Raw genomic sequence first — 144179 nt, 5'->3', positions numbered from 1 at the left:
TATTTTCAAATAGCCTATCTTCAAGCTCACTCATTGTTCCTCTGCTTCATTAATTCTACTGTTAATAAACTCTGATGCATTCTTCTGTATGTCAACTGCAATTTTTCAGCTCAAGAATTTCTGCTTAATTCTTTTTAATTATTTCAATCTCTTTTTAAAGTTTATCTGATAGAATTCCTAATTCCTTCTCTGTGTTATCTTGAATTTCTTTAGGAATCTGCCTGGTGCTGTATTCCACTGCTGCTGAGCTGGCACCCAAGCCACAAGACAAAGTCCTTCCCAGTCTTCCCTCCCCTCTCCATAAGTAGAGAACTCTCTCCCCACAGCCATCACTGCCCCAGGACTATGGCAGGTAGCACCAATGTTCACTCAAGGCCCAAGGGCTCTTCCCTCAGCTTGTGGTGAATGTTTCCAGGCATGTGTCTCTTTCTTTAGCACATTGGGCACCCTTCTGGCCCTGGGAAAGGCCAGAAATGCCATCCAACAGCCAAGGCTGGGAATCAGGGACTCCAAGAGCCTGCTTGGTGCTTTACCCGACTGTGGCTGAGCTGGTATCTAAGCTGCATGACAAAGTCCCCTTTACTCTTCCTTCTGCTTTTCCTAAGCAGAAGGAGTTTCTCCCCAAAGCAGCCACAGCTGGGAATGTGCTGGGTTACACCTGAGGCCAGCACATCTCAGAGTCTTACCCAGGGCCCATGGCAAGTACTACCTGCATTCTTCTTTGCCAGTTATTGAACAAATATTTTATGGACCCCTGCCAATATGCCTGGGACCATGGTGGGTACTAGGAATATAAGATGGTTCTGGAGACAGAGAGACCTGGCTAAGTCCCCTCCCTTGGAGCAGCTCACAGTCTAGAGGTGGAAATAGACAAATGAAGTAGGAATTACAATGCTGAATAGTAAGGGTAATGATGGGGACAGAGTAGTCAGCTTAGGAAGACTGAAATTGGGGTTTGGCTATAATAGATACAGGGTCTTGTTATGTTGCCCAGGTTGGACTCAAACTCCTGGGCTCCAGTGTTTCTCCTGCTTCAGCCTCCTGAGTAGCAGGAGCTACAGATGTGTGCCACAATGGCCTATGAGGCTTAGCTACATTTAAACTATTAAAAAAATTCTCTTCTTAAGAATTTATTCATACAAAGAGTGGAGAAGAACTCAGAAGTGTGCTTAAAATTCGATGTGGATTGCTGGGTGCGGTGGCTCACACCTGTAATCCCAGCACTTTGGGAGGCGGAGGCAGGCGGATCACCTGAGGTCAGGAGCTCGAGACCAGCCTGGCCAACATGGTGAAACCCCGTCTCTACTAAAAATACAAAAATTAGCTGGGCGTGGTGGCAGGTGCCTGTAATCCCAGCTACTCAGGAGGCTGAGACAGGAGAATCACTTGAACCTGGAGGCAGAGGTTGCAGTGAGCTGAGATCTCCAGCCTGGGCAACAAGAGTGAAACTCTGTCTCAAAAAATAAGAAATAAAAATTGGATGTGGACATATTCAAACATATTTGGGGTGTGCATGTGCTACATTTGGCATGTGTTAGGGGACATGATAGAAGCCATGCTGCAAGTAGGTAGAATCTGGTATGATGAGCCAAATTCAGCAAAAGGACTGAGATATGCAGAGAAGTTGTTTTAAATAAAGTGTGGCTGCAGGCTGTAAACTCATTTGATCTTTTCTGGCACTCCTGGATTTCTGTGTGTGAATGACAATTCCTCTAATTTTGAAGTTTAAGCCACCTGCTCAAGTGGAACCCTCTAAATAACCTACAGCAGAAAATTAAGTGCCTTGTCTTCACTTTGCAAGAAATGGCAGTGGTGTCAGAGCACAGTAAGCATGTTTAGTATCAGCAGCCAGGACAATGAGCAGCAATTTGTGCCTCAGTGGGGACCATGCAGAGGTTGGAGTGACAGCGGCCAGCAGTACTGCATGGCTTGGGTTGTCAGAAGCCAACAGAGGCAGCACTATACCATGACATACCTTCTCCATAGTATCACTCTATCTAGTTTTGCACCTTTGAATGTTGTCTGAAGTCCCTTGAAAACATAGAAAGAAATGGGGTCATAGAGACCAGTGTAAATGGTGACTCAGACTGATTCTTAAATGTGTGCAAGACCCTCCCTGGGAACTCCCGTGGCAGTTTGAGTGTCCTTATAAGTGGTGGGAGCTTAGTACAATCAAGATTTGGCATGAATATTAATGAGACCACCACTCTCACACTGGGAAGAACTCTTAAGCCTGAATGAAATCCTTGATTTTGTTAGCTTTCTTGCTTCAGTCCATTCCACATCTGCTTAGGTGTCTTTCCTACCAGATCCGTGAGTTGCTAGTTGTGTCAGTTCTCTTTCAAACTAGAATCCTGAATAGATATCGCCAAGGATGCATTGTCCTGATGGTCACATGTCATTGCCTGTAGAAAGCAAAGGGGGATAATGACGGTGACATTCTTAAAGGGGGCCATTCTCTGCCCCACCTCTGATACGAAGTCAGAACTCCTCTTTGGTATGTAAAAAAATTACTTCTTCCTTTTTGTAGGTTGCTTAACTTATACAATAACTTATACCTCTTCAATCATGAAAGCAATTTCCCAGGCCAGGCCCAGTACTTTGGATTCAGTCCAGTGATAAGTATAAGAATTAAATCACTTAACAGACCGATAGGAGCAAAATAAAAAAAGGAAAGGACTAAGGTTCCAAGTTTAAAAATATTTTTTCCACAAATATACAGTATGAGTCTTCTTTTTCAAGGTAATAAAAGAGTACCAAAGGGAAAGAAAACATAAATCTGCATACACAAAAAAACCAGCTTTGTTTTGCCAAATACAAAGAAAACGTAAACTGAAATATTAATTCAGTCATGTGATTGCCTAATTACTCCTCATTTGAAAATTAGGTAGTATTATTTTCAAATTTTCAGGGGTACTTAAAGGAATCTGCTACTGTACATTTAGATGTAGGTAATGTAGGTATATGGTTTAAAATAAAAAAGAGATCTGAAGCCAAGTTTTCTCCTAACTCATTTTACCCACAATCAGCACATATAAGTAAATAAGTAGTAGAAGGGTTCAGAAATCTTCTGCCTTGTCAAGCTTACTGTCATTCTCCTACAATCAAACATCTATAGAGACCCCTTTCTTAGGCATTAAAATACTTAGAATAAGCAAGCTCTTGTGCTCTGGTATATGTGTCTCTATCCTTCAATGGATTCTATCCCTTTGGTAGTTTTAAATAAGGCTTTATGTTCCCTCCCTTGAGTCTGGGGAGATTTGTGACTCCTCCACTAACAGAATATTGTATAAATGGTGCTGTGTGACTTCCAAGACTACATCACAGAAGGCCATGCAGCTTCTGCCTTGTCTCTCGGAAGCCCGAGCCTCCATAAACTCCCACTTCCAGTGGTTATATGGGAAGTCCTACCACCCTGTGACTGCTGTGCGGGAAAGACCACATGTAGGTGCTTTGGTGACAGTCTCAGCTGAGCCCAGCCTTCCAGACGTCCCTGTCAAGGTGCCAGACATGCAAATGAGCCACCTTGGAACCTTCAAACCCATCGTCTGCCCACTGCTTACTTGAGTGACCCCCGCTTACACCATGAGGAAGAGAAGAATCATCCAAAACTCCTAAAAAATGTTGCTTTTCCAACCCATCTCCATTATTATAGCCTAGATTATTTACAAAGCTCATTTTCAAGTAAAAGTTTTCAAGTAGGAACTTTAAGAGGAAATACTTCAAATCTGCCCAAACCTCTCACCCACAATATCATGAGATATAACAACATGGTTGTTTTGGGTCACCGTGTTTTGGGGTAGATAACTAAAACAGTCTCCTTTGGAGCCACTTTTGGGGAACCCTGTTGTGCTCTGAAATTATGTGTTCTTGTTTCTGAAATTCAAAATAGCATTTTGTACAATATTAAATGTATCTGGTTAAATGATGTAAAAATTATTTTGCTAACATTTCTCATTACTTTATGGCTAAATTGGCTTTTATTGGCTGGTTTGGAGACTTCATCATCAATAAAAAATCGTGTGTGGGTTCTGCATATCTAACACCTAATTAATGAATAAATTTCTGGAGTTCACTTGTTTGTTGACTGGGAACTGTCTATGTGGAAAGCAACTGCAGCTCTGGGAATAAACTTAGCTCCACAGATCATAAATAGGATATGGTCAAACTAGAACCCTGAATAGATATAGCCAAAGTCAGTACTGCCTGCAAATTGAGTGGCCATAGCTGCAGAAAGGATGGCAAGATGACTTCCATTGGCCTTTTTTCTACAGGGCTCTTACCTCTCACACACTGCCCTGCATTGGAGTGAGAGCCTCATCTGCCGGCACTCAAATGCTCAGTAACATTTCGTTTGTGTTTCTTTCATAGTGCTTGCCACACTCTGCTTGAATTTTATTTATTTCTAGATATTTATTTTCCTTTCTTCTGCTACACTGAAAATGCCTTGAGAGTGGGATTATGTTTTATTTATTTTCTATCATTTGGACAGCTCATGCTGCCTTACAAGACAGATACATATTTGTTGACTAAAGGATGTTGCTTTCTTAAAATGGCTGCAACGGCCGATGGATGATATTCTAGCCCTATGTTGCCAGGCTGTGAACTTCTCCTCTCCTTTTTTTTTTTTTTTATTTTTAATTTTTCATGACGTAGAATCACGGAATATCAGAATCGGCTGGGAACTTAGAGATCATTTACAGATGGAGGAACTGAGAACGGGGCTGCCTAGTGAGTGTGAAAGCTGGGGCTGGAGCCCAAGTCCTGACTCCAAGTCAGAGCTGTTTCCACCACACTAAGCAATCTCTTCATGTCATTGACCTGTTATCTCCATTCTGGCATTGGTGACAATATGCCATGAAGTAGCTGCTCCACAGATCTCACTCTGGCTAATTCTGTTTGTTATTGTTGTTGTTGTTGTTGTTTAAAGAGATGGAGAGTCTTTTTCTGTTGCCCAGGCTGGAGTGCAGTGGCGTGATCATAGCTCACTGCAACCTCTCCCTTCTTGGCTCAAGTGATCCTCCTGCCTCAACCCCCTGAGTAGCTAGGGTTAGAGGCGTGCACCACCACACTCAGCTAATTCTTTTATTTTTGTAGGGGTGGGGTCTTGCTTTGTTGCTCAGACCTATCTCAAACTCCTGGGCTGAAATGATCCTCCTACCTCAGCCTTTCAAGTTGCTGGGATTACAAGAATGGCCCACTATGTCCGGCTTTAGTTCTGCATCTTTAGCCACTGTCTAAAGTTCCTCAATTTTGCTTTTCCATCTCATTTCAATTATTGTAGTTACACAGTTTTAACTCATTTTCAAATATTAGTTTTCAAGTAGGAACTTGGAAGGGAGAGTAAGTGTTTCCTTCAAAAAAGTAGTTTATCTAATGTTCTCTCAGGCCCATTTCATATGCCTTCATTGATTCAGTCAACATTCATTACATATTTATCATCAGTATTGCAGGAGGTTGCTCTGTGATGATATTTTTGCTGTTTATTTAAATGTGCTATTAATTTTTTTGGTAACATATTCAACATTATCATTTGCCTTCATTTCCTACTCAAAACAGTCACTGTTGTTTTGGATGCACTTTTCATGCATTCATTCCACAAATACTTGTTGGGGCCCTCGTATGCCCTGTCCTAGGAATCACGATAGAGTGCCGAACGAAACAGGCATGGTCCTTGTCTTCACAGAAATTACAGTTTAGTGTTGTCTTGGCTATCTTGGCTCTTCCTTTCCCTCTGCCTTATTTTTTTCCAAACCTGAAATTCCCTGGGGGAAGACAAAAAGCAAGCACATTTCCCATCCTATTACATTGTGTCTTACATCCCAGAACTTGATCCTTCCCCCTCCATGTTCCCAGCCCCCCGGGCTCTGCCACTCACATGCAGTCCTTGTTCATATCTCTGTGTCTTTAGGCAAGGCCATTCTCAAACTCTGGAATCTCCTCACATCTCTCTTATGTCGGAAAAACATCCATTAATCCTTCAAGATCTAGCCCAGATGTTCCTTCTTCATGAAGTTTTTCATTCCTCAGGCATTCTACCTACCTTTAAGTGCTCAATAGCACTCAGATTTTTAAGGAAACAAAGCCAGTTTAGAATACATACAAATATATACGAATGCAATTCAAATCAGAATACTAAAGTATTATAAAAAAGAAAACTCAGAAGAGATTTTTTAAAAATGTTATGCACACACATGTGAAAAAATTCAGTTGTGTGAAGTTCCAACCCTTTCCCCTCCATTAAGGAAACCATGGTTACAAGTCTGTTGTAATCTCTTCCAGATACATACTCTATGCATACATGAATAGAAATCCCAAGAATTTTGTGGGAAAACTGGACAGAAAAAACAAAACCAGAGAAGAAAGAAGGAGAGTGTGCATAAGAAGAATAGTGAAAGGTGACATGCCCTACCAGTTATAATAATTACAACTAACACTGATTGGCAGACTACTTCCCCTGAGCCAGGCACTATTCTGAACACTTTATTGGAATTAGTTATTTAATATTCATAAAAACCTGTGGGTTAGGTACTGTTATTATCCCCTTTTTATAGATGAAGACATTGAAGTAATGTGCACAAGATTATTACAAAGTTGATGGCATCTGAACTAAACCCAGACTTTCAGTTTTGAGAGCCCACATGCTTAACCCCGCTGCCATCCTGTTAAGCCATAAAAGCCACAGCAATAAAAAGTATGATATTGACACAGGAATAGGTAAATAGAACACAGGAATAGAACAGAGGTCAGAAATAGATTCATAGAAAAGGTGACATTCCAATTTAGTGGGAAAGGGTGGGATATTTAATACATGATGTTGGCGTAATGGGATATGCCTTTAGAATAAATCAAGGTTATATATTATCCTCAGACAACATTTAAAAATCTAGATGGATGGAAAGTGTAAACTCTAAGAAAAATTAAGAATAAAAAAATTCAAGAGGAGCTCAAAGGTCATAAAAAGAAAGACAGACATACTTGACTACGTGAAAATGAAACAAAATAAAAATAAAAATTATAGACTGGAAAAAATATTTATATTACATTTGAGAAATAAAGGGCTTCTACAAAATAGTAAGACAAATAAAAAATCTGATAGGAAGATGGGCAAAGTATATGAAGAGAAAATTGACAGAACAGGAACTCAAAAAGTCCAACAAACATAAGAAATGTTATTTAATTTCCCAGATATCCGGGAAAATTTAAATTGTATCATCTTTCAGCCATCAGATTAGCAAAGCCTTTAAAAAGTGATGGCATTTAATGTCAGAGAAGCTTTCAAGGGATTCACTGTCTAAAGAGAAAGATAGATATATTTAAAAAATAAATCTGACTGAAATACATGCTGTCATGCATTACTGGTGTATGAATTACTAGGAACTTTTTGAAATAAAATTAACATTGTCTATTAAGATTTAAAGTCCACATAGTAATTGACTCAACAAATACTTACTTAGAAGTCTGTCCCATAAAAATAAACACACACAAAATTCAGGATACACACAAGAAAGTGGTCATTAAAGCATTGTTTGTATTGGGAGGGAAAAAAGGAATAAAAACAAACTGTTCTACAATAGGGAAATGATCGAATGAATTCCACTATGTGCAATATTATGCAGTTATTTAAAAATGTATCAGATCTATATTCATTGAGCAGGAGAGATATCTTTGGGTAGATGGCTAAATTAAAAAAAAAAAAGAAAGTTGCTGAATAATGTGAGTAGAATGATTCCATACTTACCAAAGTGAAGCAAATGAAAAGTAAGCAAATAAAACCCTTGTGGGTGTTCTGTGTTTGATGGAGAAAGTGTGGAAGGAAATATAGTTAAGCTCCAAACCAGCTAATAAAAGCCAATTTAGCCATAAAGTAATGAGAAATGTTAGCAAAATAATTTTTACATCATTTAACCAGGCTGTTCAGCTGTTCCTTGGGGAAGTGGGCATGGAGGAAGGGGGTGGGGGGAGGTAATGAATGCCTTGTATTGTTTAATTAAATGCTTTGTATTGTTTAATTTGTTACAATGAGGATATACTACTTTTGTAAGTTAAAAAAGCCTCTTTGAGCACTCCAACCATTGTGTTATTTTCATCTGACTCTCATTATGCCTTGAAATGCTACTTATATTTTGTCATTCCCTCTTCCTTTCTGAAGACAAATTTTTATCTCTCCAGGCCCAGGTCTAGAGCTACCCCACTATGAAGCCTTTTTTGACTTGCTTACTAGGTAGACTTTCTTTGTACCCCTGTGATTTTCTTTACTATTAATTTAGCGCTGATGTGGTTTGGCTCTGTGTCCCCACCCAAATCTCATCTCGAATTGTAATCCCCATGTGTCGAGGGAGGGATCTGTTGGGAGGTGATTGGATCTTGGGGGTGGTTTCCCCCATGCTGTTTTTGTGACAGTGAGTGAGTTCTCATGAGATCTGATAGTTTTAAAGTCTTTGGCAGTTTTTCCCTGCTCTCTCTCCTGCTGCCCTGTGAAGAAGTTTCCTGCTTCCTCTTCACCTTCTGCCATGATGGTAAATTTCCTGAGGCCTCCCCAGCCATGCAGCACTGTGAATTAATTAAACCTCTTTCTTTTAAAAATTACCTAGTCTCAGGTATTTCTTTATAGCAGTGTGAAAATTAACTAATACAAGCACTTATCAGAGTTAACCATGTTATGTGTTTACTTGGGTGTTTACTTTTTGCTAGAACTTAAACCTTTCAAGGGTAGAGACTCTTGTTTCATGTATTTAGTAATGTCTGTGCCTGGCACAGAGTTGGTGCATAACAGTCGTTTGTTGAGTGGAGAAGCTAAGTCTTTGAAGGAAAGACTTACCTTGTATCATGTAGTTCATAAGCCTATTTATGGCACTGTTCAAAAATATCATTGCTCCGGTCGGCAATCTTTAAAAAAATCTGATGATTAAGAAGATTATAAACACTTTTCTGCTGAATCTTAGTGGGAAAAAAATCCCTAGGATTAATATATTTAAATTAACCTTGAGATGTTAAGTTCTCATGTCAAGTATTTACTTGTAATAAAAATAGATTTTCCCCCAGCTCTGCATTCCCTAATATTTAGAAAGGTGTCGCCAAATATATACAAACATTTCTGACAGACCTAAATGACAGGGAGAAAAAGGGGATGTTGTCATACTCATTTTTCAAGGTCTATTTCTTTTCTGGTTTTCCCAATGAAAGTAGCATTTTTAAAAGTGCTATAAAAGTAATGCCTAATCATTTTTAAAATAATAAAATGCAGAAATTCACAAAAAGAAAGTGAAACCCACTTGGAATCTTATTATTTGTTGATAAATACAATTAGCATTTAACAATATATATCATTTCAGGCTTTTTTCTGTACCCAACTCACAAATATTTGTACAAAACAGGATCTTAAAATCATAGTATTTTGCAACCTGATTTTTTACTTAAAATAAATCTGGTCATTTTCATATTAATACATATAGACCTACATTTGCACTTTTAATGGTATTTTTTTCTCTGGATGTATCATAAGTTATTAAGCCAATATCCTATTGATGATGGATGCATAAAATTAAGGTAAGGGAATCAGACTATCTGTGTTGGAACCCATGGTATGCCTCTTATTAGCTGTGTGACCTTGAATTTATTTAAATTCTCTAGACCTCAGCCTCCTCATCTGTAAAAGTGGGGAAAGTAATAGTGCCTACTTCCTAGGATGATCATGAGAATGAATGAATGCATGTGAGCCACCTATTGCAGTGCTGGTATACTGTAAATGCTCAGTGTTAGCCACTAGGTTAAGTATCTTTAGAATGGTAGTGGTAAAGGAGAAAGCATAATCAAATAAGCTGAATGGTAACATATTCACAGACTAGAGAACTGAAATACAAAAGTGACATTAGGAATAGATCGGAAAGAATGTCTATCTGTAGTGTTCATTTGACATAGTGGAGAATCTTTGTCTTTGTTTTTCAGGAAACACAATTGTTCTTGGCTCCACTTTAGAGGATGCACATGGCTCAGTGCAGGGTGAGATTGATTTTGGCAACTGAATGGAACATTGGAGAGTTGAGTTTTAAGGCTCATTTGTGAAAAACAATAGCAATAAAGCAATTGACTAAAATGTCCTAATACAAGAAAATGATTGTTTAGAGTGTTGGATGTGATTTTTGGCTCTTGAATAAATTGCTTTGTTCCATTCATGAGAATAGCAGGGATTTTAACAAACATTATACAGTATTTTAAATTTTAGAAGAGCTTAAGTCCTGCATAATTTTATTTACTGTTGAGTAAAATGACTATACAGAACTATATTTCATTCACGTGTGTATATATGCCACACTATTAGAGTTCCCTTGAATTTATATAATAATGATAAGAATAATTCTGCATGCTTGTATAGTGCTTAAAACTGTTGTATGAATTTTTCAGTTTTTAGAGGATTGCTTCCTTTTTTTAATTATATACTCTGATTAATCACTACTTTTGAAAAAAAGTAAGAAATCAGATCAAACTTATTTAACCTCATGTTAAAGAAAAGAAAATGTGTTTTTTTTTAGTTGTGGAGAAAATGCATAGCCAAGAAAATCCCTGTTGAAATGTAAATTTTATAATAACATGAACTATAAAAAAATCATATGAGTGGCCGATGCCATTAAAATCAATTGATTTCTGTAGGACACAAACTACAGAAATCCCTTGTCAGAGAGGAGGAATATAGTTATTTTTAACTTGGTAACAAAATATTAATTTTGCATTATTTTTACCTGTAAAACCTTTCGAGAAGAAACAAATTACTTCCCCGTTGCCTAAGACAAAACAAAATGAAAACCATGTAAATTCTTTCATTGCACAAACTATTGCATTCCAGATGGTGGTGCTGTTCTCATTGAAAGAACACATCCCAAAAATGGTTTTGTTTTTTTTTTTTTGAGGTAAATTTTTGCAATTACTCTTTCATTTATAAATTAAACTGTTAAGACAACAATAAATTATAGATACATTTTCTACTAGCCTTTAAAACTATTGTTTTTAGATTTGGGGTTACTTTAATCTATAGTGATTAATCAACCATGTACTTAGCAAAAAGATAGTGGTGTGGTATATTTATTTATGGTGGGTAGTGGTGTAAAAGTGTACAACACCATTCTTTGTATTTGAAAAGCAAAATATCCAAAGAATGCCACTATCTTTGTAAAACACAGTGCTACATTTATGAAGACACAAAAACCTATACAAAAGGTGCAAAATTTTAAGACAAATCATTACTCAGATGGTTAAATGGAATTGCTAGTCAGATTCAAGCAGAGAAGCAGACTATTAAAGTCACACAATATATAACTGCCAACAGCTTTGCTTTCATTTTAGATAACATTTTGTTGTTGTTATTTCATTTCTTCAGTTTCATATTTTTATTCCAGTCACTTCCTAAGAAATGAAAATTTCTTTCTTTCTATAACATTTGCTTTATCAAATAATGCCCAAATATTCATATGTAGCTCTCTGAATGCCTGTGGATGCTTAAAGAAAAAATATCACCACATATTTATTTAAATTAGATGAAATCCAAATGTTTCCTGTGCAAGGACTGCAGTAGTTCTGTGAATTTGGGCGGGGATTGTCTCTAGTGTGGAAGTTGTTCCCCGGGTAGAAGCCCATATTAAAATGATTAAACACATCTTTCACTGTAAGAAAAACCAGTCACTTTCTGTCAGGAAACTAGACATCCCACGTCCCCTTCCCATCATCAAAATATCCTTAAAGTTTTTAAACTATTTTCTTTCCTTAGAAGAGTAAACAGTGCAGTTGACTCAGAAAGGAATCTGAGTCAGAAAGGAATCAGACTGGGATCAGTCTGGGATTCTGCAATCCATCAACCACTGACTTTTGGCCTTAGGCAAGATGCCTCACTTGTCTAAGCTGTTCCTTATACATAAATGAAAGGGTTGAACTAGCATATAGATAACCTCTCAGGCCACTTCCAAGTCTATAACTATGATTCTAAAAGATATTAATAGAGATTTAATATATATATATTTACACACACAATAATATATATGTATATTTAAACAATAAGCAAAATGAATTATTATTTGTCCATAAAAGGAAAGAAGTACAGATACATGATAGATTAAGATGGATGAGCCTTAAAAGCATAAACTTTCATTCATGCTAAGCGGAAAAAGCCAGTCACAGAAGACCACATATTGCGTGATACCATTTATATGAAATGCACAGAAGAGTCAAATCTGTGAAGACAGAAAGTAGATTAGTGGTTGCTAGAGACTGGAGGATGGGAGAGGAGAGTTTGGAAGTGGGACTTGACTGCTAACAGGTATAAGCTTCCTTTTTGGGGTAATGAAATGTTTTACAATTAGATTATGCTGATGGTTGCACTCTTAAAATATATTAGAAGCCATTGAATTGTATGATGTAAATGGCTGAACTTATTAGTGACATATAAATTATATCTGAATAAAGCTGTTTTTAAAAATGTGTATTTATATATATGCATATATATGTGTATTGTATGTATATATGTGTGTATTTGTCTATGTATGTAAACTCTGAAGTAGCACAGGTTTCCTATGATGATTCTTTGGCAAGCAGCATGATCTTAAGAGCTTTCACAAGCATAATATATTGTGGGTTCCCATGAGAAAGGATGTGTAAATATATAAAGCAGTAATTTGGCTTTTCAAGTGCCTGAGACAGATGCTTTGGACAGGCTTAGGTTTATCCCTTCCTGCAACAAAAGTTATAGGTCCAGTGGGTCCCTCCATCTAAGATGGCTTATCCTAAAATAAAACTTCTTTCTAAGGCCTGTTTTCATTGTTCTCAATATTCCAGGTAAGTTTACAAGGAGTGAATTTTGGATTTCCTATCATACGGTTTTGTAGATTTTGTGTTTTTTGTTGCTTATTTTCTCCTGTTCTTTGTGTTTTATTCAATTATCGAAGTTTTATTTTGTTTTTGTTACATTAATTTTTCTAGTTGCTTGGAAGTTACACAATCTATTTCTACTTCATAATGATTATTCTTATATCTTTTATAATATGCCTTTTAAGTATATTTTTCTCTCTATGTCTAGAGTGATCCAGCATTTAACTCAATCATGAGACAAACTTTTGCCTACCTTCATTTACCAGCTTACTCTTTTTCTGCTGCTATTTTATGCTGAGATCATCTGGATTTTCATTTCTGGTGGTTATTCTCTTTCCTTACCTCCAATTATTAAGATTTAACTTAATAATTGTTAAATTATTAATTAACAATTATAAGTATATAATAACTTAATAAGTCCCCTACTTATGATGGTTTGATTTATGATTTGTCAACTTTACGACGGTGTCAAAGCATACCCATTCAGTATGCTCCTCGACCTAAGAGGTTACATCAGGATAAACCCATTGTAAGTTGAAAATGTTATCAACTTACAATAGGTTTATTGGGATGTAACTTCATCGTAAGTCAAGGAGCATCTATAATTTTTTCTAGTTTCTTTGTCCATTCCTCCCTTTTTTCTTATCCTGTGTCTTCTTCTTGAGTTCATTTTTCGTTATTTGGGAGTACATTCTTTACTAATTTTTTCAGAGATAACTCATGGTTGATAATTTTTTGAGTAGTTACATTTATAAAAATGTCTTTGCCTTCACCTAAGTTATAGTTTAGCTAGGTATAGAATTTTAGGGTCAATCTTTTCTCAGAACTTTGAGGATGTTACAATCTTCTTAATTCAGCATTATTGAAGTCTAATGTCAACATGATGTTCATTCTTAAATAGATCATCCGTTGTTTACCCTCTAGAAGCCTTTAGAATGCCCACCTTACTCTCTTTGTTCTGAAATTTCACAAGGGTCACTCTGAGTGAATCCTTTTTTTCTAAATTTATTCTGCTTGTAACCTGGTGGTTAACAATATGAATATTTTCTTAATCTAAGAAATCTTATTTTACTAATTTCTCAATTTTTTCTCACCTACATTTTCTCTAGAATGCCTTTAAAATGAACTCCTATTTCTAGAACCCTTATTAAATGGCTGCGGAAATCTGGGTCAATCTTTCACGTCTCTAAACTTTTCTTTGTTTTTTTTTTTAGACAGAGTTTCACTCTTTTGCCTAGGCTGGAGTGCAGTGGCATGATCTCAGCTCACTGCATCCTCCACCTTCTGTTTTGAAGCGATTCTCCTGCCTCAGCCTCCCGAGTAGCTGGGATTACAGGTGTCCACCACCATGCCTGGCTAATTTTTGTATTTTTTATAGAGATGGGGTTTCACCATGTTGGCCAGGCTGGTCTCGAACTCCTGACCTCAGGTGATCTGCCTGCCTCAGTCTTCCAAAATGCTGGGGTTACAGGCGTGAGCCACTGAGCCCAGCTTTTTTTGTATTCTTTATTCCTTTACGTTTTCCATTGTTTTGAGAGCATTCTCAAAATGCTATTTGTCTATGTTCACTCTACTATTTTGCCCCTAAATCAATCTTTTTATTTTGTTTTTCAAGTCTTAAATTTCTACCATATTCAGCTAATGTTTTAGTTACAGCGTCCTTCTACATCTTTCCAGAGATTTTTATATGCTTATTCCAAAATGTTGTGAGCTCTTTTAACTATGATTCTTCAAAATGTTTTACTTGCTGAGTTTTTGCCTTTGTTTCAAGGTATTAGTGTTTTCCAAATGTTTGCAGATTCTTAGTTGTTTGTTCATCTTTGTATTTGAGAATTGGTAAGTTTGTCTCCTCTGTTTAAAAACTGTTTATGTGGGAGAGATGAGAGGTGCTAGCTGTTCAGCTTGGAACTGGTACTTTTTGTCTTTTCCTAGTGTAACTTCTCCACCTCCTAGAGGGCATTCTTCTTGGTTTCTTGCCCTGCTTCTCCAGCCCCAGAATGCAGGTTCACTGATTTTGCCTGCAGTAAATACTACTTCTACTTTTGTCCTGCTTTATATCTGTCTGTATCTTTCAGTGCCTTACTTGGCTTGCCCACGGCCCCTTCATGCTGTTGGCTATAATTTCCTGAGAGAAGGGAAGAATTGGGTGGTGAGACCACCTCTATTCTTAGTTTTGTTTTGTTTCATTTTTAAGCATGGTGTACGAACTCAGGCAATTACAAATTTTGAGAAAAAAATAAAGTATGTTTAACTAAAAAAATAGATTTCTGACTTAGGCTTTATACTGCTAACTTATTTAGCATCAAATGCTTTTTAAAACACAGGCTATGAAATAAGGAAAACTGATTTTTGAGTTCCAGTTCTGTCCCTTTTTTCAGGTGTTGTGATTCATCTGTGAACCTGAATTTTTTCATCAATAAGTTCAGGATAGTAAGAATACCTGCTGCCTATATTCTGTGATGATGAAATATAACAGTAAAAGTGAAAGTACTTTGAGAGCATCAAAGAGCCACTAACAATTTATTATTTATGGCACTAAATAATGCCCCACTTAGACCTTTGGTGGGAGGATAAAGTAGGTAGTAGGAAAATATAATAAAAGACTGAGGTACCCAAGATGAGGAAAGAGGAGACTGCCACAGGCTGTTGTCCTGAACTCTTGTTTTATAAACTTTGCTCTCTATTCTTTAGAATTCCTAAAACCAAGATTTTCTGCATGTCAGATCCAGGAACTTTGCTTTCCTTATGGCATAAAAGCTAGCCAAAAGAATCACTGTGAAGGTTCTCATCAACCAGAGTAGATAATTGGTTATGGGGGATGAAGGATGGCTACTGATACTCAGTAGACAGGATTCTAAAATTATATTAACTTTTTCCTAGAACTTTATCAAAGTGACAGTTTTATATGTATCTCTGTGTACAAGAATTTGGAGCTAGCTAAAATCTAAATCTGAAAATATCTTCTATAAAAGAGAGGACTTTGTAGTTTTTTTTTCTTTCTCTCTCAGTGATGAAAAACTGGATAGAACCATAAACACTTCAAAGGATGCGAAATCCACATGGGCTGGAGTCCTAGCCAGAGTCCTTGCCAAGATCACTTTCCTCAGAGGATTTTCATGCTCTTCCTTTCTTTGGGGAATCAAATTTCCCAGCCACCTCAGCCCAAGACGTGCTGTAGTTACATGTACTCACTTTGTGGCTTTATATTAAGAGGTAAAATGAGGAGTGGTAATGCTAAAAGGCAGTGGGTATGGAGAGATTTCCTTTGGATGTGCTTTCACTTGGGTTATACCAGGTACTTGGAATTCTGTGTTTTACTTTTGGATAAAATAATTCTTTGCCAAAATGTTTTCTTCACTAGCGTGAAGCCATCTAGCTGAATCAAAATGGAGCTGCTGCCTGCCTACAGATTTTTTATGTGGGTGAACATTATTGTTTTTTAGAGAGGTGAGAATATTTATTTCCCTCCATTTTCATTCTTCGGAGATTATTCTATCACTTTGGATTCAGCACAGGTTACCCAGCAATTACTACTCACTCTTCTTGGGTTCACATAAATGAGTTTGGTCCAACGTTTCCTGTATTTTAAAATGGAGGCAGTTCATGACGATCAGGATTTGGGGAGGAAGTGGATTTAATTAGACAAGGAAAAGGGTAGGAGACTGGACACCATTTGGGGCTATTTTCAGCTAGTTGAGCCAAATTGTTGTTGACCTAAAGCTGACAGCTTTTCTGTGGCCTGCACAATGTGAATTTAGTGAGCTCAGCCAATTCTCAGAGGACAAGCTCTTATATTTCTAGACATACCAGCAGTGGTTCCTGACATTTAGATTTCATGGACAAGTACAATTAAAAATAAAAGAAGTATGGAGATAGAGAGAAGCCAAAAAATCTTAGGAAAGGGTCAGCCCTTTAAATGGAATACTTTCAAATATATGAAAGAAAAAAAAAAACCTCACTTCAATGTGCTCAATTTTCTCATTTTTTTCCTGGCCAGTGAAAACTAGATCCTGGGGCAGCACTGGACACACACAGATGTTTGAGAACTACTGTTCCCAATCTATGAATGAGGCTGTAACTTTTCAATCTGCAAATTCACTTCAGATATTTAAGAAGAACCTTCTAAGTGAAAATATGAAAGTGAACAAAAGCTTTCCTTTTTAAATACACGTGTGTAACCAATTGTTTGGAACAAGTCACCAATGATGCCTTACTTCAGTTCACTACTCTTTCAAATAAAAGATGTATTTGTGAAATTATAATCATTCAAATAGCCATTTTGAGGGCTATGTTTTTTTTTTTTTGGTTTTTTTTTTTTTTCAGTCACAAATGTAAGTGACCCTGAGAATTGTAAAAAGATACTATGGAAATATCAATAGTGTTTTTATGTTTTGAGCCAATGATTTTAAACTTCCACTTGCTAAAAAAAATCAAGAAAGATGAAGTATGAAAACAAGCACGTAGATCTTTCTTTTCTATTACATGTGTGTAACTAAGAAGCCAGTACTCAGGTAAATGGCTACAATCTTAATAGCTCGCTCCTGGAAAGCCAAAACTGCATTTCTCTTTTGTCAGGACTGGAAGTATGTAAATTGATTGCCCAATTAAGGAAAGGTTGACTGAAGGTGAGTAAGGTTTCAGTGTTCCTGCCTTAATTGCTCAACAAGCTTTATTAAGGGGCTAAATGGAGCAGCAAGGGAGTGGCTGGAGTGCAAGCGACTGCTTCTCACCGAGTATTATTGGACAGCTGCCAAAGACAGTTATAAAATAAAATAAAGCTGCTCAAGCGTCTTATGCCATGAAGAACAAGATTCTTCATGTTGGGGCTCGCAGTTTTAGTTATAGCAAACTGATTACAACATACATAATTTCTAGTTACAGATAAGGAGCCATTTGCACAGCATCTAGTAGTTTTCATATAATCTTGCCCTGGATTCTGTAAGTTAATAGAGGTAATATATTATTACGGAAAAAGATGGAATCTGGCAAAGATCTCAGGCACTGAAGGAACCAGCTGTTCCATAGCAATGTGATTTTGCATGCTTCTTGGGGCCTGGCATTCTTAAACTTCCACCAGCGTTAATTCTTACTGGTGAGTTTTCGCTCTACTGGGCCTGCTTATGCAACTCAGCGGCCCAAAAGTCTGATGTCACAGCCTAATGCTGCGTGTCCTCTGCCAAGAGTCTCTTCTGTGGGCACACATTTCTGATGAGAATCTACCCTGCTTTGACTCTTGACTGCATCAGTCTCTGGCAATTACCCTCGTGAAAATAACTCCTTTTTCAAGCATGCAATGTGTCTGGCTTTTATCCAATGGTTTAATCACAAACTCTCTGTGACAGCTTTACCTTGAGCAGCCCCTTAGGGATCTCAGAAGAGCTAGGGTTACATTTGGACTCTCTAACTACAACATTCTTTTGGCTTTTATGCTGGCCTCAAATCTGGTCTAAACAATGATTTTGTACTTGCTGAGCAGAGTTTTTCACTACTTTGTTCCATGAATTCAAAGGAAGCATGGAAAATGGCACAGATAAGATCATCTTAATGTTAATAGGGGCCCTTATTGTGGGCTTACTATGTGACAGATACTGTGCTAGACAATTTACAATATGCTATCCAGTCTAATTATTCCTAACAACCATTCTATGGGATGACTTTTATTATTCCCACTTTCTGGTTGCGGACACTGAGACTGAAAGAGATTAAGGAAACCTGCCCAATGTCACTTAGCTTTTAAGTAGCAGAGGCAGGATTCCAACCAAGGTCAGTCTGAGTCCAGAGCCATGTTCCTACCTCCTTGCAAATTCTCCTAGGCAATACATTTGTCCTTGGGCCTTGTGGGGGAATTGTGGAACAAAAGAACAGGCATTAACACACAGAGAGAGACACACACAGACACACACACACAGACTCCAGAGTCTAGCTTTGCTTCCCATCAGACATGGGACTAGTGCCCATAGAGCTGACTGGGGATATCTCTACCTGCCTAGGACACCAAATCTCTGTAAAAGACAGCCCGCTTCCTGAAGCCTCGTCTAGTGGAGGGAGGTTCTGACATACTGTTTTGTTCAGGCTGGTCCTCCACCCCAAGAATGGAGCTTTGCTTCCTACCCTACCTACCTAAGGACTACTCTCCAAAGGAGTACAAGAACCCAAGCCAGTTCACTGCAAGGCAGGTTATGCTGGATGCCTTTTTGGGCAGGATGTAAGGCCTGTTTCCCACCTTATTTCCATTTTGTGTGGTGGTCTGATATAAGGCTTTGCTTGTGGGCAGTGTTGTAGCACTGGTTATAGCTGAAACTGCCCCCATGAGGACAGGCTCCTTCATCAATTAACCCACTTACCATAGAAATTGGACCCTCCTTACCAAATTTGTCTCTAGTAAATGGTGTTATGAGGTTCTAGCCTAGATTTAATAAATTTACATCGTATGCTTCCCCTCCCCCCAACAAAGTTGGGAAAATTGAAAAAAAAAGTAGTCACTTTCACAGTATTATTTTGAGAACTGAAAAGTACGAAGTAATACAAAATTAATAGAAATTTCAAAATGACAAGCATTTTGATATGTCCTTCTAAAATACTGATAAAGAGAATTCTTCTTTCTGAAAGCAACTGGGTCCTGAAGAGACAGGGTGTGTTGAAATTTCCTATGCTTTTAAATGGTTCTGGAATTCCACTTGATTGCTGGGGATTTGGGGTATCATTTGGAAAGCAAGATAACCCAAGAGCAAAAAATAGTCTTTTGGAATTATCCTAATATCTGCTGAATTCTCTTTAGTTTCGATGATAATGAAGGTGAACTGGGCAAAAAGAGTTTGCTTTGAAGTCTCCTTTAATAAAAGCCAAATCATTTTGTTTTAGAGAGAAGTTGGAAGGATAGGTATTCTGTTAGCTAAATTTCCTCTATTGAGTTTCCCTTTAAGAAATAATCTAGAAGATCTTAAGATCATCTGATTATTTGCTGAAATCAAATTATGATAACTGGGGAACCCCTTAGATATGACTTTCTACCTGTTTGGTACCAGACAGTGGGTTGCTCGGCGAGGAAAGCATACTCACAGATTGCAGTTCATGATTGCATTGTTCTAAATCATGGATGATGCTACAGATGATAGTCTGTCTACTGCAATTCGGCCTGGGGTTAATTGATATTGAGAGAGGATATTTTAGCCTCAAATTCTGCTCAGTTCCTGTATTTGGTGTGAAACTTTCACTTTCTCTGGAAAACAGTCCTTAACTTAGAAGGAATTGTTGATCTAGAGCTGAAGACAAGGCAGTTTAAAAGCTTCATCCACGTCCCTACAAAGGACATGAACTCATCCTTTTTTATGGCTGCATAGTATTCCATGGTGTATATGTGCCACATTTTCTTAATCCAGTCTATCATTGTTGGACATTTGGGTTGGTTCCAAGTCTTTGCTATTGTGAATAGTGCCACAGTAAACATACGTGTGCCTGTGCCTTTATAGCAGCATGCTTTATAATCCTTTGGGTATATACCCAGTAATGGGATGGCTGGGTCAAATGGTATTTCTAGTTCTAGATCCTTGAGGAATCGCCACACTGTCTTCCACAATGGTTGAACTAGTTTACAGTCCCACCAACAGTGTAAAAGTGTAAAAGTGTTCCTATTTCTCCACATCCTCTCCAGCATCTGCTGTTTCCTGACTTTTTAACGATTGCCATTCTAACTGGTGTGAGATGGTATCTCATTGTGGTTTTGATTTGCATTTCTCTGATGGCCGGTAATGATGAGCATTTTTCATGTGTCTGCTGGCTGCATAAATGTCTTCTTTTGAGAAGTGTCTGTTCATATCCTTCGCCCACTTGTTGATGGGGTTGTTTGTTTTTTTCTTGTAAATTTGTTTGAGTTCTTTGTAGATTCTGGATATTAGCCCTTTGTCAGATGAGTAGATTGCAAAAATTTTCTCCTATTCTGTAGGTTGCCTGGATGAAGCTGGAAACCATCATTCTCAGCAAACTATCGCAAGAACAAAAAACCAAACACCGCATGTTTTCACTCATAGGTGGGAATTGGACAATGAGAACACTTGGACACAGGAAGGGGAACATCACACACTGGGGCCTGTTGTGGGGTGGGGGAAGGGTGGAAGGAAAGCATTAGGAGATATACCTAATGTAAATTACAAGTTAATGGGTGCAGCACACCAACATGGGACATGTATACATATATAACAAACCTGCATGTTGTGCACATGTACCCTAGAACTTAAAGTATATATATATAAAAAAAAAGTTCAACAAAACCCTAACTGGGAGAAAAAGGGGAATTTGTGTGCCTGGTTAGGATATGGATTGGCGCTTCTTATCACCCACCTAAAAGTACATGAAGGAGAGGAAATGAGTCACAGGAATCATCGAATCAAGTAAACTTTATCTGTAATTTCCTAATTAATCCCAAAAATGGATTATTTTCAGAACAAAGTCTTCCTTTTAAAATGCGAAACAAAAAAAGGATGAGACTTAGAATAAAAGATGAAATAGTATAGACCAATGAAAGTAGGGCAAAGCACATCTCTTCATCTCTAGCAGTGGTTCTCAACCTTTTGTATGTGCCAGAATTATCTAGGGAACTTCTTGAGTATGCAGATTCCTGGCCCTATCCTATGATTTAATAGGTTTGAGGGGGATTCAGGAATTTACATTTTTGTCAGAGACACCCAACTATTCTGATCCAGGTGATCCACAGGCCATGTTTTGAAAGGCACTGAGCTATACTAGTACAGATTAACATCTGTAGATGCTGGTGTAACTGGTTGGATTTCCTCAGGGAGTGAAACTTCATAAAGGGTTGGGCAGACAAGCCTGAACAGAGAATCTCTGGAACTCATCTTTGGTCTGGGGCTTGCACATTGTCTCATTCCTTCTGGATTATATAAACTACATTCAGGAAAAGGTGGGAGCAAAAACACTCTATACACACACATGTGCACACACACACACACACCCCTCTGATTTCTGTATTCCTGAATGTCTTAGGCAAATACATGCTGGGATGCATATCTTATCATTAGCAAAAGCTTTCTCTAGTTATGTCAGTGAATAAACCCTAGTACCTTATTACCTATTACTTTCTCCACATTTGGACCTTGCAGAACTCTCCAAATTCCAACCAGCATGGACAAGGATCTTCTCAGCTGAGCCTTACACTGCTGCAAGATTGGGAGGATCTACTGGCCTTTTTTCCCTTTCCCTAAAACTGCCTCTACCTTGGCTAGACTCTCCTATCCAGACCTATCCAGGTAGACTCTCTATATGAGTTCTGACCTGGTCCTTGATCCCATTTTGTCTGAGATAAGCAGGATACAAGCATACTTAGATTCCTCCTCCATACCAGCAGGATTTAATATTTAATTTACCTTCCATTCATTCAACAACATTTTTGTGCCTACTCAATATTTGACTGTCTACGATGTGCCAGGAACTGTTCCAGGAACTTGGGATATATCAGTGAACAAAACAGAAGGATCCCCCATCCCCTTGTAGAGCTTATATTTCAGCAGACGATATAGACAACAAACAATATTTATAATTAAGGTGGTAAGTTCTCTGAGAAAATGACAAAATGGAGTTAAGGATGTGTGTGCGTGTGAGTGTGTGTGTGTGTGTCTATGTATATGTAAGTTGCATTATTACACAGAATGGTCAGGGTAAGTCTTATTAAGAAAATGAGAACTGTGTAAGGATTAAAAGGATGAGAGGAAGGTAGCCAGATGATATTTGCGGAAAGAGCATTCTATTCTATGCTGGGTGAGGTGACTCATACCTTTAATCCCAGCACTTTGGGAGGCTAATGCAGGGGGATCACTTCAGCCCAGGAGTTAGAGACCAGCCTGGGCAACACAGCAAGGCCTGTCTCTACAAAAATTTTAAAAACAGCTGGGTATGGCGGTGCATGCCTGTAGTCCCAGCTATCTGGGAGGCCCAGTTGATTGAGGCTGCAGTCATCTGTGATCACACCACTGCATTCCAGCCTGGGTGACAGAACAAGACTCTGTCTCAAAACACACAGGTACACACACATACACACACACACACACAAACACATACACCCCCAAAAACATTCTACCCAGAGGGATAAGTTACAAGAAAGTCTCTATGGCAAAGATATGCCTGGCATGTTCAAAGAACAGCCAAGAAGCCAGTGTAACTGGAACCAATTGAGCAAGAAGGATAACAGGAGACAAAATAAGGGGTACTGGTGGGGAAAGTCAAGAATAACTACAACTTTTTGTCTGAGCTGCTAGAAGATTGGAGTTGACATTAGCTGAGATAGGGAGGGCTATGGATGGAGCTGGTTTAGGGAACAGGGAAATCAAGAGGCTTGTTTTGGAAATATCAGACATTCACAAGAAGATGTTGAGTAGGCACTTGGGCATATGAGCTTGGAGTTCAACAGATTCATAAAAATGGCAATCATTAGCATATAGAATTTATTAAAGGACATGGGAATGCTTGAGGTTATCAAAATGTAGATGAAAAAGGGGTCCAAGTCTGAGCCTTGGGGCACCACAACATTAAGAGGATAAATTAAGAGAAGCAAACAGCAAAAGAAAGTGAGAAGAAGCAACCCAAGAGGTATGACGAAAACCAAGAATGTGGTATGTTTGGAGAGTATTATGGAAGAGGGAGAGCATCAAAAGCTGCTGATATGTCAAGGCTCAAGGTTTGAGCATTATAATTAATAACATGGAATGGGTTCAAATGAAATACAAGGAAAGCAGCTGAAAACAGTAAATATAGATAACTCTTTCTAGGAATCTTGCTGCCAATGGAAAGGAAGAGAAATGGGACAGTAGGGAATAAGTGAGGTGTTGTTATTGTTGTTATTTAAATGAGAGAAATATAAATGCTAATATGACTGATGACAATGATTGGAGAAAGAGAGTAGAGAGAGAGAAAAGGTTGATGCTGTGGAGAGACAAAGGAAAATTGCTAGAGCAATGTCCTTGATTTGATAAGACGGGCTGGAGTCCAGTCCACAAGTGTGGAGACTAGCTTTATATAGAGTAGAAATAGATCATCTGTGGTACCAGAGAGAAAAGCTGAGTATGTGGGAGATGAGGCTGCTTGTTAGGTACATGAGATGGTGTGAGTTGGGGGAGGTTGTCTTCTGATTACTTCAATTTTCTCAGGAAAGTAGGAAATAAAATCACCTGTTGAGAGTGAAGATGGGATGAAATTTTGGGGTTTAAGAAGAGAGAAGAAGATGTGAAATAGAGAGGAGGGGAATGAATGAACTTGAAATATGTGGTATCATTACCTGTAGCCATTAGGGGCACAGTGATAGTTCCTGGTCATAAATTTTCACTACAACTCATTAGGAGGTTGTAGTTTTTCTCCAGCCATATTTAGATGCACAGGAGCAGCCACTGAGTAGCTGAAAATTGGATTTAACCCAAGGAGGAAAGAAAAGACACTTTCAAGAGGAGTTACAATTGAAGAGAATCTAATGAAGGGGCAATTCTTGAAGATAAGGGCTGTGATATGGCGAGCCCACAAGGATGATGAAACACTCCAGGGTTAGCAACAGCAGGGAGACATTACCACCCCAAGGCTAAAAGGGCAAGAGTAGTTATCAGAACCCTGTGACAAGTGCAGCTGTAGGAGAAAGGTCCCTCATTCCGATCTGTGGCCTTAAAGAAACTCAGCCATTGCCAAACTTCAGCCTGACTGTGAAGAGCAGAAGATCAATACCCCTACCACTCTTTCTCCTGCCTTGCATGCTCCTAGTGGTCCCTCTCATTGGCTGAACCTAACTAATAGCTAAAGGAGGGAGAATCTTGTTAAGACATCTATAAAAGGCAGCCTCCTAGGGCACAGAGCAAAGAAGGATAGAGCAAGAATCTAGAGGAGTGAACAGAGAAGAACATCCAGTCTGACAAGAGTTATGCTTTTGCCAAATGAGTACAATGAAGTGAAAGAGTGGCAAGGGAATTATATGCAAGTATGCAAGAGAGTGATTAGAGGCATACTTTGGGGGTATTGTGGGTTCACTTCCAGACCACCACAATAAAGCAAATATCAGAGTCAGTGAGTCATATGAATTTTTTGTTTTTCAGTGCATGTAAAAGCTTACACTATACTGTAGTGTAGGAAGTGTGTGATGTCATTATGTCTTAAAAAATGTGCATACCTTAATTGAAAAATACTTTATTGGTAAAAAAAAATGCTAGCAATCATCTGAGCTAGTTGTAATCTTTTTGCTGGTAGAAGATTTTGCCTCAATGTTGATGGCTGCTGACTGATTAGCGTGGTCATTGATGAAGGTCAGGGTGGCTGTGGCAATGTGTTAAAATAAGACAAAAATAAAGTTTGCCTCACTGATTGACTCTTCCTTTCAGAAAAAAATTTTCTGTAGCATGTGATGGTGTTGGATAACATTTTCCCCACCGTAGAACTTTCAAAATTAGAGTCAATACTCTCAAACCCTGCCACTGCTTTATCAATTAAGTTCATGAAATACTCTAAATTCTTTGTCTTCATTTCAACTATGTTCAGGGCACCTTCACCAGGAATAGATTCTATTTCAAGAAACCACTTTCCTTGCACATCCGTATGAAGTACCTACTCATCTGTTCAAGTTTTATCATGAGGTTGCAGCAATTCAGTCACATCTTCAGGCTCCACTTCTCTTATTTTTCTGCCACATCTGCAGTTACTTCCTCCAGTGAAGGCTTAAACCCCCCAAAGCCATCCATGAAGGTTGTAATCAACTTCTTCCAAACTCCTGCTAATGTTACTATTTTAACTTCCTCCCATGAATCACAAATGTTATAAATGACATCTAGAATGGTGCATCCTTTCCAGAAGTTTTCAATTTACTTTGCCCATATGTATCCATAGAAGCTATAGTTTTATGAAATATATTTCTGAAATCAGAAGACTTGAAAGTCAAAATGATTTCTTGATCCATGGGCTGCAGAATGATGGTGTGTTAGCAACAAGAAAACAACAACATTTATCTCCTTGTACATCTCCCTCAGAGCTCTTGAGTAACCAGGTGCTTTGGCAATAAGCAGTACTATTTTGAAAGGAGTCTTCATTTGAACAGTAGGTCTCAACAGTGGGCTTAAAAATATTCAGTAAACCAAGCTGTAAACAAAAGTGCTATCATCCAGGCTTTGTTGTTCCATTTATAGAGCATAGGCAGAGGAGATTTAGCATAATTCTTAAGGGCCCTCAGATTTTCAGAATGGTCAATGAACATTGGCTTCAACTTAAAGTCACCAGCTGCGTTAGCCTCTAACAAGAGAGTTGGCCTGTCCTTTGAAGCTTTGAAGTCAGGCATTGACTTCTCCTCTCTAGCTATGAAAGTCTCAGATGGCATCTTCTTCCAACAGAAGGCTGTTTGGTCAACACTGAAAATATGTTTTTAGTGTAGCCTCTTTCATCAATGATCTTAACTAGATCTTCTGGATAACTTGCTGCAGCTTCTCCATCAGCACTTGCTGTTTCACCTTGCTCTTTTATTGTAGGGAGATGACTTTTTCCCTTAAACCTCATGAACCAACCTCTGATACCTTCAGACTTTTCTTCTACATCTTCCTCACCTATCTCAGCCTTCATAGAATTGAAGAGAGTTGGGGCCTTTCTCTGGATTAGGCTTTGGCTTAAGAGAATGTGATGACTGGTTTGATCTATCCAGACCACTAAAACTGTCTCTCTATCAGCAATGAGGCTGTTTCACTTATCATTTGTGTGTTCACTGGAGTAGCACTTTAAATTTCCTTCAAGAACTATTCCTTTGCATTCACAACTTGGCTAACTGTTTGGTGCAAGAAGCCTAGCTTTCAGCCTATGTTGGCTGTCAACATGCCTTCCTCACCGAGCTTAATCGATTCTAACTGGGTTGAAGGGAGAGACACACAACTCTTCCTTTCACTTGAACACTTAGAGGTTGGGTTACTAATTGGCCTAATTTCAGTATTGTTGGGTCTCAGGGAAGAGGGAGGCCTGAGGGGAGGGAGGGAAATGGGAACAGCTAGTTGGTAAAACAGTCAAAACACACACATTAATCAATTAAGTACACTGTCTCATAAGGGTGCAGTTTGTGGTGTCCCAAAACAATTACAATAGTAACATTAAAGATCAGTAACAAGAGGTCATGGTAACAGATGTAATAATATTGGAAAAGTATGAAATAGTACACGAATTACCAAAATGTGACACAGATACTAAGTGAACACATGCTGTTGAAAAAATGGTGCTGATAGCCTTGCTCAAGGCAGAGTTGCCACAAATCTTCAATATGTAACAAATGCACTATCTGCTAAGTGCAATGAAAGGAAGTATAATAAAACAAGATACTCTTGTGTAATAATTGTGGAATTTAAGCTGGATAAAGAAGTAAAAAGGACATAAAAGGCATAAGGGGCAGTGAGAATGCAGAGAACTTGTCATCTGGTGAAAATGAATGAGAGCTGGCATTCAGGTAACAGAAAGAGTAAGCTATACAGACAGGAAGTGGTGGTCAGAAAGTGGGATATATGGAACTGAGATTATGGAGGAGTTGCAATTGTTGGTGATGCCAAGGTCTAGATATTATGATGCAAGTGAGTGACTAGCATGGAGGACAAAGTCACTGAAGGAGGGGAGGTCAAGGAACCAAGAGGCCAGACCCAGGATCTGATGGCATACTGGCAGCCTTTGTGCCCAGGAGTTACTCCCAGACCACCTTGTTATCAGATCCTGCTGTTGCTGTACCTGTTTGCTGCCTCAGCTGGTGGCACTGGCTTTTGCCTCAGCCTTGGTTTCTAAGTTCCAGTCAGTACCTTGTTGAGCACTCTCGTCCCTTCTAGGACTGGAGACTTGCCCTGAGGTACAGTATGGTTGACTGTGGACCTGCTGTCTTTGGAAAAGATTCCTGGCCAATGCTTATTGTCATCCTCACCTAGGAATTGCTTTTGACTTTCTGTTGCAGTTTCATCACTACAAGGAACCTAGTCGCTTTCCTTTTGGAATCAGTAGCTCCAACACAAGGCCATCACCCCTGAATGTGGTATGACAGTTCCTGTAGGCCTCCTGAACCTTCCCTCAACTGGCAGCTGGATGGCCTCCCCCAAGAACCAGTCCTCATGCTGAATCTCTTTACCTTCCCATCTGCTCTTGCTGCTGAGGCCATTATGGCTTGAATTAGGGGGCTGAGTTATGAAAATACTACTGAAGGGGAATCTATAAATGGTCACAGCAAAGTGGCAGGTGCTAGTCACACAATAGTCTTTTTAACCACATTGTGTGATGTAAAGTAATCCTATGTCCAACTCCAAATCCTGCATTCTTAAGAGTTTTTTTCTCATAAATATTTGTAAAATACCTTTTTGGTTCATAGATAAAACCTAAGTACTCTTAATTTTTTTTTTTTTTTTTTTTGAGACACAGTCTTGCTCTGTCACCCAGGCTGGAGTGCAGTGGTGCCATATCAGCTTACTGGCTCACTGCAACCTCTGCCTCCTGGGTTCAAGCTATTCTTGTGCCTCAGCCTCCCGAATAGTTGGGATTATAGTCACGTGCCACTATGCCTGGCTAATGTTTGTATTTTTTAGTAGAGACCGGTTTCGCCATGTTGTCTAGACTGGTCTTGAACTCCTGACTTCAAGTGATCCACCTGCCTTGGCCTCCCAAAGTGCTGGGATTACAAACATGAGCCACCACGCCCGGCCCTCTGTTAAACTTTCTCGCAAGGGAAAATCACATGAGTTATATATAAAGCACATAATATAAAGCAGATATAGCTTTTCAAACTTACTGTAAGTGTTTAGAGCTAGAATAATGGCAAATTTTAAAGGAAAAAAGAATGTCAGTGATAAGTTGACAAGCCTGGAAATAAGTAAGATGCTTCTTCTACCTGGCATAATAACATAAAGAATCTAGAGCCTGCTGGTAATCAGTTAGAAATGGAGAAGGAGAAAAATATTCAGTTTACAATTCTGACAAAAACGACACAATTCTCAGGAATAAATCTTGAAAGGTATAGGATCTATATGAAGCAGACTAAATTCTTTCTGAAAGATACAAAATAGCATCTACATAAATTGAGAGACATGCCATGTTTTAGATGGGAAGAAGACTTAATGTAAGAAAAACGTCTCTTTTTCCTAAATAAAAAAGGTTAATGAATTTCAATGTCTAGCTACATCCAAAAAGTCTTTCAAAACTTGCGCAAAATTATTTTAGCACCAAGAAGAAGATTATACATTTAAAAGTGACCAATAATTTTTTAAAAGAAGGGTTGAGAGAGCCTTGCTATATCAATTATTGAAACATAATATAAAATGACTGTAATCCAGACAATGTTAGCACAGGACTAGAAAAATTAGTAAGAAGACTAGAAGAGGAAGCCAAGAAACAAATCGAAATATACTTGAAAACTTCATCAATAAACAGGCAAAGAGTGGCTTATATAATAAATGGTGCTGACTTAATTATCCATCCATCTACAAGAAAAGTTATGCCCTCACCTCATGTACATACAAAAATATTTTTCAGATGGATTGAAGATCTTAAATATTATAAACAAGATAATACACTAATCAGATTAAATTTTAGGAAGATATTCTTATTACTTGATACTAAGAATTTCTTTACAAAAACAAGAAACAAGAAAACCCCAAACCTTAAAATAAGAATAGATAAATTTGACTACATGAAAACGTGAAATAAAAGGATACAAGAGATATTATGAAGTCTAAAACCAAATACAGTAGACTGGGAAAAAATATTTCGTAACACAAATAATAAGCAAGTGTTCTTGCCAGGAATGGTGGTATGTGCCTGTGGTCCCAGCTACTCGGGAGGCTGAGGCAAGAGGATCGCTTGAGCCCAGGAGCTTGAGGCTGCAGTGAGTTATGATTGCTCCACTGCATTTCAGCCTGGGTGACAGAGTGAGACCCTGTCTCAAAAAACAAAAATTCAACGAACAACAAAAAACAAGTGTTCCTTTGTTCCTCTTACACAAATTGAGTAAAAGAAAAAGACAACCCTACTGAGCCATGGATAAAGAACTTGAAGAGACATTTCATAGGAAAGGAAATGAGAATTGCCAGTAAACACATGAAGCAACGATCAGTCATGGTTTAAAATTTTAAAATAAAATGAAAACAAAATTCCATGTTTTTGTCATCACTAAGCAAAACTTTAAAAGTGTCTCAGCATTTAGTACTGGTGAGGGTGCAGGAAAAGGGGCAAATATTTATTATTTGTGTATTTGTGGATTATTACTAATAGTTTTAAAATGTAATTTGATAATTTCTGTTAAAGTTAAATAAGCACAGACCTTTTGAATCCCCAAAACAATCTCACTTTTAGGATTTTATGAGATATTTTGGGATATTTAGAGAAACAATGCAGCAATTTACAAGCACCTGTGGTGAGGATATTTGTTGCAGCACTGTGTGTACTGGTTAAAACTATAAAAATCTGTATGCCTCTCAATAGAGGAGAGATTGAAAAAAAATTATATCCCTGGTTTATGCATACCAGGGAATGCTATGCAAGTATTCCTAGAGTGAATTAAATCTGTAGGTACTGTTTCAGAGACATATTCACAATCTATTAAGTGGGAAAAGAATCAGATAATGTACTTATGCTTAAACGTGATGTGTACCATTCTAAGTTGTTGCTGTTGTTTTAATTAATGTCATTTACTTCTCACAGCAATTTTATGGAAAGCTTCTCTTATTACTTCCATTTTACAAAGGCAAAACCAGGCATCAAATAACATGTCTGAGATTGCTGATCCAATAAATTTGAATCCAACCAGTCTGACTTTAGAATCCGTTTGTGTAACCACCATGCTGAAAGTCATATTCCTGATATTTAGTATCAGTCTAATATTCTAAAGACAAACAAACAAATCCAGCCCTACATCTATGTGTCTCTAGGTAGATATGTATTGCTATGCAAGCACTGGGGAAAAGGGTATTAATTTTTATTGTTTCAGTGGGTGGGATAATAAGAGAGAAGATTATTAGTCATTTCTTAATACATCTCTGTAGTATTTGACATCTTGCAAGGAGGAACCTATAATTTTTGAAACCCCTAGGAAGAAATATATTTTTAAATTATTAAACAATTGTAAAGAGAAAGAAAAATAAATCTGGAAACATGATGTTGAATCCTGTGTCTAATTATTCCACTTTAAAGATGAAATGTGACTTAGTGTAAACACTTTCATGTATTTATTCACTTAAATATTTATTTGAACACTTACCGTGTTTCAGGTGCTGAGAGACAGCAGTGAACAAAATAAACCCTGCCCTTATAGAGTTTACATTCTAGGTAGGCATAGACCATAAACAAATAACTAAACAAACTAAAGCATTTCAAATGAAGACAAGAGTTGACTAAAAAAATAATAATAATGAAGCAAGAGAAAGCATATAGGGAGTGAAGTGTGAGTGGGATGGGTAGGTAAGTTGTTATTTGTTGTGAAATGCTCTGAGAGTGTCTTAGTGAGAAGGTGACACCTGAAAAGAGACCTGAGGGCAGTGAGAATAAATTATACATGAATAAGCGTGAGAAGAGGATGACAGCAGAGGGAACAGTAAGTGCACAGGCCCTGAGGTTAGAGCCGGTTCGTTATGTTCCAGGAACAAGGCCAGTTTGGGTGGTGGTGGCTGGGGTGGGGGGGTTTCAGGATGTGGGAGGAAGAGATCACGGGAAGACCATCTGGGGAAGGGCTTCGGCTTTTTCTCTGAGTGATATGGGAAGTCGTGGAGCCTTGGAGGAATTGTGAACAATCACATGATACGACTTACTGACCTACTACTCGAAGAATCGATTATTTAGTCGGTCATTTCAAATGTGAGGGTAGTAAAGTATTCGCCATTCATTTCACACAGCACACACAAACAATGCAGTGAGTGTCCCCTGAGAGCATTATTTGAAAAGGGGATGTGGTCTGCAAGAGTTATCAGGGAAGTCTGAGAGGGGAACTATAGGGTGTTCCTGAGAACAGTTTGGAAATCCCATGCTAGGTCCCAGGTGAACAGACACTGCAGACAGAATATGCTGTTTACGTGGTTTATGTGGTTATGTCATTCAGAGAAAGAACCTTGGGAGATTGGTAGGGGAATTTTATTCCAAAAGGAGCATTATCTATATGTTTGATATTGAACACGGGGAGGGAGGTCCACAAGACTTAGCTAAGGCCTGCCCCAACCCCATACTAAAAAAGAAAAAAAAAGGCAAAAAACATAACCAGGATTTTATTTTACTTTTTAAAGAAAGATCAAAACAATAGGGGGAAAATGATTATTTAAAATGTAACCTATAGGTACTGTGGGCTGAGGCACACTTAACATATTAGGTTGGGTTTCCCAGAAGCAAATCCCAATACAGAATGTACGTGAAAGTGATTTATTAGGAAGTGTTCTCAAGAAGAATTCACAGAGGGTCAGGGAGTGAGGCTGGGAAAAGAAGGAGCCACACAAGGAAGGACGCAGTATCCAGCAAAACCCAAAGGGAAACTGGCTCCATCCCACGGGGGAGCAGTGCAGACATGCAAACACATCTCCACACCGTCCCCATCAGTGGCAGGGCTGCTGTGCCATTTACACCCGTCAGTCACAGGTTAAGTAAGAGGGGAAATGCTAAATACCCGGCATGTACATCACATAGTGGGCTACACTGAAAATCTCTCAGGGAACAGATCCAGGAATAAGGACATCATTTGACTGTCAAAAGGGTCTTTGAAAACTATGAATGGAAAGTAGATCTAACTTTTTCCTTCATGCTGTTCCAAACCATCTGTATTCCACAGGAAAATAAACCTTTACCTCAAATAAAAACTTTGATGTTTGAAAAGTAAAAGCAAGCGGCTTCCCCAGGCAGAAAGGACTGCTTCTAAACTACTTAGAAGAGCTATCCTTTCAAAAGGTAGGGATGGTATATAACATTTTTTCTGATGCCCGATTTCCAAGTGCTGAGCTGTTCATACAGATCTAATTTGCTTCCAATGTGACTGACTGAAGAAAAAGTCACCAACTGGTGGTGGTCAGGGGCCTGTCCTGCTCTCAGACACGTTCTGTTTGGCCTGCCTATTGTTTCCAAAAATTGGAATTGCAATGTTTATCTTCATATAAGACATTTTTTGCTCATCAAGAATATATCAAAAAATTACTCTATGTCCATGGTACCCATATCATGAATAAAATAAAAAGCTGATGATCAAAGATAATAAATACCATGGGGGCAGCAAGTATGACAACATCAAATATCACAACAGAGATGAGAATTTCACATCCTATGAATACTATTCTTTTTTTCCTTTTTTTTAAGAGGCAGAGTCTCACTCTGTCACCCAGGCTGTAATGCAGTGATGTGAATACAGCTCACTGCAACTTCAACCTCCTGGGCTCAAGCCATCCTCCTGCCTTGGCCTCCCGTGTAGCTGGGACCATAGGTGCATACCACCATGCCAGGCTAATTAAAAAATATATTTTTTTGTAGGGGCAGGATCTCACTTTGTTGCCCAGGCAAGTCTCAAACTCCTGGGCTCAAGCGATCCTCCTGCTGATATTACAAGCATGAGCCACTGCACCTGGCTGATAGTATTCCTAACAAAAATAATAAGACAAAGGCCACACACAGGCAATCTGACGTAGGATGGTAATACTGGTTCAAAGAACATTTTGAGGCCAGGTGTGGTGGTTTGCACCTGCAATTCCAGCACTTTGGGAGGCAGAGGCAGGAGGATTGCTTGTTCTTATACCTTCCTGTAAGTTAGTAAGACCCCATCCTTATTAAAAAAAAAATTTCTTTTTGACAGGTCTGGTGGTGTGTGCCTGTGGTCCCAGCTACTGAAGAGGCTGAGGTGGAAGGATCACTTGAGCCCGGAAACTCAGGCCTACAGTTAGCCGGGTTCTTGCCACTGTACTCCAGCGTGGGTGACAGAGTGAGACCCTGTCTCAAAGAAAAAAAAAAAAACTCAGAGCATTTTGAAGAACTGGATGTTTACAGGCATATAGAAATAATACAAAAATATAACAAGATTGTTAAGTTAGATACAAACCTTTGAGGTTATTTTTCTACTGGGCAGAAATCATTTGCATCTCTACGAGATAAAAATCTGAACAAACAAAAGTACATTCCTCTAGATAATTAAATAACCCTTGGCTGGGACTGGTAAATAATTTCCCAGTTTCATATTATATCCTCTCTTCATCTTAAGTTTGGAGTAATTTTTTAAAATAATTTTTTAAATTTAACTTTTAAATTCAGGGGTACATGTGCAGGTTTGTTACATAGGTAAAGTTTTGTCACGTGGGTTTGTTGTACAGATTATTTTGTCACCCAGGTATTAAACCATTGGTTATTTTTCCTGATCCTCTATCTCCTCCCGCCTTCCACCCTAGAAGATTTTGAAAATATCTCTGACTATACCGCTAGAGATTATGATTTAACTGGTCTGAGGTAGGGCCCTAGCATAATTATTTTTTAAAGCTGTCCTAAATTCATAAATTTCATAAAAACTACCCCTATCATTTTGAAACTGGCTATGCGGAAACAAACTAGAGTTGAACGGGGATTTACCAATTAATATTTTCTGATGCATATGGTCAAATATCATCTCTGGTTTCTATCTGTGGTAGGGAGCTGGGCTAACTGGGAGCTTGAATATGGAAAACAGGGCTGGAGCTGGGTTTAGTTAGGGGAAGTATAAATATAAGGACTGTTGAAGAGCTTATTATAAAAAACAGAAGTGGTGAAAGAACAGCTAGGAGGACTACAGAAACATAAAAGAAGAGAGGCTGGAGTATGAACTGAGGTAAACAGACAAGACGAGAATCTGACATTCTATTGTTCATATGTTCTTATACCTTCTTGTGAGTTTAGAAAAATTCACAGACACAGAATTGATGGGACAAAAGTAAAGAGCACTTACAATATTCATAGATATTGCCAAATTGCTCTCCAAAAAGGTTGCAACAGTTTACATTCTCACCAACTGCATACACAAATGCCTGTTTCTTACATCCTTACCAGAACTATAACAGCAACCATTTTGGTCTTTGCCAACATGGAAAAGAAATAAAAAGGTATCATATAGATATTCTAATTTGCATGTATTAAGAGTTAGAGCATTAGATTGAACACATCTCAAGTGTTTATTGTATTTCTTTTTCTGGTGGCTCCTTTTTTTATTTTCTACAGCTTATTTTTTTCCTTCTTAGTGATTTTTAGAAGCTCTTGATTTATTAAGGAGATTAGCCTTATGCTACGTAGCCAAGGGCTGCTTAGGGAAACTTTAAGAAGCTTCTAGGTGCTTCTTTGTGAAGACAATTAGTCACTTTTAAACAAGAGAAAAGTCGAATGGCCCTTAAATTCTGAATAGCAGCCAAATTTTCTTGAAAAGGGGATTTTTAAAAAAGGAGCCAATCAGGCAAGCACCACTCCAAAGGAAGGATGTGACAGTGTTTCTGTGGTTTAACATGAGCGCCCCAAGTCAGACATTTCTGCACCAAAAATTATTGAGTCAGGCAAAGTTGCAGAGGCACCAGGACAGCTCCTGGGAAAATAATATTGTCTCCTACTCAATTTTTTCCCTTTTGGGTTTTGCTACTTTTCATACTTCACTTGTGAATTAAGATAATCATGGAAGGAGCAAGAAACAGTCCTAAGAGTTCTACAGGGGAACTCACCATGAGGACATCAGGAGTAGAACCTGGAATCAGTATCAAGTTTCAACTCCCATGCATTGGGGGAAAGTGAGAGGGTTGGTTTTAACACAGTGTACAGCTGTAAACAAAAGGCCCTCCTGAGCCAGACAGGGTGGAGGGTATGGATTGGGAGTGAGCTGGTGGCAAACTGAGGAGCCATTCCTTGCTTGGGCTCCGAAAGTGACAGCTACCATAGCACTGTGTGGATTGGGGTCTACCTTCCTCTGCTGCTTCAGCCCTCCTCGAGTTGTGGACCTATGAGGACATGATTGCAGCGGCAGACACAGATGTAACAGATTGCACAGGGCCGGTGTTCAACAAGGACATCATGTGGCAGTGGCGGAAATGAATGAGGTGGGAAGGAAGCCTGCTGTGAAGCCTACATTCACCAGTTCTCTCTTTGCCTGGAGTTTGGAAGCAGACACCTCTGGGTTCTTGCACCATTTGGAAGTGGGAAAGAAAGAGGTGTTAGGCATCCTGGAAATTTGGCCAGGGGAATATTTTGAATAATTTGAACCTCAAACTGAAGAGGCAGGTCCCATCCGTTGCAACATGTGAGTGGCAAATATTAGTTTTGTATCCCATTTGGATTTTCAGATTTTTTTACATGTTAGCACTATTGTATGTCATACAGAGTTTTAAAATATTTACTGATCAATTACTTCCTCTGTGGCTCTTATGTTTTGTAACAAGAAAGATCTTCTGCACTCCAAGGTATTATCTATATAAGATATAGATATATATATTGCAACAGAAAAATTGCGAAGGACTTTGAAATGGGCAAAACATATTATTAGGTAACCTTTCAGTGGAATACCACATGGTCCGTCAAGGTTATCGATAAGGATACCTAAGATATAATGGATAACTATTAGTTACTGAGGTAAATTAACTACAACTTTTGGTCTTATTATCAAATAGGTTTCTGCTTCCTGAAACTAACCTTAGTCTCTGCTATTAACTACAAGCCAAAATTTGGTTCTTCAGCAAAGAAAGACAGCCTCAGAGTCTCATGGAAGAAGACTGCATCAAGTACTTTAAACTATCGAAGTCTAGTCAAAGAATAGACTCTTGGGTACAAACCCTGAGCTGATGGTATTTAGACAATTTTCAGTCTGTACCTGTGTAATGAGTATGAATTTACAAGAGTCTTTTCAATGCAGAAGCACATAGCTTTCTGAATGCAGAAATGCCAATCCAAAATTCAGCAAAACACAATTACAAAGGACAGAATGAGCTGATGAGGAAAATTTTTACTGTGGTTGTATTGATGTTGTTTTAAGGCTGTATTTGCTGGATATATAAGGAAGACATTTCTCTTTCTTCTTAGGCTATCTTCAGTCTACAACAATTCAGTAGACTCTGCTTTTGTAAAATGAAACTAAACATTTTCTTCCTGCTTTTCACTGAACTCTCCCCCACCCCGAGTTTAAACACTGTGACTGAGTTACCTTTTTGACAGCAATGTAGTTATTTGCATAGGTTCAACAAGAGTCTTTTTCTTTCCCGGTGCATAACTGGACAAAATTGAATGTCACCATGGCCTTACTTGGAAGATCATATGTGAGGATGATGGTCATTTAACAGGTATGTCAAACAACTCCAAGGAACAAAGGTTAATTTTATTTCCGTAGCCAATGCCTACAAAACCCTGGCTTAGTACCAACCTTCTAGGGTTGTAACCTAGAGCCTAGTACCTAAACTGGTCTATAGGATCCTATTATGATGGGTGGTGACAAAGAGCACTTCCTGGCAGGCCATGAACCTTAGTAAATTTAAGCGAACTCAAGTAGAAAGGAATTCATCCAAATCTATAGATGGTATAGGTGAATATGGTGGAGTCTCTCGGGCTTGCTTTCCTAGCCCTGAGCTAGCAAATGATGGAGACTTTTTCCCCCTCAACCCATAGAGACTTTTAAAAGTGCAGTTCTATGGCTCCAGTAGCTGTTCAATAGTACATAGCTCTAGAATTGCAAACCAAACTCAAGGAAGCTTATGTGGCTAATTAACACCCTTGCCACACCCATGCAAATAATCAGGCCAAGGCTAATGAGACCATTCTTTTTACGACCAAGAATAATCTTTGAGATTTTTATAGTCACAAAGGGGAAGTTGTTAGGGAAACTGGAAAGACTTTAAAAGAAGCAAAAAAGATTACTGGGTGGGTGTACTTTCAATGAAATATATGCTGCTTCTGGGTTATCTGATTCTATAAGAATTTTGCCTCGCACCCCCTTTTTTTGGTTTTTGAGCTACTTTATAACCCTCTAAATTGTAGAAAACTGAGAGATGGAAATGATTATTGTCCAGACATACAAAATAATTCTGTCTGATTAAGATGCAATTAATTAGATGACGAGTTAGTGGGTGCAGCCCACCAGCATGTCACATGTATACATATGTAACTAACCTGCACATTGTGCACATGTACCCTAAAACTTAAAGTATAAAAAAAAAGATGCAATTAATTTCCCCCTGTGGACAGGCCAGTTTTGCATCTGTTAGCAAATTCATTTTAGAATTCCTGATTGCTGATATATGTATCTGTTCTTTGAGTTCTCCTTTGGACCAATTTTTAAACATATTACTTGTTCCTTAATTAATAAGCTAACTAAATTTTTTGACACATACTTTAAGTCATGGTTTCATGCTTATAAAAATAGATATATTTACACATGTGTTATTTAAAGTCTTTAATATATCTAAGTTCTCTTTAGACATAAGGGGTAATATAGAAATCTGGTTTCATTTTTCAAAAACTATGTATTTTTTCCTATCATTTATTAAGTAACCTTTATTTTTCCCCATTGATTTGAAAGGCCACCTTTCTGGTTATTTTTTGGATCATTTATGCATTCACTATTATGATCTATTTATTTATTTGTACCCAGTTCAATTCTGTTTTAAGTGCTATGGCTTTATATAATTTGGATAATTTGGCAGGTTATTTTGGTGGTGTACTGACTCTCCCAATGAGCAGATTATTCTACCAACTTGGATTAGCCTAACATGTAAACTAATAAAAGATTTTTAAAAATTGATATTCAAAAATTGGCCTAGTTATTTGGGCCTCATCCACCCTTTCCAAACTAGGCAGAACACAATTATAAATCTAGAAAGTAAGAAAACAGGACATCTCAGTTGCAAAGTTATCATTAAGCCCCGCGATGGTTAATATTAGGTGTCAACTTGATTGGACTGAAGGATGCCTAGGTAGCTGGTATTGTTTCTGGGTGCATCTGCAAGGGGGTTGCCAGAGGAGATTGACATTTGAGTCAGTGGACTGGGAGAGGAAGACCCATCCTCAATGGGGGTGGGCACCATCCAATAAGCTGCCAGCATGGCTAGAACAAAGCAGGTGGAAGAAGACGGGCTAAGCTGGCTTGCTGAGTCTTCTGGTGTTCATCTTTCTCCCATGCTGGATGCTTCCTTCTATTCCTCCTGCCCTTGGACATCAGAGTCTAGGTTCTTTGGCTTTTGGACTCTGGGACTTACACCAGGGGTTTGTTGGCGGATCTCTGGCCTTTGGCCACAGACTGAAGGCTGCACTGTCAGCTTACCTACTTTTGAGGCTTTTGGACTCGGACTGAGCCACTACTGGCTTCTTTCTTCCCCAGTTTGCAGACGGCCTATTGTGAGACTTCGCCTTGTGATCATGTGAGCCAACTCTCCCTAATAAACTCTCTTTCATATATACATATATCCTATTAATTCTGTCCCTCTGGAGAGCCCTAATACAAGCCCATAGTTAATTCCATGGGAAAGGCAGAGAATAGCTCTTCCCTGACAATTCTGTGTAAAAAAGGACGGAATGGAACAGTATTAGCAAATACTCATGGAGGGAGAGTAGAAGGAAGAAGCCAGAACTATCAAAGGCACTGCAGGACTGGCCCTTTCAATTTGGAATAAAATCTGCTCAGATTCTCAATAGTCTTTTAACTTTTACCACTGCTTGAGTTTAAAAGTGATAATTACTCACAACCTTTGCCCTTGGGGTTTTGATCAATTAAGAAGTAGGCATAGGAGGCATGTAAGGATAAAAATATCAGCTTTATATTCCTAACGAAGTTATATTGGAGAACATGACTTGGACTCCTGTGCCCCAGGTTTCTACTTTGAGTTTTGCGTGTGTGCCACCGAGGCCCTGCAGAATGCACTGCTGTCACCTGGGTAGGCCAGAGGAGTTCATCAAGGGGGTCTTCATTCCCAGCCACACTGTAAAAGACCCAGGCTATTCCTGTGCTAGCCCTGTCCACAAGAACAACTTGGATATCAGACTTTGGCCATCTTGCTGGTCTGGTAAAGCCTTTCTAAGATGCTGGAGAGGAGTCGGTGATGGATAAAAAGACAAGGCGGCACTAGCTTTGACCCAATAGTTACTGAGAAATGGAAGTGTTGATAGAATTTCTTCTTTTATAGGTGGCAGCAATGTGGGTAGAGAAAGACTCAACTCCTTCCTACAACACAGGGCAGAAATTAATACTTATAAAGGTAAACTTGACTTAAAAAAGAAAATATTATGGTGAATCTACTCTGATTATGAAGAATGGAGAAATGTGGTATATGTTTCAGACCAGATAGATTTCTATCAGAAGTATTTTTTAAAATATTTACGTTAGGGTGCTTAAGTATATAACCTTCTATGATCTAGAACACTGACAAATATGTACAACCCTTCTCCAGCAATCCTGAATAGTGTATATAGTACACAACTGCCCCATTTTAGTATTGCATCGCAAAAGAACAAACACAAAATTTTTAAATATTTTTAGTTCAATTTTTTAATGTTTAAAAACTATGTTAACAGAGCAGTTATAGAACAGAACTTCTTATATTTCTTTATTTACACCACACCCTGAAAAAAAAAACCCAGTTCTATTTGATTAACTATGAATAGCAAAGTTTTGTGACTTGTGACTCACTTAAATCACCCATCTGAAATTCATTTACAAGGTTTTTACATTAATAAAACAGTAGTGTGGTACATGTACTGGACTCAGATGAAGTCTAAAGTACACTGGACTCTGGAGAGTGGATTACATACCAACGACCAAGATTCAAGTGTTTGGGGAAAAAAATACCTTAGACAGTCTATGTTGGCGTCAACACTAAAATAAAAGGCAAACATGCAGGACTTTCAAAGCTTGATTAGATAATGGTTCTTTGTTTTCTTTCCTTCAAATTTGTGCTCATAATTAATATTCAGGTTCCCTCTCCCTGCTTTCATAGATCCCAAAGTTTGAGAAATGCAGCAATTCAATTGTGAAAAAAACATTCTTCTCCCCAGCTTCTGTTTTCATATGTACTGTGTAGTGGTATGAGTGTTAAAAATGGAAGATCATTATGAAGAAACAATTTGTCATTTGGGTATATCTGTTTCTATAGGACAAGGATTTGTGTCTAAATATTCCTTATTTGTATCTCAGAGGACTATCTGTTAAATAATTGATCTTAATGCCAGCATAAGAAATCAAGGGAACTATTTCTCAGACATTTCTTTCTCTAAATTAAGTAGGGTTTCAGGTTCCAAGTTTACATTGAGAGAACTATGTTACCTGGGAGAGAATGTAAATTTTTCTAATTCCCAAACAAAACCACTAATATCTAGGAAACATTTATTGTTTATATGCAGATCCTAGACACTTCTATTTCAGTGCGGATCAACAACTTCAAAAATATACAGCCTCCTATTTATTTACAATAATATTTACATACAAATGAAGTATTTCCTGCAATAAGCCTCAGCTGCATAGATTCTTCCTTTAAAAACGTAAATTTGAGCCTGTATACAGATGGGCCCAGTTTCATAGCCCTTCCTTAGATAAAAGCCTAAAGAAGGAAAATGTCTGCACCTTGTGAACTTTACATATTTTGCAAGAACTTTCTCTTTGAGATTTAGTGATAGTTTTTAGTTGTTAGACACCCCACCTTCAGCTTGTACCTGAAAGCTTTATCTCGTTATAAATAATTCACTGTAATTTAGGGGAAGTATGTCCTGTTGCTAAAGGATTCTCAAACCTGCCATCCCCAAGGAAAATCATGTATTAGTATTGCTAAATGATGGTCTGTATCTTCTTTGTTTTGAAGGTGGCTAGATGTTTGCTGTAAACTTGAATGGGAGAATTATATTCTTAAAGTTTACACCTCCTATAAGCCTAAAGCCATTTAAATTGATAAACTGAGAGAGACTAATAGGTTTTGCTCTAAGATATAAAATCCATTATCTGATCATATTCCTGACCTCCCCCCGACTCCAACTAAATGTGCCATAGTCCAACACTGTGCCCCACTGAATTGGAACTCAGTATTTCATTCTTTTGAGAGCAGTTTGTAGCTCCTTAAGCAGAGCAGACCTTTCAGTAGAGAATTCGCTTTAAAAGGAGGACAGGATTATCACCACACGATTAACACAAACACTGGAGAACTTCTGACACAAATTCAGTATTTCTTCTAAGTCTGCATTTACAAAGGGTCTTTTATTTTAATTTCTTTCACAACTGCCTCGCCCCAACCAAAGCCTCACTTTCATTTCCTCACAGCTTTAAAAAATAAAATATTATCATGCCTCAGCCCGAGGTAACACCGAGTGCAGGCAGCCTGTGTTTAGGAATTTGCACCTGCGCTGCTATTTTCAACGAGAAGGGGATAACCAGGTGGCAGCGCTGGATTCACTCACTTTCTTGCCATTGCAGAGACCCCTGCCGCCAGGCTCCTTTCCTCCCCTCCCTAAAGCCTGGCTCCTGTATCTTGCACCATGAGTCCTAGGAATCATCTGGTGAGGTAGGACTAATGGGAAGTAAAAGGGAGACTCATTGGCTTAGGGTGGTTCTCAAACTTGATGCGCTTTAGAATCATTTGCTGAGTCCCTCCCTGAGAGCTTCTGACTTCACCATGTCTGGGAGGGGGCTGAGAATCTGCATTCTAATGAGGTCCCCGATGATGCTGATGCTACTGGTCTAGGGGCCACACTTTGAGAACCACTGGCTTAGAGGCATGAATCAAGCTCTAGAAAGCCGTCAGTTCCAGGGTAACAGTCTTAGGTGCTCGCCGAAGCACTGAGCAATCTTACCACAACCCTGTGTCCACCACAAGCCCTATCACCATCACCCATCTGGGTGCTTCTTTTTCTCAACAGGGTCTGTAACTGTAAAAAAGGAAAGTGGGTGGAGAGCTTTTTTTTTTTTTTCCTTTTTTCTTGTTTTCTAACCTCCCAGCTTATTCCTGGAGAGTTAAAACACAGTTACTAGCACTAAAAACATTAAAAGTGCTGCGCGCTGGCCTCAATGACTGGTACGTTGGAGAAGCTGTGCAGCAGCATCCTTTTCTGTGGCGGGCAGGGCAGGAGATGAACCATAGGAGCCAAAAGTCAGACAAACAGAAGAAGGCAGACCAAGCCTGAACCCTCTGGACAACAGCAGAGGTACCAGCTGAGGGATGTCCCTGGAGGTTTCTGACCCATGAGAGGCCCCCTCACCCTCCTTCACCCTCCTCCTACCACCAAGCTCTCTGGCAGTCATGGACTTATTCCTCCCTGTTTTTACTGGACACCATGTTTCAGGCCAATCTGGTCACCTGTAGTCTGGTGGCATCTCTACCCCTACTGTCCAGTAGGTGGGATGTGGCTGGGATGGACAGTCCAGATTCTACTAACAGGCAACTCTGAACAAACACCCTCCCTGGAAACAATATTATATTTGATGGTTAGATTCTTTAGCAAACCTATTACATTATTCGATGTCAGCTAACCTATGGGTTTGATCATCTTTTCCAGCTGCTCTAGGGGCCTAACCACCATGGATAACCTGGTCTCTAAAGGAAAATACATTCCAGGTTGCAAACAACCAACTGACAACCTTTTGGAATATGATCTCCTTATACACTGGGGCTGCCTGTGCCTAAACACAGTAGATTTCCCTCCTGTGGGTATTTCATCAGCCCCACTTCCAATAAGTAACATTAAGTAAATTAGGGATTGACAGTATTCTGTGTTACAATAACTAGAGAACAGTTCTAAATCCAAAGTGTGAAACTGGCACTGTTCACTAGTATAGAGATCCTACCTACCAAAGGAAAATGTGCTGCTCCCCATGCCTAGGGTATAGTATTCTTTAATCTACTAATTTAGCAGAAAAACTTCCATAGCACTTGACTGTGCTGTTTAAATTCGACCTAACATCTGTGATATATGTATTTTTGGCTACCAATTAACTATTCTGAATAAGAATAAGAGCAGTATACTTTACAGCTAATCCCACACAAAGGATGTAACTAATCAGTGATATCTGACAAATTATGGTAGGGTCTATTATATTCAGTCAACAACAAATTTAGATAAACATACAAAGGTTTTTAAAAATATGGGTGGTGTCACACAGATCAATAACACTGTGCCTCCTCTAAATAAATCTATTTTAAATAAATATTCCTTGTATTGACACATGAAACCCAAAGGCCCAAAAATATCACTATACATCCCAGTTAATGATAAGGTTCTAAATTGACTTTGTGAGGGTAAAATGAATTGCTATAAAGTAACGAGGAAAATAGAAAGTAGCATAATATAGGTTGCAAACTAAATTATGTATTTTTAAAGGTACGGTCATCCCACTACCTGGCTATTTCATTACTTGGTGCTCTAGACAAGCTCCCAAGAACTGACTGGATCTTGGCTTGTTCTGTTTCTGTCATTGCTAATATAATATGGAAAACATTGCTGAAAAGGACAGAGATGGCCATGGATATGGCTAGGTTAGGTATTCATATCCAAATATCTGAACTCTAACCTAATGTGGATATGATTCTGTAGCATTATATTAAAGGCTATGATGATGCAATGCAGGAAATAACCTTTCATTCTCCCCCCAAGAGGATCACGACAGGTGCTTCAATGCCTGCCTTATCTATGGGACAGTAGTGTGATTCTCAGTGAGAGTGAAGGCCTTTGGGGATTTGAGTCAGGAAGGGAACATGGCTAAGTGCCTGGAAACTCTGCCAACAGTCTGCGGTTAGATTCTACTTGTCTCTGGATAAGAAATCTGTGCTCAGTGAACTTATGCGTTTGGAAAATTTAACCAGAATATAGAGGAAGCATAAGTCCTGTTTCAAGAGACCAGCTCACGGAGCATGCACATTTCTCACCATAGGCAAGCTATGGACAATTCAATCACATGGGATGGCCCCACTTAGGGGAATGCAGTTCTGGGTTTCCTTGCTATCCCTATTATTTTTCAGCTACAAACTCTCTTCTTTTTCAGTCTCTTCAGTTTCCTTGTGCTCCCTTTAGGAGAGGGACAAGGGTAAGAGTACCAGGCAACTCTGTCCTCCTGCATGGACAGTTGAGATGGGCAGTAATGGCACAGTCCTTGGTTGGGGAAGAGAAGAGGAGACAGCACAGACACTGAGACCCCCTTGTCTTCCTCATCTGGGGGAAGGAAGGTACTCAGTGATTCTGTCAGAAGCTCTTCACAAAGACTATCTCTGAGGGTTTTTTTTTTTTCACAAGACTAGATGGAGAATTAATGAAGAAGAAATAGAAATGAGGCTTATTTAAGGTACAAAATTCTTGTATTTGTAATAACCTAGATTTATAGATATAAAACAAGTCTTTTAAAGACTTCCCTAAAATACTCAATATAAAACAGGAGTTACTTATCCTAGATCATCCTTAATTAGGTACACATGATTCTCTGTGCAACTAGCTGGTGGACATGAATAAAAGCTGCTGGGCCTATAATGTACTAAAACATTTTTCTCCCTTCAGCAAGACAGGTAGGGTTGAAGGCTAAACGCATCAGAGGAGTATTTTCTTAGGCATTTTGGACAATCTTTTTGCAGTAGGTTCCATAGGTTTTCCCCAGCGAAAGTTGACTCAGACCAGAGTAACTCTGACACAAGTTGCCAAGAGGGAAAAAATACTTCATTTGCTAGATTACCCAAATGTGTAGCTTCATTTAATTACCAAGGTAAGAATCATCCCCAACCACTTTTCAGCTGAGAACACTTGCCAGAGAATGTCTCTGGATGGGAATAGATGTGGTACCAGCTAGGCCACTGGACTACCCGAGTTCAGCTGCCAGGAAATCAGAGCCACCTCAAATATTGGGCATGCTCTGATTCAGCAGTGGCAGTGCCCTATAACTTTCAGATGATTATCTCCATGTGCTATGTTAACCAAAATAGGCAAATTATTTATGAAACCATTTTTTTCTGTAAAGCAAAATAAATATATACAATTCAAGATTCTTTTCTCTTCTAAAAAGGTACAGATAGTGTGAGCTGAACATCAGTAGGAAAATTATTTCAGAATCTGGATGTATAATAAATAAACATGATTGTATATCATGTTTTCAAAGTTCTAAGAGACCGAGAAGCCACAAAACATAGAGTTAGATGGGTAAAAAATGATTGTGAAAAGTACTGGGAAATATGATTGTATGAAATTTGAAAAAAAAAAATTCACAATCCCTAAATTGATCTCAAATCTTGGAGGGACATGAAGCATTATAGAACCATGTCTTCGTTTTGCAACCAAAAAGTTATTCCATTTTAAGTATCCTGTACATTTCTGTTTGCTTCTGTAAACTTGCAAAAGAAGTGGTGAGAGATTGCTGATGTGTGGGGACTTGACTGAGCAGACAACAGGGATGTTTCTTTTTCTCGGCGGGTCTCAGTGGCCTTCGTCACTACTCGATGAGCAGGCCCAGTCATAGATGACCAAGGGAATGCTGACCAAGGAGAACAACACCCCCAGGCCCAAGAAAAGGGCAGCCTGGAGCAAGAGAAAGGCAAGGGTTATTTTCAGTGCAGCAAAAATTTTCCACAAGTACCTGGGGAAAAAAAATAGAACAGTTTTTCCTCTCCCTTTGTGTCCTCTGGTATTCAGAGTTTGTCACAACCATGGCTAAACTGTGAGAATCTTTCTAAAATTTTATGAATCTGATTCTGCAAGGATGGGAAAATAGGAAAAAAAAAAAAGCTAAGCAGAGTAGTCCTCTATGTCCCATTCTTTGACTTCATGGTCACCTCAAGTGTATGTATCCATTCTACAAATAACTGGGTATCCTTATGGCTTCTCTCAAACTAAGATTACAACCAAGGGGGAAAAAAGGCCTTAGAAAATATCCAGGTCATTTTGTTATTCATTACCTACCAACTTAGCTTATCACTGGCAAGCAAACATTTCTGTTTGAAAAAGTGGAAAAAAAACATACAAAAGCAAAATAGATTTGATTAAGTGAAATAGGAAACAGGTGTCAAAAACTAAGTTACCTGAAGGGCTGATGAAGTCCATAGGTGGACAGATGATGATATGGTTTGGCTGTGTCCCTACCCAAATCTCATCTTGAATTTTAGCTCCCATAATTCCCACATGTCATGGGAGTTACCTGGTAGGAGGTAATTGAATCCTGCGGGCGGGTCTTTCCCATGCTGTGCTCGTGATAGTGAATAAATCTCATGAGATCTGGTGGTTTTATAAAGGGGAGTTCCCCTGCACATGCGCTCTGCCTGCCACCATGTAAGACGTGACTTTGCTCCTTGTTTGCCCTCCGCTATGATTGTGAGGCCTCCCCAGTCATGTGGAATTGTGAGTCAATTAAACCTCTTTCCTTTATAAATTACCCTGTCTCAGGTATTTTTTTTTATTATTATACTTTAAGTTCTAGGGTACATGTGCACAATGTGTAGGTTTGTTACATAGGTATACATGTGCCATGTTGGTTTGCTGCACCCATCAACTTGTAATTTATATTAGGTATTTCTCCTAATGCTATCCCTCCCCGGGCCCCCCACCCCATGACAGGCCCTGGTGTGTGATATTCTCTGTCCTGTGTCCATGTGTTCTCGTTGTTCAACTCCCACCTATGAGTGAAAACATGCAGTGTTTGGTTTTTTGTCCTTGTGATAGTTTGCTTAGAATGATGGTTTCTAGCTTCATCCATGTCCCTGCAAAGGACATGAACTGATCCTTTTTTTATGGCTGCATACGATTCCATGGTGTACATGGGCCACATTTTCTTAATCCAGTCTATCATTGATGGACATTTGGGGTTCCAAGTCTTCGCTATTGTGAATAGTGCCACAATAAACATACATGTGCATGTGTCTTTATAGTAGCATGATTTATAATCCTTTGGGTATATACCCAGTAATGGGATTGCTGGGTCAAATGGTATTTCTAGTTCTGGATCCTTGAGGAATCGCCACACTGTCTTCCACAGTGGTTGAACTAATTTACACTCCCACCAACAGTGTAAAAGCGTTCCTATTTCTCCACATCCTCTCCAGCATCTGTTGTCTTCTGACTTTTTAATGATCGCCATTCTAACTGGTGTGAGATGGTATCTCATTGTGGTTTTGATTTGCATTTCTCTGATGACCAGTGATGATGAGCATTTTTTCATGTGTCTGTTGACTGCATAAATGTCTTCTTTTGAGAAGTGTCTGTTCATATCCTTTGCCCACTTTTTGATGGGGTTACTTTTTTCTTGTAGATTTGTTTGAGTTCTTTGTAGATTCTGGATATTAGCCCTTTGTCAGATGGGTAGACTGCAAAGATTTTCTCCCATTCTGTAGGTTGCCTATTCACTCTGATGGTAGTTCCTTTTGCTGTGCAGAAGCTCTTTAGTTGAATTAGATCCCATTTGTCTATTTTGGCTTTTGTTGCCATTGCTTTTTGTGTTTTAATCATGAAGTCTTTGCCCATATCTATGTCCTGAATGGTATTGCCTAGGTTTTCTTCTAGGGTTGTTATGGTGTTAGGTCTTACCTTTAAGTCTTTAACCCATCTTGAGTTAATTTTTGTATATGGTGTAAGGAAGGGATTCAGTTTCAGCTTTCTACATATGGCTAGCCAGTTTTCTCAGCACCATTTATTAAATAGGGAATCCTTTCCTCATTTCTTGTTTTTGTCAGGTTTGTCAAAGATCAGATGGTTGTAGATGTGTGGTGTTAATTCTGAGGCCTCTGTTCTGTTCCATTGGTCCATATTATCTGTTTTGGTACCAGTACCATGCTGTTTTCGTTACTGTAGCCTTGTAGTACAGTTTGAAGTCGGGTAGCATGATGCCTCCAGCTTGTTCTTTTTGCATAGGATTGTCTTGACTATGCGAGCTCTTTTTTGGTTCCATATGAATTTTAAAGTAGTTTTTTCCAATTATGTGAAGAAAGTCAGTGGTAGATTGATGGGGATAGCATTGAATCTATAAATTACCTTGGGCAGTATGGCCATTTTCACGATATTAATTCTTCCTATCCATGAGCGTGGAATGTTCTTCCATTTGTTTCTGTCCTCTTTTATTTCATTGAGCAGTGGTTTGTAGTTCTCCTTGAAGAGGTCCTTCACATCCCTTGTAAGTCAGCTTCCTAGGTATTTTATTCTCTTTAGAGTAAATGTGAATGGGATTTCACTCATAATTGGCTGTTTGTCTATTATTGGTGTATAGGAATGGTTGTGATTTTTGCACATTGATTTTGTATCCTGAGGCTTTGCTGAAGTTCCTTATCAGCTTAAGGAGATTTTGGGCTGAGACAATGGGGTATTCTAAATATACAATCAGGGATCATCTGCAAACAGAGATAATTTGACTTCCTCCTCTCCTAATTGAATATCCTTTTCATTCTTTCTTGTGCCTGATTGCCCTAGCCAGAACTTCCAACACTATGTTGAATAGGAGTGGTGAAAGAGGGCATCCTTGTCTTGTGCCAGTTTTCAAAGGGAATGCTTTCAGTTTTTGCCCATTCAGTATGATATTGGCTGTGGGTTTGTCATAAATAGCTCTTTATTATTTTGAGATATGTTCCATCAATACCTAGTTTATTGAGGGTTTTTAGCATGAAGCACTGTTGAATTTTGTCAAAGGCCTTTTCTGCATCTATTGAGATAATCATGTGGTTTTTGTCATTGGTTCTGTTTATGTGATGGATTACATTTATTGATTTGCATATGTTGAAGCAGCCTTGCATCCCAGGGATGAAGCTGACTTGATCATAGTGGATAAGTTTTTGATGTGCTGCTGGATTTGGTTTGCCAGTATTTTACTGAGGATTTTCAAATCAATGTTCCTCAGGGATATTGGCCTAAAATTCTCTTTTTTTGTTGTGTCTCTACCAGGCTTTGATAACAGGATGAGCTAGCCTCATAAAATGAGTTAGGGAGGATTCCCTCTTTTCTACTGATTGAAATAGTTTCAGGAGGAATAGTAACAGCTCCTCTTTGTACCTCTGGTAGAATTTGGCTCTGATTCCTTCTGATCCTGGACTTTTTTTGGTTGGTAGGCTATTATTTATTGCCTCAATTTCAGAACCTGATATTGATCTATTCAGAGATTCAACTTCTTCCTGGTTTAGTCTTGGGAGGGTTTATGTGCCCAGGAATTTATACATTTCTTCTAGATTTTCTAGTTTATTTGTGTAGAGGTGTTTATAGTATTCTCTGATGGTAGTTTGTATTTCTGTGGGATCGGTGGTGATATCCCCTTTATCATTTTTTATTGCATCTATTTGATTCTTCTCTCTTTTCTTCTTTGTTAGTCTTGCTAGTGGTCTATCAATTTTGTTGATCTTTTCAAAAAACCAGCTCCAGGATTCATTGATTTTTTGAAGGGTTTTTTGTGTCTCTATCTCCTTCAATTCTGCTCCGATCTTAGTTATTTCTTACCTTCTGCTAGCTTTTGAATTTGTTTGCTTTTGCTTTTCTAGTTCTTTTAATTGTGATGTAGGGGTCTCGATTTTAGATCTTCCTTGCTTTCTCTTGAAGGCATTTAGTGCTATAAATTTCCCTGTACACACTGCTTTAAATGTGTCCCAGAGATTCTGGTACATTGTGTCTTGGTTCTCATTGGTTTCAAAGAACATCTTTATTTGTGCCTTCATTTTGTTATTTACCCAGTAGTCATTCAGGAGCAGGTTGTTCAGTTTCCATGTAGTTGTGTGGTTTTGAGTGAGTTTCGTAATCCTGAGTTCTAATTTGATTGCGCTGTGTCTAAGAGACAGTTTGCTGCGATTTCTGTTCTTTTACATTTGCGGAGGAGTGTTTTACTACCAATTATGTGGCCAATTTTAGAATAAGTGCAATGTGGTGCTGAGAAGAATGCATATTGTCTTGATTTGCGGTGAAGAGTTCTGTAGATGTCTATGAGGTCCGCTTGGTGCAGAGCTGAGTTCAAGTCCTGGATATCCTTGATAACCTTCTGTCTCGTTGATCTGTCTAATATTGACAGTGGGGTGTTAAAGTCTCCCATTATTATTGTGTGGGAGTCTAAGTCTCTTCGTAGGTCTCTAAGGACTTGCTTTATGGATCTGGGTGCTCCTGTATTGGGTGCATATATATTTAGAATAGTTAGGTCTTCTTGGTGAATTGATCCCTTTACCACTATGTAGTGGCCCTCTTTATCTCTTTTGATCTTTGTTGGTTTAAAGTCTGGTTTATCAGAGACTAGGATGGCAAGTCCTGCTTTTTTTTTTTTTTTTTTTTTTTTTTTGCTTTCCATTTGCTTGGTAGATCTTCCTCCATCCTTTTATTTTGAGCCTATGTGCATCTTTGCACATGAGATGGGTCTCCTCAATACAGCACACTGATGGTTCTCGACTCTTTATCAAATTTGCCTTTCTCTGTCTTTTAATTGGGGCATTTAGCCCATTTACATTTGAGGTTAATATTGTTATGTTTGAATTTGATCCTGTCATTATGATGTTAGCTGGTTATTTTGCTCGTTAATTGATGCAGTTTTTTCATAGCGTCACTGGTCTTTACCATTTGGCATGTTTTTGCAGTGGCTGGTACTGGTTGGTCCTTTCCATGTTTAGTGCTTCCTTCAGGAGCTTTTGTAAGGCAGGCCTGGTGGTGACAAAATCTCTCAGCATTTGCTTGTCTGTAAAGGATTTTATTTCTCCTTCACTTATGAAGCTTAGTTTGGCTGGATAGGAGATTCTGGGTTGAAAATTCTTTTCTTTCATAATGTTGAATATTGGCCCCCACTCCCTTCTGGCTTGTAGGGTTTCTGCAGAGAGATCGGCTGTTAGTCTGACAGGCTTCCTTTTGTGGGTAACCCAACCTCTCTCTCTGGCTGCCCTTAACATTGTTTCCTTCATTTCAACCTTGGTGAATCTGACAATTATGTGTCTTGGGGTTGCTCTTCTTGGAGTATCTTTGTGGTGTTCTCTGTATTTCCTGAATTTGAATGTTGGCCTGCCTTGCTAGATTGGGGAAGTTCTCCTCGATAGTATCCTGAAGAGTGTTTTCTAACTTGGATCCATTCTCCCCGTCACGTTCAGGAACACCAGTCAAACGTATATTTGGTCTTTTCACATAGTCCCATATTTCTTGGAGGCTTTGTTCATTTCTTTTCACTCTTTTTTCTGTATTCTTGTCTTCTCACTTTATTTCATTAATTTGATCTTCAATCACTGATATCCTTTCTTCCACTTGATCGAATCGGCTATTGAAGCTTGTGCATGAGTCTCGAAGTTCTTGTGCTGTGGTTTTCAGCTTCATCAGGTCATTTGAGGTCTTCTCTACACTGGTTATTCTAGTTAGCCATTCATCTAACCTTTTTTTTTTCAGTTTTTAGCCTCTTTGTGATAGGTTAGAAGATGCTCCTTTAGCTCAGAGAAGTTTGTTATTACCAACCTTCTGAAGCCTACTTCTGTCAACTTGTCAAACTCATTCTCCGTCTAGTTTTGTTCCCTTGCTGGTGAGGAGCTGCGATCCTTTGGAGGAGAAGAGGTGCTTGTTTTTTGGAATTTTCAGCTTTTCTGCTCTGGTTTCTCTCCCCATCTTTGTGGTTTTATCTACCTTTGGTCTTTGATGTTGGTGACCTATAGATAGGGATTTGGTGTGGATATCCTTTTTGTTGATGTTGATGCTATTGCTTTCTCTTTGTTAGTTTTCCTTCCCACAGTCAGACCCCTCAGCTGCAGGTTCATTGGAGTTTGCTGGAGGTCCACTCCAGAATCTGTTTGCCTGGGTATCACCAGCAAAGGCTGCAGAACAGCAAATATTGCTGCCTGATCCTTCCTCTGGAAGCTTCGTCCCAGAGGGGCACCTGCGTGTTTGAGGTATCTCTCAGCCCCTGATCGGAGGTGTTTCCCAGTCCAGCTACATGGGGGTCAGGGACCAGCTTGAGGAGGCAGTCTGTCTGTTCTTGGAGCTCGAATGCCATGCCGAGAGAACCATTGCTCTCTTTAGAGCCATCAGACAGGGACGTTTAAGTCTGCAAAAGCTGTCTGCTGCGTTTTTTTCTGCCATGCCCTGCCTCCAGAGGTGGAATCTATAGAGGCAGTAGGCTCTGCTGAGCAGCGATGAGCTCTGCCCAACTTGTGCTTCCTGGCCTCTTTGCTTACACTGTGAGCTACTCAAGCCTCAGCAATGTTGGATGCCTCTCCCTGCATCAAGCTGCAGCATCGCAGGTCGATCTTAGACTGTTGCGCTAGCAGTGAGCAAGGCTCCGTTGGCGTGGAACCCACTGAGCCAGGCACAGGAGGGTATTACCTGGTCTGCCAGTTGCTAAGACTGTGGGAAAAGTGCAGTATTTGGTCAGGAGTGTACCGTTTCTCCAGTTACAGTCTGTCATGGCTTCCCTTGGCTGGGAAAGGTAAATCCCCTGACCCCTTGCGCTTCCTGGGTGAGGTGACGCCCCACCTTGCTTCAGCTCGCCTTCCATGGGCTGCACCCACTGTCCAACTAGTCCCAGTGAGATGAACCAGGTACCTCAGTTGGAAATGCAGAAATCACCCATCTTCTACATCGATCTTGCTGGGAGCTGCAGACCAGAGCTGTTCCTATTTGGCTATCTTGGAAACAACCTCAGGTATTTCTTTATTAGCAGTGTGAGAACAGACTAATACAGATTACTAAATCCAGAATCCAGAGAACACAAGATTATAAGTTCCTTGCGCTTGAGCATGTTCAGTGAGAGCGCTGCAGGGAGAAGGATGATGCATTCTGAGAGCCAACAGGGCTGGACTGGAAACTGGAGGAAGAGAAAGAGCTAAGGAAGGAGACGAGCAAATTGGGGGTTGACATGGCTGCACACGGCATACCATCCTGGGTCCAGTCTAACTCCCAGTGGTCCTTACACAGGTGGAACCCTTGTCTAATGCCATTTGGCAGACCCTACTACTAGTTTCATTATAGGACCAGGGTTGGAGAGGCTCAGAATTCATGGGCAGCAGGCCTCCACCATTTTCAGATTTAATCTGAATATATTGTCCTGTTGTGCCAGAGTGACTGTTTCTTCCTCTCTGTCCTCATTAAGCCCCTACAGATAAGGCTTGGAAGGATTTGGGAATTAAGGCTTCAGGGGTGATCACGTTGGGGAACTGGATGCTCTACTAGCATCAGTGCTGCTTTTCCTAAATGCACAGGGATGACCCTCCTGCCTACACCTCTCATCTGGATCTGTTGACTCAGGTAACAGGTACAATTGCAGTGCTTACACTAGCTGGGAGGGCAGCTGAGAAGCCTTCTCCAAGACCAAGCAAAATGGAGCTCCAGAAGGGACTCAGGTAGCAGCCACTTCACCCCTGCTTCCCTCACTGTCTCCAAGTGCACCACGTTCAAGATGCCCTTGAACTTCACCAGACCTGGAAACAAGAATCCCAATATAGAAAGGTAGTTTTTGAATCCAGGTCTGTTGTTCCAAAGCATATCTGTCAAATAATAAAAAAGACTATTTAAGCTAACTCAGACATTTTAATTAAGGCATTGCATGTTCCCTGGGCTGTAAGGAGGAGTTACATGACTAGAAATCATATGGAAACAGTGGACTGCATAACATCTGTGAGTCCCTCGTCACTTCCTCTCTTGCTGAAGACTAGACACTGTCCTATAGAGACACAGGAGGATGAATGTCCATTCTTCTGACTGGCCATGCCCTGGATCAGAACAAAAGCTGAGGCACAATAACAGTAAAACCAGAGGGCTGGGCGCGATGGCTCATGCCTGTAATCCCAGCACTGTGGGAGGCCGAGGCAGGCGGATCATGAGGTCAGGAGATACAGACCATCCTGGCTAACATGGTGAAACCCCGTCTCTACTAAAAATACAAAAAAAAAAAAAAGAAAAAAGAAAAAAAATTAGCCAGGCATGGTGGCGGGCGCCTGTAGTGCCAGCTACTCTCTGAGGCAGAAGAATGGCATGAACCCGGGAGGCGGAGCTTACAGTGAGCTGAGATCAGGCCACTGCACTCCAGCCTGGGCGACAGAGTGAGACTCCATCTCAAAAAAAAGAGTAAAACCAGAAAAGATATTTGGAGGGATGGGAGAAGATTCTGATATGATATTTTAAATATCTCCCAAGTAGCAAAGCTACAGGGCTTCTGCCTCCTTTCAAGGCAACTGAAAGTAGTCTTGATAGAGAGGTGGACTATTTATTTTGTAAATTTAAATGGAAAACTAATCAGAAAAGTTAGAGTGGCTGGCAAGAGACATACCCAAATTCTTTGAGTTCCTTTATCTCCATCCTGGTCTGTGATTTTTAAATAAAGAGATGAAGGAAGAATGAAAATAAGCATGTTAGCAGATGTAACTCCTGTAAAATAAGACAAAAGAGAAAGTTTAGCATTGCTATTGTGAAAATTTCCCTGCAAACAGCTACTGTAGAATGACAAGCACAAAGTCATGAAGCCATACCTACGACTCCAAAAATATCCTTCATGGAGGGTATGAAGATCACCAACAAGTTGATAACAACCAAGAGTATGCAGGTAACCACGGTATGACGACATAAATTAAACTTTGTTTTCTTAGCCAGTTCAAATAAAGATGAACGAACCTGCAAGAAAAGAAAACAAAGATTCTGTAAGTGCCTACAGCATGCCAACATTGACATTTCTCCGCAGAGTAACTGATTTATTGGTGCACAGGAATTCATGAAATGTTTTGTAATGCCTAGTGAATTTATAGATAGCTTAACAGTTTTGGAAGTACGGGGGCTTGACTTAAGAGGGAAAGTATTTTTATTTATGAGTAGTAGAGTTTTCTTGTTGGGGGGTGTAATTTCTGTCTTTGGTTTATTTAAGACTTGAATGTTCATTTCTGTTCTTTTTATATTCTCTCTTCATGTCTACTGAGATTTGAACATTCTATTGTCATTTCTTTGTAAAGAACAGGGTCAGATTAATTAGAATGGAGATTCACTGCATCAGAGGCTCCCTGACGCACTGAATGCCACTTGCTTTTCAAAGAGCCTGAACCGAGTCTTGGGATCTTTCCCAGATGCAGATTCAATAACCCAGGAAAGTTACCTGGGGCAGGCTTTCTCTGCAACGGGCTCCTGCAGGCAGAAGGAAAGCCGAGACCTCAGCTTTTCTCATATTGCACAGAGGCCCTTACTCACCGTGAAAAATAACACCGGCACTGTGAGGATCACAGCAACAATGACAGCCAGCCGCACTGTCAGGATGAGAATGTCATCTTTACTCTGATATTTGTGAAGGAGGTCGGACTGCACGTTGTCTAAAATGAGGGAAAAGCAAGAGGGTTTTAAAAGGAGACAAAGTATATAGCTGAATGACAGTTCTTCTGAAAAACAAAGAATTTGTAAACTAAAGGGCAAGAAAAGCAATGTTTTGAAATGTCTATTAAAACAATCAGGTTGGAAAGAAAAATCTCTATGTAAGACATGCTCCACTGTGCATATGCGACTTAGCAAAGAAATTTAAAGTAATCACTGGAAGAAGCTACATGGAGTGGGAATGCTTAATTTAGACTAAATTAAACCTAGGAGTACACTGGGCTTGAGAATGAAACATACAGTTGAAACGAGAAGCTGCTCTTAATCTAGACTTTCCCTCCACTCTTCAAACCACACCAAACTGCCACAGGCTTGCTCAGGGAGGGGGTGGGGTGGGGGGTGCTACAAGCCACCCTGGAGCTTGTTTCAAACTCTTCTCTTGTTAAGTCAACTTCAAGTGGCCAAGCAGCAGAGACACTAGTTGAAATTTCACCATCAGGAAATAATTCCACTCTTTCATGTATGTTGTTCTTGCAAAAAAAAAAAAAATTAGTTTATGTACTACTTTGTGTCTGTGTGTGTGTGTGTGTGTGTGTGTGTGTGTGTGTGTTGAGACAGGGTTTTGCTCTATCACCCAGGCTGGAATATGGTTGCCATAGTGCCATTTTGGCTCACTGCAGCCTCTGCTTCATGGGCACAAGCAATCCTCCTGCCTCAGCCTCCTGAGTAGCTGGGACTACAGGCGTGTGCCACCATGCTTGGCTAATTTTTGTATTTTTTTTTTTTTTTTTGTAGAGATGGGGGTCTCATTATGTTGCCCAGGCTGGTCTTGAACTCCTGGGCTCAAGCTATCCACCTACCTTGGCCTCCCAAAATGCTGGGATCACAGGTGCAAGCCACCGTACCTGGCCTTATGTACTACTTTGAACTTTTTCTCAATCCAGAACTTCAGAAAGTGTTATTTCAAAGACTAAGAAAGCTAGAATGGCAGTCACATAGAGTATGAAACTGCTCACTCTTTTGACAAGAGGTAATTTCCCCTCCTGTCTCCTGCAAGGGCCTCTCACTGCACCAGTCTCAAGGCCCTCAGCATGGAATTCAAATGCTAATCTGTACCATAGAGCTTGGTCTCAGTTTCCAAAAAAGAACCATAAGTTATAATACAAATCTCACTAGTTCTAATTTCCTTAATTCAAAATAACTAACCACTTAAAAATAGCTAATCCTTTTTATTTAATCCAAGAGTAATAAAAGTGTTTGGTGTTCTATTCTATGTGAAAAATAATGCATTTACAAAGAAAAATTATAGCTTCAACAAGACAACAGTGAGACTTCAACTAACATTAAGTTCTCCGCCTCTCTCTCCCTGTACAACTCTGTATGCACCTTAGCAACACCATTTTTATGTAAAAATTAAATGTGGTATTTATGAATTCATTAGGCAATGCCATTCTCTATTGCTAGTGAAAACAATAATAATATCTGTATAATCAGAGTAGTCTTTTTCTCCAGGCTGAATTAATACTTTTTAAATGTGTTTAATTTTGAGACATTTGTGTTTATGAAAAAAAGTCCCAAGGAATTATTATTTAGTAGAGAAGATTGTGAAATACATACATATATATATACACACACATGTATATACACATATATATACACACATATATATATATTTAAATTAGGTCCCCAATTATAAAGATAATGAAAGATGTTAAATCAAGCTTCAGGATAATTTGAATAGGAGAGGATGAAGAAGCAGTAAAAGCCGGTAAACTGTTCATTCAGGGTCAGTAAAAGTTACATATGAAAACTTGTTCCCTTTTTCAGATTTCATTTTTTAAAATTTTCTATCATTCCTTTGGATCTTTGCAAGGCTCCGACTTCCAGTGAACAATTAGAAGTTTCATTTTTAATTAACTCAGAGTGTCATGAGTGTAGCACTCTGCTCTTTCTCACTTCCAGCATCTGTCTCTGTCTCTCCATTCTATTAATGGAATCTGACCCGATTTGCAGTGTCAATTAGGAAAGCCTTCTCTGATGTAGTTTTAAACCTTCCTCAGTAAAGGTAGCATGCTTCTAAAATGCAATTTCTTTTAAGGACACCGTTAGGAGAAAAAAATTATAAATATTGTTTTAGTAATTATTTTATTCAGCAGTCTGCATGAACATGAAAAGATCACCATTGCTTTAAGTCGAAGAAAAAACTAGAAAAACCAATGGATAGCTTTGTTGCTTTCTTTGCCTTTCATGTTAAAAGTTATTTCAACACTAATTTTTACTAATTTGTTTACAAATACTTATATTTATGTACCAGTAGAAATTACTTACCATAGAATGTCAAGTAGCCAAAAATGGCAGTCAAGAAGTACATAACAAACATGGCGAAAAAGGAGATGTTTGAAACCATCTGCATTTTTTTCTGTGATCGGCTAAAAACAAATAAATGTTAAAAATTAAAAATCATATGACTGAATTTAAGCGCCAGTGTTAACATTGAAGAATACTAATTTAACTTTGCTTCTGTCAGGTTAGGGAAGATCTGAACAGCTGAAATTACCCCTGGCAGTTATGCCAGTTGAAAATAACCTCTCTTATACTGAATTGGTATTGAGGGTGAGATCTATGGAACTACATTCCCGTTAGCGTTCTTCCCCATTCTTTTAAAAGAATATCGAGTTCTCATCGGAAGGGCAGACAGCATTTTTTTAATATTTGTGCTTGATATTATCTCCACACTAGCTGGGCAAAGGAAAAAAGGCAGAAAAAAATCAATGCTGTTCTCCTAGCTCCAGAGATTAGTGGCAGAGCTGGAACTTGACCTCAGGTGTTCCATCTCTAAAGCTGCTATTTCAGGTTCTGATTTTCCCATTGGGTGGCCTCAGGGATGCACCTGAAAGTCTGTAGGTCTCCAGCGCACCAAGTGCCCAAGAGATCATAGCCGGAATGATGAAGGGCTCCATCTCTCAGGTCAAGTTCACTCTGGGGTTGGGATGACCCTCTAAGTTTCTTTAAGTGCCCAAACAATTAATCTGCAAGACTTGTATTCAATAAATAACAGGCCACAGATAGTCATAACATTTGGTTATGTCATAACAAGGAATCTAGGATGCCATAGAAGTATGGAAAACAAGAAAAATGGAGAAGTAGGCCCCGCGCGGTGGCTCACGCCTATAATCCCAGCACTTTGGGAGGTTGAGGCAGGCAGATCACCTGAGCTCAGGAGTTCAAGACCAGCCTGGGCAACATGGTGAAACTCTGTATCTACAGAAAATACAAAAGTTAGCTGGGCATGGGGGCATGTGCCTGTAGTTCCAGCTACCTGAGAGGCTGAGGTGGGAGGATTGCTTGACCCTGGGAAGTTGAGACTGCAGTGAGCTGAGATCACACCATAGCACTACAGCCTGGGTGAGAGAGGGAGACTGTCTCAAAAAAAAAAAAAAAAAAAAAAAAAAAAAAAAAAAAAAAAAAGTAAAGAAAAATTGAGAAGTATACGCTTGAGAAAATTAAAAACTAAAACTAAAAGCTGAACTATTAAAAGATGCCAAAGATATATGAGTGGATTCAATGCTAAATGACATCAACTTTGTTTCATTCAAACTGGAAATAAATACTGATATTGTCTATCTTTTCTAAGTTAAGATACGCTATTGTGACTATTTTTGTTTATGTTTGATAACCATAGGCTAAAAAGAGACATGAAGAAGTTTATAAGCAGGCCTTAATTTTCTCAAAACCAGCAATCAAAAATAAATCAATAAATCCATAGAATTTTCTTAATAGTTAAAAATGAACAGCAATATTCTCTTTTCCTAGTTTGTGGTCTTAACATTGATTTGTTACTGTCTGATTTACTAGCCTTTTCACCCAAACCCACAGGCAAATCAGAGACGATGTATTTAGCAGTTTACAGATAAATCTGAAGATTATCACCCACTTGCAAAATACGCATACATAATGGAAAGCAACACAAATACTTAAACTTTCCTCCGTGATACAATATTTGAAAAACCAAATTAATGAAAAAGCCCACATGGTTGGCTACTTTTTATGTTTATGGCCCCCCAAAATACTGCAAATTTCTGATTTTTCTTGCTTTCTTGTTTCTTAAAATACAATGCTTGTTTAAGAATGGCACAATGTGAGTAAATGTTGAAGCTGGGTGATGAATCTGCTGATGTTCATTAGACAAGTCCATTTATTTTAATTGCATACTTGCCTATTAATGAGGGGATGTAAAACGATTAAGATAAAAAATTAAACAAATTCCTTACTCTTTAAGCTCACTGTAAATTGGCAGGACTGACGGGTGGCAAACAAATGCAAATGCAATGGTGGGTAAAGCATACACGGTCTATTTGAGAGAAAAGAACAGACATTAGGAAAAACACTTTTATCATAAAAATGACATAGCTCCAGTATTTCTGAGCTGTCTTTTTATCTGACAGCTCTTCAGAATCCCTGGATTATTCGGTTATTAGGAAGGTTTTGATCTCTAAAATAGAAGCAGCTTTTCTAAGACAGCTTATCCAGCTCGAGCCATTAGCCACTTGTCACAGAGGGACTTCGGATTTGGCTCACCTATGGTGTATTTTATATACTCCAGGTATACAACACCCCCTGTTTATACAGCATGAGCCAGTTACATGGCACTCTTCCTAGGATAGCTCGCTGGGTCCCCACAGCAATCCCAAGCAGTAGGCAGACTGTGGCTGTTCTCCTGGCTCCCTCCAACAGGTCGGGCGACTGGCCCAGCACTCCCAACTCTAGTTTACTGCTCTTCGCTCTACATCAGGTACATGGAATCGGACTTAAAAGATACCCTCTGAAAAGAAAATCTGTTCCATATTGCACTACTTTGGCTATATCCTTACAATCAGAGAGAAAGAGAAAGATCGCGACCTATTTAGTTTTCTTAGATAAGGCTCTTTGAAACTCTCACACTCAATCTAACTTCCTATGCAAAAAGAAGTGAAAACTAACTTATCTTATGCCCTAACTCTGCTGATGCACTATGCCAGGCACATTCTAACAAAACCTTGTAAGATACAGAATAGAATCCTTATTTTTACTCAAGGGGTTGGGTGACTTACCTGAGGATTCAAATCCAAGCCTGACTGACTCCATAATCCTGTTTCCCATTGTATCAACAATATTTTAATAGTATGAGAGTTTTTTAAGTGCCAGTTTGTGGTGGCATCTATATTTCAACTGTGCAACCTGAGGAAGTCTGCAGTATTCCTTTCTGTCATCGCCAGAAGAAGGGGGCTAAGGATGTTGTTAGTCTGTTTTTGAAGTATCACCTAGCACTCTACACAGAAAAAGCTGAGACAATTATCCAGAATGGGATTTTCACAGAGAATGCTTAACGGTAAGAGAGAGTGTAAAATATAATATTTGTATATTTCTCAAGGATCTCTACATAGATGTGTAATCTGGAAGCAATGGTATCATGTGTTCTTTTGAGAACTAATACGTTCAAACCAGTGCAATTACAAGCATGAGAAATAGAATGTCCTAATAAAAATGCTTGTTTCATCTGCAAAGGATCAGGAAACTTACCTTTGAATTGAAGGTAACATATTTTGGCGTACACGTGTCAGCATTTGTTGAATTAGCACTTATTGTTGAATTTAGCTCTGGAACAATGCAGGGAATTTGAAATTTCTTGTAAATAACCTGGTATTAAGAAGTATAGTAGAAGCAATATGGACTTTAGTAAAGCCAAACAATGAATAATTATTACATGCCATTGTACTATCACAAAACCAAACCAACCATTTCAATCAGCACTTACCACTATTAGGAAAAAAACCATGCAGCTCAAGGAAAATCCACTAGTATAGCCAAGATACCCTTTAAAAAAAAGTAAAAAATAAATTATTTCATTTTTTTCCATTTTTAAAAATTTTGGAGCTACCCATCATAAACTGTTATTATTTCAAAATTCATCACCTCACTTATTTCAGTGCATTATTCGAAGCATATTTTAGAGATCCAATAATAAACATACATGCCCAAGTGAATACAAGATTTATTATTTGACAGTGCTACTTTATTTGGCAAAAAAATGGGGCTCTGAATAGAAACATTATATTACGTGTTTTGATTCCAACTCTCCCTGGCACACTAGAGAACACAGATTCCCAGAATCCAGCAGAAAAGAGCCTTCCAATTTTTGCTGTAAGTCTGTGTTGGTGGACTCTGATGGAGTCCTATGGGCAAACCCATTTACTCCTTGATCCCCTCAATAGCTCTTTATTATGCACTTATTGTGTGCATACTGAATGTCAGTTATAATACTTTTCTCCCCAGATGACAGAGAGTAGATGAAGCGAACTTCTAGTGGTAAATTGAGTATCTGGGGCTCTTTAGTAGCTCCCCTTAGAATGCCTGGGAGATCTCCAATTGCTGCTACCATGACCTCCAGAAAGGTAGAGTTAAGTAGCCTCTCGGGACTGCATTATTTTCAACCCAGGGGAAGAGCTTTTCTCTACTTAACTGAAAAGAGCTACCTCTATAGGTATAGAAAACACAGAGGCAGAAACCAGAAAATTAAGTAGTTAAAAAAATCTATTTATAAACCTCACAGAACAACTACAGAGCTGTTTTGTTTTGTATCCAAAACAAAACAAAAAACTGAGGCTCATAGTTATTGTTTGGAGAGCTTTAATCCAAACTTCTGTTTGAATTAGCCCAGAATTAAAGTAAATACATTTTACAGGTTTTTGACTAGATGGCAGTCTGGCCACATTATTCAATGTATGAAATTCCCTTAACACCAGGCATCCTTGTCTCCAAATACAAGCATAAAAACAAGTAGTAGATCAAAGCCAAATGGATATGACTTGGAGATTATCCACCATTTCTGACTTTTGATTTTTCTCTCCCACTTCGAAGAGAAATAATTGAGGCTGGTTAGACTCTCTAAATTTATAATACTTGTGGGTATAAATCTAGGCAGCTTTCTGTCTCCATATTAGATTTGAAAATGTATTTATCTAAATAATGAGGGTATTTAAGACTTCGTATGAAGAGAATTCCATTTTCTGGACTTTTCTTAGAGTAGCATATAAGTTGTACTACTGAAAATAGCCCTGTCTGTCCTGGCCCCAGGACCTACCTTCTCCCCTCCACAGCTCAGTAGAGGGATTGTTTAGGAGGTCACATACTGACTGTTATTTTTATCCCATATTAAAGTTGGGACCGATTAATACTTGCAATTTATCATGCACTTAATCTTTGAGTGCATGCAGAGGGGAAGCAGAGGGCAATGCTGTCCATTTTTATTCAGTTTCTGATTCACTTGGGCACTGCAGAATATGATAAAAGCAAAATCTGTCCTTACCTAAGTTCTTCAAGAGACACAGAGGGAGAATTATGCCAAAGGTAACTATCACCACCAGAACGCGGCCATCCACGTACCAGGCTCTGAAAGGCATTTAAGTGATTAGGTTATATTTTTTTAGAAAGTGACTTTTTTCCCCTCCAATGTAAAATTTCATGATATCATGATATATATTTTTATTAATTTTTACTATATGCATTAATTTTTAAAATCATTATTCAGGTCTTATCCAAACACTTTAACCCAGCCACTACTTATATACTACAGCTTCACTCCCCTGTAATGGAACAGGGAATATTGGTTTTTTTTTTCCCCATTGGCTAAATGTGGCATTCTTTTGAATTATTTACATGGTTTCAAAGCTGAATGCATACATTTCATTCTGTCAGATTACAACTTGTCCTATCAATTATTTAAAGAGAAAGCTCCTTTTTGTTTTGCTGGGCTAGTATCAGTGAGAAACAAGTCACCACAGGTAGGCATTTCTCTCTCCCTGATCCCTTGGATTTGACCTTGAATCCTGAGAACACTAGAGACTCTGGCTTCTACGATTCTCCCTTGAAAGAAAACAGAGAAACTAAGACTGACAAGAACTGTTAAACAAGAGGGAGTCAAAACACAATTGTGCCAAATGTAGCTGCAACATTTTCCAGGGTTATCTACATCTTTAATGAGGTTGGCTCATGTAAATTTTGCCCCCAGAATGCTATGTCCCTTCTTTAAGTAAGAGGCTAGGGTCTTAATTTTTGTTGCATGTTCCACTTTTGTGTTAAAAATACTGCATATCTGTTCTATTTCACAGAAACTAGATATAGATTTCAGGCTCTTGGGAAAATGCAGTATCTACTGCTCACAGCATGACAGACAAATCTACTTTTCAAATGTGCATATGCAAATGGCTCTCCTGCTTTTTTCATTTATATAGCCCCAAAGAAATTTACTGTTGAAACAACAAACAAACAAAAGGCAGCCTAGGAAAAACTTTCTGCAATATTCACAAAGCAAGAATTTTGATTGGCCCATATTTAAATTAAAAACATTTTAGTTATATCATAAAAAAATGGTCTATAACTTACGAAAATGTCTCTTCCTTTCCCATTAGAAACTTTATGGCAGAGGGTAGTTCGTTTTTTACGATGAAGAGGTAGCTCAGCATTGCTGAAGGAAAATGAGAACATTTTTAGAAAGAAGATACGGAGGCTTATGTTGCAAGCTACATAAAAAGTTATCAGCCCGTTCTTAGACCAACCGTCAGTAAGACACAAAGGCAACTTCAGCTACTCTAGCAGGATTCGTGGCTTTAAATAAGTGACTGCTGTCTCTGCTTTACTTTCCCTGTGCCATTTTAGCAATGAGGATGATAACTGCTTGAATTATGTTAAAATTCATGTGGCCGCTCAGCCACCAGAATTAGTTTCAAGTTATGTATAGAAAAGCATGTTCTTTTTACCTCCAGTGTTCTGTAGAGAGGTGGCTCCAAAGATTACGAACTTCCCTGTGGTGCCAAAGACTTGTTCCCCCAGCTTTTCATACACCATGCAGCCTATTTAAAAATCAAATTTGAGAACACAAGAAATGACAGGGTTCAGAAAGTTAAAATAGTCAAGATTTTGTCATTCTATTGACTGTTCCCCAAGTTACTATGTGCCTTTCTCAAACTCACACAAATAGTCATTTTGGCCTTCAGGGGTTAAGGTATCCTCATTACAAAACAAACTCTTGACATTTTAAAATGTGAGATGCAACCATCATTTCTCCTTTTTCAAGTTGGCTACCAGAACATTACAATTAACCTATTAGGTCATAAGGCTTATTTTTAACTACCTCTATCTTACACAGGGGAAATTCCTTCTGTGATCTTTTTTCTTCAGGTCTGGTATATACCATTAAAATACATATTTGATTTAAAAAGATCCTAATAGTTGAAACAAAAAGATTCCTTTTGAATTAACGACCTGAACTGATTAGGCAAACAAGGAATTATCTTAATAACATCCCATCAATGCCTCCACGTTCTAAATGTAATAACAAGCTTAGAAACATTTTAATAGCCACAACATACAAAACCTAATAATTCATAAAATGTAGTTCAAATACATGGAACTCACAAAAGAGAGCAGAAGACTAATCTGTCAAAAGCATAATTTGTCTGTAGCAAAATTTGAAAGTGTTCGACTAGCTCATCTCAATAAATACTGAAACTCTAAAGCATTCACTTTTTAAAAAGTGTTTATATTTCTTTATAACTGTTCAGTTCATGTTTTCAAAAGGTTCACGGAGAGCAATATGGGACAGGCTATAATTAAACCTTTGTTTAATCTCTCATAAGACGGGTGTTTAAACTAGACAATGGTTAGCTCCTCAATTTATTATAAAATGTTCCAGTTAAATGGAGTCATGTATATACAATAATAGTTGGCCAACGTGGTTTTAGTTAATGTAAAAGTCAAAGAATTACAAACATAATCCAGTGTCCCAGAAATAGAAAATAAACACTTCAGGTATTACACTGCCCAGAGTACTTGAAGTCTCTTCATAGCTTGCTCACTCCCACATTGCCTCAGGAGTAACACTTTCTCCTTGGAATACGCACAAGAGAATGAAAGGTCTGTTTACTTTTAAAACCTTGGAAGTTATAATATAAAAACATGGGATCTTTGTTCTGGATTTATAAAGACCTAAGGAAAAACAAGCTTTTAAAATGAAGTCATTTTAAACCAGAAAAACAGGTATAATTGAGGGTTCACTTTAAGTGACAACATTATTTCCTCATTGTCCATGACAATTTAATTTATATTTTGCTGCAACTGTTTCTCTAGATAAATACTACCATAGGTCTTCCAATCACTCTAGGTCAAAATAGTCTTTCTTTTTAATAATCAAATTGCTGTACAGAGAGAACATCATTGTTCCACAATGCCACCATAAAAATAATTCACCCTGGTTTTAACAAAATCAAACATGTCCTCAGCTTACCTGTTTCTTTTGAACAGATCAATAGGAGGTTTATTGAATATATAGACAGCAATGTCACTGAAGTCAAAAGTACCCTAAAGCAAAGAAAATAAATCTTATTGTAATATCTAGAAAAGAATATATTCTGGCATTACAGTTTAGAAGGGCAAAGGTTTATTTGTATGGTTAACACAATTTGTTAATAGTATCCAAATTTTGGAACCTATTAGTCATCCCTGCTTTAAAATCCTCAATAAAAATGTCCTACCAAATAAAGAAGTGCTCATTAGAATCTGAGTAACAGTTCAAATCCTTTATGTAATTTGAAGCCCAGATAGCTCTCTGGGAGCATTTCGGTTGAGATGACTTTAAAACAACATTATGAAAGAAGGCTTTTGTAGTCTATGTTGCACTCTCTGTTACATCCGGGTGAGAAAGTGTGAGAATGGGGTGGGAGGGGCAGAGGGAAAGGCTGGCAGTGACCTTAGAAGAATGACCACCTGACTTTGGGCAACTTGCTTAACATTCCCATCTCTGGATTCCTTGCCCGTAATATAAAGATACAAGTCAAATGATGTCTAGGGTTCTTTTCATCTATTACTTCATGGCTATTTTAAAATCTATATATTGGGCCACTAATGTAATTCACTTTTTTTGCACCTGGTTCCTCTTAGATGAATAAGCACCACTTGCTAACCAGTGGGAAAATTTGACAATCAAGTATAATGAAAAGACTTTTTTGAATGATGAACTCATGTTTTTGTTTTAGTACATCTGGGTCATTATCACACCCTTCTCAAGAAAAAGTGCAGTTAAAATGATGTGGGAGATTATATAGATGATTTCTGAAACATTTGGTTAAAACAGACATGATAATTGAAAATAAAGCCTATTTATTAAAAAAGAAGAAAAAAAATCCAGTCCCCAGATGAAACCGCTCACTTCCTGATGTGGGAAAATATATCCCTAGAACAATACATTACTGCAATTGACTCTACGTTTGAGTCATTAAAGGCAATTATTTTTCCACCAAGTGCTGTTGAGAGGCACTTGGCACATCATGCCGTTCGCTCTGCGTGGGCTGCTTCCTCCTGGCCCTTCCCCCTCCCAGCACACCTGTTGAAGGCTGCTCTAGGCCCCAGCTCAGATGCCAACTCCTCAGTTGCCTTCCCTGGCCCCAGGCAGAATGACTGCTCCTCAGCTGTCTATGATCCTACAGTGTTTTGTTTCTCCTGCATATGGGGTAACCATGAGGAGATAAACCAGGAGTACAGAATGGTCAACAGTAGAACAGACGAACTGCCAGAAACTGGCCAGCAAACAAAAGATGGGCAGAGCTCAGCAGAGGCAAAACAAACACTAGGAGAAAGAACAGAAGACCTAACACTTTGGGTAAAGGCCCAACTGATCTGCCAATAAACAGGAATTTAGGTTAAGATATGATTGGTAAGGAAGTACATTCAGATCTATACTTATTTCCCTAAAATCCTTGAGTGAGGAGGCTGATTGATATGGTTTGGCTGTGTCCCCACCCAAATCTCACCTTGAATTGTAACTCCCATAATTTCCACGTGTTTTGGGAGGGACCCAGTGGGAGATAATTGAATCATGGGGGCGGTTCTTGTGGTAGTGAATAAGTCTCATAAGATCTGATGGTTTTTTTATAAGGGGAAACCCCTTTCACTTGTCTCTCAATTCTCTCTTGTCTGCGGGCAAGTAAGATGTGTTGTTAGCCTTCCGCCATAATTGTGAGGCCTCCCCAGCCACGTGGAACTGTGAGTCTGTTAAACCTCTTTTTCTTTATAAATTACCCAGTCTCAGGAATGTCTTTATCAGGAGCATGAAAATGGACTAATACACTGATTAAGAGGGTAGGTCTCTTATCTCTTCAGGTTGAGGGATGTGAGAAATGGACAGCAAGCATTTATTAGCCAACCCAGTAGTTCTGAGATACATAATGGAACAGGATTTGATATGCTCTGCCACAGAATAAGATATGGGACCTAATTGTGGCATGATTTCTTTTCCCGTCAAGTAAGATAAGCAATATTTATGTCAAAGAAGCAAGCTTTTGGTTTCTTGCAGAGTTCACTTGTTTTGAGGGACACAATACTAAGTAGCCACTTCTATACGAACATGTGACAGGCCCTAGAGGATTTCCGTGTGGCACAGAAGAGCACAGGCTTCCTAGTGGAGTAAAATGAGCGACATCTTAGGATGAGCCAGATGCTGTTCTGGAATGACTATGTGCCCTGTTGGGTCTACTCTGCTAGGACCAAAGGGATTTTCCCATGGGCCCAAGGCTAACGTATAAAGAGTATGACCTTGTAGGAACTATCTATGTGCCTAGCAGGAGGGGATAATTATGAATATCTACACAATTATTTACAAAAGGCCCTAACCCTGGAGAACTCGGTATTTATTAGCAAAAGAAACATTCTAAGGAAACATTTGCTGTGTTCCCTCAGTCAGTAGCCTCTGCAACCAGGCGGTTCTTGCACATGGTTGTGTCTTAACACAATCTATGTGTTGAATCTCTTTGCAGATGATGCTCAGTGGCATCTGGCCCTTTGAGCATCATAAACTGCTATCCCCCCTTTTCAAGCAGGAGAAAAGTGTTGATTAGGGAAGATTTTAGTAGTGTTCACTTATCTTCTTCCCCCCACTTAAACACAACAGAATGAGGTGCTCCCACAGTGTGGTGAAAACAACCCCCTCCCATGTTTAAGAGACGTAACATTGCACCCCAGAGTACTTAGAGTCTGATAGTTTTTGCCTTTAACTGTCTGATCTGCAAAGGCTCTCTTCTTAGTCCTTTCCCAAATGTAGATCTTCTCTTCCAAGACTGAAAATTAATATAAAGCAAAACCCCCTTTTCTATCAGCTCACTAAGAGGCAAACTGTAAAAGTAAAATTCTAAGAATACTTTAGCCTATACAAGAATCTGGCATTAATAGGATTAAAATTTAGAAAAGTATACCTCCTTGTTCAGATTCTTAGAAAGAAGGAATATGTTGTCTAATTGACTCTAATAGAACCTAGAAAGGGTTAGAAAAATCAAATCATAAATGTCTTGAGACACAGAAACCATGACATCTAAGAGAAAGAAGAAAGAGGAATAACTGGAGAGAAGGTATTGACTTGTTTGAACACTTCTATTTAGAGCATGATTATGCCCCTAATTGTCCGGGTAGATATTTGTACATATAATTATGGTTTCCTGGAAGAGAAACACATGCTGAGATTCCTGTGTTAACACAGAGGAACACAAGTGATTCCTTTTTAAAATTTCATCTGGATATAATTTAAGCTTCAACATTGTTAACCACCGACCACAAGTATTAATATGGCTGGGACAAAAACTGGTTGCTAAAAAAGGCGTACTTACATGGGGACTACAGATCAGCAATTGATAATAGGGCTGCCAAGGTGTTGATATTTCAGACTTATGTTCATCTTTGAGGAGAAGATCTAGAGCATGTAATTGTACATGGGTCATGGGGAAGGGGTGGCAAGAGAGTTAGAATTGCGAATAATGTGGTCAGGAACCTTCAAGAGTCTTTAAGTCAGCAACATTATGAAAGATGTGGTTCAGGACATTCTAGTAAATTTTTGACTCTCCTGAGAAGAAACTTAGAATTCTAGACTCCTGAAGCAGGGAGAGACTTTCAGAGAGAACCTAGTCCAGCACAGCATGTTTACCCAGGACAGGAAACCTCTATGCTCCATGCCAACACACAGGCATCCAGGTCTGCAAAGTGTCTTTTAAAAGGGGACATATTATGCAACCGATTCTGTTTCTGAAAAGTTCTGTGCTTGGAACTGAGGCTCAGCTGAAATCACTGTCGCTACTTCTATCCTTGGGTCCTCATTTTACCTTCTGGACCTATTTGTATCTACTTGAAATCTAACACCTCTCCTACCTAACAGTCCTGAGGGTGCTCATTTTAAGATTGTGCTCTTTAACTCAAACATCTTTAATTCTTTGAACTGTTCATCTTGTGATGAAGTGTTTGGGCTGTTTACATCTCAGTCATGGTCCAGTTCCTCAACCATCCTTTTTAAAGGCTGTGTGCTGAGATGAACACAATGCTGTAACATCAGATTTGGTCCAAACAGCGCAAAGCATGATAGGATTTTTAATTTCTCTGAGTCAGACATCTTTCTTCTTTCAAGGTAATCTATTTTGGAATTCATTTTTACGGCAACCACACACTTTTCATTCTTTTTGAGCTTCTGGTGTGAATGCTACTAGGCTGTCTTCCTGATTCTATCTTGTGTACTTTTTTTGTTTGTTTTTGAAGCTAAGTGCCAGTCCTATATTTGTTTACATTACATTTTATCTTTCAAGTCTCATGATCTCTTCTTAAATTGTTGATCCTTTTAACTTATATATCAACCACTGCATCTAACTTCATATCTTAAGTGTACCTTCATCCAAGTCACTGTCATCAACTTTGAATAGAACAAGACCATCTGGAAATGGCCCATTGTCCAGCCAATTGCTTGAAGCCTGGAAGTCGACCTTATCTCTCACCCATTCCCTCATCCTTTATATCTAGTTCATTGGCAAGTGCCCTATCATTTCTATCTCCAAAATTTATCCCAAATCCATAGGCATTTTGTTCCCATCTCCACTCTAGTGTGAGCCATCGTCTTTAATTTCTGGATAACTGTGATCATCTTTACTTGTCTCCTCACATCCGTCTTCCACCCAGCAGCCAGAGTAATCTTTTTATTTTATTGCTTTATTATGTGTCTCCATCACTAGACTGTAAGACAGACCATGACAGTTTAATTCAACTATTTACCTATTTACATTCAACATCAAACACACACATAACAGAGTCTTCACTGAGAATCAGTGAATTTAGAAACATTAGAACCTCATTGGCAAGTTATGTGAGACTATGCCAAATATCTTAACTAAAATCAAGACTCCCTCTATGAAGATAGTCCCGTGATCTACTTAGCTCACCGTATCTCAAAAGATGATATTAGTTTAGTGACTATTTAGAAAAACTTTGTTGGTTTCTACAGAGCAATCTTTTCTGCAGTCATTGCACATAAACAAGCTGTTTAATAATTTTCTCTACACTATTTCTTGGCATCTACTTTTTGCCATTTTTGAAAGTTGGGATTAAATTAGCCTATTTCTAATCCTCTGGGGATACTCTTGCTTTCCATGATTTTTAAAAAGGTTTCTGATAGTATCTTAGACAAAGTGGCATGAGCAAAAAAAGAAAAAAAGAAAAAGATTTCTCACAGTGGTTCTATATTTACTCTTTTTGCTGCAAGAAAATTTTGACTCATCTTTTAAACAACGAACATCTAAACATCTATTTAAAAAATGTCATTTGTCAATGTTTTGAATCATATTAACAGAATTGTAATTATTTGGTCTTCCATAATTTACCCAAAGATTATATGAATAATGTTGTTATTATTTTCATATTTAAAAGTACCATATGCTAATAAAGTGGAAAGCTGTGACAACAAATAAAACCAAAACATTTAATGTGATTGAAATGTTCTATACCATGATTGTGGTGGTGATTTCACAACTGTATTTGGGTAAATTTAACAAACCTCACCCTTTAAATTGGAGAATTTTATTGTATATAAAGTATACCCCAAAACAAACAAACAAAAAGCAACCAACAAACAAAAACCAACCTCAGGACACTTTAAGGGAGATAAGACTATATTTTAAAAGCCTAGCTACACAGCAATAAATCATATGACATCCTCCCAACACAGCATCAGAACCTTTGGTAGGGGTGGAGGTAAAGCAGCCGTCACTGCATCAGATCCAGAAATAGCTCAGATGGGGGTGTTTGGGGCTGCCTTGCCGCTGAGTGCTTTCAACTCCTCCAGGACCCATTCCTCCCAAAAAAAGAGAGAATCGTTACCAGCCCTCCCTAGCATGACTCTCCCTTGCAAAGTTGATAGCAGCTATTCTCAAACTTTAACGTGTGTGCAAATTAGGATCTTGTTAAAATGGATGGGTCGGGACCTGAGATTCAGCATTTCTAACAAGTTGCCAGATGCTGCTGCTGCTACTGGTCCACTGACCTCCCTGGAAGCAGCAAGACTGAAAGCCCTAAGCTCTGGCCCTGTGGTGTATACATTCCAGTTCTTTCTGTTTCTCACTACACTGTGCTGTGCATCACCCGCCACACTGTCTGTGGTGAGGTGCTGTGCCAACACTGCAGCTCAGTTACCTGTAAACACAGACCCCACGGCTACCCAAGTAAGGTGACAGTGAAGAAAAGCACTTACAGCGGAATCATTCTCATTGCTGTGGGATGCTGACTAGCTTCCAGTGTGAAAAGTAAGGTCTCATCTACTTCCTTTGGTTGACTTCCTCAAGCATTACTTTTTTTTTTCTTGAGACAGAGTCTTGCTCTGTCACCCAGGCTGGAGTGCAGTGGCGCAATCTTGGCTCACTGCAACCTCTGCCTCCCAGGTTCAAGTGATTCTCCTGCCTCTCCTGAGTAGCTGGGATTACAGGTGCATGCCACCATACCCAGCTAATTTTTGTATTTTTTAGTAGAGATGGGTTTCACCATATTGGCCAGGCTGATCTCAAACTCCTGACCTCAGGTGATCTGCCCACCTCAAGCATTATTTACTTCAGCAGGACATATGTTTAAATACTATTTTCAACCTCCCCTCCCCCATGTTTCACTCCTTCCAAAAGGGATCTGAGGCTTACTAAACTATGTAATTCTTCCTCTTCTAGATCCAGTTAGAAGTATAAAACTTTTACTATCCTCAATTAAACAAGCAGGCTAGTACATATAAAAACTCCTTGAGCTGGGGTAAAAGTGGTCTTTATTACTAGTCCTCCTTTGATCTATCACTGTCTCCTAATAACCCACAGCCCTCACTCCAAAACTTACAGACATACTGTTTGTTGAGGCAGAGTATTTACAAGAAAAATTTAAAATCCAGGACAAGGAGCTTAGACAAACCATAGGAAATGCATCGGTTCTGGGCTAGCCTATCTTTCTCCACTCCTTTCTGCTATTGCTGGCCTCTTCCTCACCCTCTTCTACCTCTTACTTCTAGTTTACCTTTCTCAAGGGTCTCAACCCTCCTGCATCTTCACCTTGCACTTTCCCATTCATCTTTCATCTCCACCAACTCTCCCTGCCTCTCCATCCCCACCCCCAATTATTCTAGGGGAAATACCTGTATAAAGCTTTGAAAACACTGTTGAAGAGACTAGAACACTAGCTGAAAATGATGGAGGGGCTGGACTGTGGGGAGGACCCAACTGAGAATGCAGACCAAGAATTTAGTGTTGCCGTGTCTGTGTGGTTGGAAAGCTCAGCTTCAGGGGTTTTCCAGGCAAGTGTGACAGCCAGCCAGTGGAAACAGGAAGTAGGGCATGAGTAGAAGGTTTAAGTGAGGGACCAGAGGCTCTCAGTGAGGCTCGAGGACAGGAATAGTGGTTTCTGGCCTAGGGAAGCAATGCCAATGGAAGACTTAAGTGGTGAGGAAAGAGACACAGAAGAAGAATCCTGGCCAGGCGTGGTGGCTCACACCTGTAATCCCAGCACTTTGGGAGGCAGAGGTGGGCAGATTGCCTGAGCTCAAGAGTTCGCGACCAGCCTGGATAACATGGTGAAACCCCGTATCTACGTTATCTACTAAAATACAAAAAATGAGCTGGGCATAGCGGCGTATGCCTGTGGTCCCAGCTACTCGGGAAGCTGAGGCAGGAGAATTGCTTGAACCCGGGAGGCGGAGGTTGCAGTGAGCTGAGATCATGTCACTGCACTCCAGCCTGGGTGACAGAGTGAGATGCCGTTTAAAAAAAAAAAAAAATCCTTTGTTTAATGAGAGCTCAGATGGAAAGAGCCAGGCCCAAAAGCGAAGAGACAGGGACAAGGTGTTCTGAGTCCCTAAATTCATATGAAAATGTTAAATATTTTGAAAAATTCAAAATGATCTTTTATATGAAAATGGGTTTTGTCAAGCCCTTTAATTTACCTTAAGGGATTCAATATAATTAATAAAACACTTTACTGATCATTAATAGTACCAAATGTTGGGGTATTCATTATATATCAGGCCCTTTCTAAGCACTTTTTAAAATACTTCACTTATGAGTAGTACTATTACTATCCTTATTTTACAGATAAGGTAAATAAGGTAACAAGGAGGTTAAGTATTTTGTCTAAGGTCACACAGCTAGTGTCAGAGCACTCAAACCCTGGTAGTATGACTCCAAAGTCGCTACCCATCACATTGCATTGTCTATCAAAGTCAAACATCCAGAGAGGAATAACACTGTAAAAAATAAGACCTAAGCGGCAAACAAAAATCTTAGAATGAAATACATTGAAATGTTAATGGAGCTTGTCTAAGGTGAGCCTGAACACTCTGAACAGAGAGACTTTGCATGTTTTCTTTATACTTTATTTCATTTATTTTATGCATTTTCAAAATGGTTTAATGGTTATCTTAGTTTTACAATAAAAATATAAAGAACTTTTCAAGTGACAGTATTATTATTTTAACCCCTTTTTAGGGGAGAGTTGCATTTGTTTAAGTCTTAAGCTCATTAATAGAATCCCTGTTTGATTAAGGAGCTCACAAAATACTTACAGAAAGGAGTAGAAACATAATTATTCAGTCCTAAAGTGGACTTCTTAGTCACTAAATTCTGATCAAATTTCAAAATTCTGAGGGTCAGAAGACCAGCACACAGTGACCTTGTAGCATGTGATCATGTATAATGCTTACAAATTAGATCAGGGAATTAAACGGGTGGTTTTAAAAGGTCAGGCAGGAAACAGGTGGAGAGCAATTATTTGTACAGTTCTTTCCATTTCTTTCCTTGTAGGTAAATCTAAGCTCTGTGGTGCAAAGCTTTTCTTAAACTAGCCTCACTGTCAGTTAGGTATTTTGTTTTGTCTAGAAAAAGAAATATGCATTGCTGATGGCCAATTCAAATAGTATCTAATATAATCCTAAAAAGAAAGAGGAATCTAAAAGAAGTATCCTGGTAAAAATAGAATTTTAGTTTAGTTCGTTCTTTGTAAAAAAGTTAAAGAGAGGTCTGAGCTTAAATGAGGATGTTGTACCAGTGAGAAGGAGAGCCATGTACCACTACCACTTCCTGTTTTTAACCTATAGTGGGTAGAGGGCTGTGGGTTTTGTGGGCACTCCATTTATAACTCTTGACACTCTTGATGTGTCCTCGTTCCTCTTTTCCCACTCCACAAGGACAAGTCGTTTCCCTTCTCCTCAAACCTAGATCCCTACTCTTTATCATATTCTAAAGATGTTAACTCTTGAGTGACAGAAAAATCCCATGTGACTGTTGAAATAAAGGAATATGCTGTTCTCGGTGGGTATTTGGAACTTTTGTTCCAGTAGAAAGGTGGATTGGGGGCTTCATTCATATTTTCCCATTCTGTTTTTGTGGTAACAAGGCACATTTAAGGAGAAATAGGCAGTTTAAGAGGAGCACCCAATGGACATGTTGCTCTCCTCCCCACAGATGTCAGTCATCTTGGGCAAGTTACTTAGCCTCCGTTAATTTTAGTTTTGTAGTCGCCCAATGGGTTCACCTTGCCCGCTGCCTAGACAGAACCACTTTATTGAGACAGGGGAATTGCAATGGAGAAAGAGTAAGTCACGCAGAGTCAGCTGTGTGGGAGACCAGAGTTTTATTATTACTCAAATCAGTCTCCCAGAGCATTTGGGGATCAGAGTTCTTAAAGAAAATTTGGCAGCTAGGGGCTTGGGAAGTGGGGAGTGATGATTGGTTAGGTTGGATATGAAATCATAGGGGGGTGAAGTAAGATTTTCTTGCTGTCTTCTGTTCCTGGGTGCAATGGCAGAACTGGTTGGGTGAGATTACCAGTCTGGGTGGTGTCAGCTGATACATGGAGTACAGCTCTGCAAAATATCTCAAGCACTGATCTTAGGTTTTACAGTAATGATGTTACCCCGAGGAGCAATTTGGGGAGGTTCAGACTCTTGGAGCCAGAGGCTGCATGACCCCTAAAATGTAATTTCTAATCGTGTAGTTAATTTGTTAGTCCTGCAAAGGCAGACTGGATCCCAGGCAAGAAGGGGGTCTTTTTGGAAAAGGGCTGTTACCAATTTTGTTTCAGTCAAACCATGAACTGAATTCCTTCCCTAAGTTAGTTCGGCCTATGCCCAGGAATGAACAAGGACAGCTTAAGGGTTAGAAGCAAGATAGAGTTGGTTAGGTCTGATTTCTTTCACTGTCATAATTTTCTTGGTTATAATTTTGCAAAGGCGGTTTCAGTTTCTTTATCTATAAAATGGGGGTGATTAACAGGGTTGTTATAAAGATCTCATGGAACAATGTACACTTTATAACTATCTTTTCTTTTTTAAAGTCCTTTATAAAATTAAAAGTCAATCTTACCTAGCCAGCCACACAAAAGGAGGCTGCGGGTGGCTTTGGTCTGCAGGCTATCCCTTGCTGACCCCTGATACAGATGCAGATCTTTGAAATCACGTGCCTGACATAAGGTAAAGTCTGTGGCCAGAGAACAAAGCAAAACTAACTGGCCCACAAAGGAGCAGTTTTCCAATTAAACCAATTACCACTCTGTGAGTAATAAAAGTTCAAGCTAACCTCGAAAATCCAACTCTCTGCACCATACTTAACCTGCTCTACTGTGCTAACATGCACCTGGCCTACTGTAAACCAGATGAGTGAGCAGAGAAGGCATTCTACCAATCATGGAGGTAAATAATGCTGTAAAACCATAGCCAGTATAGTTAAGTTGTCTGTTGCAGGCTAAGAAAAATACACTGTACCAAAACAGAGATCACACTGTTGTCCTTGGATAGGACCAAGGCACCTGATGCAACTCAGCATAAACAGGACTGAGTGAACTCAGGGTATACACTCTAGCGCATGCGCACATGCACACACACGCACACACACCCCTACCTTTCTGGGGCTAAGAGAATTGAATTCTTAGAACCCCCTTATCAGATGCATCACAGATGACTCATAAACTAGCAATAGCTGCTCAACTTCTAAAAACAATGAGTGGGACTCATCTCCTACGCATGCCAACTATTTCTGTTTACAAAATAGGCACTCATTGTTAACGCAACGCTAACCACTTTCCCATTTCCCTATTTCTGAAAAGCTTCTTAATCCAGTGGATTTCAATAGAGTTCAATGGCACTGCCACTGTCCCTTTTCCATGTATTTCAAATGTTGGCAAGCCTGAATGTGCCATTTCTCCCTCTCCCGGGTTATTACTCCCAAACAACAGACTCTGATGTCAATGATTTTTGCTGCCAGCCAAAGGACAATTTTCTCTTCAAATCATTTCTAAGGAACTGTGACTATAACTCAAAGAATTCTAAAAACAAGAAACTGATTGGCAAGAGGAAAGATGAATGTGACTAGTCCGATGGACCTCCTAGGATCATCCGGAAGAGTAGGGTTTCCTTATTGACTTCCTCTTAACTGCTCTGTCTTTAGATCACAAGGTCCGGTTTGGTATTTCCTAAGGAGGCAAAGAACTGCTCACTTAGGAATGCACAGAGGAGATGACTTACCATTTATAAGGAATAACTTGATAAATAGCACACAGACCATCTTCGTTGCCACTGAGAGCAAAATTATTATCTTGGTAGGTGTCATTCAACCTTTTTGGCATATATGTAAAGTAATAAAGCAACGATAGCTTAAGAGCAGGCCAAGTTTGTATAAAGGTATGCTGCAATCTCACTGCAACTTAGTAGAATTTGCTGAAAAATATTTAGAGACATCAGAAAGTGATGCTGGTGCAATTGGTTAAGAATATAATTCTCCCGATAGAATGAGAAGACTATTTTTTGTGATGGGATCATAATGATCAAATTCCCATAACATATGAGCAAGGACTTAGGGCAATGTGCTGATGGGTCTATACTTTTACTTCTATTTCTATTTACTCCTTATGTAGGCTCAATTGTAAAACACTAAATTTAAAGAGAGAAGGGACCTGGTAGTCTGATCTCAGTTTACAGAGACCCTTATATTTTTAGACTTATCCTTACTGGAAGGGGTACCTACTGATTTGTTTGTAAACATGGATCATAGACAATACAATGGTGCATAGTTTTGCTGGTAGGATAATTACAAATGGCCCACAAAGGCAAATATTGAGAGACAGACAGAGAGACAGGGAGGGAGAGAGGGGCAGAGAATTCACCTACAATTAAGTAAACAATCCACCAAAGTGAAGGTAATTGCTGTAACTGACAATGACAATTACCGTCCTTTTCCCAAACAGCAATTTAACAACAAATGCCCTTTTGCAATACCAACCTCATCTAGTATTTCTTAGCAGTCTCAGAACTATTTTGAATTTTCAAATGAAGGAGGCATTCCTAGGAAAGTAGACAATGAGCAGCCAGTCCCATGCTGACTTTGTGATTATTATCACATCTCCACAGCCTACTAAAAGTCTGAGGGTGAACTAAACCTTTCAGTTGATCTTTTTCCTCTCTGATAAATTTGCAACAATAATGAAAGCCACTGTTTTGCCCTAAAGCCTTGTTTCTGGTTTTGCAAAATCTAATTCTTACATATCCATTCACTCATTTCAGTAAAACTTTGCTGACGAGCAGCTACGTGCAAATGCTGTTCTAGATCGTGTTAGCGGGAGGAAGATGATTTCAACAAGGAAGAATTTGGCATTAATCCTGCCCTTGTAGGGCTCAGCATTCAATATGGAAGGTAAAATGTATGCTTAAATAATGGAAGTGATACTTACTATTAGAAAGATACAAATTACACTGAAAAGGAAAGGAAGAGAGAACTCCCTTCCACCTGGGAGGATCAGACAAGCAGTTTTGGAGGAGATAACATCTGATCTAGGCCTTCCAGGACCATGAGGATTCAGAAGACAGAGATGAGACAGGGTACGGGTGAGCTCTGGAAAGACCAAGGTAACAGTTTTAAGGCAGGCAGCCTCTACAGAAAAGGGAAGGTTAGTGTGGCAGAAGCTGAGGTCATCTGAAGGGAAAAGAGGTTGAAAATACAGTCTGGAACAAGTGGCACAGCATTGACAGAGTCCTCATTCTAGCTTCATGGTCTAACTATCTACACCAAAAATATATTTTCTCTCTCAAGTTTTTAGCAGGTAAGAGGAAAAAGAAAAAGTCTTACTGCACTGGTGTTAAGTTCTTCAAAAAACCAATTTTTTTCAAGTAGCTTTTTTTCCTCTAAAAGCAGGTTAAAAATAAATTTAAAGAGTCTAAACTTTCCATCTCCACTCCACCTCTAGACCCTTTCTCACTCTCCAGAAGTAACCACTGCCAACAGTTCTCTTGTGTACCCTCCCCAAATATTCTGGGCAATATAATGTATACATATAGACACACCCTCCTTCCATGCTCACTTCCACCCAATATTCAGTTTGTATTCATGTAATAGTACTATGCTACACAGTATTAGTAATACTATGCTACACAGTAACATAGTGCTACACACTATGTTCCCGGTTACAACCTAGGAGATTTTTCCTCACCTGCCCATATAAGTCTATTTTACTCTTTTAAGTAGTAGTCTAATACTCTATTTTATGAAAGTACCATGGTTATTTAACAAGTTTCCTAGGGTTAAACTTGGTATTATTTGATTTTGCTATCACTTGGTGTTTAATTCTTAATAACAAAATGTTTAGTTACTTCTTTCAGGAGTTCAACAGCTCCTGAAAGCAATGGGAAATCTTAAATTGCACATGCAGGAACCCACATGACAAATATGAAGCCACTGAGAGGTTTATTGGTTTCACAATATACTTTAAGCATACATTTTACTTGTTGTGAACAGGAACCTGACATCCTCGGCCTACAGTTTGGTACGCTTGATATTGCCAAGCTGTTTTCATGACAGTAAAGGGGATGGTTATTGGTGGAACACTAGCAAGAAAATTCAGGAACACTGGCTGATTTTATAAGGCGATTTTAAAGGTACATTATATTGGAAAGTAAAAGGTAAGTACTAACTTGCAAGCATCCGTTGATAAAAATAAAGTTTTTCTCAAGTTGTAGAGTAATAATGCAACTTTGGTGTCTGAAGAAGGCATCACCAAAGGCGGTATGGTGTTTTAGATCACGCTGGCCCTAGAGTCAAGCAAGCTGGCTCCCCTACTTTCTAATGTGTGATCACAGGTAAGTTATTAAGCCTCAGTTATTTTATCTGTAAAATGGGGCTAATACCTACCTCATAATGTTGTTGGTGGGGATTAAGATAGTGTACCATATATAGATACTGTTCAGTAAATGTTAGCCATTATTTAGTGACTACCTAACACTAACTGTAGTATTTTAACAAATACCTACAGTGTGTACTATGCACCACGCACTACTATCACTCTCTCCACCTCTCTTTCTCTCTCACATTCACACACACACACACACACACCCCCCACTCATTTATTCTTCCTAGCAGCTCTATGCGTTGTTACTAATAAAAGTCTCCTTGCGTGCCACTTTTCAAAGTCTGTTTTTAGATAAATTATCTTTTTCACTCCCACAACCACAACACAAATGAGATAGAAAATGGAAAACAAGAATCCAAAAGGTCTGGTATTATAATCAACCAAATAAAATTTAAACTATTGTTTTACAAACATTTTACTTTTGTTTCACAGTTAACATTTCAAAGAGATTGTTCGCAAACTCAGTGTTAATAATAAACTGATATCTCAGAAGTGTCGTGAATTCTACTTTTGTTTTTCATGGTTTTCAACTAAAGGACTACATTATTAAAATAAAAATAATAATACATGTTCAGAAGTTATGGAAAAATAAAAAGCATTTATTGCTTTATCAGATTCTGTGTAGTGTAATAAACATCATACTTACCTAGGACTATGAGATGTGTTCTAGAGATTAATTTCCTATAAAATGTATGCCTTTAATAGAAATCTTCAGAAAATGTAACAAAATGTAACAAAACAAAACCCACCATTCTTCCATGTCAATATTGATTTCTAATTCCTACTTCTGCTATGATGGAGTTATGGGTAAGACTCAGATAAAGAGGAAGTTATGGTGGCAGAAAATTCCTTTAGCATCTATTGCCTTTTATTTGGGTACTCACTCCTAGGAAAACAGCTCAACAAGTACTCTTTACCCTGAGGTACTTGTGCCTCAGTACATCCCTGACTTGCAGCCTCAGGGTCCAGCCCCACTTTGTTACCCATAGAGGATATATATGTGCAGAACTATGATAAATCGAGAGTGCCCACCAGCATCCTCAGAATTCAGAAAAATGCAAAATCCAGCACCATTCTTACAACAGGACAGGACTCACTGAATCTAACTGAATTAGAGTGTGTTAAACAGGGATGACAGCCATTATGGATAGGTTAAAAAAAAATGAGCTGCAAACTCATCCAAGAAAAAGAAATCGCACCAACAAGTTTCCAGATGACTGCAGAGAAGGCTCCACACCCAGCCTCAGGGAGACACTAAGGAGCCTTCCCAGCTGCTGGTCCAAAGAAGCCTGGACAGTCTTGGACTCCTTTCCTGTGTTGGCCAATGTGAGTCTGGAATGGAGCCCTGTACCAGATGAAATATCTTGATCCTGCCAACTGCTTCTTGGCTTTGAGCAGTTGTAGGAGCAGCTGGTTTTACAAGAGTCACAGAGTGAATCCTTGTCCTGAGGTAGGAGAGTCCTAAGTTTAGTGAGAAACTTAAAGTTTGAGCCTTTGTACAACTACCTTCATGAGATTTAGCTGAAGACTTGGTGTGTTGCGCTTGTTATCCATGAATGTTACAAATAACTAAATGACCTATAATAGTTTCATCCAGGAAAAATCTTCCTTCAACTATAAAAGTAAATTTTTCCAATTCCCCACTTTAATCAGACACTAAAGTGTCATGAGATAGGAGGTCAATTATCCCTCAGCCAGTATAGTTAAAAATCAATTGAATTCTAGGAATAGTAGATTAAATACAAGAACTTACTCCCTCTCCCTTGATATCCCAGTAAAAAGATTTTTTTTAAGGCGTAAAGCTGCTAGGATAAAATATAATAGTAGACAATAATGAAATTTTGAAAGCTGGAAAGCAGACAGACCTGAACCATAAATCGGCAGTGGAAAAAGCCAAGACCAACTCAATTTACCTCACAGAATCTCTAAAAGGCACTGCTGGCATGACTGAAAGTTGGGGATAATGGAAGGGGTGAGCTAAAATAGTGAGGATCTGTTGAACTTTTTTCAAGAAATAGCTGGATTCCCCAGACCAGGTCCTACTCCATAAAGCTGACTGGTTGGTCCTCCCCCATCCTGGCAACAATCTGAATATATGTTCTCTGGAAAGTATACAATATATGTTTCTAGGTGAGAGACTAGGCACAATTTGTGGGCAAGAAGCATAGTCTAATGAAAATTGGGAACTGAGTGAACACATGCCTGCTGGGATAATCATTCCAGCCCTTTCCCCCTACTTGGTTCCCAGAAAGATGGCGGTGAGGTCTAGGCCCCCAGAACAGGGGATTGGGAGCTGTTCTCTGGGTGATCTGAACAGCCAAAGAAGAGGGTCTTAGACAAATGACCCTGATGGTTTCCAAGTAAAGGGCTCGAGAGCATCTTAAGTGAAGCTATTGCAAACAAGCCCCACTCATGTGTGCCAGGCTCAAATCAGCCTTGTTTTTCCCCCATTCTTGAAGACAGCAGATAAAGAGGAACTATCTGACATCAGGGCAAAGAGTCTAAGGTGAAAGACCCCAAAACAAACAAAAATCAGCTTGTACCTCAGGGATACAAACAGCAAAATCCAGATTGTGGAAAACTTTACACGAATGGCCCTGTTTCTTAAATAAGTGGCACAGAATAAAAGGAGAGAAATGGGAAAATATAAATTAAAAAAGGCTTAAAATACATATCAACCAGTTGCACTGTGTGAACCTTATCTGAGTACTGATTTGAACAACCCATATGTTTAAAAACATAACATAATCAAAGCAATTTAGATACTGATTGTATATTTGATGATATTAGGGAACTGTTGTTGACTTGTTTCTAGGTATGACATATTGAGTTAAAAGAGTCCTTATATTTTAGAGATATATACTGAAATATTTAGGGATGAAATAATAAAATAGCTGAGATTTGCTTCAAGACAATCTTGGTGGGGGACTGACTAAAACAACCATCCATAGAAGGAAGGAAACATAAAAATCTTTTTCTACTATTCTCTCTACTTCATGTTTTAAATTTTTCATAATGCAGAAAAAAACTATCATTAGAATCCTCAGAGAAGATATTGAAATCATGAAACAGAACCAAAATAATATTAAAAAGAAACATTCTTAGAGTTTTTAAGCTCTTATAAATATAGTAACAGAAATAAAACATTCAATTAAGAGGGGAAAAATTGAGGACGTATCCCAAAAATTACAGTGAAACGTTATAGAAATGAAAATAAAGGAAAGATTAAAAAACTTAGAGGACTAGTCTAGAAGGTCCAAAATCTGGGGGTAATAAGAATTCATCAACACAATAATGTAAAAAAATTCCCCAAACTGAAGGTCATGGATTTCCTTTTTTTTTTTTTTTTTTTTTTTTGAGACGGAATCTTACTCTGTCCCCCAGGCTGGACACAATCTCGGCTCACTGCAACCTCCGCCTCCCGGGTTCAACCGATTCTCCTGCCTCAGCCTCCTGAGTAGCTGGGATTACAGGTGCCTGCCCCTACACCCAGCTAATTTTTTGTATTTTTAGTAGAGACGGGGTTTCACCATGTTGGCAAGGCTGGCCAGGCTGGTCTCAAACTGCCAGGTGATCCACCGGCCTCAGCCTCCCAAAATGCTGGGATTATAGGCATGAGCCACTGCGCCCGGTCAAGGCCATGGATTTCTAAAAGAAAAGATTGCACCCAATGCCTGACACAATTGATGAAAACAGGCCCACATCAAGGCACGTCATTGTGAAACTGCAGGATATTGGGAACTAAGAGATTTGACAAGTTTCCAAAAAAAAAAAAAATTAACAAAACCTGGCTGTATATAAAAGATCAGGAATCACAAGCATATAGGACTTCACAACAGAAAAAAGCTAGAAGGAAATAGAGCAATACCTTCAAAATTCTGAAGGAAAATTATTGCTAGTATAAAGTTCTATATCCAACCAAACTACCAATCAAAGGTAAAAGTAGAATAAAAATATTTTTCAGAAATAAAGGTCTCAAAAATTTTATTTTCAGTCACCTTTTCTGAGCAATAACAGCACATAAGTAAATCCAGAAAGAATAATAAATGGAATATAGGAAACAATGGATCTAGCAAAGAGGAGAGGTAGAGGAAATCCCCAGAAGGGTGATCAAGAGAGATTCCAAAATTAAAGCTACCCTTTATGCCTCAGTTTCCTTATCTGTGAAACAGGAAATTAATGATAGCAGCTACTTCATAGAGTTATTGTAAGGATTCTGCATAAAACACTTGGAGTAATGCCTGGCACTACTAGATACTACTTGTATCTCTTGTAGAGATACAAGAATTACTGTTGTTACAACCATCAAAGAACTGACTTTTTACACTAGGTTAATTTATAACTTGACATATTGCAATAACTTTTAAAAAAAGAAATCAATGTAATACACATTCTGAACTGAACATATTCCCAGCTTTGGAATGACTGAAAATAGTCACAGAACCATAGCGTTTTGGAGGTTGGCCTGGTTCTGAAATTTTTCTTGCACAATTTCCTCGTTTTGAAGAGGAAGGAACTGAAGTTCAGAGTGGCTAAGAAACTTGCTTAAAACTACATAGCCATTTAGAAGAGGAGATGGGAGTAGCGCTCAGGTGTCTCATGTAAATGCACTGAAAACCAGAAGTGTAGCTCCTCAAGCAGTCTACTATCCTCAGAGAGTCAGAATTTCACATATACTCAAAAAAATCACCATAGAAATATGTTGTCCAATTCTGCCATATTACCCTAAAACCTGGCACTCAGCTCAAGCGGAAAGGCAACTTAGAAAGATGCATTCAGAGTGATCAAGAGAGGAGGCTAGAGTTAGGTTCACTGAATTAGGCTGACAATATGGAAGACAATGTATCGAATTCACCATCTTACACAGTCTTTTAATTTTAGAAAGGACATGTTAATTTACACACACAAAAAATTAATGCCTAACACAGGGCAGCATGGATGGGCATTTCTGTTCCTGGAGTAATGGAATGGGCAGTAATATTCTTTTATCTCAGTTTTTGATGTCTTTTTTGAAAGGATATCCACAGTTTGTAGGATTAGTAACCATTTCGGTCACTGCTTGTAAGGAAATGATGCTCCTGTCAAAAGGACATGGCAACAAGGACTATCTAGCCAGGCCAATGAAAAGCGTGAGTTTCAAGTCAGGGAACAAAAGGCAAGATCCTCGGAGAAGTGCTTTCTCCCTCACCTCATCACTGACACTCGTGTGACATTTGAGAGGGAATCAGGCTGGGCGAGAATTTTCTTAGTACAAATTCTATCATCTCTCTTAATCTTGTTCCAACTAAAAATAAGCCCTCCATACATTTGCAGAAAGTCCCATTCAACAGTTTGAGATAAAGAAAATTGCCCATTTTCTTTTCATTGAATCTCAGTGGGAAAGTACATGCTAATTTCTCGTCTTCAAAACACTGAAAATTTCTATGCTTCCTGAATATTTATTACAAACAAATTTGTAATTGCCCTTTGATGTAGTACACGCTTCACAGCAATCCAAATGCCAAAGTGGTGACTGGCTGGGGTTAAACACCTCTTAATATTTTAACTGAGATTTAAAGTCACAGGTAGACTCCTAAAACACCAAAAAAAGTTATTTTCAAATGTTTTAATCCTTTTCACAAATGCTTATTTCAGTATTTTTGATTAATAGAAAGATTTTCTCCTTCCTCTTTGTTGTAAGCATTAGGTACATTTTGGAAAATCACTCAAGCAATAAATATCAAAGTATGTACTTGTAACTTAGCCAAGTTAATAAAAAAACTATTTATAAATATTTCACATTTCTTCTATGTAATAACAGAAACATACAAAAAGTTCAGTTTTAAAATGGAAAGTACCGGCACGTCAATACTCACAGAAAAAGTAGGATTCCAGTGTTTGCCAGGGCAAAGGCGAGTCCCAAAATCCCACTGCCCATAATGGCGTTGCTTAGGTTAAAAACAGACATGCCTAAGGAGGTTGTACCTGGAATCTGAACAAAGAAACAAACATTCACACTAAGCAAAATAATCCCCAAGAAAGTTAATCAAGCCAAAGCCTTTAATGCACTCTCAGGAACCAATATGGAAGTAAAATTCAAGAAAATCCATTCTTAGTTATCTAGTTATTTCCTTGAATGGATTTCAAGAGAAAATACATAAGGTATGAGGAATATCCTGGTGAATACAGGTAGCTATGCTTTTGGTACTATGCTACTTGAATTAAAAAGCTTTGTCCCAATTTATATGATTAAAAAAATAAGCATACTTCATTATAATGATACTTACATACTCATCACACTTCTTTTTTTCCAAATGGCTGTTTGTGAGACTTCTTCTACTTTCACGATCAGAAATAAACTTGCTGTAAAGACATGCGTAATATATTTAACCTTATGATAATGATTTGAAGCTTGACATCTTTACTAAATGATATGTTACTCATCAAAACATACACGAACAGTTACCAATCAGCTCTCTAAGAGTTTACAGCCCTATTCAACCACCAACTCCCCCAACCTTTTTTTCTTTTTCTTTTTTTTTTTTTTTTGCCATTATGAGTTGTCTATATTCTCGTTTTACCAAATAAACTATAAGTGCCCCAAGGGCAGGCACTTTGCCTCATTCATTTTTATATCCTGCACTCTACCTTGTACAAAACAATGCCAATAACAGGTGCTCATCTTGAGATGAAATGAAAGACAACCGTAAGTCAAAAACAGCTACACATTTTGAATCATTTTAATAATAAATTTAAACACTGTATACAACATAAATTAATTTTTGTATAGTTTTTCCGTAGGTGGAAAATTAGATAATATCAAGACTACTATAAACCTGGTATTTAAAAGGATACTAGAGGCAAGTTTTCTTTTGAGCTCAGGTTCTTGGACTACAAAATTGTTAAATAGAAATTCCCTCTCCCTTGCAGAAAAGAAAACAACTGTTTCACCATCAAACATTCCTTCAGCACCTGCTATATGCAAGTCACTGGAACAGGCACTGGGGAGACATGGGGGTAGGTAATAAGTGATGCAAACAGGAGGCTACAGGAGTTCAGACTAGGAAATTACGGTGGGAGGCAAGGCATATGGTAGATGGTGAGGGTCAGAGCCAAGGCTTTGAGAAAGCAAGGGACTTAGAACTTGAATTCAAATCCTCACTATCTCTGAGGGCCTGAGCATGCTACCTTAGTTTCCTCATCTGGGAAACAGAAGTTAACACTATTACATCATCTTATCAAGTTACTGGGAGACTTAAATGAGAGAGTACATGTTAAACATCAGTCCAGCACCTGGCACAGAGTAACAGCAATAGATGTTAGACAGTCTTCTCCATGGGGAAAATAGGACTTCAGATGGGAACAATTCAGCCAGGCTAAATGGAGTAAATGATGTACAAATATACAGAAGTAAGAATTTAAAATACTTTAAGAATCATCAAATATATTCAGGGTGAGTATCAAAACTTTATAGCCTAAATTTCTAATTTAAAAAAATTATCCAACAAATGATTTTGTCAAAGAAAAGTCCAACAGCAGATGTTGGCGAGGATGTGGAAAAAAGGGAACGCTTATACACCATTGGTGGGAACTTAAATTAAGACAGTCTCTATGGAAAACAGTATGAAGATTCCTCAAAGAACTAAAAATAGAACACCATTCCATCTAGCAATCCCACTACTGGGTATCTACCCAAAGGAAAGGAAACTATTATATCAAAAAAATACCTGCATTCATATATTTATCACAGTACTATTCACCATAGCAAAGTCATGGAATCAACTTAAGTGTCCATCAACAGATGACTAGATAAAGAAAATGTAGTGTAGATGTATACCACGGAATACTATGTCACCATAAAAAATAATAAAATCATGTCTTTTGCAGCAACGTGGGTAGAGCTGAAGGTCTATATGAAATGACTCAGAAGCAGAACATCAAAACCTGAATGTTCTTACTCATAAGTGGGAGCTAAACAACGGGTCCACGTGGACATAGAGAGTGAAATAATAGACACTGGAGACTCCAAAGAAGGGGAAGGTGGGAGGGGGCAAGGGATGAAACACTATCCAATGGGTACAACGTTTACTATTTTAAAAGCCCAAACTTCACCACTATGTACTATATTTGTGTAACACAACTGGACTTGTACCTCCTAAATCTATAAAAATAAAAAATTAAATGAAATTAAAAGTCCATGCATAGGCAATCTGCTGCATATATTAGTAAGATATGTTAAGGATGCTTTTTGGCTCTTCTAGTCCGGAAATTCAATTACCTGATCATGATTAGAACAAATGACAGTGAATTTTGCATTAATAAATATAAAACCACTTGAACTGGACTAGTTTAATGAAGCAATGATGCATGCCTATTTAAACTGTACATTAGATTTTAATATACTTTTTTCTGAGACAGAGTCTCACTCAGTCACCCAGGCTGCAGTGCAGTTGTACAATCTCCACTTCCCAGGCTCAAGTGATTCTAGTGCCTCAGCCTCCAAAGTAGCTGGGATTACAGGTATGCACCACCACGCCCAGCTAATTTTTGTATTTTTAGTAGAGACGTGGTTTTGCTATGCCAGCCAGGCTGGTCTTGAACTCCTGGCCAAAGTGTTGGGATTACAGGCATGAGCCACTGCACCCGGCCTCATACACTTTTTTCAATGATGCTATATTTCACAATAAAACATTTTTAAATGAAACATATGTATCATTGATGTTGATTTTATTCATTGACGTTTTTCATCTTTATCCAAGGGATCTGGTTCTTTCAGGCATTATTTCTCCAAGTTTGTGTTATTTCAAACAAAATAACCAAAGTTAGGCAATACACTTACTACAAACTTACTCTGGGATCATCACTTGGTATAAGCTATACAATCTGCGGACACTGCTTTTGGCTAGGACCTGCTGGGGATCAAAAGGATGTGGAAGAAAAACCTTGGTCTCTTGAAACACAGGAGCTGACATTCGGCCAAGGAGAGACCCTACCAGGTAACACCACTATAGGAACGTCAGGCTGTGCAGATTAAGATGAGGTAAGGAGTCCAGAGAAGGAAAAAACCAGCACAGACTGAGATTAGCCAGAGGAAACTAAAAGACAAAAGCCTAAGAAATAATATAGAATGTTCTTAGCAAGAGATTGACATAATAAAAGCAATATATTTGCAGGCAAACTCTGGTGGTTGTATATAGCATTGCTGCTAATAACTGGTTTGGCTTTTCTTTTGTCTTTAATGTTTTGAATCTTTCCACAGAACTAAGGTTTACAGATCTGGCTGCAGAATGGCAGGGGAAAGCAGCCTTCCCTTTCACACAGGCCGCCCTAAGAAACGTGGGGACTGGACTTTCCAAAATGAAATTGAGTCAAAATATTTAAGTGTTGTTCTCAAAAGACTGTACAGTGCCCCTTGGTATTTGTAGGGGATTGGTTCTAGGATACCCCTCTCTCTTCTGAGATACTAAAATCCGAGGATGCTCAAGTCCCTAACATAAAATAGTTATAGAATTTGCATATAACCTATGCATATCCTCCTGTATACTTTAAGTCATCTCTAGACTACTTATAATACCTAATACAAATGCTAGGTAAATAGTTGTTATACTATATTTTTAAATTTGCATTTTTTAAATTGTTGTATTGTCAATTTGTGTTTGTTTTCTCAAATATTTTCATTCCTGAGTTAAATCTGCAGTTGCAGAACCCAAGGATACGGGCAGCCAAATGTATTTCATCAAGCTAATTTTATTATTATTATTATTATTTTAGAGACAAGTTCTTGCTTTGCTGCCCAAGCTGGAGTGCAGTGACACGATCATAGCTCACCGTAACCTGGAGCTCCTAGGCTCAAGTAATCCTCCTGCCAGAGCCTCCCAAGTAGCTGGGACTACGGGCACACACCACCACGCCCAGCTTATCTTTTAAAAAAAATTGTGTAGGGATGGAGTCTTGCTATGTTGCCCAGGCTGGTCTCGAACTCCTTGGCTCAAGTGATTCTTCCAACCTCGCTTTCCCAAAGTACTGGGATTACAGGTGTGAGCCACTGTGCTTGACCTAATCTGGCTAATTTTCATAACCAACTCAAGTCTACTAAGTCTATCCAGCAGTTTTCCTTTGCCTTTCTTGTGGAGGGACTTGTTTTCCAGAGAATTTCCATTATATTTAAATTAATAGAAAAGCAAATATTTTCAAACAAACCAAGCAAAACACCAATAAACTGCCTGTTATGGAAGATCTAAATTCCAGGCCTGGTAACACTCCCCTGGGTTGGTAGCAAAGCATAGGTGAGCAGAGAAGAAAGAGATCCAGGCACTGTGACATGAGGGGGCATTCAGCCAGGTCAAACATTGTACAGTTGAAGCAGATAAAGAATAAGTCCCTGTATGACTGCCAGCTGTTTCCTGCAGAACTTCTGCATGATGAGAATAATGATACTGACAGAGCTATTTTAATGAGTAACCGTTAAATAGCACATTAAAACACATTATTTGTGGAGTGTCTCCTTGATTCTGTCTCTTTCAGTCTACTTTCTGCAACAAGACTTAATAGGTTTTCCCAAAAATCTTCACTGCCTCACCCACTGAATAAGCTTCAAGCACAAATTCCTCACTCTGCAATTCCAGGTACTACTTAATTTGATTTTGCCTCAATGTTCCAATCTTAGCTCCCCCTGCTCCTCCTGAGGTGCTGGGGGCTGAGATAGAACCAGTGCATTCTGAGAGCAGAGAATGAAAAACAAGAAGGCAGTAGGAATTCACTTTCCCTTGAGGAGGTCCTCTTTCTTCCTCTCAGCCAATCTTTCCCTGTCAGTTCAAAACCCTCATCATCCACAAGTCTTCCACACTCTGGTTTGGAATTTTTGGACTGTGACCTACTTATTACTTTATCTGTACCACACTCTGTCAACACTGAACTCATCTTGAATTGTGGTGGTCCAGTGCTGTCTCTCAGCTCCTTCTAATATGTACCTAACCACACATTAGCAACTCAGAGGAGCTCTCCATAAGCTGAATATGCATCTTCTCTTTAGAAATTAGGGAGAAGCTTAAGCTGGAGGGAAATTTAGCTCAATAAGAATGAAGTACTTAAAGCGTCCCTATTCTCTTTATGGTGTTTCAACTTTTTCTTCTCTTTAAGTCTTTACATCTTTGCTTTGTATTTCTTTTTTTCTTTCTTTTTTTTCTTTTTTTTTTTTTTGAGTCGGAGTCTCTCTCTTTCGCCCAGGCCGGACTGCGGTGGCGCTATCTCGTCTCACTGCAAGCTCCGCCTCCTGGGTTCACGCCATTCTCCTGCCTCAGCCTCCCCAGGTAGCTGGGGGTACAGGCGCCCGCCACCGCACCCGGCTAATTTTTTGTATTTTTAGTAGAGACGGGGTTTCACCGTGTTAGCCAGGTTGGTATCGATCTCCTGACCTCGTGATCCGCCGGCCTCGGCCTCCCAAAGTGTTTGCTTTGTATTTCTATACATTTAAAAAATATATAAAACTAACTAACTTTTTGTAATGGAAAATTCCATTCAAAATAACTAGGTCAAGCAGCATATCACAAGTTTCTGCTATCTCACCATTTAAAAGATGCACTTGCTTGTTAAAAAGCACGACCTCTGGCAATATAGTTGATGTTATATTTCTCTTTATTGACTTTAAATATGCTATGGAAGAAGGTGCCTTTGACATGTTATCTCAGGATGATAAAATATTATTAAAAAAAGAGTTCTCACTGGGTGTGTCTGTACCCATAAAACAGAATTTAATTAACCATTAGGTAGCCAATTGCTCTGTGAACAAACAAAACAAAACAAAACAAAACAAACTCTGCAATGGGTGATTGGGTGACCCTGAACAGACAAAGCCTTAAAAAATGATGTAAGCTGTTATAATGAGGTACATTGTGAAGAAAGGCAAGCAACAGAAAGCTATTATTTAAAACCAGAAACAAATCAACAGTAACAATCTAATTAAGGATGAGTTGTACAACAGAAAGATAATCTTCCTATTTTAATCAGGTTCTTACTAGATTATACTGTTTCCTCTGAGAATTCATAACATAAAAGAGATGAGTGGTTGAACTTAAATGACCTTTCCTACTCCTTTCTCTGAAATGCTAACATTGTATTAAAAAGGAGAATAAAATGAAAGGGAAGAAGCAAGTAACAAAGATATTGGAAAACATGAAAAGGGAGAATTGAAGAAACAGGAATCTAAAGAGAAGAGAAGACTGAGAGGTAAGCAAAGCCTTATTTGATGGACAAATTCCACTGAAAATAGGAAAAAAAGACTTTAATTGTAACAAGAGAAATAAAAGCAAGAGAAGAATTTTCTGACATGAAAACTGAATACAGAAAGAAGTTACGGAATCTTCTTCCCTAAGGTATAGAAAACATAGAAGAAGAGGGATAACTTTTCAAAGGTCCTCTCAAGTGATAAAAATTTCGCCCACAAACTCCAAAAGATATATAAAGACAAGTGGATTCAGGGTGTAGTGACAAGAGTTGCCTCGAATTCTTTTAAAAACAAATCTTAATGAAAAAATCTCAAATTTTGTTAAATAGTTCCTGGGTCATAATAGCAATAAGTGTACAGAAAGGACAATAGCAGATAAATATTAAAATACATGCATATTTGTCTGGGTACACCTAGAATAATCTACTAATGTTTCACCAAATTTAAGGTGGCAATAACCAGCAATCATCCGAAACCTAGAGCAATGTCATTGCTTCTTGAGGTGAAGAAGAAAGAAGTGCTTGCCAAAGAAAGGGGACTGCATTTTTACCAATAGACTTTTCTCACACTAAGAGGCTTACTATTGCCAGACACTGTGCCAAGTACTTTACATGGATTTCCTCATTTATTTTCACAATAATTATGTGTGGTTGGTATTATTTTTAGCCCCAGTTTGGAAAAATTAAGTAACTTGACCTAAGTTACATTACTATTAACCCATTTATGCCAGAGGTTGCAAATTTTTGTGTGTGAAAAATTAGACCTTGGCAATGACCTTGAGCAGTAGGATATAAATAAGTCCCACAAGCTTAGCGTTCCAATAATGGAACACTAGGCATAAATGGGCTAACTAACCTGTTGTGGCAGGATTTGAATATAAGCAGGCTAAGTGCAGAGCCTACGTTCTTAACCTACAGATAATAGTGCATTAAACATTCCCCAACAATCCCATGAGGAAAGGTATTATTATTATCCCCATCTTAAAGGGATGGGATTGAGGCTCAGAGCACAAGATCAGTAAGATCTATGATAGAGCCAGGATTCAATGCAAGTCTAAATCCAAAGCCATGTACTTTACTCTCTCTCTCAGTCAACACATAATTTGTAATGTCCACCCTGTAGACATTACCTAGACACTGGGATAGGCAGTCCACCCTGCCTAGACACTAGGACAGGCAGAAGGAATATAAAGATGATTAAGACAGTCCCTTTTCACAAGAAGTTCACATTTAGAGGAACAGTCTAGAGCTTTCTACTCAAAGTTTGGTTCACGGATCAGCAGTTGCGGGCGTCACCTGGGAATTTGCTAGGAATCAGAATTGCAGGCCCCACCCCAGACTTACAGAAGCAGAATCTGCATTTAACAAGGTTTCCAAGTGTCTCATACACACATTAAAACACCAGTTGGCAGCACTGGTCTAATGGATATTTTAAAAGGTATTGCCATTCCAGGTATAGGTTTCTATGACTACAACCCCAAAATTTGGGCATGAAATAAAACAACTGAACTGGAATAACGGCAGATGTCTGAATGCTCAAATGACTCCACTTTTATTTTCAACCAAACTTAAAAGAATAAAAGGTTCTTATTGTATCCAATTGCGAAGTTTCCAGGCAGAGCTATCAGCTAGATGCCAAGTAACACACCATCAATGTTTGTTTTCAACATTTTCTCCAGCTTCCTAAAAGTTCACTGTTTGGGGAGAAGTGGTTTTCTTAGCTTCATATAATTGGACCTACCTTCCTCCCACAAATTTGAGAAAGCCGCAGGAAGAATGAGGGGTATTTAGGTGTAGTTTTTGCAGGAATCATGGACTACTAAAATATGCCAATACAGTAAGCCAGATAACCCAGTAGGGAGCTTCAATAAAATTGGCAAGGGTCTTTTTCTTTATTAGCTTCATGCTATAACATGTTGTTTTTAATTGTGTTAGAGCCAGAAATGAAGCAAGAGTCATGAACTGAGTCAGAGAAGGAGGGGAAATAAAGAAAAACAAACAAACAAAAACTCATCACACTGCATTTGCAATACGGGAACCAAAAGCCAACAGACCTCCCTCTGTACCAACGCTTGCCCTGGTTGGAGCCTATAGGGAAGTGAGCTCATCCAGGCAAGGTGCCTAAGTTGCGGGTGAGAATAGATGTTTCTCCCATCTACTGCAAGTGGTAATCATCTAAAAACTTGACATTTTTAGTAAGTGACACTTTTAAAAATCAAGTTCAGATTCTAAACTGACTATTATAAATGACTCCCACCTTTAAGGCCCTTGAGGTTTGGATTGCTTTGATAATTTTATAAAACCACAATGTCCTACTTGTGGTGAGAATTCCTTCCACTGTTCAGTGGAGGTCAGCAGGGACTACTGAACTGTCCAGGAGTACAGCACATAAAACGGCCCTGGTAGCATTTAATAGAGCTATTAAAGACTAGCTTTTTACCAATGCCCAAGCATTATAACCAGAGGGAGGAGGGTAGAGTAAAAATACACAAATTTTAGACAGACCTGTGTGTACCCTTGGATAAGTTATTTTCTTCCTCTGAACCTTAGTTTCCTTATTTGTAAACGGAAATTTTACATTTTTCTCACTTGCAGAAGGATACTTGTGCATGGCAGTTATTAAGGATATGTGGTAGCATATGTAAAATACCTGGCACTCAAGAAATGGGTATTATTATTAAGAATTACTCAAAAAAGATGAAAGAAGTAAGTATACTTGAGTCCCATAGTAAGAAACATCACCTAGCACTGTTGACCGTACTTGGATAATAATGAGGAAAAGTGTCTGAGTTGGGGACTTAACCTCTTAAGAACATTTAAAGGAGGAAAAAAGGAGAACATCTGCATTAATAAATGATGGTAGCTAAATCCTATGCTGGGCTTTTAATCACATACTTTATCAGAATGTAGACTATCAGAAATGATTTCTACAAAGATGCCTGGTTAGTTGACATAATGTTCTTATCCTCTTCCATCCCAGTTTCCTTTTGACCCTCCCAAAGTATAACATTGTAGGTGTTCTAACAGTCCTGCATATGTCACTCTCTTCTCCTAATCTTTCAGGAGGCTGTGCCGCTAACTCCCAAGCTGGAGGCTTCCTGCTAAGCCACCTAGACAATCAGTGGGTCTAAGAATGCCCCAAATCATTTTTTTAAAAAGACATGTGGTTCTACTCTTGCGATGTAAGCAATAAAGACCCAAGGGTTGGAAGGACTTGCCTGAGGACACAGCTAGTGGCTGGGAGCTTCCAGGCCAGCACTCTTCCTACCCTGACCCTCTACTTCTTCCCCATTGCTTCTCTCCTCAGTTGTGATTGCTTTCCTTCTCTTTTTCTTTTATGTACTATGTCTCTATTATAGTTCCTCACAGAGTCATTTGGGCTCAACCATTATTATTATTTAAAATCCATACTACAAGTGACGCTTATAAGGATGACACACTTGTAGTTTAACACAGATTCATTAGCAAATGCAACTTTGACCATTTCTTGATTAAAATATGTACAGATGACTGTAGTACACATTTGGATATGGGATGCAGTGAAATTCCAGTAGTCTGCTTAATTCATAACACAGAGCTTGGTTGGGGTTCAATGTATTCATACATTTTTATTAGTCTCAATTGAAAGATTTTAAAAGATGAATAAATTACTTTCCTATTTGCTTCATCTGCTATTGCAGACTATGCCCAACAGATGTCACATAAGAAATTCAAATTGCATCTTCAAATGGAACATAACTTTAGTAATGAATAATTCAACAGAATAACTAAAAACCAGAATAATTTTTAAAGCCATTTCTTTTTCTTTACTTTTTTTTTTTTTTTTTTTTCTGAGACAGAGTTTCACTCTGTCATCCAGGCTGTAGTGCAGTGGCATGATCTCGGCTCACTGCAACCTCCGCCTCTCAGGTTCAAGAGATTCTCCTGCCTCAGCCTCCCAAGTAGCTGGGACTACAGGCATGCACCACCATGCCTGGCTAATTTTTTGTATTTTTAGTAGAGACGGGGTTTCACCATGTTGGTGGGTTTCACCATGTTGGTCAGGCTGGTCTCGAATTCCTGACCTCAAATGATCCACCCACCTCGGCCTCCCAAAGTGATGGGATTACAGGTGTGAGCCACAAGCCATTTCTTTCACTGGATAGAAGTGTTAGTGGAAAAATACTCACCTATTTATCTGACCATTTTCTACTTCGGTGAAATCATTGGAGTCATTGCTAATGTTATCATCCTCGGGCACTGTCATGTTTTGCAACTCAGTTAATTCGAGTCCACTTTTGAAATGCATCATGATTAGAAAGTATCTGTAGTTTGAAAATTAGTCCAAATTTCTCCTGTTCTGAGTGTATTTAGAAGTAGATACCAAAATGGAAGCTTGACACCCCTAAAATATAGCAAAATAAAAAAATAACTAAACATATGAAACGCTGATTAAAAATAAATTACCACAAATAAACAAGTAGTTAATTTACTGATTATACAATTTTACATGTTGCTACTAGATGCATTAAAGCAATCTTTGTCTATCAAGTTATGGAGGTGTATCTAAATTTTATGCCTTTTATAGATTTCCTTCCATTTTTAACTATACAGTGAATCATGCCCCGTAATCTTACTGATCAGGTTTATAAGAATATCATGTTAGCCGTAGGTAACAGAGATCCCCTTTTATGATATGAAGCAGTGTTGTTGTTGTTCTTTGAGATGGAGTTTCGCTCTTGTTGCCCAGGCTGGAGTGCAATGGCACAGTCTCGGCTCACTGCAACCTCTGCTTCCCTGGTTCAAGCGATTCTCCTGCCTCAGCCTCCCAAGTAGCTGTGATTACAGGCATGCGCCACCACGCCCGGCAAATTTTTGTATTTTTAGTAGAGACAGGTTTCTCCATGTTGGTCAGGCTGGTCTCGAACTACTGACCTCAAGTGATCTGCCCTCCTCAGCCTCCCAAAGTGTTCAAATTACAGGCGTGAGCCACCGCACCCGGCCTGAAGCAGTGCTTTTAAAATGAAAGTGATTCAGTTATTTTAATGTGTCAGATCGCAGAGCACACACATAGCTGGTACAGACTGCACAGACACAAAAGCACCTTCGGTTTAGCAATCCCAGCTTAAAGAAAAATGCAAATCCTGGGATCAAGCACCCAACCCTGGTAGTCAACCAGTAAACAACAAATTTATGTTTTGAAATTTTGCAAGTAGTGTATCCAACAACTGCAAGAGATTAAATCAATCTCTTCAATGAAATCACTTTATGTCAGGGAATTAGGGAATTAAAAACTCATACTCAAAGGATTTGGTTTAATCCAACTGCTACTATATTACTCATCAGAAATGAAAAACTTCCAGAGTTCACATTTTCTCCCATATGGATGACTGTGGTTTAAGTTTCTGAGGGATCACCCATAGTAAGTAGGGAGGGAGAAAAAGAATTTTGGGGGCACAGCAGCCTCACGAATTAAAAAGCAGATGGCTTGTCTATGGCCATGCCACCCTGAATGTGCCCAATCTTGTCTAAAAAGCAGATGGCCACAGAGGCAAATGCAACTTCAAAAGCAAGGCGTATAATGCATGGGGAGCCTCACCGTGATACTCTCAGCAAAGTGATGGGGACTATGGAATGAAGCAGAATGTCAATGAGCTGGGTTTTTTTAAAAAAAAATGTCATTAGCAAATCCCCTTGGACAATGTTGTGAATTTCGTCTGATCCTAAATTCCGTAAGATGGCTATAGCCTAGTTAAGGGTCAAACCCCAATGCGCCCAACTAAGTAATATTTCAAGAAGCATCTTAGTAATTTCTATTATTTTGAAGACCCACAGAAAGTGCCTTAGAATGATAACTTTTCCAGGTATCCCCCTCTTTTCCTCTTTCCACAGCCAGGCCACACGTTATTCTTTTCATTCACACAGTCTCCTATCTAGAATAAAACTTCCCTGGTTTCAGGATCCTGTAATGTGCCATAATATACACGTTTATAACATCTCAGATTCTAGGAACCTTGTCTTGTCTTCAGGGCAAGGCACCTCCTCAAGAAGGAGGAGAGCCAGGACAGGGAGATTTGACCTCATGACTCCTGGTCTGAGGCTGATTCCTCTAACCACAGTGGTGGTGCTAGAGACTGGCCCATTTCTGATTGTTTCTGGTACCTTCATGCAGTGGTGATGTTTTACCATCTGCCTTATGTTGCAAAAGCTGAAATGAATTAAAATGGTTGAACCCCACTCTTACCCCTTGGCCCTCTTTGATGCAAGCTGTCCAAATGGGCTAGACTGGGTAATATCTAAAAGTCTTGCCACACTGACTCCCTCTTGTGTGACTACATCCCAGGCTACTGAAGTGATATTACAGGGCTGATAGAAAGTTAATTCAGTGGATGGCATTTCCAATCTGGGTTAAGGAGACTTTTCTCTCTACAAAATGGAAGGAAATAGGGCACCAGACAAAAATTTTCTGCGGTAAGAAAGGATTGACTAATAATAGATCCCGAGTCTACTGTTTAAATTTTCATATTAAAAATACATATGTATGTATATATATGTGAGTGTGTGTATGCATATCACACACGCGTGCACGTGTGTAAAACTAGTAAGAAACAGAGAAGAAGGCAAAAGGATGAAAACAACAGATGAAGTCCTGGTCACTAAAATTAGGTCAATATTATGCAAATACTAGTACAAATTAATCACAAAGAATAATTTTTTATTATTATTAAATAACCTCTCTGAAACCTAACTTGTTCTTGAAAATCAAAATGGAAATTGAAGAGAAAAATTAACAAAATTAATGACACCTATCACCAAGGCCACACTTGCAAAAATAGTATCAATTCAACTTATCATATATTTATTGAGCACTAAGTGATGAAGGGATTGAAAAAGCTTGAAAAATGTTAAATGCAGGGATCTCAGGCAGCTTCATAGAAAAGTCACATTTGGATTGGACCTTGAAATTTTTTTTCCTAATTCTTTTTTTTTTTTTTTTTGAGACAGAGTCTTGCTTTGTCGCCCAGGCTGGAGTGCAGTGGCGCGATCTCGGCTCACCGCAAGCTCCACCTCCCGGGTTCACGCCATTCTCCTGCCTCAGCCTCTTTTTTTCCTAATTCTAAAAGTAATACAATGGCTGGGCATGGTGGCTCATATTTGTAATCTCAACACTTTGGGATGCCCAGGCAGGCAGATCACTTAAGCCCAAGAATTTGAGACAACATGGCAAAACCCCGTCTCTACAAAAAACAAACAACAACAAAAAAACAAAACAACAACAAAAAAATCAAAACAAAACATTAACTGGGTGTGTAGCACGTGCCTGTGGTCCCAGCTACTTGAGAGGCTGTGGTGGGAGATCATCTGAGCCTAGGGAGGTCAAAGCTCCACTGAAATGTGATCATGCCACTGTGCTCCAACCTGGGCAACAGAGTGAGACCCTGTCTCAAAAAATAAATAAAAGCAACACATACTCACTGTAGAATCTTTAGAACAGATATTGTAAAAGAAATTCTACCACCCCCAAATGGGCCACTATTAAGATTTTTCTTCCTTTTCTCTTTTCCTTTCCTTTCTCTAGCTCTAGCTCCTCTTCCTTCTCTTTTTTAAGTTTAGCATTCGTGATTTTAGATTGTTTTTAGCCTACTTTTTTCATTGAGTATCATATTGTAAGCATTTTGAAGAACAGAAGTGATTATTCTAAAAAAAATTAGTTATTTATTAATAAATACTAATTTATTAAAAAATAAATGAATAAATGAATGAATTAATTAACTAATATAGGTTTGGTAGAAAAGTTAGAAAATACAATTTTTCAAATGGAATAAAATGAGCAAAAAGAAAAAAGTTCACCTGTTATCTCAGCAAGCAGAGACGATCACTCTATATATATTGTTGTATGGCCTTCCAGGGTTTTTCTATGCACATAGATATAGTGCCTGGCACACAGTAGACACTCAATAAATATCTGTCAAATGAAAGAATGAGCACAAATAAAAAATATATACACATTTACAAAAATGGAAATTATACCAAACATTGAGTTTTTAAAACATTTTTTTCATGTAACAAGATATCATTTCCTATCCTGAGTTATGTCAGTAAGCACAGGTCTACACCATTACTGTTGATACTTGGTTAACTCTGCCAGAAATTGACATCTAACTGGTTATTGCTGGACATTCAGACTGCTTGGTGGAGAGAAGACTGACAGATGGAGATGGTGCCTGAGCTGAGACTTCTCAGTGGAGGGAGAACATGGTCAACGGCACAGAGTCAGGAAGTGCAGATTGAGTTCAAGAAACAAAGAACTATAGTTTCACTGAAAAATAGAAATAATCATCAGGCTACATGATTAATTAAAAGGCAGACTAGGGTCATCATGTGAAGATCTTGGTGTTAACACAACCGTAATTACTATCTGTCAACATTTATAATAGGTTATGAATTACAATTTATTTAGCACAGAACATTTCTGATCCTTACAACAACCTTGTGAGGTACTTAAGGAAGGCATCAATTTCTTGTTATGCTTATTGGTACAATTTATTAATAGTACCAATGTAAAATACATAATCTTGCTATTTATACTGCATGGCGTTATAGATCAAAGGAGAGGATACACAAAGAAACTTATCTGGCCTTAAGTCACTTAGAGCCTATTTAACCAAGCAAGACCAACCCATCTAAAATGACACTGTACCTCAAAACATTTACATGATATAGACTAAACTACATGGCAGAATGAAGAATAAGTCTGGTTCAGAGACACACATACCTACACAGTGCATACATGCATGAAGGAGGGAAGGAAGCAAGGAAGGAAAGAAGAAAGGAAAGTAGAACGGTGGAGAAATCAATGAGGCCAGGAGAGATCAGGTAAATCTTAATTTAATAAAGAGATAGGACCTGAACTGTGTCTAACAATAGGTAATATTAGATTGGGGGAGAGAGAAGACTTTCCTTGTACCGAGGACAGTACTGGCAGCCTAATTGCTAACACTTTGTGGTGGATTGGTCCACTCAATATTTGTTCCCACCTCTTTTTAGTCCAGTTCTATAAAGGATAGAAAGTTGAAAACTACATTTCCCACACTCCCTTGCAGCTAGGTTTCTAGATATAATTTAGATTCCACCAATGGGAGAGTGGTGGTGGCCAGAGCAAGGCATCCACTTTACTGGTACCATTCTAGCAGGTGCTGCAGCAGCAGGTAGCCCTGGAGCCAACAGTTGTGGCTATGATTCTTGATCATCAGATTTGGCTCAAGTGATGTGTTCCTCTAGCATGCACTTGAGATAATGGCTTCCTGATTTCCAGACTTCCTGAAGGAGGCACAGATAGCATTTAACCTTAGCAAGCCAGTTGAATGTGTTATGTTAATTATTCCCAGAGGCCCAGCCTAGAGCCTGCACTGCCAGTAATTTTAACAAATTTTTAGGCACTGAATTCCCTGTATTAAATCTGTTTTCCTTAGCATAAACAGATCTCTGTTAAATGAAACTAAACCCTGACTGATATCCTTAATTTTATTTCTCCCTTAAAATTTTTTTTATTACTGGAAATTTTAAACACATGTAAAAGTAGACAATGGTATAATGAACTCCCATATACCAACTTCAATGATCAATTCAGGCCTGTCTTGTTAGATTATTTTATGCCCACCATCACCTGGAATTATTTTGCAGCAGGTCCTTGATATCATATCATCTATAAATATTTCAGCAAGAATCTCTAAAAGGCAAGAACCTCCTTCTTAAACAATACCACTGCATTACTATCAAACCTAAAAAATAACAAAAATTGGGTAGCACTACATATCTTGCCACATACACTTAATTCTAAAACTTGTTATGAATCATCATTGGTTTTTTATTGTGAAGAACTAATATAATCAGACCTCTCCTAGCTCAATTCCTGAGAATCAATTATATAAGCTAGGTCAGTGATTTTGAGAAAGTATTAGTAGACATTTCTCCAAAGAATACATAAAAATGGCCACAAATATGTGAAAAGGTGCTCAACATTATTAACTGTCAGGGTAATGCAAATCCATACTGCAATGAGCTATCACCTCACAGCTCTTAGGACAGCCATTATCAAAAGTCAAGAGATAACAAGTGTTGGCAAGGGTATGGAGAAAAGGAAATCTTTGTACACTGTTGGAGGGAAGGTAGTTTGGTGCGCCATTATAGAAAACAGTATGGAGGTTCCTAACAAAATTAAAAGTAGAACTTTACTGTTTCATATGACACAGTAATCCCACTTCTGGATATATACCCAAAGAAAATGAAATCACCACCTCATAAAGACATGTGCGCTGAGCCTGGGGAGGTCAAGACTCCACTGAGCTGTGATCATGCCACTGTGCTCCAACCTGGGTAACAGAGTGAGACCCTGTCTCAAAAAATAAATAAAAGTAACACATACTCACTGTAGAATCTTCAGAACAGATATTGTAAAAGAAATTCTACCACCCCCAAATGGGCCACTGTTGAGATTTTTCTTCCTTTTTTATTTTTATTTCCTTTCTCTAGCTCTAGTCCCTCTTCCTTCTCTTTTTTAATTTAGCATTGGTGATTTTAGATTGTTTTTAGCCTACTTTTTAAATTGAGTATTGTATTGTAAGCATTTTCAAGAACAGAAGAGGGTCTTTTAAAAAATATTATTTCTTGATCTCTGTCACGGTCCGTTCAAAGAGGGCCAAATAGGAACAGCTCCCTTCTGCAGCTCCCAGCGTGAACAAAGCAGAAGACAGGTGATTTCTGCATTTCCAACTGAGGTACCTGGTTCATCTCACTGGGACTGGTTGGAGAGTGGGTACAGCCCACGGAGGGTGAGGCGAAGCAGGGCGGGGTGTTGCCTCACTCAGGAAGTGCAAGGGGTCTGGGAATTTCCCTCGTCAGGCCAAGGGAAACCGTGACAGACTGTACATGGAAAAACAGGACACTCCCACTCAAATACTGCACTTTTCCAAAGGTCTTAGCAAACAGCAAACCAGGAGATTGTATCCCACGCCTGGATCGGCAGGTCCCATGCCCACAGAACCTTGCTCGCTGCTAGTGCAGCAGTCTGAGATTGACTTGCCAGGCAGCAACCCAGCAGCGGAAGGGGTGTCCGCCATTTCTGAGGCTTGAATAGATAAACAAAGCAGCCAAGGAAGCTCAAACTGGGTGGAGCCCACCACAGCGGAGCAAGGCTTGCTGTCTCTATAGACCCCACCTCTGGGGGCAGAGCATAGCTGAAGAAAAGGCAGCAGAAACTTCTGCAGACTTAAACGTCCCTGTCTGACAGCTCTGAAGAGAGCAGTGGTTCTCCCAGCATGATATCTGAGCTCTGAGAACAGACAGACTGCCTCCTCAAGTGGGTCCGTGACCCCCGTTTAGCCTAACTGGGAGACACCTCCTAGTAGGGGCTGACTGACACCTCATACAAGCAGGGGCCCCTCTTGGACGAAGCTTCCAGAGGAAGGATCAGGCAGCAATATTTGCTGTTCTGCAATATTTGCTGTTCTGCAGCCTCCACTGGTGATACCTGGGCAAACAGGGTCTGGAAAGAACCTCTAGCAAATTCCAACAGACCTGCAGCTGAGGGACCTGACTGTTAAAAGGAAAACTAATAAACAGAGGGGAATAGCATCAACATCAACAGAAAGGACATCCACACCAAAACCCCATCTGTAGGTCACCAACATCAAAGACCAAAGGTAGATAAAACCACAAAGATGGGGAAAAAATGGAGCAGAAAAGCTGAAAATTCTAAAAACCAGAGCACCTCTTCTCCTCCAAAGGATGGCGACTCCTCGCCAGCAATGGAACAAAGCTGGACGGAGAATGAGTTTGACAAGTTGGCCGAAGTAGGCTTCAGAAGATCGGTAATAACAAACTTCTCCAAGCTAAAGGAGGATGTTCTATCCCATCACAAGGAAGCTAAAAACCTTGAAAAAACATTAGATGAATGGCTAACTAAAATAAACAGTGTAGAGAAGACCACAAATGACCTGATGGAGCTGAAAACCATGGCACGAGAACTATGTGATGCATGCACAAGCTTCAACAGCCAATTCGATCAAGTGGAAGAAAGGGTATCAGTGATTCAAGATCAAATTAATGAAATAAAGTGAGAAGAGAAGTTTAGAGGAAAAACAGGAAAAAGAAATGAACAAAGCCTCGAAGAAATATGGGACTATGTGAAGAGACCAAATCTACATTTGACTGGTGTACGTGAAAGTGACGGGGAAAATGAAACAAAGTTAGAAAACACTCTTCAGGATATTGTTCAGGAGAACTTCCACAACCTAGCATGGCAGGCCAACACTCAAAATTTAGGAAATACAGAGAGCACCACAAAGATAGTCCTCAAGAAGAGCAACTCCAAGACACATAATTGTCAGATTCACCAAAGTTGAAATGAAGGCAAAAATGTTAAGGGCAGCCAGAGAGAAAGGTCGGGTTACCCACAAAGGGAAGCCCATCAGACTAACAGCAGATCTCTCAGCAGAAACTCTACAAGCCAGAAAAGAGTGGGGGCCAACATTCAACATTGTGAAAGAAAATAATTTTCAACCCAGAATTTCATATCCAGCCAAACTAAGCTTCATAAGTGAAGGAGAAATAAAATCCTTTACAGACAAGCAAATGCTGAGAGATTTTGTCACCACCAGGCCTGCCATACAAGAGCTCCTGAAGGAAGCACTAAACATGGAAAGGAACAACCAGTATCAGCCACTGCAAAAACATGCCAAATTGTAAAGACCATCGATGCTGTGAAGAAACTACATCAATTAACGAGCAAAATAACCAACTAACATCATAATGACAGGATCAAACTCACACATAACAATATTAACCTTACATGTAAATGGGCTAAATGCCCCAATTAAAAGACACAGACTGGCAAATTGGATAAAGACTCAAGACCCATAAGTGTGCTGTATTCAAGAGACCCATCTCACGTGCAAAGACACACATAAGCTCAAAATATAGGGATGGAGGAAGATCTACCAAGCAAATGGGAAGCAAAAAAAAGTAGGGGTTGCAATCCTAGTCTCTTATAAAACAGACTTTAAACGAACAAAGATCAAAAGAGACAAAGAAGGCCATTACATAATGGTAAAGGGATCAATTCAACAAGAAGAGCTAACTATCCTAAATATATATGCACCCAATACAGGAGCACCCAGGCTCATAAAGCAAGTCCTTAGAGACCTGTAAAGAGACTTAGACTCCCACACAATAATAATGGGAGGCTTTAACACCCATTAGACAGATCAACGAGACAGAAGGTTAATAAGGATATCCAAGACTTGAACTCATCTCTGCACCAAGCGGACCTAATAGATATCTACAGAACTCTCCACCCCAAATCAACAGAATATACATTCTTCTCAGCACCACATCGCACTTATTCCAAAATTGACCACATAGTTGGAAGTAAAGCACTCCTCAGCAAATGTAAAAGAACGGAAATCACAACAAACTGTCTCTCAGACCACAGTGCAATCAAATTAGAAGTCAGGATTCAGAAACTCACTCAAGGCCAGGCACGGTGGCTCACGCCTGTAATCTCAGCACTTTGGGAGGCCGAGGCGGGCAGATCACGAGGTCAGGAGATCGAGACCATCCTGGCTAACACATTTAAACCCCGTCTCTACTAAAAATACAAAAAATTAGCCAGGTGCGGTGGCGGGTGCCTGTAGTCCCAGCTACTCGGGAGGCTGAGGCAGGAGAATTGCTTGAACCTGGGAGGCGGAGTTTGCAGTGAGCCAAGATCGTGCCACTGCACTCCAGACTGGGTGATAGAGTGAGACTCCGCCTCAAAAAAAAAAAAAAGAAAAAAGAAACTCACTCAAAACCGCACAACTACATGGAAACTGAGCAACCTGCTCCTGAATGACTACTGGGTAAATAACAAAAGGAAGGCACAAATAAATACGTTCTTTGAAGCCAATGAGAACAAAGACACATCATACCAGAATCTCTGGGACACATTTAAAGCAGTGTGTACAGGGAAATTTATAGCACTAAAAGCCCACAAGAGAAAGCAGGAAAGAGCTAGAATCAACACCCTAACAACACAATTAGAGGAACTAGAGAAGCAAAAGCAAACAAATTCAAAAGCTAGCAGAAGGTAAGAAATAACTAATATTGGAGCAGAATTGAAGGAGATAGAGATATAAAAAAACCCTTCAAAAAATCAATGAATCCTGGAGCGGGTTTTTTGAAAAGAACATCACAATTGATAGACCACTAGCAAGACTAATAAAGAAGAAAACAGAGAAGAATCAAATAGATGCAATAAAAAATGATAAAGGGGATATCACCACCAATCCCACAGAAATACAAACTACCATCAGAGAATACTATAAACACCTCTACACAGATAAACCAGAAAAATCTAGGAAAAATGGCTGAATTCCTGGGCACATACACCCTCTCAACACTAAACCAGGAAGAAGTGGAATCTCTGAATAGACCAATAACAGGCTGTGAAATTGAGGCAATAATTAATAGCCTACCAAGTAAAAGAAGTCCAGGACCAGAAAGATTCACAGATGAATTCTACCAGAGGTACAAACAGGAGCTGGTACCATTCCTCCTGAAAATATTCTAATTAATGGAAAAAGAGGGAATCCTCCCTAACTCATTTTATGAGGCCCTCATCATCTGATACCAAAGCCTGGCAGACACACAACAAAAAAAGAGAATTTTAGGCCAATATCCCTGATGAACATTGATGCGAAAATCCTCAATAAAATACTGGCAAATAAAATCCAGGAGCACATCAAAAGCCTTATCCACCACAATCAAATTGACTGCATCTCTGGGATGCAAGGTTGGTTTAACATACGCAAATCAATAAACCTAATCCATCACATAAACAGAACCAACAACAAAAACCACATGATTATCTCAATAGATGCAGAAAAGGCCTTCGACAAAATTCAACAGCCCTTCAGGCTAAAAACTCTCAATCAACTGGGTATTGATGGAACGTTTCTCAAAATAACAAGAGCTATTTATGACAAACCCACAGCCAATATCATACCGAATGGGCACAAACTGGAAGCATTCCCTTTGAAAACTGGCACAAGACAGGGATGCCCTCTCTTACCACTCCTATTCAACACAGTGTTGGAAGTTCTGGCCAGGGCAATCAGCCAAGAGAAAGAAATAAAGTGTATTCAATTAGGAAAAGAGGAAGTCAAACTGTCCCTATTTGCAGATGACATGATTGTATATTTAGAAAACCCCTTCATCTTAGCCCAAAATCTCCTTAAGCTGATAAGCAACTTCAGCAAAGTATCAGGATACAAAATCAATGTGCAAAAATCACAACCATTCCTATACACCAATAACAGACAGACAAACAGAAAGCCAAATCATGAGTGAACTCCCATTCACAATTGCTACAAAGAGAATAAAATACCTAGGAATCCAACTTACAAGGGATGTGAAGGACCTTTTCAAGGAGAACTACAAACCACTGCTCAACGAAATAAAAGAGGACACAAACAAATGGACTAACATTCCATGCTCATGGGTAGGAAGAATCGATATCGTGTAAATGGCCATACTGCCCAAGGTAATGTATAGATTCAATGCCATCCTCATCAAGCTACCAATGACTTTCTTCACAGAATTGGAAAAAAAACTACTTTAAAGTTCATATGGAACCAAAAAAGAGCCCACATTGCCAAGACAATCTTAAGCAAAAAGAAGAAAGCTGGAGGCATCACGCTACCTGACTTCAAACTATGCTACAAGGCTACAGTAATCAAAACAGTATGGTACTGGTACCAAAACAGATATATGGACGAATGGAACAGAACAGAGGCCTCAGAACTAACACTACACATCTACAACCATCTGATCTTTGACAAACCTGACAAAAACAAGAAATGGGGAAAGGATTCCCTATTTAATAAATGGTGCTGGGAAAACTGACTAGCCATGTGTAGGAAGCTGAAACTGGATCCCTTCTTGACACCTTATACAAAAATTAATTCAAGATGGATTAAAGACCTAAGTGTTAGACCTGAAACCATAAAAACCCTAGAAGAAAGCCTAGGTAATACCATTCAGGACATAGGCATGGGCAAGGACTTCATGACTAAAACACCAAAAGCAATGGCAACAAAAGCCAAAATTGATAAATGGGATCTAATTAAACTAAAAAGCTTCAGCACAGCAAAAGAAACTACCATCAGAGTGAACAGGCAACCTACAGAATGGGAGAAAATCTACCCATCTGACAAAGGGCTCATATCCAGAATCTACAAAGAACTTAAATAAATTTTCAAGAAAAAAACAAACAACCCCAGCAAAGAGTGGGCAAAGGATATTAACAGACACTTCTCAAAAAAGACATTTATGGAGCCAACAGACATATGAAAAAAATGCTCATTATCACTGGTCATCAGAGAAATGCAAATCAAAACCACAATGAGATACCATCTCACTCCAGTTAGAATGGCAGTCATTTAAAAAGTCAGGAAACAACAGAGGCTGGAGAGGATGTGGAGAAATAGGAATGCTTTTACACTCTTGGTGGGAATGTAAATTAGTTCAACCATTGTGGAAGACAGTGTGGCAATTCCTCAAGGATATAGAACCAGAAATACCATTTGACCCAGCAATCCCATTACTGGGTATATACCCAAAGGATTATAAATCTTGCTACTATAAAGACACATGCACATGTATGTTTATTGTGGCACTATTCACAATAGGAAACACTTGGAACCAACCCAAATGTCCACCAATGATAGACTGGATTAAGAAAATGCGGCACATATACACCATGGAATACTATGCAGCCATAAAAAAGGATGAGTTCATGTCCTTTGAAGGGACATGAATGAAGCTGGAAACCATCATTCTCAGCAAACTATCACAAGGACAGAAAATCAAACACTGTATGTTCTCACTCATAGGAGGCATTGAACAATGAGAACAGCTGGATACAGGGAGGGGAACATCACACACCGGGGCCTGTCACGGGGTGGGGGCCTGGGGGAGGGATAGCATTACGAGAAATACCCAATGTAAATGATGAATTAATGGGTGCAGCAAACCAACATGGCACATGTATACATATGTAGCAAACCTGCACGTTGTGCACATGTACCCTAGAACTATAATATATATACCCTAGAAGTACAATAAAATATATATATTCATTCTTTATTAATAAATAAATGCTAATTAATTTATTAAAAAATAAATACATGAATGAATTAATTAATATAGATTTGGTAGAAATGTTAGAAAATACAATTTTTCAAATGGAATAAAACAAGCAAAAAGAAAAAATGTTCACCTGTCATCTCAGCAAGCAGAGACGATCACTGCATATATATATAATTGTTGTATGGCCTTCCATGGTTTTTCTATGCACATAGAAATGTTCTTTCTATGTTCATTGCAGCATTATTCACAATAGCCAAGATATGGAAACAATCTAAGTGCCCATGGATGTGAATGGATAAGAAACACAGGCACATATAAAATAAAATGTTATTCAACCTTAAAAAAGAAGGGGATCCTCTCATTTGCCACAACCTGGATGAATCAAAAAAAAAAAAGTCTGATACACAGACATAGAGAATAAAACAGTTGTTATAAAGAGTTTGGGGAGGAAATGTGGAGATGTAGGTCAAAGGATATGAAGTTGCAGATGTGTAGGATGAATAAGTCTAGGGAGCAAATGTACAACATGAGGACTGTAGTTAATACAGTTTGAGTATTTCTTATCAAAAATGTTTGGGACCAGAGGTGTTACAAGAAAGGGGTCCTGATCTGGACCCCAAAAGAGGGTTCTTGGATCTCAGGAAAGAAAGAATTCAGGGCAAGCCCAAGGTGCAAAGCAGAAGCAACATTATTAAGAAAGTAAAGGAATAAAAGAATGGCTACTCCACAGACAGAGCAGCCCCAAGGGCTGCTGGTTGCCCATTTTTATGGTTATTTGTTGATGATATGCTAAACAAAGTGGATTATTCATGCCTCCCCTTTTTAGACCATATAGGGCAACTTCCAGATGTTGCCATGGCATTTGTAAACTGTCATGGCACTGGTGGGAGTGTAGCAGTGAGGATGACCAGAGGTCACTCTCATCACCATCTTGGTTTTGGTGGGTTTTAGCCAGCTTCTTTACTGCAAGCTGTTTTATCATTAAGGTCTTTACGACCTGTACTTTGTGCTAACCTCCTATCTCATTCTGTGACTTAGAATGCTTTAACCATCTGGAAATGCAGCTCAGTGGCTCTCAGCCTCATTTTACTCAGCTCCTATTTAAAATGGAGTTGCTCTGGTTCACATGCCTCTTGACATTTCCCCCCTCCCTTTTATAAGAGAACCCTTAATCCTAAGGGCTGCACAGGGATGAAAATCCATCTTTAGTAACTTCTTCAGGCTGAATAGGGGTGATGGTATTCCTACCTAACTATGAGAATATCTTGTGTTCAGGGTAGAGACGAGCTCAGTCAGAAAGCATCAGTATGGTGAGGGACATTCATGACTCTTAAGTTCCAACAAAAAGTAATATTTGGAAGATGAATAAGTGTTCAATTTAAGAAAACATTGAGTAAGCTTATCCTTATGCCTATACAGAGTGCCATAGCAATGTATTCCACAAGAGTAAAGCAAAATAAGAAAAAATTATCTCAAGTAAACTAAATTATAAGGCTTTCCAAATTATAAGGGCAACTGTTGGAACCAAGCTGATATGACATTGCTAGATGATTCCAATATGTCCAGAATTGGAATATTGATCCAGATTTTTACATTACTCATCCCTCTTGTTTCTTCTGACGAGCAGCTAGAGATCACTGGTTGGTTCACAGGAATAAATTGCAGCAACTAACTTAAAAGCAACTGATGAGACTAGAATTTAATAACAAGTGTAGCATAATTCTTGAAACACAGTTTCTCTCTCCAGTTTCCCATTTTTTACTAAAGACAAATCACAGTAACACTGATTTGCTTTATTATACTTGGCCTGATTTTTTGTATAAAGTGCAGCAAGAATAATTATTTTTCACATAAGCCTTTTGTAATTTCGCTTTGATGGAACTCTGCTCCATAGAAGGAATCTCAGATAAGACTTTTTAGAACCAAGCCTTGCAATGAGTTTGAACCCTCAAATACCTATGAGTTGGGTAAATTTCTCTCCTTTTGAGGTCCCAAGATAACTTGGGACTCCTGGACCTGCTAGAAAGTGACATTCTTACGACAGGTTAGAAACCCTGTACATGGACTGTGTAGGCAAGTATGAGGCCAATTCCCCAAAGGGATTTGCTTGGCTTTACAAGTCAAGTTTGATTCCTTAAAGGAAAGCATGCTGTTCCAGTCAAAGCCTTGGTAAAATAACCAGTTTCTCCAATTGTGTCCTGTTACAAAAGAAAACAGATTCTTATTGCACTTATGCAAATAACTATATTGCTAAAAGTTGAGAATACTCACAGATAGTTTCCAGATTCTGGGGAAATCAGGTAGAGAGAAACAAACATGCTCCAAATTTTGTTCAGAGGAGTATACTTTACATAATTGCTACAAGCTGTAAATAGCTCAAAAGTTTCCTTGACTCTGAAAAACAAAACAAAGGGTCAGCAACATTTTAAGCAAAGTCAAAAAGATTACTTTAGTCTTCTATTGTTTCGGTTAATTTAGTTAACCCCTGTTCTTGATATTCATGAACATTTCACCTCTCTGTGAGAGTTCTGAAAGTTTTTTCTTCTATTCTAATGTCACAATTTCCAAAGTTATCAGAAGCTTGCATTTTAGAACATCTGTCAAAGTCCTACTGTTGATTATAAAACCACCTTTTAAAGAGGATTAAAACAAGAAAACTATTGTCTGTGGATAACAAAATCTTTTAGGACAGCCACTATTAAAGCCACGATTGACTAGGAAATTTGGGTTACCTCTGTGTACACAATAATTTTATGTAACAATTATAATTATTAATAACACACAGATCATGAGAAGGTTTTTCCTCTAAGAAAAACCTGTTGTGCTTTTACTCCAATGTCTAACTTATGGAAAAAATGAATAATACCCCTTTAGTTTTAGCCAATGTCCACATACAGAATCTTTTTTTACAAGATTAGTTTTTTACACTTTCCATAACTTGCTTAAACCTTCAGCTTTATTCTATCTAACTGAAAACAATTCTTTAATCCTTTAATTTGGGCAAGAAAAATCCACATTCCCATACCTTCTTATAATCTTTCACCAAAAACACATTTCACTTTTCTTACACACTTTGCATGTAGAACTGTTTTTTCAGTAGTCTTAATTATATGTTACAATGCTAACTCTTTTACTTTTGATGAAAACCTTGGTAAGTTTGGGATTTTAATTATGTACTAGGTGTGCAGCCTAGGATAGCACACGGAAGTGCAGATAAGGACTGACTTTTTCCAGCATAGCTACGGGGTGTGGCTAACTCCACATGTCCCTGGCCTAATCTAGAATCTAATGCTCCAAAGTAGCCAAAGTAGGTAAACTGAACAATTTTCAAAAGTCAAAGGGCTGGGTGTGGTGGCTCAAGCCTGTAATCCCACCACTTTGGGAGGCCAAGGCGGGTGGATCACAAGGTCAGGAGATCAAGACCATCCTGGCTGACATGGTGAAAGAAACCCTGTCTCTACTAAAAATACAAAAAATTAGCTGGGCATGGTGGCTGGCGCCTGTAGTCCCAGCTACTTGGGAGGCTGAGGCAGGAGAATGGCGTGAACCTAGGAGGCAGAGCTTGCAGTGAATCGAGATCGCGCCACTGCACTCCACCCTGGGCAACAGAGCGAGGCTCTGTCTCAAAAAAAAAAAAAAGTCAAAGCAGCAGTTTATGACCTTAAGGCATTTAGCAAACTTAATATCTGACCTGCATAATTTAGACCAAATGTCTTTATTTTATCAGTAATCTTTAAAACTGTTTTTATTTCCCAAAGATTACTTAAGTCACATGAACTAAAAGGCATTATACTTTTTACTTATGTGACAAAATATTTGATTTAAGCTTATTATTATTAAAGCAATTAATTAAAATTCTTTTATATTACACACACATAATACATATAAATACATAGACAACAGAAGACAAAGGATGATCCCTTAAGCTGGGAATTCAACCCCGAACCCGGGCTGCCATTGTGATGGCAGAGACCAAGAGAAAGTACTGCCACGTGGTTGCAAGGTCAAGCTCCCAAGGACATGACTGACTGGAAGGAAACCTCATCCAGTTTGCGTGCGAGCGCACACACACACACACACACACAGAGAGAGAGAGAGAGAGAGAGAGAGAGAGAGAGAGAGACCAGAAGTCTGGCTGGTAAGAAATTCTTACCCTTTGGCCAGCATGCCAGGATTCTGGGTTCCCTCTCCCTGAGACCTGGCTGGCTGCATCACAGCCCTGGGGGCCAAGCTGCAACACAAAGGAAAATTATCTTTTTCCATCTGGCCAGAACAAAATATGTGTGACAAAACATAGACATTACCACTGTGCTTAACACCCAATATCAAACTGGCAAGGCTCAAACTTGCCCCCATCATTGTTAATCCAACCTCCAACCAAGAGTTTCAACATGTGGTCTCTGGGTAAGATGGTCGCCCTGAGTAATAGAAAAGATAATAAAGGGAAAGGAGAGAGAGAAAAGCATTGCCTGTGGCAGGGTGGAGAAGGCGAAATGCTCAGGGAGGCCAGAAAAAGACCCACCCATTGCAGCACCACTGAAAAGTTCAGGCGGCCACTTGTCAGTCAAGAAGTGATCTTTTCCAGCAGTCCCATCAGCTCTCAAGTTTCCCCTTTTAGGGAGGAAAAAGCATTCCGTGTCCCAAGATTCTGTACATGCCTAATCCTGTCACCCACAGCCATCAGCAGAGACTGCCAGGCAGATTAATCCAAAGAGAATAGCAGTTAACAGGCCGTAGTACCAAGCCCATTCTTAGCCAAGAGGGATTTTAAGAGAAGGACTTTACTGAGAGGGACTTCTAACCCCCTAAATCTTGGAAGGATTTCTAACACTCCTAATTTGGGCCTCTAACCCATTATGGGTGTCCTTGTCTTTTATCAAGAGGAGGCTTTAACCCTTTCTGTCTTAGGAGAAACTCTAACTCTCCTAAGTTGGGCCTCTAACCCAATCCCATTCTTTACCCAGGTACCCCACCACTTACCCCAAGTTGGCTGATCAATCTATTGCCTTTGGGTTGGGAGGCTTCTTCAGTATTGTACCTTCCGGGTTTGGCAGAAAAACGTTACCAGACCCCACCACTTACTCAAAGTTAGCTTTTGAGTTGGGGGTTTCCTCACTAGTTGCTTCTGCGGTGGCCAGAAAGATGTCACAGGACCCCACCACTTACCCAAAGCTAGCCTTTGGATCAGGGGTTTCCTCACAATCGTCGCTTCCACAGTCGCCAGAAAGATGTTACAAGACCCCAACACTTACTGCGGGTTTCTGCACTATAGCCCCTTCGTGGTTGCCAGAAAGATGTTACAGGAAAAGGGTCCCAATCCAGACCCCAGAAGAGGGGGTTCTTAGATCTCGCACAAGAAAGAATTCAGGGTGATTCCATAGAGTAAAGCGAAATGGCTACTCCATAGACAGTGCAGCTTCGAGGGCTGCTGGTTGCTGATTATGATTATTTCTTGATGATTTGCTAAACAAGGGGTGAATTATTCATGTTTCCCATTTTTAGACCATATAGGGTTCCTGACATTGTCATGGCATTTGTAAGCTGTCATGGTGCTGGTGGGAGTGTAGCAGTGAGGACGACCAGAGGTCACTCTCATCATCATCTTGGTTTTGGTGGGTTTTAGCCAGCTTCTTTACTGCAACCTGTTTTATCATTAAGGTCTTTACAACCTGTACTTTGTGCTAACCTCCTATCTCATTCTGTGACTTAGAATGCTTTAGCCATCTGGAAACGCAGCTCAGTGGCTCTCAGCCTCATTTTACTCAGCTCCTATTTAAGATGGAGTTGCTCTGGTTCACATGCCTCTGACAGAAGTAGTTCAGATTTTTGATTTTTTGGATTTTGGAATATTTTCATACATATTATGAGATATCCTGGGGACGAGACCCAAGTGCAAACTTGAAATTCATTTGTTTCATATACACCTTACAAATATACCCTAAAGGCAATTTTACATAATATTTTAAATAATTTTGTGCATAAGACAAAGTTTTCACTGCATTTTGACTGTGACCTATCACAGGAGGTTAGATATAAAATGTTCTACTTGGGCATCGTGTCAGTGCTCAGAGTTTTAAGTTTTGGAACACTGTGGGTTTTGGACTTTTTAAAATGTGTTTATTTATTTATTTATTGAGATGAAATCTCACTCTGTCACCCAGGCTAGAGTATAGTGATGAGATCTCTGCTCACTGCAACCTCCGCCTCCCAGATTCAAGAGAATCTCCTGCTTTGGCCTCCCGAGTACCTGGAATTACAGGCACATGCCACCATGCCCAGCTAATTTTTATATTTTCAGTGGAGATGGGGTTTCACTATGTTGGCCAGGCTGGTCTTGAACTCCTAACCTCAGATGATCCAAATAACTCAACCTCCCAAAGTGCTGGGATTACAGGCGTGAGCCACTGTGCCCAGCCAGGGTTTTGGATTTTTGGATTAGGGATGCTCAACCTGTAATATTGTATTATATATATGGGATTTTTGCTAAAAGAGTGGATTCTAGGTGCTCTTGCCACAAAAAAGAAGTGACCACGTGAGATGATGGATATATTAATTTTCTTGACTCTAGTAACCATTTTACCATGCATATGTATACCAAAACATCACGTTGCACACCTTAAATACATATAATTTTTAAAGCGGAGAAAGTGTTAAGCCTAAGGTCAACAATGGTTCTATAATTCCGGGCCAGCTAGTCCCATAACTGACTGTGTCTGTTTACCCACTTGGGGTTCTTGGATCCTCAGGGTTCATAGATGATAGTGATAAGGATCTAAGAACTAACATGGATCTATATTTCAAAAGGCCTCAAACAGGCTAAACAGGTTAACTAAATGGTGAGGTATCCATACTGTTAGCAAGACTTCATTAACTTGATGTGATAATCCTAAATTTGATTGGCAATTTTATATACCTTTGAGTAATAAAAATGGGAAATGAATTAATATATTAAAGTCAACACTCAAAACTCATTAAATAGTATACTTAATATCTGGACACTGCATTGCATATAATTTATACTTTAATTAAAATAAAAAATTAAAGCCGATCATCAAAATCTTTGAAAATCTGGGGCTCTTGGAAGGTGGGGAATAATAAAAATGGCCTTTGGTAGTGAAAAACCTGGGAAGCTAGTAAGTGGTCTCAGAAAAATAAGTGGTTTTACTCTCTTCTTGCCCAAGACTAATGGTTTAACCTGTGCTTAAGGTCCTGGCTCTTCTGCTAGGACCTTGTTTCTCTACTTCCTCTCTCTGCCTTCCCTTCTTGACATCCATCATCCTCAGAGCTCTTTATCTGGAACATAACTCTGTCTAGAACCTTGAACTATCACTACACCCCTCTCTTTACTGCTAGCAGTCTCTAAACTACTTGCTCCTGCCACCACTCCCCTGAAATCATGCCTGATTAGGAAATTCTGGCTCCACCACTTAGAAGCTGTGTAGCCCCAGGCAAGAAGGTTAACTTCTCTTTGCCTTAGTTTCCTCATCTGTAAAATGGACTTAAAGCAATACCCATCTGATACAGTCATAAAGATTCCATGACTTGGTCCATGTGCAGTGCTTAGAACAGCGTCTGGCCCGGGTTTTGTAAATTATTGTGACCATTGTTCCTGTTTTCTGACTTCTCCCAAATAACTCCACACTGCATCCTCCCAAGACCTTCTTGGTCTCCTCTGCCAGATCCCTCCTCCTCCCAACTTTCTGTGTAGAAGTAGCTCTTTGGGCCTCGACTCTTCTTGCTCCACATATTCCAAATTCTTTCCTTTTTAGGGCTTCAGGGCTGTAGTGTCAAGTTTCATTCTACAAAGGCATCTTTCAGATCTTTCTTCCCAGTCTTTTTCACTTTATAAAACTAGAATTCCTTTGCGTTATGAAATAGGATCTCCCTCATAAACACAACTTGATCATGATCATGCCACTTAACATGTCACATGTTTCTTCATCTGTAAAATGAGAGGGCATGAAAGAGAGGTTATCTCTCAGGTTCTTTCCTTCTCAGAAACATTTCCATAAATTCTTTTCAGACTCCTGCTGCCTTCTGGACTGCTCCATTAGGATGTTTATCATTACCTCGGATTCCACATGCCTAAAGCAGAACGCATCACCTGACCTCACATGCCAGCATTCTATTTCTGTTAAAGATATAATGCACCTTCTCCTTGTCACTCAGACTTGAAACTTGGGTATGGCTTTTATACAACCTCATATCTAATCAGTTGCCAAGTCCTGCCAACATTCCTTCACAAAATCCTTTTCCTTTCCCTTATTCCTTACAGTTTCACAGCCTAAACTTTGCCACAGTCACTCTCCGCCACGCTACCTCCTGCTTCTTGCCCTCTCCCACCTATAGAGGCAGATTCTTCCTGAAAAAACAGTCTTGCACATTCCTCTTTCTGCCTTGCCAATCATAACTGTTCCCTCTACAGGATGAGGTCTAATCTCTAGAACCTCGGACAGCTTTCTCTTTATTTATGCTCCCACTGCATTCCTTCTAACTTTCCATTCCTGCAATGGGTCTACTCTTATGCAGTTTTCTGCTTTGTTCACACCATCTCCCTGGTCCTGGACACACCCTCTCCACCTTCCCATGAAGCCTATGCTAACTTAAGTATGACCTTTCTTTCAAAGCCCAGCTTGCTTGCTTTTTTAAAAAATTCAAGCCAACTCTTCTGTGATGCCTTTCTCCAATGACCAACCCAGGCATTGCCAAATACCTCCTGGGGGCAGGGAGAGGGACATAATTGTCCCAGTTGAGAACCTGCTTGACTGTTTACCTGTGATGAATTCTTACAGCAGTTTTGTGTAGATTACTCACTGGCTTATAGCAAGGGCGCTCATATTTCAGTAATCTTTTTATTTACAATTTCAATTCCTTGGGGACAAGGACCATACATCTCAAAGGTCTAGTATATGGTGACAGTAAACACATGTTAACAATAAAAATGAGGACTAAATTTAAAAAGAAAGCTATGATCACCTGCCTGCAGACAATATATTCAGTGAGCATCACAAACACCATCTTCCCATGGAAAACAAAACAAAAATGAGAACATGAAGCAATGTGGATAGCCCTACCTCATAGTTTTCATTAAGTTTACCACCTAATCTCCTTTACATTTGATCTGGGCATGTGGGATTTATGTAAAAATGCATTTAATATTGTAAAGAACTATATAAATGGAAGGTATTTATCATTACTGTCCCAGCCACTATGCCTGGAATGTTTAAGAATTCTTGGCATGATTTCTAAAAGTCCAGAGAAGGAGTTGTATTAAAGAAGTGGTTCTCAACTGGGGACAATTATGTCCCTCTCCCTGCCCCCAGGAGGTATTTGGCAATGCCTGGAGACATTTTGGGTTGCAATAAGTGAGGGGGTGCTGCAGACATCTAGTTGAGAAAGACCAGGGATGCTGCTAAACATCATACAATGCACAGGACAGCCATACACAACAAAGAGTTGTCTGGCCCCAAATGTCAGTAGTGTGAAGGGCAAGAAGCCCTGTGTTACAGAAGCTCACAGGGGATGAGTATGGACCCCCTCTTTGTGGGGAATGGAGATGAACCGCTAACTTCCTTGGACAAATTGCCCATTGCATCCTATCTTAACAGGATCCCAAAACCTGCTCTTAATCGTTCCATAATTCCTCTCGTCTTCAAGTTCCCATATGATCTTTTAAATGTCTGTTATCAACATGACCAGCTTATGATGTTGGTAACTGACCTATCTATATCAGAAATTTTGAAACAATTCCAATTTATTTAAGACAGAAAAAACAAACTCTAAAGTTAATGAAGTCAACCTATAACTGGATATAGGAGGACAGAGTGTATATTACATTTAAAAAAAAAACTCCAAAAGAATTGAATCTTAATTAATTAGAACAGTGAGTGTATATGAGTAGTGTGAATACCAACAAAATTAAAAATATTTCTTGTCAATTGAAAATTAATGGATTTAAATAATTACTAAAAACTCATGCGGTTGAAAACAGCCTGGAATATTTCAGCCCTTGAGAAAAATCTCTTTATTTGCATATATGTTTTTTGTTCTAAAGATATTTCTGATCAAGGATTGCTATTGTACTAAAAAAGATGGATACAGTTTTGTGTGTTTGTTTTTAAGCCCTAGCTAAGTTATGACTCCAACAAAATACTCAAGGAAAAACAGAAATAATAAGAACTTTAAAGCATCACAAAGTGGTGCATATAAAGATGATCATTTATAAAAAGAAATCTTAAAAATAGACTTTTATTTGAAAAGAGAAAATGTAATAAAAGACGCTATATAATTCAATACCAGATGATGGTTACAGTCTCAGAACAATTCCTTTCTCCTCTCTGGGTCTCTGTCTCCTCACCTTAAAATAAGAAGATTGGATTAATGGCTGCTCTCTCAAAGACCTCTCCCAGTTCTCTGAATTAATGATTCTATACACTATTTCTTAATGAATCACTTCCAAAGATAAGAAGGTGGACTTGTAGACAAATCTCTTGAATAGTTGCCTTTGTAGGCCAATAGGCCTCAGTTCTAACAGGACATTGGAACAAACTGGGGAGCTTTAAAAAAATAAAAGTGATAAGGGGACATTACACACACAACAGTCTCTGACTTAATTGGTATAGGACAGGATCCAAGCATGGTTATTTTAAATGCTCTCCAGAGGAGAGCATTCTTATGTGCAGCCAATGTTAAGATCCCCAGATTTAGAATAAAAGTTAAAACAAAAGAAGCTAGTGCTCAGGTAGGTAAGATAAATAGGCAAAGCAGACTGGGCATAAGGAACTAGAGAACACATGTCCCATCTATTTCCCTCCAACTAGTGGCAGGAATGAGCCTGGTCTTTTTATTTTTATGTTTTTCAATAAATGCCAGAAATCAAAATTCTAAGTGAAATTCTGATATTTAAGAGTTGGCAACTATTTCAAATAATTTTAAAAGAAAGCGTAAGTCACATAAAATATGCCCACAAGCTTAATTTGGCTCTCTAGCCACCAGTTTGCAACCTAAACAAAACCGGTTCAATAAATTAAACACAGTGTTTTCTCTGTGCTCTGCCCTGTCTGTCTCCTACTCAGAGCCTCTTTCTTCTATACCTTGGTCCATAGCCTATCCCTTTCTTTTTCCTTTCCATTGTCGCTTTCTTTTCCAACCTTCGCCATTCCTAAGAGATGGAAACTGAGATCTACACATTAAATCTTCATGTGGCTCTGGCTGTATCACTGGACAGGCGTCTATGCCTGGGAAAATTCAGGTTATAAACTGTAACCTGAGGCTGTGGCTCCATGATGTCAACAAATGGTTGGTTTAGTAAAATCGGGGAAAAGTCAGTCAAGCTCATAATTTCACACTACTAAGACTAAGACTTTGTCAAGCAACATATGGAGGTCCTCATTTAATTTCTGATGTTTGTTTTGTTTTCCTTGCTTTAAATCTAAACCAATGCATATCAAAATCACCCCTGATATTTTCTAAGCTCCCATATTTGGGCTCCATCCCAGGCCAACTAAATCAGAATCTCTGGAGATGAAGTCTTGGCACTGACAGCTTTTAAAACACCCTAGATGAGTCTAATGTGAAGTCTGCTCTGAGACTCACTAATCTAAAACCATCACCTGACCCTGAAGATTAGCAGCATGCTTAATGCCAGATGACTATCATCTTGAATAGTTTTTTTAAACTTGTTCAAGGACTTTCTCAGCTCTGCTCTCATTGTATATTCACAACTCTGAGGTACGCAGCACTGATACTATTACTAGCATTGGACAGATGAGAAAATGAGGCATAAAAATGTGAAATGAGTTGCTCAAGGGTACCCAGCTAGTTATTGCCAAAGTCACATTGTAACCTCACTTGAAACAGAGTTACTTACTAATAGTAGAGGAATTCAGTGATTGGGAAGGTAACATGGTTAGGGGAACTCCTCTGTTATTAGTAAGGTTATCACTAGAAAACAAATGTGATCAATTTTCAGAAATAAGTACAACAATACTTTTAAATTTAAAATCTTATTTTAAATCTAGGGTCAGTGTCTCTTTTTAGGTTATTAAAGTTAATCTTTTAATTTTACTTAAAATTTTTTTATTTCAATAGATTTTGGGGTATCAGTGATTTTTGGTGGTTATATAAATGAATTGAAAGTGATGAAATCTGAGACTTTAGTGCACTTGTCATCTGAGTAGTATACATTGTACCCAATATGTAGCTTTTTATCTGGCATCCTCCCTTCCAACCTCTGGCTTCTGAGTCTCCACAGTCCATTATATTACTCTGTGTGCCTTTGCATACAAGATGTCTTTTTCGAAGTCTGTCACACATTCTTCAAAGTACTTCTGCGCACATACTTCTCCTACCTCCTCACCACCTTTCATAGATGTATATTCTCCCAGAGACTAAAAAGATCCAAGTAGTTTCCATTAAGATATATTTTCAGAAAAGTATTTTTAAAAGATTACATAGTCACAGAATTTCAGAGGTAAAGGGAACTTTACTGATCAACTTTCTCTCCCTCCTCTGGTAGCTATGTTTAATTCAATACATATGGAATGCTAACACTATACCAAATACTTCACATTCATTATCTTAATTAAATCTTTACCATCACTCAGTAAAGTGGGTACCACCAACACTACCACCAGCATCATCATTCCCATTTAGCAAAAGAAAAAAACTGAGGCTTAGAGATGCCAAACACCTTGCCCAAGATTCCTGGGTGAGTAAGCTGAGGCCTGATATTTATATTTGACTCAGAGCCTAAGCCCCTATTCACCACCTTCCATCACCTGGAGTAACAACAGTCCAAAATGTGAAGGATAAACAAATAATTATGAAAATGCCAGTGAAGTGATCAGTGAACACTTCTCCCAAGAGGTGGAAAAGTGGCATGAGGGATAGGCCATCACAAGTACACAGGATTTCAGTAGGCATTCTGGACTGGAATCCAATCCACACAGATATTGAAGCAGAAAAGTGATAGGGAGGGAATAGGGTGAACTGTGAGAAAGAAAATATCAAGAGAAAAAATTGGAAAGAGATGAGAAGGCAGATTGTGAAGGGTCCTAAGTGTATGGCTAAGGAATTTGGACTGTATTTGTGTGCAATGGAAACCCTCAGAGGTTTTTAAAAGCAAGGTCCTTTAACAAAATGTGAACTGAATTTTAGAAATATAAACCTCATGAAAGAATGGAGATGTAATTAGGGGAGCATAACTTGATATGGAGGAGACCAACAGGAAAGCTGTTCCACCTCAGTAACTGGCTGTTTCACTCTTAACCATATGTTGTGCTTGCATTTTTCTCCACCGCCCACTCCCACTGCCCCTAGGTTGTTCAAGGCACCGCTATATCTGTTTCATATGTCTCCAAGTCTAGGTAAGGTGACAGGGACCTGAACTTGGGCAGTGGAAATGGAGACAAGAGGACAAGTGTGAGGGGTATTTTCAAGGGCCTGGTCACTGCTCAAAGTGGGAAGGGCAGTAAGAGAAGGAGAAGCAGAGAAGAAAAAGACTCTCATTTTCAAACTTAGGAGAAGGGGAACAGATGAGATATAGAACGGAAGGGATGGCCAATAATATCACAAAGAGATGAACAAGATGGCCTGATCAAGGTCTCAAGGTCTCAATCCAACAAGTATTTATTAAGCAGGTACTATGTGCTGGACATTAGAGGAACAATGAGTAAAATCGGTTTTTGTCCACAAGCATCACCCAGAGTAAAGAAAAGAGTAGCAATAGTCAGATGTCAGAAACATGGTGCTCCTTTCATTAAACGGCCTTAATTCATGAAGCATCATAAAAAATATACATAAACAACATACATATAGGTTTAAAGATTCAAAACACCTTTAAAATCTATTCATCTATCTGTTCAATTATATTACAGTCAAAGAAGAGTGCAATAAGTACTTGCTGTTCCTTCTTCCTGTTCCTTCCGCTGGCCTTCTTCCCTCAATTATTGAAATAGCTGATCCCTTTTCATCATTCGGGTCTGAGGACAAATGTTATACCCTCACACCGCCCCTCCTGGTGAGTCACTCTATTTCAAGCATCCTCCCCCATCACATGATCCTGTTTTATTTCTTCATTGCACTAAGAATACCTGAAATGTATATGCCTACATTTATATAGTCTATTTCCCCCTGAGAACGGAAGCTTCATAGAAGGTGAAACAAATCTTGTTAGTTGCTGCCAGTCGCACAGTAAGCCCTCTGTAGAAAATGTTTATTGGCCACATTTTTTAAAAAAGCGAATAAACCTCAAGATTAAGACCTCAAACCAAACTATTCCAGTTTCCAATTGCTTACAGCGACATACTGAGAACTCGAGTGACTCTCAAGAGAAAGGCCATTTTGAGGCTGGGGTCGAACCAAAATCCAGGGGGTCCACACCAGGTCAGTACCCCGGAATTGGCTGTTTTGCAAGATTTCGGGAGTACCAAATTGGCATGAGATATTTGACAACGAGGCCAGCCATGCACCGAGCTCAGGTTTTATTTCCGTTGTCCTTCTGACGTCAGAAAAAGCACGAGTTGCTGCACAGTTTCTTTTATCAAGGTGACAAATTACACCCTCGCTGGGCCCTGCATTCTGCAAACCATAAATTTATTTTCCTCCTCCCCCTTATAGTGAAAAATGTAAAAACCCACTGCAGAGAGGTCAAAACCCCTTCCAAACGCAAATAAATACCGTTTTCTAGCAGAGGCGTCTTTTTTCACTTTTGCTACACACATCACCGCGGATTCGTCCGAGAAAGTACGTGATCCTGGCGGCAGTTAGGTTTCTAACAGAGAACGAGGGTTTGTACAAACCCCGGGTCCGCGCCGCAGAGCAAGACAAAGGACTCTGAATTGTAGCACCACCTTCCCCAGTCCAAGGCAGCCTGTGAAAGGCACTGGGAGCGGCGTGACGCGGGTACCGCGAAATTCCTTTTGCTGCCATATGCACTTGTGCCTTCTCTGACTACAGTTCAGCACAAACCTCAGGCGGGCGATTTGGCAGGCAAACGGTGCCCAGGCAGCCGGGTAACCTACTGGGTCCCAGTGGGTGCTGGGGAGCCCCACGCGCCGGGAGGTGGATAATTTAGGGGGCAAGGGGCTCGCACAAGGGCGAAGATGCGCTCTCCTCCTGGCACCGACCCACGCGTTTAAAGGCCTCTGTGGCAACGTTTAGGGACGCGAACTAGGTGCCGGGGGTTGGGGAGGAGGTGGGACTGGAAGCGAGAGCAGTCTCTGCCCAAGACCGCGCAAGAGGTGGCCTTTTGTTAGCTGGCTCCAGCACATCCCGGCTCTCGAAAAAACACTACCCCTGTCCCCTGCCACCCTCTGCATTTTAGAAGATCCTCTTCAGGGCAGGAAAGGACAGTGAGTCACTGCAAGCATCCTTTAGTAATTTCTCCCCGCGCCCTCCTACTTCCCCGCGTTACAGAGGGGCAGAGCACCAGGAAGGACGGCAAACATGCCCCGGTTTACTCGTGGTCCGCGGCCGCTACCCAGCCGGCCGCACGCAGCACCCCCCGGACATCACACGATCTCCTCTGGGCCTTGCGGACACAGGAAATTTTCCCCAAAGGCCGGGGATTGAAACACTCCTAGAACACGGTCGCGCCCTCGGGTCAGCTGCGCTCTCCCTCCAGACGTGCGTGGTTCCTGGCTCTCGTAAAAATGGAACCAGATCTGGTACCACACTCTGCCACAGCCACAGGAAAACACACCAAAGTCACAGGAAAACAAACCAAAAAGTAAGCCACAGCCCACGCAAAGGTGAACTCGGGGGCCCTGGCGCTTCCTCCCGCTAGCCGCGTGCGTTCGGGAAGCACAGGAGACCTGGACTTTTCCTCTCGTAAAAGCAACATCCGAAAGCATCGGGCACAGCCGAGCTCTCTCTGCTTTCACGCCCGCAGAGATGATTTCTACGTTACCTCCTCCTCCGACATCTAAATCTCCCCTTGCCGCTCGCCCAGCCCTCCCCGGGAACGGATAATCACCTTACCTCCGGAAATAAAGGGAAAGGTGGCAAAAGGCGATGTGGAGGCGTCCGCCCTTCCGGGGTTTTTACCCTCGGCAGTTTGATGTCCTTTGTGTCAAGGTCTGGCTGCGGAGGCCGGGAAAATGTGGCCCCCGTCAGTGAGGGCTGGGCAGGGAGCTTGGCGTGGCCTGGCGGATTTCCGAGGAAGGTGAAGGGCGGAGGCTCCTGGCGACCTTCAGGCGGAGTGGCGTGGCTGCCCCAGTCCGCGCTCGCCTGGCTCTCCTCCTTTCCGGGCCGATTGCATCAGAATCTCCCCTCACCACCAACCCCCACTCACACTCTGCTCGCCGGCCTCGCACTTACATCGACATGCACCGGCGCTGAGGGTCACGAATCGGAGTCATTCTCCTACTGGGGGACGCGTGGCCCTTCCGCAACCATGGCTTGTGATGGTTTAACGCGGACAGGCCATTCCTCCCCGTCCCGCGCGCCGTCTCCTCCCCTCCTGTGCGCCCGCTCTTTAACCAAAGCTGCGTGTCAGTGAGCCGTGCCGGTCACATGGTGTCACTGCTGGCGGCCGCGCCTTGCTGCCTCCCTCTTGCAGCTCTCTGACGATGCAGCGACCGCGGCTGGCGGAGATTGAGCAACGGGGAAAGGGTGAGGGAGGGGTTGCGGGGCGCGCGTGTGCCTGGCGCACTGAAGCTGGCACCGGGAGCAGAGGCTGCGCGCCGCCCTGGCACCTGCCCCTCTCCCTCCCGGGGCCCGGCGGCGTGTTCGGAACCCAGCTGCGGCTGCAGCTGGAGAATGAGAGCCCTTAGGGATGGGGGTGGGGCGGCTAAAAGGGCACCGGAGGAGGACAGGAGGGCTGTGCGTTCCGCTGGGGCCTGCATTTTGAGTACGCCAGAGCCCCGCCGGGGCTGAAGGAGCGAGGGAGTTGCATTGTGGGAAGGGCGCAGCATGAGGATGGCCGCGGGAGTGGCCGGTCCGAGCGCAGCCCGGAGAGCCGCGGGCAGCGCCTGGGACTACGGGCAGCGTTGGAGCGGAGGGCTGGCCCTGGGCACAGCCTGCAGATGGCCCGGGTTGGCGGGAAGGGGACGGAAGTGGCAGGGGCGGCGGGGAGCTCGGGCACCTTTAGAAACCCTTTGTCGCTAACCTGAAGCGGGAGGCACCTCCCCTCTTCCGGATCCAGCACCCGCAGACCTGGTCAGCCCTTCCTGAGATCTGGCCTGTGGAGCTCTGCTTTGGGGACTGGGTGTGACGTGAACCAGAAGGATTTGCTGAGCGCCGAGAAAGCACCGGCCTAGGCGCAAAGAGGCGGGGGCCAGCTCTTGGAGGGCCTGGAGACCCCACGTGGTCCCGACCGAAGGACCTGGTGCGTCCAGGTTAACGGAGCTGGGGCGCTCCAAGTCCGGGGGACGAGGGAGCGGCATGGAGGGGAGCAGGGGCCACTGGGCCTGGTTCCCTTTTTTCCCGCTTACTCTTTGTTTCAGACACAGCCCCCTTTCACTGGCTGGGCACTTGCTTGCAGAGGAGTTGTGTCTTAAAATGGCGACAGGAAATCCCACCTGCGCCTCAGCCAATTAGACTGTCATAGCGCGAATTTGCGGGGTGGAAAAGCGAGCTTTTTATTGATAGGGATGGTTCAGTCTCCTGTTCATGGTTCATCAAAACAGGAAAGGGAAGGTGAATCATAATTCAAAAATTAACTACCTGGAGCGTTTCAAGTAGACAGTAGTCATTGTATTTGGGTGATTTTTGCTTTTTCATCACCACTGGAAAAGCAAGATGATAACCAAATTTGAAACTCATCACGGACTAAACTTCTTATTCCCTTCCAATGGCAGTAAATGGCCTTTATTAGTTCAACAGTGGCTTCCTGAGAATCCTATTTAGAAGGCATGCTCTTGAGAAATACTGAAAAACAGAAAGTTGAGAGCAAACAAAAAGGGCAAACACATGGGCAGCCTAGCTCAGACAGACCTGCATTCAATTTCTTCCTCTGACACTTACTGCTTCCCTCATCTGCTTTACTTTTGTAAACTTTTGTTTACAAAACTTTTGTCCTAATCCTGTTTTCTAAATTTGTGAAAAAGGGGAGAAGAGTACACACAACATAGCAATATTCTATATAGGTCATCAAAAAGTTGGTTCTTTCTACCTTACTAGAGGAAGCTAATTTATTGTGAAATTAACGATTTTAAGTAGTGTGCACCTTGCCTGGCACAAATAATTCTTATCAATAAGGTAAGGAGTCTGAATAGGTAAAGTAGATGAACTGTGAGCCATAGCTTAATAGGCCTGTTGGAATATTTACCTTATTAAAGGCAGAATGTGTATTCATCGCTGTTTGGAGATTATCTGAACCAAGCTTGTCTTTTGGTTCCAATTTTAACTTACTTGCTAGTTTCTGTATATCAAAACGACTGCAGTTATTTAGCACTTTTTGAATTGGAATCAATAGTTATGAATTGAGCTCCTATGATATGGCAGCTATTGTGCTAAGGACTTTACATGTAAATATCTCATTTAAAGCTTTCAATCCCTCAGTTGGGTATTATCCTCTTTAAGAAAACAAGTACAAAGTTGAATCGGCCATGTTCACCTAAGACAGTAATTAGTGAAGGGGAAGCGATTCCCTTTCAGGTCTGAATTCAAAATCCGTGCTCAGTCTTCACAGTGGTGCTACAACCATTTGCAATCAGACATTCTTGGGCCTAGAGTTAGAAGGATCTTCACCCCTTCTCTGGATTTTAGATGACAACCTAGAACCAGAGTAAACATCAATACGGAGGCTGCTGTTTTCTCAAATTGAGGCCAGGGATGTCTAGATGATTCCTCTATTCACTGTGTGCTTACTGAGAGACAAACAGCAGGTTAAACACTTCACAGATAGTCTCTCGTTTAATTCTCATGACATTCCTGATAGGGCAGCCTATCAGGAGATTAGCCTATCCTAATCCCTGACTCAAAGGTTAGGGAATTTATCCCAAGTCCACACAGCCCTAAGTGGCACATCCAAATCTTGCATCCAGAGCTGACTGGTAAGCCAGTTTTCTGTGGCTGGATCTAAAATGTTCCCTGATTCTGGAATAACCATCTTTGGAGGGTTAGTGGGTGGAAGGGGTCTCGGGCCACTCTGTCTCTGAATAGGAACCACTGCTGTATTTCAGTAGAGTCCAGGGAGTTAGTTTTCTCAGTAATAGGGTTGTGAGGTCCAAGAGACTTGTTGATAGTATCTAATGTTATTTGTGGACCTTTCCCGTTTGAACAGATTTCCAATGTTATTAAGGTATTCAGGACACATTACCAGGTTTGACTGCAGGCTGCCCTATGGAACTGAGAAAATTCTGTATCTGCTCTGAAAGTGACGCCAGGGAAGGAATTTGTACTATGAAAGTAGAATTGGGTAGCTTTAGGTCACCTGAGAGTTTTCTTGTAGCCCCCATAGCTTGTTTTTCTATGGTTCCAGGAAGGTGGGGCAGCTTTGTGAAGAAAAATCAATTATACCCCAAAGAGGATTCAGCCTGAGCTTAAGCCACATCTGCTCTCATCCCAGCTTCACCCTGTACTCACCCGGGTTGCACTTGCTCCCTACCTGGGTTGCCCAGTAGGACAGCTGCAGAAGGGGCCACTACCAGCTGTGCACTTACAGAGAATATGTGTTTTCCTGCACTGGTTTTCAAAGCTTTCCAAATACATCTGGTTTGATACCAGCAGTCTTCTTGTATAAGAATTTTTGGGTAATAAGATCAAAACTATTTTCTGAATATAGTGTTTTTTAAAAATCTGTGAAGGACTATCAGTGGAAAATCTGATTTTTAATGATGATGAAAAAGTAGGAAAGTCAGCTGGTGAGATTATCTCAGAACAACTGTCCTGCATATCTCCCACTTGTAACAGAAAACACTGCAGCTGTTAGATGAACAAATCCAATCTCACTAGAAAATAAATTGTTTATTCTGCAGTCTTTTGTTCCTATTTATAGGGTCTACCCTAAACAACAAATGGTCTTTAAGACTATTGGTTTTCCTTGACTTTCACATTTCTTTGCCTGATTAACCCTTTTTATCATCCTTGATGTTCTTTGAATCTCATCCATAGATGACAATATTTTGACACTAGAAATTAGTAAAGCAGTCATAGGAAAAAGCACATTTGCAATTAAAAGAGCTCCCAAATTGTGTTGGTCAGCCTTCTGCAGATACATGGCACTGTGTGCCCTAACATTCCTTGGTGGGTAGCACTGTGTCAGGGGCAATTGTTACCTCTTCCATCATTGAAATGAACATTCTACCTCACCAGATTGATAATTGGTTCTTGCAAGAGGTCAAATACCCCCACTGATTCTAAACTGAAGTTAAATTAAAATCCCAGAACAAAACTATCTTTTATTATCTTATTAGTTAATTAATTTTAGAGACAAGGTCTCATTCTATTGCCCAGGTTGGAGTGCAGTGGTTCAATCATAATAGCTCGCTGCAGCCTCAAATGGAATCAGGGATCTTCCCGCCTCAGCTTTCTGAGTAGCTGGGACTACAGGTGCGTGCCACTATGCCTTGTTATTCTTTATTATTATTATTGTAGAAACAGATTCTCACTTTGTTGTCTAGTCTGGTCTCAACCTCTTGGCCTCAAGCCACCCTCCTGCCTCGGCCTCCCAAAAATGCTAGGATTACAGGCCTGAACCACCATACCTGACCCGAGATGCTTTAAAAATGTCTGCTGTCTCTGATTTTGGCCTGAGTCATATTTGTAAGGTCACTTATTTATTTTTTATCTGTTAGGGGAGCTGGGAGTGGAGTTTATTAGGAATTGCAACTGTATGGCAATACTGTGACATTTGTTCAAGTTAACTAAAGACCCAGTACCAAATAATCAGTCCTGGAAGTTTAATGTCTAACTTGTCTGATATGCAACATTCTGCAGGTCAACTGTGAGTGCAACTCCCTAGCTTGTTGCAAAATGGGGGAAATGATATGGACATAGTTTGGATGTGTGTCCCCACCCAAATCTCATATCGAAATGTAATTCCTAATGTTGGAGTAGGGCCTGGTGGGAGGTGATTGGATCATGGGGGCGGATTTCTGATGTATGGTTTAGCACCATTCCCTTGTGTGCTTTCCTCATGATAGTGAGTGAGTTCTCTGGAGATCTGGTTGTTCTCACTCTCTGGCTCCTGCTTTCACCATGTGAAGTGCCTGCTCCTGCTTTGGCTTCTGCTATGAGTAAAAGCTCCCTGAGGCCTCCCCAGAAGCAGATGCTCCCATGTTTCCTGTACAGCCTGCTGATCTGTGAGTCAATTAAACCTCTTTTCTTTATAAATCACCCAGTCTCAGGTGTTTCTGAGACTGGGTGATTTATAAAGCAATGCAAGAATGGACTAATACAGGTATCCATCTGGTGATCAAATGACTCAATGCCTATAGAATACCTAAGCACAATGCTTGGTATATAATAAGTGTCCAATAAATGGTACCTGTTATTATTTTGCACACTTTGCAGAAATAAAAATGGGGCAATTAAGTTTCAAAGTCCAAGTTTATAGGCACAAAGTATTCTATTATGTTCACTTCATGCTGAAACAGCTGTTAAGCCCACACCTCCACTCCCATTTCTCCTACAGTGGGAATGAGGAGAGAGAAGGTATTAAAGAAGAGTTAGGCCTCCAACTCAACTCTCAATCTTAACTTTAAGGTGAGAAAGATAAGTTTTGAACCTATAAGAATGTGTTAATTAAGAAGTAGAAGTGGGCCGGGCACGGTGGCTCATCCCCGTAATCCCAGCACTTTGGGAGGCTGAGGCGGGCTGATCACCTGAGGTCTGGAGTTTGAGACCAGCCTGACCAACATGGAGAAATCCTGTCTCTACTAAAAAAATACAAAATTAGCTGGATGTAGTGGTGCATGCCTGTAATCCCAGCTACTTGGGAGGCTGAGGCAGGAGAATCGATTGAACCCAGGAGGCAGAGGTTGCGATGAGCCAAGATCACGCGATTGCACTCCAGCCTGGGCAACAAAAGTGAAACTCCGTCCCCCCCAAAAAAAAATAGTGGAAGTGTTCCAAAATGGAGAATAGCATTTGTATTTACTAATGGTGGCAATATAAATTGGTACCACTTTTTGTGAGGTAGCAAATTTAGGAGTTAAGAATGTGGGCTATGGGGCCAAATTTGCTGAGTTCTAATCTTGGCTCTTACAGCCTGTTAGCTTTGTGACATTGGGCAAGTTACTTAACTTCTCTGTGCTTCAGTTTCTTCATATTTAAAATGGAAATAGACAATAATACCTACTTCATAAGGCTTTGTGAAATATATATGTTAATACATGTAAAGCATTAAAAATAATTAACAATATATCTTAAGTATTCAGTCATTAATAATTATTATTACTGGAAATCAGTTTGGCAATAAGTAGGAAGAACTTAGATACCATTGGTGTCACTTCTGGGACTCTACACCCTAAAAATTATGCACAAAGTAGTTTCCTAATAACACAGGATCTACAAGCACAGGCTTTGGAATGAGTCAAGTAAAGGTAAACAGCATGTTTAAAATGTTTCTCCAAAGCAAGTATAACATAAATCCATAAATTTACAGTCCAAATTAAATATGCATTTGAGTAGACTTGAGGGCAGCTGTAACACTTCCATAAGCCCTTAGAGATACTTTGAGAAACAGGATACAGGGCTGACTGTTCCTTAGTTCTGATCCTGTGTGATAATCCTTACTTTCTCATTTATAAGTGGACATCCAAAGGTGATACAGCTGGAAAAAGGATCTTCATCCAAGACAAAGAGAAACAAAGTCGACAGGAAAGTGATGAAAGGCATCAAGCAAAGTGAGGATGCAAATGAGAAAACAAGATCAGAAGACAGGAATATCTGAAACAAGTCACAAATGCATAGTATGACCTCTCAGGTAAGGACCAGGGCTGGATCATCCCAGGATGTTCAAGGCATACTCTCAGGGGGCACTGTGTTATACTGAGATCTTACTAGGCAAAAACATGGTTTTTGTCTTTTCTGTTGAAAAGGTACCTTTTGGGAGGCCAGGCACGGTGGCTTACTCCTGTAATCCCAGCACTTTGGGAGGCTGAGGCGGGCGGATCACATGAGGTAGGGAGTTCAAGACCAGCCTGACCAACATGGAGAAACCCCTTCTCTACTAAAAATACAAAATTAGCCAGGTGTGGTGGCACATGCCTGTAATGCCAGCTACTTGGGAGGCTGAGGCAGGAGAATCGCTTAAACTCAGGAGGTGGAGGTGGCGGTGAGCCGAGATCATGCCATTGCACTCCAGCTTGAGCAACAAGAGCAAAATTCTGTCTCAAAAAAAAAAAAAAAAGAAAGAGAAAGAAAGAAAGAAAAAGAAAGAAAAGGTACCTTTTGGGAAGAAGCATTAAAAAAAATTTCTTTTTTCCGCTGGCAGTATTTAGGAGGAAGAATTCTATTTATTACTTCAGTAGAGTAACATGCTTTACTAAAATAAGCTTCCATTCTACATGTTTTTTTTTTTTTTTTTTTTAGACAGAGTCTTGCTCTGTTGCCCAGGCTGGAGTGCAGTGGTGCGATCTCGGCTCACTGCAACCTCTGCCTCCTGGGTTCGAGTGATTCTCCTGCCTCAGCCTCCCGAGTAGCTGGGAATACAGGAGTACACCACCACACCCGGCTAATTTTTGTAATTTTAGTAGAGACGGGGATTTCACCATATTGGTCAGGCTGGTCTCGAACTCCTGACCTCAGGTGATCCACCCGCCTTGGCCTCCCAAAGTGCTGGGATTACAGGCATGAGCCACTGCGCCTGGCCCATGATTGTTCTTAAAATAAGAAACACCACATAATATTCAGTGTTCCTTATTTTGAAGGGCTCTTTATTTGGTTATATTTTAGGCATATGAAGCTATTTCATAATCCCAAAAGGGGTATTTAATGAGATTTAGAATTGATAGTCTTCTGTTGATATATATTTATAGTTATTTATACACATATTTGTATGTTCTTAAAATAAAATGTTCAAAGTTTTTGATTCAAATGTAACATGTTTAAAATTGAAATCATTGTTTTTTTGGTTTTTTTTTTTTTTTTTTTTCACAACTCAAACCCTCTTCTTTTCCCATAAACACCATATCAGGAAATGGCACCACCATGGGCATAGTTGCTCAAGCTAGAAGGATGGGGGTATTTTGGCTCATCCCCTTCACTCTTCACATCTAATTAATTCCCTCTTTTGAGTAACATTTACTAAGTGCCAGGCCTTCTGCTAGTCTTTCGTGAAGCTTGGAGTTAGAGTGAGAGACCGATATTACTCAAATGATCTTGCCAGTGAATGTACAAGTTACAGGTGGAGATAAGTGCTCTGCAGAAAGGAGCATGACTCTTGTGAGAGAAACAGAAGACCACGTTCTGAACTGGGAATCAAGGAAGACTTCCCTGAGGACGTGACCCTTGTTTGGACTCTATTCTGTTTATGCTAAGGATTTTAATAAGGAGCAGGTGATGGACATGATCCAGCGTACATTTTTAGAGGAATATCACGAATCCTATCACTTCATCTCCTAAATATTTCTGACATCTGTTCGCTTTCCTCCATCCTCACGACCTTCACTGGCATGGGCCTCCAACAGCTCACTGTGGGGGAAGTTTCCCTCAAAGGGCACTGATAACACATCTTATTAAAACTATACCACATCAATATACCTCCCCAACATAATATGCACATGTATGTATTTGACAATAATATATATGTATTACTGTCCTATTTATTATATACATTAAAAGCATTCACAAAAAATTAAAAATCCAAATGGTAAGATTTTACATTTTTGATTTGATAACAATACTTTATTATATTACTAAACATATATTCCTAATTGTCACTAAGATATTATCATGTTAGAGAAATTTGCTTCACTACACTATATCATTTTTTAAAATCTTAGTTTAATACTCTCTGATACAGCAATTCACAAGTCTACTTCCAACTCTGGCTTATTTTGATTCTTTCATGTAATGGCTGTCATAGCTGAAAAGGGACCTCACAGAGACCCAATGGAGGCAGTGTTCTATTGGCTATACTTCCCAAATCAAGCCATTCATTTCTCAATCCCATTCACTAATTTACAGAGATTTACTTATTTTTCATTGCTAGTCTGCAAATGTACACTTAAATGAAGGTCATCCTTAATAATTATGAATGTGAACCCATGAAACCTACTTCATAATTCTGAATTTGTTTTGACAGATTCTTTTCCACAGTTAGAGGGCCATTGCTATACCTGACATTGTGGCTGACAAAAGAGCTCTTATTAGGACTAGAAGTGTCAGTTCTACTTTTTCTTCTTTCTTTATGCTCATGTTATTATTATTTTTTAAATCTGAAGTTTAGAGGGATCTTTTAACTCTACTTGTCTATTTGGGAAGACACGCTAAACTAGATAATATAATTTATAAGTTCCCTCAACTAAGCACACGGAACTGTAATACATTGAAATCTGCCAAAGAGAACAAATCAGTGAGGGCACGACTGTATTCCTTTGTGTCTTTTTCAAGACACCTTGAGTACTGTAAGTGACAGGGAGCCACCTGATGTACAGGCTGAAGGGGGCCACCATCAACCTAGTAACCTAAACAGAAGTTCCAATATTTTCACCCTGCAGTCCACTTTGTAACCCTTTCTTAGCCTTCCACAAGAGTCTCCTAACTGGACTCCCTCCATCCACTTCTGGGCACCTAATGTCTCTACTACAGATTAGAAATTACTTTCACGGAAGGCCATTTCTGAAACCCAAACTAGCTTATGTGTTACCCTACATTGAAATTATTCAGACGCTGTCTTCCTCAGTAATCTGCAAGTTTCACAAAGGTAGATGCCATGTTCTTAATGGTTTCCCAGCACATAGCACATAACAGAAGCTCAATAAATATTTGTTGAATGAATAAATGAGTAAATAGAATATTTTTACAGTTAAATACCTTTAATTCTTTTATATTTTTTTAAATTTCAAGTCCTTAGAGGAGGAAGAATTGGAAAAATATGAAATATCAAATATACATTTAGCTAAATTTTTAAAGTTTAGTAGGCTATATGCATAAATCAAATGAATAGCAATATTTGGAACTGTAACTATTTTTGGAATCTTGTATGAATAAATTACAAGTTTAAAACATCACTAGTAAGTGCCTACTGAATGTCATTTTTAAAGGAAAAAAGAAACCTCAGTCTGTATTTAAAAAGTAACATACCTCATTTAACAGTTTTCTAATTTATGCAAATTATCTGGAAAATTCAGAACCCCAATCACCTAAAGATTACCTTCCTTATGAGTAAGTGTGGTTTTTGCTTCCAGAATCGTCTGGATAAGTGTCAGCATTCTCCAAGTCACTTTCTTTGTATGAAATGAACATTTGTGGCCAGGTGCAATGGCTCACACCTGTAATCCCACCACTTCAGGAGGCCGAGGTGGGCGGATCATGAGGTCAAGAGATCGAGACCATCCTGGCCAACATGGTGAAACCCCGTCTCTGCTAAAAATGCAAAAATTAGCCAGGCGTGGTGACATGTGCCTGTAATCCCAGCTACTTGGGAGGCTGAGGCAGGAGAATCGCTTGAGCCTGGGAGGCAGGGGTTGCAGTGTGCCGAGATCGCACCACTGCACTGCAGCCTGGTGACAGAACGGGACTCTGTCTCAAAAAAAAAAAAAAAAAAAAAGAAATGAACATTTGTAAATGGAGTCTAATTAAATTTTGTACTTTAAAAGAAGAGTTACAAGTTGATTTGTTCTGTTGTTTCTCCTTGCTATTTTTATAACAATTAGTATTTAGGAATAACACTGTGGTTCAGATATGAACTATTTCACAAAATCAACTTAATAATGAAGTCAACAATTATTTCTCTTTATTCAATCTTGTCACTTAGCTCAAAAAAGAACTGCACTGATCTTTCCTTTTCAGTGATGAAAAGGAACAGAATGCTACAAAACCATCTTACAGCTTGGCATTTTTTCATTTGTTTATTTATTCATTTATTCAATGAATGTATTCCAAGCTAATTCCTTTTGCAACATTCTTTATCTGATTCATGTCTCCTCTGAAAACTTCCTCCTTTTATTTATTTTTTGCTTTTATATGTTCATCCTCATTTCTATTGACTGTAAAGTAGTCAAACCTCTCTCATTAAAAAGGAAAGAAAGAAATGGGGAGAAGAGAGGAAAGGGGAGACAAGAAAAGAAAGAGAGGAAATATCCCTTGATTTTACATTTTTCTCTATGGCTCTTATATTTCTTCTATTTAAGAGCCAAGATTTTCCAAAGAATAGTTAATAATATAAGTTTCAAAACTTTTATTTCCCATTCACTCTTTAAGTACCCACACCAACTCGCAAAATTAATTTATTCTCACTGTAGAAAACTTGGAAAATGCAGCAAAATGTAAAGAAGAAAATCAAAACCATCTATAAATTTATATACCGCAGTTACCATTGTTGATTTTTAGTTCATTGTGTTTATATGCATGTCTTTTTTACATTCAGAATCATGTCCAATTTCATATTTGTGTATGACATTAAATTATGATCATTTTATTATATCATTAAAATTTTTCAAAAACATAAATTTTAATAACTACAAAATATTCTACCATATAGTTTTACAATAATTATTAATTTCAGATTTTCATTTTGTATAAGTGTGTGTAATACTTTGTCCCTGTCTCTGATTATGTCCATAAGATAAATTTCTGGAAGTAGAATTACAGGGTTAAAAGAGCAACATTTAAAAATACCTGATACGGAGGAGTGGCTTCTAGATGGCTGACAGAAGTACCAGGTACTCACCTCCTCCTAAAGAAAGGACCTAAACAGCAAGTAGATAATCACACATCAAACAGCGTGTCTATGAGAGAACACTGGAATTCATCAGGAAAGTGACAGGGAACATCTGAGGCATCGAAGGAAAGAGAAGCAAGGCAGCTGGTCCGGCTGGCATCAGCTGAGAGCCAGGAGATGCTCCTCGGCGCAGCAAAAGGGTAAGTGAGAGACTCCCAGTGGTCCACATTCCCACCATGGACTACTACAGTGCTAGCCATAGGAAAGCCCCTCAGCCCTCACAGGCCCTGAGACTAGTGTAGGGAACTGCCTGAGGTCCATACCACAGCATTGTTCCAGACAGATAGTTTGTGCTGTGTCCCACACATCCCTCAAAACCCAAGCAGCTAGCCAGGTGCAGTGGCTCATGCCTGTAATTCCAGCACTTTGAGAGGCTAAGGTGGGCAGATTGTTGACCCCAGGAGTTTGAGAATAGCGTGGGCAACATGGAGAAACCCCATCTCTACAAAAAATACAAAAATTAGCCAGATGTGGTGGTGTGCACCTGTAATCCCAGCTATTTGGAAAGCTGAGGTGGGAGGATTGCTTGAGCCCAGGGGGTCGAGGCTGCAGTGAGCCATGATTGCACCACTGCACTCCATCCTTAACAACAGAGTGAGACTTTGTCTCAAAAACAAACACAAACAAACAAAAAAACCCAAGCAGCTGCAGCACCATGCCATTTTGAGAGCCCAGCCCCCACAAGACTGCATCCTGCCCTGGGATCCAAAAATCCCTGCATCTCCGCATTCATGGAGCCCTACTGACCCCTTCCCAAGTCTGCTTGGAAGGCTGCAGTGGCACAATGCTGACTGGACCCAGCAGTGTGGCCAGGTCCCTAGCACTCTAGCCCACAGTGTCCTACACCCAAGAAAATGGGCAGTATAGCACACCAGAGAAGTTGCCACCAGGACAAAAAGAGCTGAAGTGTGCATTCCCCAGAGCCTAAGGCCATGGCCACTGACGGCAACTCTGCTCTCCCACACCCCCAGTAGTGGGCCTGCCATGCACCTGCACATGCCTGCAGTGGGCCTGAGGACTGACCTGCCCAAATGCCATCCTGGGGCCTGAAGACTGGCTTACCCTGCTCACTGCCACCACCACTAGGTGCCTAGGGATTGCCTTGCTCTGCCCACCAAGCCTGGCCCATGTGCACCACTGGGGTACCTGAGAACAGGCTTACCCTGCCCTGTGCTACCCTCTACAGTGCCAAAGTGTTCAGGGCCCTAGGGATCAACCTGTCCTGCCTGTCATATCTGACACATGCATCTGGGGGCCTAACACAGGCCCAGACTGCCTGCTGCCAGCATCCAAGCATGCAATGCCATATAGGAGCCTGAAGAATGCCCAAACCCAGCCACCACAGTTGCCCCTGTGTGCACCATTGAGGGACCTGAGGACAGCCCGATTCTATCTGACATAGTTCCCTGCATTCCCTGAGTGTGGCATCTGGGGGCCCGGGGATCAACCTACCCTGCCTGCCACTTCTGATATGTGCCTACACCATCAAGGGGCCTCATAATAGGCCCAGACTGCCTGCTGCCAGCACCCAGGCATGCTATCTGAGGGGCCTAGAAATCACTTCACCCTGCCCACCACAGCCCATGCCTGAGCGCATTATCAGGGGCCTGAGGACAAGCCCACCCCACATGTACTACTCAAACCCCCACCTGCACAAGCATGTTGTCCAGAGGGATGGGGATTGTTACATCCTGCATACCACCACTACATAGACACACACACACACACACACACACACACACACACACACACGCACTCACACATCCCAGGGGCCTGAGGATGGGCCTGCCCAGCATGTTGCCACCACCACCACCAGCACCCACCTGCACCATCCCACAAGGGCTGAGAACGGGCCCACTCAGCCCATTGCTGCCACCACTGAAGCTAATGTATGCTGATTGGGAGCCTAAGGGTTGGCCTGCCACCACTACTGCAATTGCTGATGCCATGCATACTGTCCAGGGGCCCAAGAACCTGCCCACCCACCCAACTTACCCCTGTCATTGCTGGTACATAAACAAGCAACCTTGAGGCCCAATAATTGTCCCCCCAGAACCAGCTAAAACTGTACCCAAGAGCTCAAGGAAAGGCATGTTGGCCTACTTCCACCACTACTGGGGCCTTAGGACAGGTCCATTTGGTATCCCCATCCCCAGCAAAGCCTCATTACAGCCTCCACTAACAACTGTAGCCTAAGCCACTGAGGAAATCACATGATGCTGTCTACAGCCAAATAAATCATACAGAGATTACACTGCTGCATCCACCCAGAATCAAAGCTAAAGTGCCCTACCCAACCAACACTATAGATACATCTACAGGAAAAAATATTTACCTGTGAAAGCCAGACCAAAAAATTAGATGAGGTGACTGTCATAACAGATTGAGTAGATATCAATGTAAGTACAAAAATGAAAATGAAAAGCCACAAAACAAGATAAATTCAGAGAAACACAATAATTCTCCAGTAGCAGGTTCCATAAAAAAATTTATGAAATGCATGAAACAGAATTTAAAATAATAAAGAAGCTCAGTGAGATACCAGAGAACACAGATAAATAATATGAAGAAAGCAGAAAAACAATTCATTATGTGAATAAGCAATTCACCATGTGAATAAGCAATTCACCAAAGAGATAGATGTCATTAAAAAAGAGAAACAAAAACAGAAATCCTAGAACTAAAGAATTCAATAAATAAAATAAAAAATACAATTGATAACCTCAACAATAGACTAGATTAAACTGAAGAATTTCTGAACTTGAAGACAAATCTTTTGAAATAACTCAGTCAGACAAAAAAAAAGAAGAAAGGAAGAAAGAAAAAGAGTGGAAAATCATAGACACCCTATGTGACATGTGGGACACCATAAAGTGACCAAATAATCAAATTGTAATGTTCCATAAGAAAAGAGATGGACAAAGGCACAGAAAATCTATTTAACAAAATCATAGGTGAAAAATTCTCAAGTCTTGCAGAGATATAAACATCTAGACACAAGAAAGTCAAAGAACCTCAAACAGATTGAACTCAAAAAGGTCTTTTTAAATGCACATTATAGTCAAACTGTTGAAAGTCAAAGACAAAGGAAGAACTCTTAAAAACAGCAAGAAAAAAGTGTCAAATCACAGAAAAGGGAATACCAATCAGACTAACAGCAAATTCTCAGCAGAAACTTCACAGGCAAGGAGAGAATGGAATGATATATTAAAGTGCCAAGGGAAGGCCATTCCAAGGTGGCCGAATAGGAACAGCTCCAGTTTGCAGCTCCCAGTGTGATTGATGCAGAAGAAGGGTGATTTCTGCGTTTCCAATCAAGGTACCTGATTCATCTCATTGGGACGGTTTGGACAGTAGGTGCAGCCCATGGAGGGCAAGCCAAAGCAGGGCAGGGCATCGCCTCATCGGGAAGTGCAAGGGGTCAGGGGATTTCCCTTTCCTAGCCAAGGGAACCCGTGACAGACTGTACATGGAAAAATGGGACATTCCCACCAAATACTGAGCTTTTTCCAATGGTCTTAGCAAATGGCACACCAGGAGATTATATGCCACACCTGGCTTGGCAGGTCCCACATGTATGGAGCCTTACTCACTGCTAACACAGCAGTCTGAGATTGACCTGTGAAGCAGCAGGCTGGAGGGGTAGGGGTGTCTGCCATTGCTGAGGCTTGAGTAAGTAAACAAAGCAGCCATGGAAGCTCAAACTGGGCGGAGCCCATCGCAGCTCAGCAAGGCCTGCTGCCTCTGTTGATTCCACCACTGAGGACAGGGCATAGCTGAACAAAAGGCAGCAGGAACTTCTGAAGACTTAAACGTCCCTGTCTGACAGCTCTGAAGAGAGCAGGAATTCTCCCAGCATGGTGTTTGAGCTCTGAGAACAGACAGACTGCCTCCTCAAGTGGGTCCCTGACCTCTGTGTAGCCTAACTGGGAGACACCTCCCAGTAGAGGCTGACTGCCACCTCACACAGGCGGGTGCTCCTCTGGGACAAAGCTTCCAGAGGAAGGATCAGGAAGCAATATTTGCTGTTCTGCAATATTTGTTGTTCTGCAGCCTCTGCTATTGGTACCTGGGCAAACAGGGTCTGGGAAGAACCTCCAGCAAACCCCAACAGACCTGCAGCTGAGGGACCTGACTGTAAGAAGGATAACTAACAAACAGAAAGGAATATCATCAACATCAACAAAAAGGACATCCACACCAAAACCCCATCTGTAGGTCACCAACATCAAAGACTAAAGGTAGATAAAACCACAAAGATGGGGAGAAACCAGAGCAGAAAAGCTGAAAAGTCTAAAACCCAGAGCAACACTTCTCCTAAGGATGGCAGCTCTTTGCCAGCAACAGAACAAAGCTGGACAGAGAATGAGTTTGATGAGTTGACAGAAGTAGGATTCATAAAGTTGATAATAACAAACTTCTCCAAGCTAAAGGAGGTTGTTCAAAACCATTGCAAGGAAGCTAAAAACCTTGAAAAAACATTAGACAAATGGCTAACTAGAATAAACAGTGTAGAGAAGACCTTAAATCAGCTGATGGAGCTGAGAACCATGGCACAAGAACTACGTGATGCATGCACAAGCTTCAATAGCCAATTCGATTAAGTGGAAGAAAAGGTATCAGTGATTGAAGATCAAATTAATGAAATAAAGCCAGAAGAGAAGGTTAGAGAAAAAGGAGTAAAAAGAAATGAATAAAGCCTACAAGAAACATTGGACTATGTGAAAAGACCAAATCTACGTCTCACTGGTGTACCTTAAAGTGACAGGGAAAATGGAACCAAGTTGGAAAACACTCTGCAGGATATTATTCAGGAGAACTGCCCCAAACTAGCAAGGCAGGCCAACATTCAAATTCAGGAAACACAGAGAACACCACAAAGATAGTCCTCAAGAAGAGCAACCCCAAGACACATAATTGTCAGATTCACCAAGGTTGAAATGAAGGAGAAAATGTTAAGCACAGCCAGAGAGAAAGGTTGAGTTACCCACGAAGAGAAGGCCATCAGACTAACAGCAGATCTCTCAGCAGAAACTCTACAGGCCAGAAGAGAGTGGGGGCCAATATTCAACATTCTTAAAAAAAGAATTTTCAACCCAGAATTTTATACCCAGCCAAACTAAGCTTCATAAGTGAAGGAGAAATAAAATCCTTTACAGACAAGCAAATGCTGAGAGATTTTGTCACCACCAGGCCTGCCTTACAAGAGCTCCTAAAGGAAGCACTAAACATGGAAAGGAACAACCAGTACCAGCCACTGCAAAAACATGCCAAATTGTAAAGACCATCAATGCTAGGAAGAAACTGCATCAACTAACGAGCAAAATAAATAACCAGCTAACATCATAATTACAGGATCAAATTCACACATAACAATATTAACCTTACATGTAAATGGGCTAAATGCCCCAATTAAAAGACACAGACTGGCAAACTGGAAAAAGACTCAAGACCCATCAGTGTGCTGTATTCAGGAGACCCACCTCATGTGCAGAGACACACACAACTCCAAAATAAAGGGATGGAGGAAGATCTACCAAGCAAATGGAAAGCAAAAAAAAAAAAAAAAGGGTTGCAATCCTAGTCTCTGATAAAACAGACTTTAAACAAACAAAGATCAAAAGAGACAAAGGAGGCCATTACGTAATGGTAAAGGGATCAATTCAACAAGAAGAGCTAACTATCCTAAATATATATGTACCCAATACAGGAGCACCCAGATTCATAGAGCAAGTCCTTAGAGACCTACAAAGAGACTTAGGCTCCCACACAATAATAATGGGAACTTTTAACACCCCACTATCAATATTAGACAGATCGAGACCGAAGATTAACAAGGATATCCAGGACTTATACTCAGCTCTGCACCAAGCGGACCTAATAGACATCTACAGAACTCTCCACCCCAAATCAAGAGAATATACATTCTTCTCAGCACCACATTGCACTTATTCTAAAATTGACCACATAGTTGGAAGTAAAGCACTGCTCAGCAAATGTAAAAGAACAGAAATCACAACAAATTGTCTCTCAGACCACAGTGCAATCAAATTAGAACTCAGGATTAAGAAACTCACTGTAAACCACACTACTGCATGGAAACTGAACAATCTGCTCCTGAATGACTACTGGGTAAGTAATGAAATGAAGGCAGAAATAAAGAGGTTCTTTGAAATGAATGAGAACAAACACACAATGAACCAGAATATCTGGGACACATTTAAAGCAGTGTGTAGAGGGAAATTTATAGCACTAAGTGCCCACAAAAGAAACAGGAAAGATCTAAAATTGACACCCTAACATCACATTTAAAAGCACTAGAGAAGCAAGAGCAAACACATTCAAAAGCTAGCAGAAGGCAAGAAATAACTAAGATCAGAGCAGAACTGAAAGAGATAGAAACACAAAAAAAAAACCCTTCAAAAAGTCAATGAATCCAGGAGCTGGTTTTTTGAAAAGA

General features: G+C 39.7%; 1 protein-coding gene across 19 annotated transcripts; it reads right to left on the bottom strand.

The window, feature by feature from the left end:
* Nucleotides 1–40292: 40292 nt before the first annotated feature.
* On the bottom strand, nucleotides 40293–127415 carry SLC38A1 (solute carrier family 38 member 1). 19 transcript variants are annotated; one of them, XM_055357374.2, is made up of 20 exons: nucleotides 125866–126477; nucleotides 114038–114115; nucleotides 112156–112278; nucleotides 102996–103090; nucleotides 100549–100663; nucleotides 96888–97102; nucleotides 86784–86859; nucleotides 86373–86488; nucleotides 66311–66384; nucleotides 64785–64877; nucleotides 64411–64492; nucleotides 63335–63417; nucleotides 61784–61842; nucleotides 61549–61665; nucleotides 60261–60340; nucleotides 58318–58418; nucleotides 55873–55991; nucleotides 55167–55308; nucleotides 54968–55065; nucleotides 40293–46305 (listed from the first exon to the last, which is right to left on the bottom strand). In XM_055357374.2, the coding sequence occupies exons 6-20, from the start codon at nucleotides 97007–97009 to the stop codon at nucleotides 46204–46206; spliced, it is 1464 nt and encodes a 487-aa protein (XP_055213349.1). In that variant the 5' UTR covers nucleotides 97010–97102; nucleotides 100549–100663; nucleotides 102996–103090; nucleotides 112156–112278; nucleotides 114038–114115; nucleotides 125866–126477; the 3' UTR covers nucleotides 40293–46203. The 19 variants fall into 19 exon arrangements, with proteins under 19 accessions (XP_055213349.1, XP_063550112.1, XP_055213352.1 ...); XM_063694042.1 differs by having other exon boundaries at nucleotides 126205–126378; XM_055357377.2 differs by lacking the exon at nucleotides 102996–103090 and having other exon boundaries at nucleotides 126205–126697.
* Nucleotides 127416–144179: the final 16764 nt, after the last annotated feature.

The sequence above is a fragment of the Gorilla gorilla genome, chromosome 10 (assembly GCF_029281585.2).
Source record: "Gorilla gorilla gorilla isolate KB3781 chromosome 10, NHGRI_mGorGor1-v2.1_pri, whole genome shotgun sequence".
Lineage (NCBI taxonomy): Eukaryota > Metazoa > Chordata > Mammalia > Primates > Hominidae > Gorilla > Gorilla gorilla.
Note: the sequence above shows the minus strand (reverse complement) of the source record. Positions and strands in the feature narration are given on the sequence as shown.

What these genes read in the sequence shown, in the direction of transcription:
- SLC38A1 (XM_055357376.2), bottom strand. Translation starts at nt 97,009, where the DNA reads ATGATGCATTTCAAAAGTGGACTCGAATTAACTGAGTTGCAAAACATG. An exon ending in ACTGGAATCCTACTTTTTCT is followed by an intron (nt 66,385 to 86,372) that starts GTGAGTATTGAC and finishes TCTTTGCTTTAG; the next exon opens with GGTACTTTTGACTTCAGTGA. An exon ending in TGGTTTTTTTCCTAATAGTG is followed by an intron (nt 61,666 to 61,783) that starts GTAAGTGCTGAT and finishes TCTTAATACCAG; the next exon opens with GTTATTTACAAGAAATTTCA.